The 144,179-nt window shown below is 40.9% G+C and overlaps 2 protein-coding genes across 2 annotated transcripts; both read right to left on the bottom strand.

Moving 5' to 3' along the window:
* Positions 1–80,568: 80,568 nt before the first annotated feature.
* Positions 80,569–120,178, bottom strand: efnb2a (ephrin-B2a). Its single transcript, XM_042494008.2, has 6 exons — positions 119,166–120,178; positions 118,482–119,047; positions 105,066–105,349; positions 90,470–90,562; positions 87,765–87,875; positions 80,569–84,896 (listed from the first exon to the last, which is right to left on the bottom strand). The coding sequence occupies exons 2-6, from the start codon at positions 118,592–118,594 to the stop codon at positions 84,490–84,492; spliced, it is 1,008 nt and encodes a 335-aa protein (XP_042349942.1). The 5' UTR covers positions 118,595–119,047; positions 119,166–120,178; the 3' UTR covers positions 80,569–84,489.
* Positions 120,179–126,311: 6,133 nt separating this feature from the next.
* On the bottom strand, positions 126,312–138,669 carry arglu1a (arginine and glutamate rich 1a). Its single transcript, XM_042494667.2, has 4 exons — positions 138,101–138,669; positions 133,519–133,744; positions 130,367–130,450; positions 126,312–128,815 (listed from the first exon to the last, which is right to left on the bottom strand). Exons 1-4 carry the CDS (start codon positions 138,430–138,432, stop codon positions 128,651–128,653), a joined length of 807 nt encoding a protein of 268 aa, XP_042350601.1. The 5' UTR covers positions 138,433–138,669; the 3' UTR covers positions 126,312–128,650.
* Positions 138,670–144,179: the final 5,510 nt, after the last annotated feature.

Genomic DNA, 144,179 nt, shown 5'->3' with positions numbered 1-144,179 from the left:
CCACCCTGTCTGCCCTCGAGGGCTCAATAAAGGTTTGGAGCTTTGAACCGTCTGCTGAAACCTTGTGCAGCAGGCCGTGTGAGACAACAGCAAAAAAAAAAAAAAGAAGAAGAAATACAAAATATTCATCCTCCTAGTGAGAGATTTCACTGGACATTTGATAGATATCAACATCCTGCCTAATCTGACTAGACGTCTGCCGTAACAAAACCCTCAATCCTGCCTGTTTAACACTGTGTGTCTGTGAAAGTGTGTGTATATCTGAGAAGGAGTGTGTTTAGGCAAAAGGAAAAGGAGAGTGAGGTTTGGGTTGCAGAAAAGCCTGATCATCTAGTAACAGGAGCTGAGTCTTCCTCAGCAGAATGACAGGTTCCCACACCCTCCCATTAGTTCACTCTGGTTCTCACACGCTCCCAGCCCTGACTGCGACACTCAGGTATCACTGAGCGGCCTGTCGCCGCACACACACTTCTGTCCAAGCTTGTGTGTATTAAAGTTACAATTTGTATGTCCTCTCACCTGAACAGAAAAGTAATTCCCTTTATTAACCCATTGAAACCTGAGAAAATTGGCTTATAAGCAAGAAAGTAGTAAAAAGTTACAAGAAAATTATATGTAAATACACAGAAAAACATAACTAAAAATTAATAAAATGTTTCAAGAAAAATATCTGAAAATAAGCAAAACAAAAACATGAACAAGAAAATAGTAAAACAAATAAATAAAAAAAACATAAGAAAAATATCTGAAATTTAGCAAAACATATTAAAGCAAGAAATTAGTACAAAAAACATACAAGAAAAATACCAAAAAACAAGCAAAAAATCATGAGCACAAAATTAGTATGTTACAAGACAAATATCTGAAAATAAACACACACACACACACACACGCACACACACACACAAAGTAAAAAAACAAAATCAAGAATTACATTACATGTGATGCAATTACATTGTGATGACAACTCATCATGCTCCTCCACAAATTTTTAGGTCATCTCTTTGTCACCTTTTATTAATTTGCAATTTGCAGAGCATTTCTTGCCAAGTTGCTCATAATCTTTTCTCCCATGATGTGAAAGTTTGGAAAGAAATTTTCTCAGGTTTTTTTCTCAGGTTTCAGAGATTATAGATTGGTGTGAAAGGGTTAACTTAGTGCATTAACCTGTCACTTGAGCACAAACGTGTACGTACTGTTGCTGTGCTGCATGCTTGTGTGTGTGCTTGTGTGTGTGTGTGTGTGTGTGTGTGTGTGTGTGTGTGTGTGTGTGTGTCTGTGTGTTCCATGTGGCCTGTCCTAGTTCTACATCACTCTTAAGTTACAGGAGTGGTTTGCACTGAAGAATAGGGAGCAGACTTGATTACCGGCTGCCCTCGCCAGTGGCATGCTGAAGAAATGCACACACACACACACACACACACACACACAATCCTCATTGTTTCTTGACAGTCAACACACACCTGCACTCAGGCAGCACACACCGAGGACAAAAATAGACCTCTTCATCAAGTAAAGTGACGCTGTTGCACAGAGGAAACATGTACTGGACATTTTATGTGCAGAATAAAACACACATGCATATGCAGAATTTATAACATGGCCATGCCGACGTGTTCACTCACACACTTACAGAGGGTCTAATTGTGCAGCCTTTTGATGCCTGACAGACATCCAGCCACAATAGAGATTTGTTCTCTTTGTTACGAGTATCGCTCGATTCAGTCGTGAGAGACGAGGTATTAAATCAAGAGAGAGAGGGAGAGAGACACAGACGGAGAGAAGGGGATTGAGAGAGCGAGTGTAGAGCACAAGTGCTTCAAGATGATGTCACTGATCAAGCCCAGCTGTGCTGCGATGATTTGGTGTTCATGCCTTTGATTCTGTGAGCTGAGAGAGTGTGAAAATCTGTGCAACCTTACCAAGTGTGTGTGAGTGTCAGAAAAAAACAAAAAAGAAACAAATATCTGCTGAAAAGCTCAAACACAGTAGGCAATCAGGCCTCTGGAGAATGCTAATAATAAAATGACAGTACAGCCTGAGCTTACAGCCTCAATGAACCGGACCCACATGCACTTTACGAGTCTCGTTTTCCTTTATCTGTACAGTTCCATTCAGCTAATGGGCCTTTTTCATAGAAGGCATTTCGACATGTCTCGGTAGGAAAAGCACAGGTGTAAATAACAGAATGAATGGTGGCTGCATTCCATTTAGCTGCTTCAGTTCAGAATCTTGCATTGTGCTTGCTGACTTGCTGTCACACTGTCATGGCTTACTGGGACACTTGAATAGAACGCAGCCATTGTTTCACCACCTGGGCTTTTTGGTACTATGACAAGTCAAAATCTGCCGTGACCTTCAATGAGTTCAGTCTCCTCCGTTAAACTCCTTTGCCTGCAAAGCTTTGCAAGAATACTTGTAAGTTTTTGGTCTGTTTTCCATTTTTATCATCTTTTATGTTTGTATAACATTCATTTTTTTCGTGTCTTTTTAATTGGTGTATTAGTGTTAAATTGGGATATTAATAGCATGTCATTCCTGCCTGTCTCCTAGTCTAGTCTTTAGGACCACAACAAAAATAAGACATGAGGGGCGCCTGGTGTCTCAGTGACTAAAGTAGGTGCCCCATGTACAGAGGTTCTGCAGCAGCTGCAGGCTCGATTCTGGCCTCTGCCCTTTGCTGCATGTTGTCCCCTCTCTCTCTCTGTCCCTTTCACACTTAAAGCTTTCCTATCCATTAAAGGCATAAAAGCCCAAAAAATCTTTAAAAAAAAAATAAATAAGAAGTGACTTTTTTAAATATCTTTTTGTTTTCCATTACACACACACAAACACAAAAAAAACTGCTTTTTAATGTAATGGTTAAGGTGGTAATCTGCACTATACAACAAGTAGTTCCAACCCAGCAACCTGATTGGTTCACAAGTCATTTAGAATGTACTAAAATTTGCGTAACAGCACATCACTAAATGAATCACTCCGCCATTTCTTAATCACCACTCTGAAGAAATCAAATGATTATCGTTCAGTTTCAGACAGGAGATAAGGGGCATTTTAGAACCGTAACAACAAACATCAATTTCACTACAATGAAAAGTAAAACTTTTCAGAGGGAAATGCAGCTGACCAAATGAAAAGTAACAGCCAACTTATTTATGGTTTAAACTATAAACTAATGCAAAGGTGACAAAAAACAGCATAATGTTCTCAACAGACACATTATAAACACTGACAAAAAGTGAAATTTGCATGCATTAACATAAAACAGCAAAAACAACTGCAAACTAAAAACTACTCAGTCCAGCACTAGGCATGATGGGAAATACAGGCTAAGTGATTGCATGTGGAGCTGTTGCTGTTGAGCTGTCCGCTGGTGTACAACAACAATGCCACCGGCCAACTCCGAGCGTGTTCTCATCTGATACCATCCAGCTGTATTCTGGTTGGATGCAGAAGGTGGCTTTTGACGTCATGTTCATGTGCTGAAGAGCACTGTCAGAGCAGACGTATTGGCTGGCAACTCAGTAACATAATCGTGGTTTATATTTCATCAGCTCTGCCTAGGTTTACCATTTGATCATATTTTGTATGAAAATGGAGAAGTATGGCATTTAGTTTGAGCAACAGCCCTAAGAGCTAGTGAAACTCTGCTGTTCAATATATTTTGCTTCAATTTGCGATAGAGTGGAGTTTTGCTATGGGGGAGGAGGGATATCTAGGCACTGATTAGATGGAGGGAAGTTTACTGCAATTCATCTACACATGCAACTCACATTGTTCTAAAAAAAAGCTGGTAACAAATCTGTGAAGTGTCCCTTTAAGGACTGCATTTCTGAGGAATGGTTACCACTGGGCATTCATGTTGTTGAAGGGGAGGTGCTCCCACTGTTTTGTAGGTTTTTGACATTCTGTGTAAGACCTGCTCCAAAGACGGCATGAGCCACTGCAAGCATGGCAAGTTTCTCATACAGTAGATCATTTTTGCTGCCAATTACAGTGACAATGTTTTTGTACAAAAATTAATACACTTCCAGCCAAGAATAAATGGCCCGACCATCTGGACATTCTAATTCTTCTTTCTTAATGGAACTGCCATCCAAAACACTCTGTGTACAAGAACAAGGCCTTCTATTCAATCTGTGGGGAAATGTAAAGGCATTATACAGGAAGATGAGGCCTCACTGCCAGACTGCCCTAACCTGTTGAAAACAGATAGGCATTCTTTCTTCAATTCTGAGCGTCTCGGAAAGCTTGACATTTGTTTTCCCCGCTCTATTTCTTACTCCAAGGGAATAGTGCACAAGCCATGTTCATTCATATTCAAATGCTCATATGCAAAAGGCTGACATTTACCTTCCATCACCAAGATTGGATTCGGCACCACTTTTTCCCTAACCTCTCCCAAATTGGAGGCAGACAGAATAAAAGGGCTGATCCCAATCAACTGTCAACTTACCTAAGTTCTAACCACTGTCAGCTGTCTTTTATTAGCAGGAAGATATGGGGAACCTCATCTCTGTTAATGACAGATCTTGTAACACAATGACAGTAAATCAGTTGACCTTTGCCTCTTGAACTGACCCCCAGGGAGGCAAACTGCCAGGTCAGTAAAGCACAAATGACTGGATCATTACCGTGCGTACCCACCAAACGCGATGAAAATTATTTCATCGCGCCTCAAATGAAATCGCGTCGCGCCGGACGCTCCAGTTTTGACGCTCGTACAAAAACCCCAAAATGGGACTCGACGAGCGATGAAATCGCGCCGCGCGTCGAGCCCGCCCAAACAACAACATTTCTTCCGCCATTTCATTCTCTCGTTGACGATCGCTGCACTGCACCTGCTCTGGAGAAGTTCCCAGCGTCGTCTGCGGGTTAGGCGCCGACGTCGGTTCTGGGTGCATGCTACCCTACGGAGGCGGCGTGAGCTCGGCGAGTTCCACCGTCTCCTGCAACAAGGGACAGGAACTGTCGTACAGCTCTGGGTGAGCGGTGACGGCGACGATGAGCTGCTCCTCCATTGTTTCTGGCGGTTTGATTTGATTTTGCGAGGGAACACCAGGACGTCCATACGTCAGCACGTCGATGACGATCTCAACGCGACGACGCCGCAAAAGTTCAATTATTTCAACTCGAGCGTTGGACGCGACGCGAATTTCGCGTCCAACGCGTCCAACGCGCCGTGAATTTCGCGTCCAACGCGCCGCGCAAACGCGTCCATCGCGTCGCCCGGCAAAATGAGGCGTCAAATCGCGTCTTTGCATTGACTTTGTATGTAATATTGAGGCGCGATCATTTTTTATCGTGTTTGGTGGGTACGCACCGTTAGGTTAAGGAGTCAGTTCATGTTTAAAAGTCTGTCACTAAAGACTTGAGCAAAGATACTGATAGTTATAGATGTGATTGACACAAGCATTTTGAGTTGCACCTTTGAGATAAAATATGCATGTGGCTGCATTTTGGGATCACATCTCATACTTCACAGAAGCATAGCTTTAAAAAATACCTACCGCTTTTGACCTAATCCCTTATACGCTGTTAATCTAGCACTGTCACACACACTCACACACCACACTCACACCTACGCACCTGGGATTTAGCTGGCTGGCTTAAAGCGAGACAACCCGTTGATAAAGCAGCGAGATGATGTATAGCCATAATGATACCGGGCTAATACTCTATGAATCCTTAATCAAAGCCTTGGCCGGACTATTCCACGGAGACATGGCGGATTAACATGCGAAAGACTTCGTCCTGCTGAGCCTGATCCCATCTCTTCTTACCTCTTTACGCCACTTCACCTCTGACGACCGTGATGAGCCCGGGACACGTAGACAAAAGAGACTAAGACGGTGAAATTATCGTGTCAGTCAGCCAGACAGTAGTAAGAGAAGAGAACAGAGCACTTCATTGCAGGTGGATGATGTGTCATTTAGAGGAATCTGTCTGTGACGACTGTTTTCTACGTTTGAAAGCTTTGGAATCTGCTGGTTCGTGACTGCATGCAAGTCTCTGTATATCTCTGTTCAAGCAAGTGATAACATGCAGTGTTACTTTCCAAGGTGTAGGCATAATCATCCTTAATTATTATCCATGACCATATCTATTGTGACCATTGATGAGCAATGAGAGTTGTCCCCTAGCACATACACCAAAAATGTTTCTAGTGTCCAGGTCTCTTTCCAGGTTATGTGGGCAATGCACAGTAGTATTATTGCAATCATGCCTCTGGCACAGCCATACCATTCACATTTCCAGATTATCTAATACAGACACTTTGTAACGCCTCTTGGCCTTTGATATCAATGCCAAAGGCACATTTGAGCATCTTAATGAGACACACCTGGCCTCCAACCAACTCTAATTTAAACCCATTCACAGCAATAATTAATACCCTGAGCAACTAATGAAGTGTAAAAGAGACGGGAATTCTGTGTAGGGTGGGAGGAGGGAGGTGGATGGGTTAAACATAACTGGACTTTCAGCCAGGAGACCATTGTTCATATCATGCTGAAAGCCTTTGGTCAGTGTTGTTTTAATGTATGTCCTTTAAATGTAACATCACATCACTTACATACCTTTGTCCAGTGTAAACACTGATCTCTTGCTTTCACATACTGTTGTATCATTTTTATATGGTTGCCGTACTTTGACATTACTCACAAGGTGTATTTCTGTGTTTTCTGTGTAAGACAACATGATACACATACATATTTTAAGCAAAAGCATTACCTTTTTTTACACCTCATCAAGTAGTTTTGTTGCTTAAACATTACCGCAACCATTTCACAACTTTAACATTTTACAATGTGTTTTATGTTTGCATCAAATACAGACCATAAGGGTACATGCAGAGGGGTGGGGCAAAGCTTTTGTATATGAAGACTTGATAGAGCAATCCACATTCTGAATATGGCGCTGTCACTCAGCCTTGCAAATAAATAGGTTATTAAATACATTTGCAGTTACAACATGTTCTCATCCCAAGTCATCACATGTTGTTGCTTTGCAGTGGACTTCCACATCTACGTATTCCACTCTAGGTATCCCTCTGCATCTGCTATGTACATTCCAGGATGGCACTACCATGATGTCAATACAAGCACATGGTGGGATGACGCTGCACATGTCTATATTTAAGCAACAAAAGCACATGGCAACCAATGTCGGGATGTCAACTAATGCACATGCTGGCAACATGGTTAGGATTAGGCCCGTGGTAAGGTGTAGAAAAAAAACATCATATTCAGTCAGGAAGTAAACATTGGACTGCCATGTGAAAGTCCACCCCTCCTCCACCCACCTATCCCCATGGACCCATCCATGCCCCCCTCTTGTATTGTTACCAGCAGCATTTCAAAATGACGTTGTCCTGTTCTCAACTGACGCCACCCTGCCGCGTATCATGCTGCCATGGCAAGTGCCGTCTGGCCGTCTTGCAGTGTATAATAACACCACAGATGGTTGTGTCCAGCCGCGTTCTCAGCAGACGCCGTCCAGCGGTATTTCATACAGATGTGGAAGGTGGCTTTTCGCGTGAGAAGGGGCTAGTTCATGTCCTGTTTGAAAGCAAAAGTCAGTGTTGTTTTCAAATATGTTCTTTTAACGTTATGTTGCGTGATTTACGTAACTATGTCTCATGAAAGCAGTGAGTCACTGTTGTTTCAACATGATGTTATGTAATTTTTGTATAGTCATCATGCGTGTATGTTTTGACCCAAAACATGATCTTTTTTCGAAACCTAATTGTAACTGCTTGGCAACATTAACCATGACACTATGTGTTTCAGCTTTGTGTCACACAGACACACAAAAGGGTACCCTATGCATTTCTATCAGATGCAAGGGGCAAGACAAAGCATCAGTTTATGACGACCTTATTGAGCATTATGGATACACCGTTGCCACTCAGCCTTGCAAAAAGTTTAATTAAATACATGTGAAGTTAATACAATCTACACATCATGATCAATGTTTGTGCTGGAGACTGTTCTGATAGAGCCGATGTGAACTGCAGTATTCCTCATCAGAGATAAGAGAACCTGAATCGCAAATGAGTGACATGAATTCCTTTTCCTCCTCCCTGTCATCTCTCCTCTGTCCTTGCTTCTCTCTTCTATCATCTTGTCTCCCTTTGCTGTAGGGGCTAACATCCTGTCTGGACTTGTAGAGTTGGAGCTGCCTCATGATACAAACACACACACAGACATACACACACACACATTCGAGCAGAAACGCACACATCAAAGCAATGAGATAAGTACAGACACAGCTTTGCTCAAAGTGTGAGACAGTAGGTAGGAGGCAGTGGCCGGGAGGCAAAGTCATTTCTTTTCACTCGTTTTTTATGGAGGTGATGGATGGAGATAGGACGGTCTCTCTTTATCTCACTCTCTCCGTACCTCACCTTGTCTGTGTGTGACAGAGAGAAAGAGTGAACGTGTAGGTGTGTCAGATAGATTGCCTGTAAAAGAGGGCGTAAGCATTTCATGTGTCATCAACACAACAAAGCTCCATGTAGCCTGTCTCTGTGAGTATGTGCATGTCAGCCATGCTTCAAGACAGTCATTAGGGCACATTATGAGGACATTTTCAAAATGAAGCATGATAGGATTATCACAATTATAAGGCGTGAGGGGGACCTGTGAAATAATCACACAGAAACCAACATGCCTCATCATGTAAACTCTATAGCACCAGTATGCTCACGACACAAAATAAGTGACAGACATGCGAGAAAACATCCAGCAGTGTAATATGGCAGGACACAATGATATTCCAAATTATGACTTATTTCTGGTGTTTTGCACGATATTATTTTTTCCTCTATAATAAATGGCTGCTATAAAAATACAATAATACCCAGGGGTAATATAATGTCAAATTCAATAAGAATTGTTATTTAAATGTTGTGTGTTTGATATCATTGTCATCTTTATTGCTTTGTTCAGTGTTCAATCAGTTTTATTCAAATGATTTTTAAGGTTTTACTTATTTACAAGAAAACTATTTGATACGCTTGTCACTACCTGGTCTTTGATACATGACTTTGAAACGTGGATGAAAATATCAGTTGAATCAGTAAAACAAAGAAAGCTGATAAGACTATACAAACAGTTTAGAACTTTAAAGTGTGTGAGTGCACGTTGTCCTGTACAGGAAATAATGGTTCTGGATTGAGCATTGTAGGGCGGGTGTTTGTGCTTTTGCACCTATTGACAAGGGGTGGAACATCGAATTCTGTCAATAGTTGACTATGTCAGCCTGTTCTCATTCTTAAGTCATCACATACCGCCATTTTTGCAGTGCTTTTTGTGTAAGATCTAGATGCCAAAAGCGATCTTTTTTGTCCACTAGAAAGCGTCAGTTGACAATGTTGCCGACAGAACTGTTCTCAGTGTTATTAAATGCAGCTGGACAGCAACTGCCACAGCATCATGATAAGTGGACGGTAGGCACCAGTTGACTACGGGGCACCTGTCACATCCACATGATACGCCGTTGGACAGTCAGAATAAAACGCTGCCAGTAACAAAATAATGTAAGGAGCGCAAGGGTGCCTACAGGGCAGACAAGAGGGGTGGTAGATGGTCTAACAAACCCCAGAAGTTCATGCAGGAGTCTGCTGTTCAGTTCCTGTCTGAATGTGATGTTTTTTTCAACACCTTACCATGTGCCTCTTTTGCCTAAACCTAACCATTCATGGCAGTATGTGTGTTTGTTGACATCTTGGCATTGATTGACATGTGTCAGGGTAGTGTCATCCCTAAACGTAAACATCAGACGCAGAAGGATACCTAAAACAATAATAAATAGATGCAGAAGTCCACTGCAAAGTGGCAAGATGTGATGAGCTGGGATGAGAACGTAAGTTCTAAGAAAGTAAAAATTACCATAACCAAATATTAAACAAATAGAAGCATTCAGAGTTTTTTGTTGTTACCTTTAAAAACTTGAATATGAAGCTACGGCAGGTACCCATTTAGCTTAGTATAGCTCAGCACAAGAACCAAAAAAACAGGGCAAAATTAAGTCCAGCTCTTTCAGTGAAGATAATACAATACAATACAACACACAATACACATGAGCACTTTTAAACTTGCTAATTAGCATGTTATGTCTTGTTGTCTCCCTGTTTGCAGTCGTTATGGATAGCAAAACTAATAAGTTGCTTACTGTAGCTTCATATTGACACCAGAGTGGTGTCGATCTTCTCACTCACTTCTCACACTGATAGAAGCATGCTACGCCTTCAGTTGATTGCTCTAACAAAGGGTTCAGCTGCAAATACTCTGTTTAAATAAACAGACTGTTGTGTTGCTCATGAGTATGTAAATGCATCTGTCTGGAGTTTGTGAAAGAGTCAAATGTCAGCCTGCAGAGCTTGCAGCTTCAGTCTTTTTTTCAGTCCAATTGTTTTCCCTCCTTCCCATTTTTAGACCTAGAGCTGTTTCTTAATATTTTTTATTAATTTATTCCATTTGACTTTTTAATTGAACTGAATTTATTGAATGGTGTGTCCTGTGAGATTTTGTGCTGTTTCTTTTAAGTTGCATTTATTTTTATTAAATAAAATGTTATAAAGAATGCTGAATTAAAATTCATCTTATACATTTTCAATATGAAATTGTACAAACCTAATAACATGCTGGTGTTTTTTCCTCTTCTCATATGGATTAAAGTACCTAACTGGTACTCTAGAGGTATATGCGCAGGTATACAGGGTATACCTAACCCTTTTTCTGGCTGTTTATGGTACACCCACCTATCAGCCCAACACGGAATTAGAATATATCAACTACTACTATACCACAGTAGATGCCACAAATAAAGCTCTTATGCAAGTTCCGTAAAAAAAGTGTATGCACATTGGGCTATATCTCTGCTTTCCAGGGTCCAGGAAGAGTTGAGGTTCGCCCCCCGACCAACATCTTGACATATTGGGAACATCAACATGTAAATGAAAAATGTAATATAAAATCAAAATATTCAACTAATGAGTTAGTTCTGTTAGTGTAAAGAGTTAAGACCTGTCCCAAAAGAAACCCTATTAGCTCTAAAGCAGGCACCAATTCAAGATTCAATACTTCATTCCCATTAAGAAATAGTTCATGGGAATTCAGATTGGTGAGCATAAAACAAAAAATAAACAAAAACTCCACATCATGTGCAGTAACCACACTCATAATTGAAATATGTGGCACAAAATCATTGATGTGATTGCATATTACTCGTCAGCTGAACCAAAAACACCCTGCTATATAAGCCACTGATTGACACCTAACTTCAGTGCTCTGCTTGAACTAATAGCTAGTTTGTTTGATCCACTAAATAGACATTAAAGCATTCATCATATGGATCCGCTGGCATGCCAAAGAAATGCAATTTAGTGTCTTCTAACCATAGACCATATAAATTATGGACATAGCTTCCATTACGTCATCCATTGGTTTGCAGACTGCTAGGATTAGCATTTTGGCTGTCAACAGCTTTCTTTTTACGGAGCCAGAAGTGACCATATTTGGTAGATACTAATGCCAAAATCCACCTTTAGTGGCAACATGATATGATATGATATGTTAGTTTGTAACATGGCCTTTTGGAATCTTTCGCAGTGTTATGATGTGCTGATTGATCGTACAGCACTTGTCGTGGCAATATGATACATGAACGGGCAGCATCAGTTGATAATCAGGACAGGTGGAACGTGACACAGCTGTATAATACACTGCTGGACAGGCTCAGGTTGAAACGCTGCCAGTAGCGACATAATATAAGGACCTGGGAAGTCCCTATAGGGCTGGTGGGAGGGCTGGTGATTGGGACCAATTAACCACGGACTTCCACCCTCTGCAGTTGTCATTAATGTTGAAATTAGCTATAGAGACCAGAAGTGTTTTTTCTCTACCGGGCTGTACATATGTTTATTCCTGATGTAAAGTTTGGTATTTTAACATGGTGGTCTATTGAGATTGACTCGCTCTTGGAGCTAGTGGCCATTAGAGGAACTGCAGTTTTAGACACTTCGGCATTTGCTTAATTTTTCGGTTGTTGCTTATAGCACACTTAATTTATGTGATTAAATAATTCTCATTAATTAACATTTAACCTTATTGGTATCAGTGTTCTATGAATCACTGAGTGTTCATGGTTGAAAATACAGGGGAGCTATGGGAAGTTCAGCTCCCCTGAAAGTGATGTCAGCTGCCCAAAAAGCCTCATTTAAGAAATTTTGCAAGACCTCCAAAAATATCTAAATTTTTGGTGCCGCTGGTTTGCTCTCTGTAGAAAACATATATTTCTCTGAATATTTAGGTTCTTGAAATAAAAAAAGGCTAATACTAAAGCTCCTGTCACCAACCTGTGTATACATGCATGAAAATTTGTGTCAGATAAACACAGTGCTGTCTATTCATGTGATGGAAACATTATCAACATTTAATGATGGAAATATGACTCATTTGCTGCATGTGAGGCTTGCTGAACAGAATTTAATTTTTTATATATTCACAGCTGAGAAAAAAAAACATGTGAAACTAAATTATTAGAAGCTGGTACTGATGGCGACTTGAACTTGAACCTCATCCAACTGCCTCAAATATGCCAAACCATGCACAAATATTACATATGTGTACATATACAGGTAAATAGACACATGCAAATGCTGCTATGTCAAAACCCCAAACACACACACACACACACACCAAACACACACACACACACACAGAATGATTAACTGTGGGCCCCCCTCCTCTTTGTTCAGAGGACTGTATCTGAATTCTAGGTAGACCTCCAGCAGGGAGGGACAAGCCGATCCGTCGACCCTCCACACAGCCAGGCGGGCCTCAGCTGTATTATCCTGGATCAACTGAATGAGGCATGGTGCTGGGTCCCATTTTTCTGCCTGTCTATCGACCCTGTAGGACCCTAACCTGGGCCTTTCTGCCTTACTGACCCCCAGAAACCCACTTGATCATGTCTATGCAAAAAATATGTAAGGATTGGTTACTGCAAGTACAAGAAAATGCAGGTAAAACAGAATTAAGGTCAAAAATAATAAGTAGTCATTTTCACGTTCATACTTGTATTTTGGGTTTCTACCATAGACTATAAATAGTGGATGTAGCTACCGTGACATCAACCATTGGGTTGTGGATTACCATTTTGAAGCTTCGAGTTTGGCATGTTTTTTTTTTTTTTTGCATGAGGTGACCATATTTGGATGAGAGGTAGGAGCGAATTATTAGTTGAATTATTGTGTTAGTCTGAATAAAACTGGAGTTTTAAAACACATTTAAACATGTTAGACTGAAACCGGACTAAATTAGATTTCTGGAAATCAGACAAACACACCCAGATAATGTGATTTGAAGTTGAAGCTATGCTGTCACGTAAACACCCCAGTGTTTACCTCAGTGCTGTTTACCTCAGCACCTCATTTTAACTCACTTTAACTGGATGAGGTGTCCTGCTCGTGCTCCTAGTCACCACACTGGGCTGCCTTGGTGGTTAGGTATTGGGACTCCTTGTTACTTATGAGGGGGGAAGCAGTGCTGCAAAATGGGTCAGCTTATAGGTGAGGGACATACAACACAGTCCCAAAACACTGACACGGAAGCTAAGTGATGTACTGCTGTGGACGAAGCAAAACATATTTTAGCCACCTGTCTCCTCTTTATCTTCCACAACGGCGGATGGAGGGAGCGGCAGAGCAGCACCTCCACCGTTCAGTGGATTAAAATGACATTTTGATATAATGATAAAATTTTAATATAAGAGCTTCAAATCCTTGTTGTTAAGTGCTCTTATTGCAGGTAAAGCACTGATAATATTCTTAATATAGGGTATTCTTAAACTTGATATTGATTTTTTAAGGTGGCTTAAAACTAATCAATGATGGCACAGTTTGCTCAGCCCTGTTTGATCACATGCACATGACACAGCAGTTTTTGATTTGTAATTTTTCTATACTTTTTCCGTAGATTTTTCTTCTATTCCTAGACATTTTCCCTTGTTTTTTTGTTTTCTAAATCCACTACTATTATTGCAATTATTGCAATCTCAGAAACATTTCTTACCAAGTTGCTCATTGCCCTTTTTTCCATGTTTTTAGAGGAAATCAATGTGCTCAGGGTTCAAAGGTTTAAATATTTGTGAAAGGGGTCTGAAAGCACAAGAAAAGGGATGTCGCTCAAGGATCCAAGGGTTAATATGAACATTCCTCCCTGTAACGCTGTATTTAAGACTGAAAATACAGAAAGGCATGATAGTTCACTTGATGTAAACGACACGCATCAGCCATGTGTTTGAGGTATTTCAACTTGTTTCAATGCATTTTCTCTTATTTCAAGGATATTTTTATATATTAGAGAAATCAACAGGTTTTGCTGTTGAATCAGGATAAAATACAGTAAAGGTGGACAGGGTTGAAAAAACATAAGAGAGTAACAAGCAGAAAGAGATGGGAGGGAGGAGGGGGAAAAGCAACGACAGGAAATATGGACGATTGGCAGCTACTGCTGAGATAAGAGGGTGGTGAGGTAAAAAGGAGGAATACAGAAAGGAAATGGTTGTGGCTGGAGATGGAGTGGTGGGTTTCCATGGTGACTGAGTTGCCTTCATGTTTTTCTTGGCCATATTTTGTGTGTGCGCATGATGCACATTTACATATTTGTAAGTTCTCTCCTACAAAAGGAGGAGTTCTTTTTCTTCTTTTCTTTCAGGTGCAAAATGAATGTTTGTGTATGCATCTGCATATGTGTCTGCATGCATAATGCGCACTGGATCTCTACATGTTTTCTGTCATCCCTCACCACCTGACTATTCTTTATTCTAGAGTGAAGATCGCCCGTGTGTGTATGTGTGTGTGTGTATACTTGTGTGTGGGCGAGGTGCCAATCAGACACTGGCGCCTTTCATGCTGGCAGGCTTGCCCAGGTCAGACGTATCCCAAAGACCCCACACACACTATTACCACCTCCAAACACCAGCCGCGGGCAACCTGCACCCTCACACACACGCACACACTCTAAGCAACAACACACACACACATACACACAAACAGAGTGCATAATTAGCTCTCCATCTGAGCACAGGGTCAGACCACGCAAAAGAAAAAAAAAAAAAAAACGAAAAAAACCCAGCCCCCCTCCCCCTCGGGTGATTTGTGTGAAAAAAGCAGACACACAGCACAGAGAACACACTCTGAAACCAGCGGGGTCAGACTGAGCAGCGCTGCGATCTGGCTGCGATTCAAAATGGACAGAGGCTGATGCACTTGTTTGATTTCGAATGATAACAAGCAAAATGCAAAACTAATCTAAACCCAAGACTGCGGGGTAAGAACGGAGGCTCATGGGTAATTGGCATCCCTCTCTGCGATTCCTAAACACTTGTCTGTGAATATGTTTATCAAGACTGGAGATAATGGTGTTTTTCTGCAGAGAAACATCTTTGCTTTCCTATTGCCTCTGTTTACTCACCAGATCTCTTATCATTTACGAAGCTGTCAACTTGTATCATCCTTTAATCTGCCACCTTTCACGATGAAACAAGGTCTCGGAGGTAAATGTAGGAGACAAAAGAATGCAATGTGCCAGCAACAGGGTTCAAGAGGAGTTGGCTCGGCCAGAAGACGGAATTTCCATTTACAGTGCCTGTGGCAAGACAGTGTTTGGGGTTGATCTCGTGTCACAGTCATGGAAATATCTCACCCGCACTGCCCTCATGTTATCAGCTCCCGTATGACGGTTGCTACAAAGACTGAGCAGCACAGATAGAGAGAGGTCTTTGATTAACTGGACAAGTGTGACGACGTCTTGTTACTGCCACCTGATGCATGACCATATACACAAAGATAAACATCTGTGGTTTGCACAGTATCCTATGTTGGTGCTTAGATCTTTTTTTTTTTTCAACATGAATTCAAAAGTCTTTAAAATCCAGCAATGTTGGAGGTAAGTACTTTAACCCTTTGACCTCTGCAAACAACTGAACAACAACAAAAACGTTGAATGCTGAAAAAAAGTGCAACCTAAGCTAAAAGGTTATGTTTGTCAATAAACCATGATAATTGATAAAAGTATTTAAAGGTGTCATTAAGAAAAAAAAACATCAGTTTTACAAAATGAAAATATAGAGGAATAAACTTTTTTTTCCATAAGTTATTTGAACTATGGTCATTATTTAGTTTTTGAGATGTGCTTATTTATATGAGCGCAAAAGTGTTGTAGTGGATACATCATTCATTCCTCTGGTGCCGATGCATGTTTGCACCGTAACTGAGCACAATAACCCACACATTCTCATCCCAAGTCGTCACTTATTGCTGCTTTGTCATGGTCTTCCATGATGTTATGCTCTAGGTATTCTTCTGCGTATGCTGCTGATGTTCCGTGATGCTGCTACCAATGCTGGGATGTAAACCAAAGCACATGCTTAGGTTAAGGCAAAAGGGCACCTGATAAGGTGTAGAAAAAACATAACATACAAAAGGGAAGCGAACACAAACCTCCCACATTAAATTATAGGGTTTGTTGAACCCATCAACCGGCCTTTCTGCCCGCCTAACACAGACCTTTGTGCGACTTACATTATGTCGTTACCTGCAGCGTTTATTCCTGATGCCATCCAGTGGTGTATCAGCTGCTGTAACAGTTGCCATCCAGTCATCTGGCCATCCGGCGGCCTATCATAACACCCCAGCCAGTTCCGTCTGGTTGCATTCTAAGCTGATGCCACCATATCGTATAGCTATGCAAGGTGGCTTTTATTGTCAGGATCCTACTCTGAAATCACTGCAATAGCAGCGGTATCTGATGACTTTGGAAAGAGAACGTGCGGGCTAGAATAATGTCATTATAAGTGTAAAATATGGTAAAATGGTAAAATGGTATGTACAGAATAATGCAAACAATGATCTACCATGGCCATTACAGGGAAATCCCTGTGGATATCCTGGCATAATTAGGGTAAAATACTATGTTTGCACAGCATGTGATGTAAGGTAACATAAGGTCAGGACGCAAAGACGGGAGAACAGAAGCCAGAATAAAGGATGAATGCTCTTGCTATTATGGTTTATAATTTAGATCTATTTCAACAGGATCATGCAAACCATGCAAATCCATGAACAATTAAATTAGATCAGAAATATGAAACCATACTGGGACTGTGTGACACATTCTGTATGATACAATAGAAAATATACAATTGAATCTTAAAATGTAAATATATATGTGTGTGTGTGTGTGTGTGTGTGTGTGTGTGTGTGTGTGTGTGTGTGTGTGTGTGTGCGTGTGTGTGTGTGTTTGTTACTGGATGCACTTAGTCAAATGGTCATGCAGACTATTTTACATGGTTTACATGTCAAAGGTCAGTGTACAGTTGTATAATGTCTTCTGTGGCTCTGAGGGAAACTTGTCAAGTCTAATAAATTAACCCCTGATGATGTCATCAGGGTTGTGTCATTGTCCCAGCCATGCCGCTCCCTCATTTCTAGTGTCTTCCTTGTTCGCTCTCTCTCTGTCTGATGGGCGTGGCATTCTGTTTTCCTGCTGCTGCCATTCCACCTAGATGCCTATGATCCATCCACTAATCCCACTCCCTCTCTGTGTTTCAGTGCTCTAAACCCTCACTAAACCTGCCTCTGAACAAAACTGCTTTTTAACTTTTTGCAAAACTTTGTCCGAGTCCCCTTTTCCAAAATCCACACAACCCAACAGGTTGTAAGAGCTCGTGACTGATTTCCCTGCACTCACACACTCAACAGACTTAAGCAAAGTGTTCCAGGACATCTACAATTGCCAAGGACAAACCAAATGTGCTTGGGGTGCATACTTCACCAGACTTTGCCGTGAAGACCAAAGTCTGTGAGGGCTCAGTCTGTAAGTCCAGAGGGAAGGGGATTTGGAATCCACCCTCAAATTTATGACAGAAGAGTGCTAGTCCAACTGGGGACATGGAGTTTCAATGATGTGGGTGTTTCCCATCCACAAGATCTGATGGATTGATTCAGTCCATTCAAGATTTTGTGATGTTATGATCACAAGAATGAACGCAACTTTAGCCTCGTCAGATTTCATTGTAGGACTGCGGGCAGCATATTAATCCACTCAGACTCTTTCTCTCTGGGTTTATTTTCAAAATGTTTGTACAGGACTGCAGCTCTGTGACTGCAGTCACATGCACAGTGACAGGGCTACCAGTAACCATCATATGCGTCTTGTCAAACTTGTGCAGAATAATGAAGTGTCTTGTCAACTTGTCATAAACTTCCCATCTGTCAGTGCTTTCGTCGTATGAGTGTGACACCAAAAGCCACCATCCGCGTCAAACAGCACCGTGTCAGATGAGAATGTGCTTGGACGGAATTGGTGGCGTGTTTTGTTTTTCTTCTCCTACATCTTACAATGTGCCTAAACCTAACCATGCATGACTTTGTTGCATAATTCTAACCATTGTGATGGGCGCATTGGTTGCCATGTGCTATTGTGTAAACATAAGAACTGTGCTGCTATATCCAACAATGTGCATTTGTTGATCACGGTAATGGCATCTCGGAGCATTAATAGCTGACAGATACCTAAAAGGTCATAAGTAGAGGAAGAAGGTCGCTGACAGAGCGACACCTTGTTGGGATGACAATGTGTTGCATTATAATGAGCTAAAAATCTGTATCAGCATCAGAGCTATTTTTATCAACAATTTTCACCTGCTCCCAGAATTACATTGCAAGAAACACAGATAAATATTAAATCTTGCATCACAAGTTTTTAGGAAAGCTGCCGTGAAACAAATGGTTTGTACCTTTTCCTACAAAAAATGAATGCACCATATTTGTCCATATCGCATGTATTTTGAAAAACTGCTATGATGTGACCAATGCGCTAACGGGAGTAACAAGGAAGCGATCCCGTGCAATGCCGTGACGAGGCATGCTGCTGAGGTGGATCATTTCAAAAACACTGTACTATGTCCTGTTTCTGTGCCATGGTGACAGAACTTTGGATCATTTTACAGCACATCCTCACCATGTTTCCTTTCCTAAACCTAACCCCCTTAACTAACGTTGAGTATGTAACTGTATGTAAAGGACGTAACATTATCCATGACGTATGATATCACAGAAGCTGTTGTGCGTGCATTTTTGTATGATATCACCTGAACCAGTGTAGGAGAACAATCACAAAACACACAAATCACAGCCTGCGAAATCATGGAGGGACTGTTATTTCTTGAAATAATCAAATGCATGTTTATACCATTTTGGAGAGGATTTGGATAGAATGTTAATGCTAACCTTCACTTGTTACTTTTTGCCCGTAAAAACTCCAGGACTTTTACATATCAACCTGATATTTGCTTTGATGCTTCACTGTAAACTCCTGTAAACTACACTGTAAAAGAAAGAGATGAAGACCTAAGAGTGCACATCTCTGAGATACCAACTGTTCTAATCTTGAGAAGTCACGGGGAGTCGCATCTCGGATCCCTCTGCTAACAGAAACTGTTTTCTGCAATGATTTAATGTAGCCCCTGCTGCAGTGACAGCTCAGCATGCGTGTACAGAGGAGGACTTACAGCGGGCTACATGATTGCAAAATTTGCATTGTTGTGGGACTCACAAAACCCAGCAATCAGAACAAATAAATTACACATTTCTTCCACTCACACAGAAGAATATCAGAGGAAGCAAGTAATCTAAATTCAATTTGTGTTTGCCGCAAGCACATTATTCCAAGGAGCTGATCGAGTCTACATACAAATAGCTGGGTGCAAAATCATCATGCATGCTAATCACTTATTTTCTAGCGCGGTCCAACCTTTGCATACACATGACTAAAGAGAAATCCTGGGAGGTCAACAGAGTGCAGCGTCCCTCCTGTTTGCTCAGATGATCTTATGCTGCGAGAGAACTAATATCTTTGAGCTGTCTGTAAACACAAACAGGTGCTGAGCGTCTGCTCGCAGTGACTCAGCCGTACGCTGTAGGCTGAGACTTCACAGAGTCGTGTTTACGCTAATTTGGGGGTAAACACATTGCAGCAGAAGTCTTCGTCTGGAGGCAGCTCTCTGTTTTGTCTGTGCTGCTGGTGGTGGGGGCTGCTCATGCAGGAGCCACAGTTTAAACACAGTGGGCTGCTGGTAAAAACGCCGAGGCGTTAGGAGCTCAGCAGCACACTGTTTGATGAGCTTAAAAAAACACACAAGAGTGGAAAACCACAGTATCTCCCCTTGCTGTCGCCATTGATTGAATTAACAGTCAGCGAGAGCAACCCATCGATTGAGCAAGTAGTGCAGAGGCAGCCACTCTGGACCCCATTAATATCACCCCTCTGCACGGCTCTGCTGTGATCACACTGTTCACTTAACAACACACATTCATCCTAATGTACCCATAATGCACTGATGCACCGCCCTAGGGAGGGTCAGTGTGATCGGCAGGCATGTGAGGTCCCACTACCTTCCTGTCCATTTGTGTCGCCGTGGGAAGGAGAGATGGGAGAGAGGAGAGTGATGGGATGTGAAAATAAACCAAAAAAGAGGGGGATGTGGAGGAAGAGGGGAGACATGGGGGAAGACAAATACCAGTGTGATGGCAGGGAGATGCAGAGAAATGGAGTGAGGGGAGAGGGAGGCGGAGTGTGGAAAGATAGAGTGTGGAGCAAGGAGGGTGAAATGGAAATTTCAAGATAAAAGGAGGGATAAGTCAAGTAATGATGCTGTAATGGATGCTAAGAAAATATTTGCGTCTGCATCCACACAAGTTTCCACATGGAGGAGACCAGGAGGGAGAGAGTCAAGCAGGGCAGCAAAAAAAGATTTAAAAAGGAAGCCATTTTTATTAGCATTTAATCTTTTAGTTACTCAGTGAAAAAGCAGAGAGATGGCAGACTGTGAGATGCAGGAGAGCAAACTGAGAGATTTGATATTTGACCACTGGAGGCACAATCCTGATTCCCCAAACCATAACCACCAAACCAAAAAGATTTTTTTTTTTTTTTTTTTACCAGGATTGTTTTATGATAGCTGTTTTTACAGCTCTTTTTCATCACATATGGCTGCTTTATGGCGGGCTGACATTGTGTTTCCAATAGGCTTTTTAGACATGAAAAGACTATCACAGCTTTTCATGCTGGGATAGTCCAACATAAGAGAGGTTAGTTTTTATGCAGATTTTTCTTTGTTTGGGTGTTATTTTTTTGCTTTTTTTCCAGCAGCTTTTAAGACATCAAACATGGATGTTTTGTAGTTGCCTGACACTGTTTCCAGCTGTTTTTTTGGTTTTTTTTTTAACTCAGACATCATTGCTTTTGCTGTTGTTTTGCGGCACATAATGACGTTTTTACCAGGGTTGTTTTTTGTCTGTTAGCTGTTTCTCCAGCAGCTTTTTAGGCATGAAATATGAGTGTTTTGAAGCAACCAATCACTGTTTTTCCAGTGGCTTTTTAGGCACCAAAAAAGGTTGTTTTTCACCGAGATTTCGCTGCATAGTCAGCTAGGCTAGTGGTACGAAAAGAGGTTTTGTTTTTTTCTTTTTTCTTTTACCAAGACTGTTTTTGACTGTTCATTTCTTTTTCCAGCAGCATTTTCAGTATCAAATATGGGTATTTTGTAAAAGCCCACCACTGTGTTTCTAGAGGGTTTTTAGGCACAAAAGGCATTGTGTTGTTGTTGTTGTTGTTGTTGTTGTTGTTGTTGTTGTTGTTGTTGTTTTTCTAACCTAGACATCACTGCTTTTCCTGCGGGGATAGTGGCACAATTGTTTTAGTGGCATGAAAAGTAATAGTTTTTCACCCCTGACTGTTTAGAGCTGTTTTTCCAATGGCTCTTTGGGTATTAAATATGGGTGTTTCTCAGCGATTCGTCACTGTGTTTTCAAGACATGTTTTGACACAAAAGCATTTGATTTTCATTGACACGTTGCAGCTTTTTCCACCAGGATAGCTGTACAAAAAGAAGTTGTTTTTGTCTCTTCAGGAATCAAACATGAGTGTTTCTTAGAAGGGATAAATAAAGTACTGATGCTGCAGTGAATGCTAAGAAAATATTTGATTTTGCATCCATGTAAGTTTCCATTCGGAGGAGACCGGGAGGGAGAGAGTCAAGTAGGGCAGCAAAAAAAAAAGGATTTAAAAAGGAAACTGTTTTTATTACCATTTAATCTTTTATTTCCTTACTGGAAAAGCAGAAGGAGACTATGAGATGCAGGAGAGCAAACATTGGCGAGATTTGATCTTAGACCACTGGAGGCACAAATGTGATTCCCCAAAACACGGCTTACATTATTTTCACTTTTTTGTTGTTTGGAAAAGTTTTCAATTGGATAGTGGGAACAGCTCTCCAGTCTTTCACCCAAGATTTGGGAGATTTAGGAAGGTGTGACTTGATTTTCTCACCACTCAGACTGAATTTAAAATTTACATACTGCACTCTCGGCAATAAAGACATTGGGTTCTTTCCAACTGAACTTTCATGTTGAAGGAAAGTGGGTGGAGATGAGGAAATATGGTATGTGTTGGGTGTGGGCGGGGGTTAAAAAGGCTGCGAACCGAGGGTTAAACAGGGTTTGAGGGGGAGTCACAGAGTCATGGGGGGCCTGCCGAGGTGATGGTTTACTTTGCACAATTCCAGGGGATTAGGGGCTCCACATGCATGGGTAATGCATGCAGGGCCTAATTATTCAACATCTCACAGAGGATTGATGACACGTCGAGATCACACACATCAGCAGCACCAGCACCTCTGGAGAGGAGAAAAAAAAAGGGAGGGAGTGGGGGGGTGAGGAGCGAAGCCGAGGGAGGTGACTGGGAGGCTGAGAGGAGAAAATGAAGATGAATAATTAAGATTGAAAGTAGAGTTGAAACACAGAACATGAGGTTGAAAATGAAAATAAGAGTCACCCCGGGAGGAGGAAGAGGAGCTGCACAGCAGCGCAGACGGAGAATAAAAAGGAAGGAGAGACGGGGTGTTTGATTATGTAAAGCACAGCCAGGTGTGGAGAGTGTTGAGAGGCTGTTACCCTCGCATCAAGGACTCACACACACACACACACACACACAGACACATATATATTAAGGCTTAGTCTGGCAGGCAAAGAAATGAAATGCATGTGTATTGTATATGTAACATAAAAACTCAGAGGAAAACTGTGTGCGTGCATTGTTCTGGCATTATGAATGGCTGGTTAGATGAATAACTGACAGACTGCAAAGTATAAGATTAACTTGATAACAAGCAGACTGTTCAACATTCTGTTCATGCGTCGATGGGTTCAAACTAAGAAAAAAATCTTACTGTCTATCACACAGCGGTGGGAATGACTCTTTGATGTGGTTCGTGACTTAGTAAAAGACACAAATTGGTCATTAGTTTTTCCTTCCTTTTGAGGCGTGTTGATTTTAGCCCCAGTTTCAGTTTGACTTATGAGGTCATAGGAGACATGTTCAAGGACATTTTACATTATTACAGTACAGGTCTTCACGTCTTGGTGTAAAACTGTTGTCACCAAAAGTACAATATAAGATCCAACTTGTAAAAACACTAGAATTTTCCTTTAATTGGCTTGTTTCCTCTGTTTTGGTCCAAACCAGTCACCAGAATAAATTGTTTATGCAAAACACATTAAATTACATTTGTACATATCAATGTTTCGAAAGTGACGTATTCACTCGCCAAGCTGTAGACCACTGTTTGAGACCGACAAACCACCAGTTGTTTGTGTGCTGTCTTTTCAATGAATGTTGCTTTTTACCCAGAAATTGTTGCTTTTCTTTTCTTGGCACAACACTTTTTTTCTGTTTGCTGTTTTTCCAGTGATTCCTGGGCCCTTAATGGGGGTGTTTTATAGCAAAACATCACTGTTCCCAGCAGCTTTTAAGGCAAAAAAGGTTGATTTTCACTGAGACATCCCTGCTGGATTAGTGAGACAAAAAGCGACTGTCATATCAAGACTGTTTTTTGCAGTTCACCGTTTTTCTAGCAGCTTTTTAGGCATCAAACAAGGGTGTTTTGTAATTTTAGGCACGAAAGTGGCTGTTATTTACCGAGACTTCTCTTTTTCTGCTGGGCTAATGGCACAAAAGGTGATTGTTTTTTAACAAGACTGTTTTTTCACAGTTTGCTGTTTTTTCAGCCTTTTAGGCACTAACCATGGGTGTTTCATAGTGACCTATCACTGTGTTTCCAATGGCCTTTTAGGCATGAAAAGCAGATGTTTCTTTCCACCAAGACATTGCTGCTTTTTGTGGTGAGATAGCAGCATGAATATAGTAGTATACTATATACTTTTTTTTTCAGGACAGTTTTTTGCAGCTTTTCCAGCATCTTTCTAGGCATCAAATATAAGCATTTTGAAGCAACTCTACACTGTGTTTCCAGTGGCTTCAGTGCATGAAAAAATGGATTGGTTTTGACAGTTTTTTGTTGCTTCCTGTTTTCCCAATGGCATTTTTGGCATCAAGCATGTGTGTTTTGTATCAGTCCCTTACTGTGTTTCCAGCGGCTTTTGGAGGGGCAAAAAGTCATTGTTTTTTTACAGAGACATCGCTGCTTCAAATGCTGAAATAGTGGAATGAAAAGGGTTTGTTTTGTTTTTTTGTTTATTTACATTTATTATTTGCATCTTTATATGCATCAAACATGGGTATTTTGTAGCAACCCTACGCTATGTTTCCACTGGCCCCTCCAAAATCAGGTATATGCCAAAGGTTAAACCCAAAAAAAACATAACCATGTGGATTTAATGCTTAAACTAACTACATGCATTGTGAAACTAAACATTCTGATACATAATAATATGTATATGTAACATATCGATGGTTTACAGAAAGGTACAACATTTTTTTTAGTTGTTTGGTCAGTTCCTCCTAAACCCCTACACATCATGATCATTAGACATTCTCCCACACAATACAGCAATGGCCTGTTATCACACTCACATGCATGTATACCTATACACACCCTGAACAAAAGATCCAGTGTAGTGCAGTGTAAACCTCACCACAGAGAAAGATGAGTCCTGTCTTGTTTTTTATCCCGTTGACAAAGAGCTCAACAGGCGATTCCAAACAAGGACACAGACCTACACTACACTCACACTCAACGGGGACGCCTGTGTGTGCTCGCAGTGATGCATCACACACACCCATGAGTCAGGTGTGTGGGAGGCGAGCCCTGTGCCGTGCCACCGATCATTTTTCAGCCCTAAGGATTGTGGGAATAGTAGGAGATAGTGTTGTGGGAAAGCACCCACTGGGAAGGATGATAGGGAAGTATGGAAGTGTGCTAATGTTATGAGTATTTATTGTGAGACCTTAAGTCAATTGTAGTCAATGAATGTCATCTGAGCTGAGGGGAAAGTGTTGAGAGTAATGACCCTGGCTTCCTAATTGACATGTGTGCCTGTGTCTCAGCACACACGCACGCACACACGCACGCACGCATGCGCGCGCACACACACACGCACACACACACACACTCACACTCACACACACAGACAAATGCACATTCACAGATGCTGAAATTTAAGTGTATAAGGCCCACAGGGAGAGTTTGCAGCACACACACACACACGGTCATGTGCACACACACAACTGATCAGAAAGCATTCTGTGCGTGATAGACAGACACACACACACTCGCTCGCTCACAGACTGCACTCAGCAAAATAAAAATCTCATTATGCTCATGAACCTGAAGGTATGAGAGCAGTCTCTCATCTCAACCCATGGCCCAGAATATTAAAAGGCTTTCTGCTTCTCTCCAACTCCCCGGCTCCCCTCGCTCTCTCTCTCCCTCTGCATACATATGACTGCATCTCTCCATTTCCACACTCGCTCGCCTTTGGGATCAAACGCGCTCATGGTACCCCAGGGGCCCGGGCTGGAAATGAATTGCAATTATAGCCCTCTTTTTTCTCACAGTCTTTCCTTATTTTTACTTGTGTTAAGCTTTCAAGTTTTACAGAAACTGATCTATCTATCTATTTATCTGAATAAGTACAGAGTCATTTTTTCATAAAATCACAACTCCAGCTGTACCGGGACCGTTCTGTCAGCTTGCATACAGAAGAGATGAAACACTTGTCTTGAATCATCATCTTGAGAACCCTGTAATGAATGCATCACTTAATTACTGGTCATCATCAAACTGCATTTGTGTTGCACCAATCATACTGGTTAGTGCAGTTCAAAGTCTTCCACAGGTGGCTGACAATCTAATGATTACACAGCACAAATATGAACTGTGGAACAGGAACACAGAAAGATATAATTAAACAGGGAGACAGAGAGAAGATTACAGGTATATTCTACAGGACTTTTCTATAAAAAACAATGTATAGATGCATACAGAATTAATTACTCAATCATAATGATACTCTATAAGTGTGTGGTGGTGTATTTATCTGCACAGATTCTGCCCTCTGCCTGGATTTTTACTCATTTTTCTTTTATTTGGCTTTTGCTGGATCATTTATAGGTGTGTAGCCAAAAACAACACACAGGTGAAGTCTGGAATTTAAAAAAAGTTAGCAATCAGTCAGTAGGAACACATATCCAAGAGAAAGGTACAAAAATTGCAGACATGGCATTGAAGAAAACAAAAACAAAGAAGTGAGGCCAAATGCCAGTCAAACAACACTTGTTCCAAAGTAAGAGTATATTTAGGGTTGGTTTTCACTGGGGGAGAGGGAGGAAAACGATGCAAGCGATTCCTGCATAATGTACGTTTAAATTGTAATGTTACAAACAAGAAAATAAACTGAAAAGTAGGAGAAAATCAGTGTGTTAAACCAAACACTGTGCATGAGCCAGAATTAAAGTCCAATCGGCTTGGGTTTTAAACATAGACTGTATAACATAATGGACATACAGCAGCTACGTTGAGATCACCATTTTTTTGGAGCCAGAAGTGACCATATTTGGGTGAGGGGCTTGAGCTGTGCAGGAGCATAATTACATTAATTAAAGCCTTAATAAAATGTAAACGAGTCAGTTATACAAAAATTCAACCTCTGTACAGTTGTCATGAATGCTGAAATTAACCATAGATACTAAAAGTTTTTTTGTTTTGTTTTGTTTTGTACCAGGCTGTAAACATGTTAATTACTTTTGTTAAGCTGTTCATTTTAACGTTGGAGATTGACTCTGTTTTCAGAGCCAGCCTCAAGTGGCCATTAGTAGAACTGCAGTTTTTTCATGTTAACTCTTATTCCCATTCAGGTACATACTGAACTCCCAATACTTTGCACCCTGTAAGTGGGATAAATGCCTCATCCCACTGATTTTAAATGTTTAAGTGATGTAATTTTCCCCGGTAATGTGCTTTTGTTTGTCTGGATAGTTAAATAAAGGTTATGTAATTGTAGGTTCCATTCTTATTGAAGCTTGACCCACACTCCGGGCTGTAATTTCCGGGTATCTCTTCCTATACTGCTTCAGGACCGTTTCTTTTTTAATATGCATCTTATAAGTTCAAAATGCTGTCCAACCCTTTAAGATGTGCATGACCGAGACTATGAATATGAATATCCACAAAAGCGCTGCAGCATGTGAGCAAATCAGAATGAAAGATGAGTCTTGTCATTGGATGCTTTGTCCCTGATGGACATTATTACATTTGTTTGTGAAATCCAGAGTGAGCAGCAGGCAAGACTCCCACAATGACAATTAATTATGCCTTCAACAGGGAGAAAAATGGTGAACATCTGCTTTCAAAGCAAAAGGTTTGGGTTTCTTGTGACTGCAAACATTCTCAAATCCATCACTAAGGACAAAAGAGAAAAGAGAATGTTTCTATCATTATCATCTACCTATGTCTAAAAGGTGTGATGTATTGTAAATAACAGTGTGTGTATTACTGCCTTCAGTCAGCATTAATTAGAAGAAATTACAAGGTGAGCACCGTTACAAACATAAATTAATGACATTCCCAGGAAGCATCACAGAACCTGCATCACTTTGAAGCTGCTCACTGTGATGTCAGCTAAAAGGCAGATTTATGTCAGCGTTCACAGTAACACAGCCTTTTATTTCTGCACAACGAAAGGTAAGGAGGGTTTAAAATACATCCCATTCCTCCTGTTCCCTATCAGTATTTCATCATGTATGTGGATATTTTTAGCTTGAGACCTTAGCTTGAGCACTGTCACCTCAACACATTCTCATCCCAAGTTGTCACATATTGCCGCTTTGTCAGTGGACCTCCACGACTACATATTATGCCCTTGGTATCCATCTGCTGCTGTTGGCGTTCCAGGATGCCGCAACCGACAACGGGATGTCAGCAAAAGCACATGGTGGGATTATGCTGCACATGGTTATGTTTCGACAACAAAAGCACATGGCAACTAACGCCAGAATCGCAACAAACGCACACGCTTAGGATTAGGCACGTTAAAAACCAGCTCAGTGAATGTGACAACAAGGGGGGCCACAGATTTAGTAAAAACAGTTACAATTTATTAAACTGAGACATACAAAATCAACAATCATGGTCGCACCTGAGGGCACCGCCCCCATAGTGAGATACTGAGTGAGATTTGAAAGAGAACACCAGACTCCAGCATGAAAGTCCAGGGTTTGTTTGATCATCCACCATCTTTCCCGCTTCTCCATAGGGACTTTTGTGCTCCTTATATTACCAGCAGCATTTCAACCTGACGCCAGCTGTCCATGTGTTTTGCTGCTGCAGCAAGTGCCACCTGACCGTCCGGCAGCGTATCTTAACACCGTGAATGGCTCTGTCTAGCCACTTTTTCAGCTTACGCCGCCTAGCTGTGCTCAAGACGTTGGGATCTTACGCCAAAATCACTGCAGTGGCTGTATTTTATGGTTTTGGAATGAGAACGGGCTGGTCCTTTACATAATTACCCCATTTTACAAAGTCAGATTCACATGGATTATCAGAGGATGATCAGAGGGACTGAGCACCTACTGAACACTGTTGGTTAGTGCAGAGTGAATGAATGAGTGAATGAATGGGACTTTGCACTTAGAGTTTACTAGAGTATGATATCAAGGCAGAGACAGTGGGCTGCGGTTGGTTTGAAGGTTGGGTGAGTACCAAGAAAATGTGTGTGTAAGGAGAGAGTTTGGGGAGGGGGGCACATTGATCTTAAATGACGACAGTCAGGCTCTCTGATCTCAGCCGGACCCCTGGCTGCCCCATGGAGCAATCTGAGCTTTGGCCGGTCCCCATGGCAACCACAGTGTGTGCGTGTATGCAACTGTGCGAGTGGGTGAGGGGACATGTCTGCAGAATTATCATTATATCCCTCCTCCTCCACCTTCATCTGCTGCTCTTTCCCTCCTCTCTCCACATCGTCTCTGTGTCTGTCCTTGAAGGACCTGGTTTCTCTGTGTGAACATATTCTGCTGTCCTATCTTTGTGAGGACAAGTTTGAATTGTAAGATATGAAGAAGTGAGGACATTTCAGAGAGGGACTAGGAAATGCACAGCAGTATGTCAATGAGGGTCCTCACTAGTACGTTATGTAAAACTACATGAGAACACAGAGAGTTGTCAGAGAGTCCACATATGAAGGATTTCTGGGAGGTGAAAGTCCACAATTTCACAGAGGAAATGTGGATTCAAAATGTCTGGATGATCCACTCAACCTTTGAAGTGTTATGTGATGCAGTAACACCTCTTGTAGCTCCTGCTGCATCATAAGGGAGCCAGTTCCTACTGACAAGCACATAACCATAGCATCATGTGAACTAGAAAAGACAAAGTGTTTCAATTGCAGTTTTGCAAAATATGGCTTTTACCACCTTATGCAAGCATAAAACCTTTTCTTTTGTGATAATTGGGAGTTTTTTCAAAACTGACTTTCATTAGGTGTATTTTATATTCATAGTTTCAGTCTGCAAAATTTGAGGGTTATTGGAAATTAACCCTCAAAGGCCATGTATTCAAATCATATTGCTTGTTAACTTTCCAGAATGCATTATTAACAACAACCAACACAAAAAATATATTGTTGCAATTTGTGAAAGTTTTACTTCATTTACTTACTTCAATCATACTGTATATAAGCTGTTTTTTTTTTCTTTTGAAATGCATCATATCAGCGTATGGTGTTATAATTCATGTTTATAATGTATCACCTTACACTACTTGTAGGCTACTGTAACTTCTCAGACTGGCATCTACCAAACCCAAATTAGTCAGAAGAGTAATCAGTCAGTTGTGGTCATTGCAACACTGTGTGCACCTCCTCAGTGGCTGGCATTTGAGTATGGATGTGCAGATGCAGCATCTTCTGTGTTTTCATGGGAGTTCCTCAGCCACGCAAACACAGTACTTGATAGTGGGATCAATTTATTGTTGGTTTGGGTCTTTTATGGGATTTGTTGAAAGTAAGACAAATAGAGAATAGCGTGAGCCTCATCTTACAAGTATTACAGGATTATTTTCTGTTAGAGCAAAGGTAAAGGACCTCAGAAGCACAGTAATACATATATTTGCATGTTTGTGTGTGCACTGTAGTTTAAAATATAAAATAAATGGTTCTTTCTGTAGCTGTTCTCTTTATGGTCCCACAAGGAGCTCTTTAAAGGAAGCATTAAAGGAATGTTCTCTGATCCACACTGCCTCTCTTTTATTCCAAGTAATCTTTGAGTTGAGTTACTGCTGTTTGATACAGAATCACTAGAATGACCAATGAACACTTATATGTTTGTGTGTGTGTGTGTGTGTGTGTGTGTGTGTGTGTGTGTGTGTGTGTGTGTGTGTGTGTGTGTGTGTGTGTATGAACAGGTCAGGTGCTGAGCAGGGTGTGTAACAGACAAAAGAAGGAGACAAAAACAAGTAGGAGGGTTTCCATTAACACTCAAATTGTGCAATTTGAAATTGCAAATATGAAATATGCCTAGTGGAAACATGTCAGTTTTGAAAAAGCTGACAGAAGCTTGTTTTTTTTAGGCTCACATGAGGTGGTATTTCAGGCAATTTGAGAAAACCATATTTTGCAAAACTGCAATTGAAAAACTTTTTCGGCTTTCCTAGGTCACATGATGTCATGGCTATACACTTGTAAGTAGGAAATGAAACTCAGTGGAAATGCAGTCATCTCGCAATCGTTTTTTATCGATATTTCAAAAATATTGCTTAAATTTTGTGCAAATCTGCGATGGACAACCCACCTAGTGACAGAACAAAAAGTCAAATTGACAGAGAAGAGATGTAACTACACTACTCTGATGGAGAGAAAATAGAAAAGAAATAGAATGGAAATGATGGAAGTAGAGAGAGAGTTCAGGGACTGGACGACCTTGGCCGGTCCGCACTGAGAGACAGACACAGGACAGAGATAGTGGCCATGTAAATTAGGTTAGATTAGATTCAATTAGATTAAATTCGATTGATCTGAAAGTTAAAATAGCAAATAGTGGGTGAACAGGTTGGAACCCCTGATACACAACCTTCAAGGACAAAAAAGCACAGACAGAAAGTCAGAAACTTATTTGGCCTTTTTAAGGGGGGAGGCGGGGGAGGACTGTTTTTCCTCTGTGCATCAGCAGGATCACAGGACAGATGTGTTCTTTATATACATATGGATATGACACACTCCAAAATGTATTTAAACATGTGCTTTCACAAATTGTACTCTGGACATCATCTTTAATACAAGTAAAACACACAGTCGGATAGTAAATATAGAACTTTAGTTCTCAGCCACTTGAAGTGTATTTGCTCTCTTTCTGAGAGTAAGATGAGAATATTGACGTCAATGTCACGTCTGTGTGATAAGCATCAAGCCGGAGTAAGGATGTGGATGGTCTAGCTCAGCATCCCGGAGGCAGAGTGAGACATCTAGGTTTGAAACCATCGTGTCATCACACATTACTGCTTTGTTGGTGGACTGTCGGGTCTACATATTATGCTCTAGGAATCCTCCTACGTCTGCTGAATTCTCACATGAATCAGCCAAATCTTGTTTATTTCGCTCTTCATGTGAGAAGCAAACAGCAGTCTCACAGGTGAAAGTCTGGAGAACGGCATCGGATAATAACACTGCTAGTTGCCACGTAATATAAGGAGCGTGAGTGTAAACAACTGACTTTCATATGGGAGTCTGAAGTTCACTTCCCATGTGAATGTGTGTAGTTTTTTTCTACACCTTACCATGTACCTCTTTTGCCCAAAACCTAACCATCCCTGACTTTGTTGCTTGATTCTAACTATCATGATGGTCCGAAATCGGTTGCCATGTGCTGTTTTGTAAACATAAGGACTGTACTGCTTCATCCTACCATGTGCATTTATTGACATCACTGTAATCGCATCCCAGGGCGTAAACAGCTGATGCAGTAGGATACCTTAAATGTCATAAGTAGATGTGGAAGATCACTGACAGAGTGGCACCATGCGATGAGTTGGGATGAGAACATGCTGTATTATAACACAGCAGAAGGTTCCTTGTGGCCACAGTTACAAACTGATACCACCTGGCAGCGTATCATACTGCCACAAAAGGTGGCTTTTGGCCTTAGATGCCAAAATCACTGACTAAGCAGTGGCATTTGACAACTTCAGAATGAGAACGGTCTGGCCCATACAGAGACCAAAACTGAAGCTCACTGACCATATCTGACCGCTCACCCTGTAGCCAGGTACTGTAACTGAAGTAGCCCCAGATTTAACACGACTCCCCATAAAATCATAAAATGTCGTTTTGAACTTTGTTTATTGTTATTCAAATAAAGGTTAAAAGATATGACAGTGTATTAGGGCCGTTACTGGTCTTGAACAGTGGTCTGCAGCCTGGCAGGCATCTCATCTTTAACACCATCCTCCATCCCCTTCCCCTCCAGATGATTGAGTCAGCTCATAAACTATGTCACTTGCATAACTTTGAATTGATGCTGATGAAATGTACAAATGTAACATTTGTGGTTTGTATATATAGCTTTCCATCATTCTGGCTTCTGGGCTGCAGACTTTCAGAGATTTAAGTGTTAAACTTTACAAGAAAAAACTTACAAATTTAAGGAAAAACAACTTTAATGTTCTCTGAGAGTACAAAGTCATGAATTTGACGGCAAACAAGAAGACACATGCTGTTGATTAAATAGGTGAGAGGTGTTTGTCGCCATATTTTACAGAAACTAAATATTTCCTAAAGTGTTTCTGTTGAGTTGAATTGAATAAAGCATAACTACACTTGATGAATGGGCTTCCATTTCTTTGTCAGGGTCATTGTCTCAGTGTTATCATCTCTAAAGTCAGAGATGCTCCGTTCTGTTTCGGCACAAAAACCAGGAGGTGTTTCTCACAGTAGTGGAGGGGCTGACTCTCAATGATATCCCACACTGGTTCCAATCCAGTGCCCTGGCTTTTTTTAAGTTGTCCTCCCTCTCTGCAGATGCCCGTCTTTCATCTTGAGAGTCTGTCTTTTAATTCACCACAAGACATCAGCCCGCTCTTCCTCCTTTCTTTATCTCCTCTCCCACTGTTCTCTTCTTTTGGGCCAACAGCCAGACACATCCACACCTCCCACCTGCCCCACTCCCCAGGCCTGTCTATTTCAGGGACTGTTACTTTTTTTCATACTTTGGTTTTAAAGCTTCCTATGTAGCTAGCCAGGGGAAGAAAAATATTAAAGACCACTGACAAGAAAACAGAGAAACACACAGTCTGATAGTCCTTTGTATCCTATGATATCTTGTGAATTAGCATTCCTACCTAGTTTTTAAAAAGAATCTTGGTGAGGTCTGGTCCCCTCAGCAAAGTGGCTTTATTTCTCTGAAAAAAACATGGGGAGTATGCAACTAACAACTTTACAAGACATGGCCCAACAATTTGAAAAAAAAAAAAAGTCACCAGCATGTAAGCAATAACAAAAAAAAGAAGAAAAAAAAACAAGAAAATTACCCGAAAACGTGTTGAAAATATGTAGCTATTTTATATGATTTTTGCCACATAACTTAAAACATAAAAATATTATAATTATAAATATAGTTGTCCCTATTTTTTTGGATCATTTTACTCCTTTCATTGCCTTTTCCCCCATGCTTTTTAAAGAAATCAAAATAATGGACTCAGGTTTCAAAGGGTCATATAGCTTGAGAAAGATGTCTGAATGCAGCACAACAAAACTGATGTCAATCCAGGTTTTAAAGGGTTAAAACAAGTCATTGCTGATTAAAGTCCTGTGTTTGTTTGACCAATCCATCCACCACAGCCTCTTCCCTACAGGGAGTGTGTTACTCTATATTACAGCACTAAACTTTCTGCTTTGCTCTCATCATGTGAGAAATAAATTCAACCCCAATGCTGAAAACTGAAAGTTTTGATGAACATTTGAATTTCGCAATAAGGCACATGTAATGCTAAGCAGGTAGTGATCTGTGGGGCTTCATATGAAAATTACACTACACTTACACTATGAGAGCTGTGAGAATGAACCAAAACAATGCAGTTGTTAACTTTGAGCCAAAACTTACTATCCAATTATGTAACTAAGGGATGCTTTTAATGACATCATTAAACAGTTTCCTTTCTAAGAATGATACAGTTACCTCTGTGCCTCTGCCTTTGTCACCCTGCAACTTCTCAAAACAGAAAAAATATCCTTCATTTGAATTTATGTATTCCTTCATCTTAATAACTTTTATTGGATGAGAGCCCACACATTCCATCGCAGCTACACACACACACACACACACACACACACATCTAATGCCAAAAAGCATTTAAAAAACACACGCACACACATGCAGATGGTAGCATAAGTCTGTGCCTTTGAAAACTTGCAAAATAATTTCTCTCCATTCTCTCTCCTCCTTCTCCTTTCTCTCTTCTTCTCTGTCTTTGTCTCACTTTCTCTTTGTCTTTCTCTAACGCTCTCCAACAACAAAGTCACACTTTTGTGTTCTGCGGATGGCAAAGTTCAAAGGGATCAGGGCAGTAGGCGGTAGCAGAACACCCCAAAGCACTATAGCTTTCCACAGCCACCACGCTCCATTTACTGCTCATGCACACACACACACACACACACACACACACACACACACACAAGACTTTGAACTTGACCCATCGCACGGACACTTATTTTTTTCAGCATAGCTGCAAGAGCACTCACATGTGCAAGTGTCTAAATGCTTGCATGTGTATTTAGACGTGTATTTCTTTTGTCTTGAGCGTGTGTGTGTGTGTGTCTGTGGATATGAATGCACCATGACATGTGCAGTTACAATGTGTGTGCGTGTGTGTGTGTGTGTGTGTGTGTGTGTGTGTTTCCACATGTGCATCTTATTCCTTATGTATGCTTTCATTCAAGTGCATCGCCATATCTGTGAGTGGGCATGTGGGGGTTTGTGTGTGTGTGTGTGTGTGTGTGTGTGTGCGTGTGCGTGTGTGTGTGTGTGTGAGTCTTTTGGTGTGCATGTGAGAGTGTTTATGTGAGACTTAATGCATCACTGCAATCACAGGCTCAAATAAGGGCTTTTTACTGTATGAGCCTGATGACAATTCCATTGAAAACAGGTGGCTATCCTATAAGGCAGTGCACTTAACTCCTGTAATGTATTTTCAGGCTTTGTGACAAAATCTTACAAAAAAAAAAAAAAGCAGAGACCCCGAAGTCCAGATTCCCATCCACCGCTTCCAGATTGAATCCTTTTAAGAAAGTCAGATAAAAATAAAACATCCCTGAGGCTCAGAGAGTATAATGTCCCAGATGATTATTCTTCGGGCCCTACAGCTGTGATGGTATTATATTTAAGACTTCCAAAAAATGTGAAATTTAGTCTCTTGCCAGCCACATACAAGTTGGTATGTGGGGAAGGCCCCTTTTTTTAGAGTGGCTTTGGTTCTTTGCTCCAATGACCAGTGGGGGAGGGAACAGATTACATTTGTTTTGTTCCAATTTGTCATTATTTTTTTGGTTGTATTTGCCAGACAATACGGCGTGGAACATGACATGTGGCATCGAATGAAGAGTGCACCTATATCTCCCAACCTATATGTCTGCTCTGCCACACCAGCTGTCACCCAGGAGTCTCATTAGGTGGTGTCATTCATATCGCCTCTACCATTCATTTACAGTCTGTTCTAAATCCAAACTCTTAAAATAGCACCACTTTGTCAGTGCTTTTAATATAAGTATGCAACTCCAAAAGGCACCTTTCGCATGCGCACACGCCAGTGGATGGCATGAGGTCAGAACATGGCCGAACAGAGCCAGCAGCAGTGTTATTATATGCCAGCGGACAGCCAGACTGCTGCCATGTCTGCATGATAAGCGCACAGTTGGCATCAGTTGAGAATATGGCCAGGATGACTATGTTTACACAACAGCACATGGCAACCAAAGTGGACTGTCATGATAGTTGGGATTAGGCAACAAAGTCATGGATGGTTAGGTTTAGGCAAAACATGCACATGGTAAGTGTAGAAAAAAACAAAACAACAAACACACATCCACATGGCAATTGAACTCCGGACTCTCACACGGAAGTCGGTTGTCTGTGGGACCCATCCTTCCTGCAGACTCAGATTCACCTAGTCTAGTCTAGTTAGTATGGAATGTTTGAGACTCTATTGTTGTCCTTTCAGTTTACTCTTTACTTTTTTGAGTTTAGTTGCTCTATTATAATCTTGAGTTCCTAATCTAACTTTAAAATGAATTTGCATAAAGAGATTTTCGGCACTCCTTTATGACACTCCCACCCGGCGCTTGTCTCCACCTAACCCCATCCCCTCCTCCACCTCTCCTGCCCTGTCTTCATATCGCACCCTCAAGACAGCTTGTTTCTCTGGTTGGACATGCAGAAATAGCTCACCCTGTGGGCGATTTGTTCCAGTTCAATGACTGATGGTAACCAGGGACTTTGGCTCTTTTTTCCCTGTGCCTTCCACTTCAAAGCTGTAATTAACACAACCACGCATCTTATAATTTGACCTAAAGGACACAGGATTACATATTAACCTCCCTCCAACCCCCAAGCCAATTTTCAGTTTCATTAGCATTTCAGATTGATATAAATGTAATAATACAAATGAAAAACAGTTACTTACTTTGTATATATTATTATATATTCACATTTTCTAAATAGTTATTTAGAACATTTCATAACTTCATTTGCATGTTTTGATTAAAGTGACCTTTGCCAATGGCAACATATCAGCCCACCAGTTAGATGGAAAAGCATTGTAGATGACCTTTGTAACAGAAGAGAGCAGCAGGGAGCAATGCTTCATGCAACATTAATATGTAGGCTGTCTATTAGACCAGCCAATGTGTATTTTATTTTTACAGCACAGCTTTTAATTGTTCTTGTTCACTTTGAATTTGTTCCAGATCCCTCAGTGCCACTGTACCTGACCTTTACTCCAAGTTCACCTCTGAGAAAGTCTAGGTCATGCAAGACGGTAATCTACAACACTAGCTTCACTTCGGCTTCTCGGAAAGAGCACGCCACGGGTCTGAATTCGTCAATAGAAAAAGATCTCACTTTGAGAAACTGGAAGCAAGAAATCATCTTCACTCCAACAGTTAGACTACAGTATTTATAAATCAGCAATATATCCTTTCGAGTAAGAGATGTATTGGGATAAGATTAGCGCAACAGTTTTGGACGAAAATAAAGAATTTCTCTGTTACTGTCACCAGTAACCACCCAAAACACACTCACTAAGATATATTTTTTACTTACCTAGCTCTGTGATACTCTGATGCCTGGTTAAACTCCACAGTAATGAATTATTCAGGTAACTTAAAAAAAAACCAAAATATTTTCCAGTTTTAGATGTTGATCCATCCGGTCTTATACTGTCTGCCAGTGGCTCTTAAACAAATAGACAGAGGAACACACAACAACAAAAGCTTCTCTGCCCGGACTCAAGCACCAGATTTTGTTTTCTTTTTTCCAGTTTTGCAGTCTCCTGAACGTAACTTGTAAACTGTCGCAGGGTGAAACCCACAATCCTGCCAGCGTTGGTTCAAAACAAACAGTTCTACCTTGTGTATGTTCAGCACCTGCTTTACAAAACACAGCAAGTGTTCTAAATCAGTCAAAAACAGCACACAGACAAAAAAATCTCAAACACATTACATTCATGCTCAAAAAGACAGAACGTAGAGTCTTCGGGCGCTGACCATAGATTGTATAAAGTGATGGTGGACTCCCATTCTGAATAAAAGAATAATAATAATAATACTACTACTACTACTACTACTACTAATAATAATAATAATAATAATAATAATAATACCTACATTTATATAGCACATTTTAAAACAGAGTTTACAAAGTACTAGGCAAAACAGAAGCAAGATGTTTTTTCTTGGAGAGGCAACATAACATCAGCCATCATTATTTACGATCCAAGGCCATGTAGGGGTGTTATGGAGCAATAATGGAAGGGCAAGCCCCTTATACGTGTGAGAGTCCATGTATGAGGGATTTCTGGGAGGTGATAGGCCACGATTTCACAGAGGAATTGTGGATTCAAAACTTCCGGATGATCTGCTTGACTTTTGAAGAGTTATGTGATGCAATAACACCTCTTGTAGCACCTGCTGCATCATGAGGGATGATGACAAGCACATAGCCATAGCATCATGTGACCTACAAAAGACAAAAGTGTTTTCATCGAAGTTTTGCAAAATATGGCTTTTTAAAATCGCCTGAATTACCACCTCATGTGAGCGTAATAAACATTTTTGTGATAAATGTGAGTTTTTTCAGAATTGAAGTGTTTCCGTCTAGTGTTGTTGATGTACTAACCAGCTAACCTTTTTCTTGAATCCATCCTGTCGGTCTTTCAGTTTCCCAATTTTGAATGATGGTTACAGATTACTTTGCCCGCTGGTATTTTCTGTAATGCAGGCGCACGTCATGGTTGGCCGTTAACTGTAGTCTTTGTGATGTGTTCAAGTGCAACTTTTTGGCTGAGACACAAGCAATACAACAGTCTGCCTTCATTTCCCCTTGTTCTTTGATGTTGGTTTGGTGTGGCTGGGCCTTTATAGGCTCCTTGATGGGCCCCCTTGATGAGAGTGGGCCCTGGGTCAACCATCACCCACGCTTTCTCATAAAGCCCTGCTATTATCTATGTACCATAGATTCTTGTACCAAATTTCATTGAAACTCACCCAATAGTTATTGAGATGTTTCAGTAAAGGCAAATTTCAACCTGCTTGAAAGATCAATGGATCTCCAAAGAAACTATCCAGTAGTTGTCGAAATATGTCAGTCTGGACCAAAGTAAACCAGTCAGCTGACCCGCGTCCTGCAGATGGTGCAAAATGCTGCGGCTCGGGTTCTGACGGGTGCTGGGAAATATGAACACATGACCCCGGTATTGGCCTCTCTTCACTGGCTTCCATGTCAGGTTCGTGCTGACTTTAAGGTGCTTTTATTGACTTATAAAATTTTAAATGGAGCAGCACCTTCTTATTTAACTGATCTGGTCAGACTGTATGCACCGTCTCGTGCTCTCCGCTCTCAAGGATCTAGCCTGCTGATGGTGCCGAAAGTCAGGAAAAAGACTGTTGGTGAGCGAGCCTTTTCTTTCCGAGCACCAACACTTTGGAACAGTCTTCCTCTGGACATAAGACAGGCATGCTCTCTGGATGTTTTTAAAACGAAGCTGAAGACCCAATTTTTTATTTGCTATATGTCCTGATTTGTTCTGACTGTGTTAATGTTTTTATAGTTTTAGATTTATGTTTTATTGATTGATTTTATTAGCTGTACAGCACTTTGACTGAAAGCGCTTTATAAATAAAGTTATTATTATTATTATTATTATTATTATTATTATTATTATTATTACAAGCAAAATGCACCAACTTTGCTTTGTCCTCTGCCCCACCACTGTCGGAGGAAGCAGAGTCCAGCCACCCGTTCATTCCCTCCCAGCCCAGCCCTGGCCCCGAGTGTACGGAAGTGGCTCCTGGCTCTTGTTAGAGGGTCTGGAGCCACTTTGTTTCGCTCGGTTTGGGACACGGCAGGCTTTTCATGCTCCAGGGGGCTGCGGCAGATCGTCTTGCATCGGCTGAGAGCCGTCCTGGCATACAAAGGGGGTCTTTGTCGACAGAGACCCTTATCTGTCCGCCAGCATCAACTTACTCCTGCGGCACAGAACCACTCATATAAACCCCCACTTTACACTTCAACCACATACGCACACACACACACAGGCAAAGTATACATAGGGTGCACACACTCAGACAGTAGGACTCAAGTACCAAGGCATCAGCACACACATATGTGTGTGTCATATGTTACTTGCAAGCATGTATTTTGCATGTGTGTGCCAGTCTGTCAATGGGTGTGGCTCTCAGAAGGTGTGTATTATTAGGAGAGATGTATAAATATGTTGCTGCAGCTACACAGAAAACCCCATCAAATGAGGGAAAGCATATGGTCATACTGTGCAAACAATAAATCCTCTCCGAGGTTCATCTGCCTGCACACATTTACATACACCCACACAGCCTTACCTCTTCAGATGCATGCGCATCATCTCCAAGCAATTAACATCTATACTGATGGCTGTGCATAGGCATTATTTGCCTCCAAACTGTTTTTCTTCTGCTTTATTTGTTCAAATTGGCGTCGCACCAACACAACCTGCAGAGAGTTGTCTATTAATTTGCTGAGAGTTTAAGCACCAGTCTGCATGCTTTTCATATGAATAAATGTCATTTTGATTTTCTTCATTTTTTATTGATAAGGAACAATAGAGATTAAGGATTTCACCTCCGCAAGATTTAGAGTCCGCTCAAGTCCACTCTAAGAAAAACAGAAGCAAAACTTGCTTTAAGCTATGTTCATAGTTTTTGCTCTCATGTGACACAGATCTGGGTTTTTCTAAAGGGAGTCTGGACTCAGAAATTTGATTTTTTTTTTTCTCATTCAGATCTAGGCCATTTTTAGATGTGGTCCAAAATCAAATACATATCCAATTTGGGAAGAAGCAGGAAATAAATAATGCCCATCAATAAGTCCTTGGTGGAGATGGTAGACAAACTGAAATCTTGGTGTTTACATCTCTCAGTATATTTACATTATGTAAAGTTAGTTTGACTAAAACTGGGCTTTTAAAATACATGTAAATGTTAGTCCAACTAATATTGTACTAAGTTAAGTTTCTTGACTTAAGGTCTAACACACCTAGACAATGCAATTGGGGGCTGATTAGCTGATTAGCTGATTAGATGTGTGTGTATATATATATATATATATATATATATATATATATATATATATATGTGTGTATATATATACCTCAACTGGACCTGAACTTGCATAAGTACTGTGTGTCTGCTCCATAGTCCCCACCCCGGGCTTTGACCTTGAACAGCATAAATTTGTAGACGCAAGCTGTGAAAAACAAAAGAGGAAAGTGAAGGGAAAAAAACAATACAAAACAAGGGTATCAACATTTAAAGTAAAGCACAGAGAATGTACAAACTTTTCATCAGGGTCAGTTTCAGATTTAAATTTAGTTATTTTAATGCAAGAATAAATGCATAGCTGTTCCTGATTGTTCTGTTCCTGAGTTATTTAGGAATCCCATTACTTCTGTAAATAGCCAACAAATCAAGCAGGGGAAATCATTATCCCCCTACCATTATTACAACACAGGTTTTTCGTATATGTGACATTTAAAACATCAGTTCAGATTGGTGCTGAGCGGGTAGTCTATAATGGGTTTTTAGAGTTTTTTTTTCTCTGATAAAAACTGTCAAAAAACAACAATATGAGAGCAGTGAGAGTGAAATAAACATTTAAGATGCAGTCACACAGATGAATAATAACCAGAAACTAACTATGAAGCTGTCTAAATCCAACCCTTTCTCATTCCGAACTCGCAAAATACCGCTTCTTTGACAGTGCTTTTTTGCAGTGCTGAAAGGCACCTTTTGCGTGCGCCTGAAACACTTCTGAATGGTGTCAAGTGGGAACCCGAGCGGACAGAATAGGTCGCAGTGTTATTACACACCAGCGGACAGCACCTGCTGTATCCATGTCAACATGCCTAAACACCAACATGTGCATTTAATAACATCACAGTGGCTGCATCAGAAGGATACATAAAACCAAATATTTGGAACTGGATGTCCATGGAAAAGCTGCAACGTGACAATTTGGGATTAAAACGTGTTGCTAAATCTGTGAGGATCTGCAGATTCAGGTGATAATTCTTTAGTTTACAACTACAAGCGCCAATGATCTTTTTGGATATGATGGGGAATAAATTTCACTTGTAAGTCAGTTTAAATTGATCTGCTCCTTTTAGAAAATCCAATGAAATCTTTTTTTTTGTAAATGTAGCAGAAGAACTGCATTAGCATGAGCACCAGCGGTCACCATGGCTGAAAAGACAGAAATTAAAAGAAATAAAATGCCCCAACACACACATACAATACATGACAAGATTTCTGATATCTTGCATTAAAACCTCAGTAGATGTAATCACATGTGTGAGACCCTGATTACACCCTCAACTTCAAGCCTGTGTGAGTGTGTGCACAGTTTGGCCTCTGCTCACAAAACTGTGTGAGATTGTGTTTGATGGAATGACAGAGCCCAGAGACATGGAGACCTCTTTACAGGAGTTCCTCTCAGCTTAAAGTTAATTACAAGGATTATTCTTCTCCTTCTTGTCCCTCTGAGCCCTGTAGAGGCAGGTAAGAATACAGACCGTATATCTGGGCTAACACTGTGGCCAGAGGGGATCAGCCAGTGTCGTGTTTGGAGAAATGTACCAATAACTTTGTCGAGTGGGCAAAAAGGTTTGCAAGTACTGGGTGCAGGAATTTGAGGAACATTTCAGACTTGAAAAGAAACAATGCATGTAAGAGGCGCAGAACATTAATAATGACACACCCAGGATACCTAGCACATCATATGTAGACGTCAAAAGTCTGATGAACATGCGGCGATATGTGATGATTTGGGAGGGGAAAAAAAGGTCTAAACGTTTGTAGTACAATGGCCACAAAGATACATCACATAGCTCTTTGGTAGGAGTGTGTGCTGTACTCTGGGACATGTCCTGTGAAAAACACACAGAAGAGCTTGGAGAAACTATTGTTTTGTACCCAGCAAGGTAACAAAAGCAAGCATACCCAACAACACTGTCCAGGAAGACAAAAAAAAAGAAAGTTTTTATTGGAAGAACTTTGGTCTGTTTAATAAAGGAAGTTAGCATACATTAGCATTGGACATCAAATGATGACATTTATGACTTGGAATAATTTTATGAAATCCTTTTGATTCTTTTGATTAAAAGACCCTTATGAACAAATGGAATTTAAATAATCTAGGACTGGATAATAATTTATAATATGGCCGCTTCTATGGTAGAGTCACCACTTTAATTCCGAGTCTTTCGTTTACCATCCCGGTAAGTCTAAATGAATTTTACTAAATAGAACACAGCAAGTGAATTGTGGAGAATTTAAGCAAGCTAACAATGTGTAGCATGTCCCTATTTACTTAACATTTGACATTTCAGGTTATATTTTGATGTGCAACGTAAAGACGCTTAGATCTAGCTGAGGCCAATGCAGATTGGGTGGGTTCAAAGAGGTTTTTAAAATTATAAAAGCCAAGACTTTGTTTACTCAAAATCACATGATAACCCTCCGTCCTGGACCATGCCTCTCCTTTAATGTATAATTTCAAGGAAACATAAAAGAAAGAAGGGAGAGTGGTGCTTAGAAGGACCAGAGTGCAGCTGACAAAATGTTTGCTTCAAGCTTGTCATCATGCCTTTGCAAGCCTCAAATTTGTTTTTATCATCTGAATTTGACAATTAGCGGGTTTCCATTACAGATTTGCACAAAACTGAAGCAATATTTTCAGAATGTTGATAAAACACAATTGTGAGATGATTGCATTTCCACTGAGTGATGTTCTGTGACTTCTCCTCGGGTGATAACATTCCAAGAAGCATGGTGATGGATATTGAAAACATTAGCAGCTTTATTTCTATTGCAGCCACCGCACTAGCCGTCATTATTTCCAGCTGCCTCTTGGGATTTCTGGTAGGTGATAGTCCATGATTTCACAGAGGAATTGTGAATTCAAAACTTCCAGAAGATCCGCTCCACTTTTGAAGAGTTATGCAGTAACACCTCGTGAAGCTCCTGCTGCATTGCCGTGTTTCCATTAGGTGTATTTTATATTTGCATTTTCAAGTTGCATAATTTGAGGTTTAATGGAAACCTGCCTGATAAGAAGTTCATACTCGGAAAGCCAATACTTTGCTGTGTGTGTTGTTGTTCTGCAAAACCCACTGTCCAGGACCCTGCCTTTTTACTTTAATGTTAAGGTTTTATTACAAAGTCAGGGAGGGAGCATGGTGCCGAATAGGACCAGAGTGAGGGCTGCTAGCTTGAGAGTCAAATGCCCAATGTTCTCAAATTATATCCTGAATTACCAAATTGATTAGTACATTCTTTGGTAGTTTTTTCATATGTGATCATTAATATTGAATTTCCTTGTATTCGAGGTTGGACAGAAGCAGATCGTGCGGAATTCCCCTCATAAACTTTAACTATTAAGTGCTTTCCTAGTGTGACCGTAGACAGGAAATGGCCGTCATCTGCTATGGACCGTTTAAGAAAATTGAACAGTGTCTGCATGCATTATGTGTGAGTGTACATTGTTGGAGCAATTGAGTAAATGGCCATTTAATTGGTTTTGCAGGGAGCACACATTTTGACGGGGATAAACAGATTTCTTTGTCTGCCAACGTCAAAGATGACAGAGCAGAGATAGTCAAATGGAGCTCAATTTGTTGGGCAGCACAGTGACTCATGCTGAGGATAAACAATTAAGATACTGATGGCTAATTCCTGCTTCAAAAGGATTGGTTTGTCTGCAAGAGAAAAAATTCTCGCAGAATTTTCTTGGCAGCTTAGTGTGGGCATTTCAGAGTGTGCCAGGCCTTATGCCTTATTTATTTATTTTTTTTAACCACCCACCCCATTTTACCCAGTACACACATCACCAAGAAGAACTACTCAGTTAAGGGATTGTATTCTCCACTCAGATATCCACAAACTACGCACATTAGACAACAAAATAATGAACAATACACTGAATCAATATGTAAACAGTAAATAATGTTTCTTTTCTTTTGTCTCTTTTTTTTGCCTGCCAAAACAATTCTGTCTAACTATAGTGAAGTGAAGCAGAAAGCGAAGGGATCAATACTCCACTGAATTGCAATTTTATTTTGTCGCAGCTCAGAATCAATTCTGTAAATCCTCAGAATGGCCATTGTTTTACAGAAAGCTGATTTTGTTTTTGCAATTATGGAAAACCTCCAGTGAATATGTCCCAAACATTGTCTTGACAATCAATAATGGCCACATGACATACAGCCAGGACTGCTCTGTGTATTTGGTAATGATGAACTGACTTTGAGTGGTCAAAAAAACTTGAAAAGTGCTTTACAAGTACAGTTTATTTACCATTTACTTCAATCATATACTGTTTAGTGAATCACAACTCAAATCACATTGCTTAAAGCAGTGGTGTAATGTAACGAAGTAGACTTGTTTACTGTCTTCAAAGCTGCACAGATCAGTGTTTTTATTTCACAATCAAATGTTGATGTGTAGTATGATCAGAAGTAGTTATGGTGACAAACCTACAGAGAATTAGCATTTGGCTCTAATGTTCCCCTCAGCTCTGCTGGGTATTTTAGAGTCTTTCAGCTCATTGTTTTGGTTTGACCACCAAATTCCAGATAGCTGTTATTTTACAAACTGTACATAATGGAGCATTTAGCAGCTCAAAAGGTCGATCTTTTTCTCTTTGGTGGAAACCAAAAACTGAGCTAAAGAAGTCCCCACTCCCAGGTCATCAAATACCAATGCTTTGTCGCAACCCTCTGCATGTGATATCGACATTGGTGTCTGTATGGGACGCATCGGGCTTTCAACTTACTCCAATGTATCTGTGACAATGACGCAAAAGCACATAGTATGCGTAGTAACTGTGAGCCCCCTACGTGGGAAGGAATAGAGTTGCATGTGTCAAACAAAAATGGAATTTCACTGACTTTTAGACAGGAGATCAGTTTGTGTGAAACTTTAAGTCACTGTTGCTTGAACATGAAGTTACATAATTTCCATGTGGAGATTGTCTTCTCACATCACTCAGGGGACGTATGTACACAATGTTGGGTTACTTAACATTCCAAACTCGCAGTTCTTCCAGGTCTTCCAGTGTAAGATCCCAACACCAAAAGTTCCCTTTTACGTCTGCGTGATATGTCAAGTCAAGTCAAGTCAGTTTTATTTATATAGCCCATTATCACAAAACAAGGTTTGCCTCAGAGGGCTTTACAGTGTACGACATCCCTCTGCCCTTAGACCCTCACATCACCCAAGGAAAAACTCCCCAAAAGAACCCCTGTAGCAGGGGAAAAAAGAGGAAGAAACCTCAGGGAAGAAGCGGTAGAGGGATAGTGAGATCCCTCTTCCAGGACGGACAGGCAGGCAATAGATGTCGTAAATAGCAAGTGAAATACAATCATGGCAAAAAGAAGAGAAAGAGGGAGAGGGAGAGAGGGAGGGGGAGGGGGGGCACAGAACAATAGAAACAGATGCATGTCATATTACAATAATGGTAGGTGTGAAATTAGTAATTGCTCTCTATGATGATGTTGAGAGAGATGATAACAGTCTCATGCATATGTGAAAGGAGTTGTCAAAGGCAAGATCACAGCATCGCGTATAGGACCAGACCACGATCAGAGGCGAGCAGGAGGCACAGAATCAGTACAGCCACAGCACGAGCACAACCAAGGCAGGGTCGCGGCATCAGCACAGCTATCACCACGGTCAGGGCACAGTCAAAGGTTACGTGCCAGGATCCAGGAAACTAGGAAACAAAAGGAGCAGGGCGCTCCCGAGAGGCAACAGGATTAGCGTAGTGCAGTTCAACAGACCCAGGCTCGCGAGCCCCAGATAGTGAGAGTACCACATGGCTATCACAGAGCTAAGCTAAGCTTGCACATGGCAATGCAGTAAACAGACATGCATGATTTCTGATGGCAGCATTGAGAGGAAAGGAGCTCAGCATATCAGAGAAGTCCCCGGCAGGTTAAACCCTATGTCAGCCTAACTATGGGCTGGTCCAGGCAACCTGAGCCAGCCCCTAATTATAAGCTTTATCAAAGAGGAAGGTCTTAAGTCTACCCTTAAAAGTTGAAGCAGGTGTCTGCCTCCCTGACCGAAAATGGAAGATGGTTCCATAGGAGAGGGAACATGGTAGCTGAAGGCTCTGGTTCCTAACCTACTTTTGGAAATTTTGGGAACCACAAGTAACCCTGCGTTTTCAGGCGCAGTGATCTTGAGGGTTAGTAAGGAACTATGAGCTGTGACAGACAGGATGGAGCCTGACCATTTAGAGCTTTGTAAGTAAGGAGGAGGATTTTAAATTCAATACTGGATTTCACAGGGAGCCAGTGCAGAGAAGCTAAAACAGGAGAAATATGATCCCTTTTCTTGATTCCCGTTAAAACACGAGCAACAGCGTTCTGCACCAGTTGGAGAGATCTAAGAGATTTGTTTGGGCAACTAAATAATAGGGAATTACAGTCATCCAGCCTAGAGGTGACAAATGCATGTACTAATTTTTCAGCATCTGTTTGTGATAGGATATATATACTCATTTTTGCGATGTTACGCCAGAGTGAAGAAAGCCGTCCTTGAAGTTTGTTTTATATGGGAGGCAAAGGATAAATCCTGGTCAAATAAAACTCCGAGGTTCCTTACAGTTGTGCTAGAGGCCAAGGTAATGCCATCTAGAGAAATTAAATTGTTGGAAAAGGAGCTTCTGAGGTGTTTTGGGCCAAGAACAATAACTTCAGTTTTGTCTGAATTCAACATCAGGAAATTACGGCTCATCCAGGCTTTTACATCCTTAAGACATGTTTGAAGTCTAGATAGCTGATCAGTTTCATCTGGTTTCATAGATAGATATAATTGCGTATCATCAGCATAACAATGGAAATTTAAGGAATGTTTTCTAATTATGTTGCCTAGAGGAAGCATATATAAAGTGAAAAGGATTGGTCCAAGCACCGAACCTTGTGGCACTCCAAAGCAGACCTTTGTATGTGCGGAGGGTTGATCATTGATGTGAACAAAGTGGGAACGATCTGATAAGTATGACTTAAACCAGGCTAGTGACGTTCCTTTAAGGCCAATTGAGGATTCAAGTCTATGCAGTAAGATTTGATGGTCAATGGTGTCAAATGCAGCACTGAGATCTAATAGGATTAAAACAGAGACCAGACCTGTGTCAGAAGCGATAAATAAGTCGTTATTAATTTTTACTAGTGCCGTCTCTGTGCTATGATGAACTCTATGCTGAAGGATGGCGTCAGCTTAGAGCGTGGCTGGACAGAACTTTTATAACACACTGGTAGCCAACTGGATGGCACCTGCCACAGCAGCATGATACTGACGATCGGCCTCAGTTGAGAATGTGGTCAGACATAACCTGTCAAGTCTGCATGACATGCTGCTGGATGCCATCAGGTTGAAATGCCGCCAGCAACAACATAATACTAAGGAGCATCTCTAGGTCTCTATAGGCCGGGAGGGGTAGTGGATGGATCAAACAAACCCCTAACTTTCATGCAGGAGTCTGGTGTTCACTTCCCATCTGAATGCGTTGATTTTTTTCCCACACCTTACCTTGAGCCCTTGTCGCCAAATCCTAACCAGCCATGCCAGCATGTGCGTTTGTTGATGTCCTGGCATTGGTTGCCATGTGCTTTTGTTGCCACGTGCAGCGTCATCCCACAATGTGCTTGTGTTGACATCATGGTAGCGCCATCCCAGAAAATTAACAGTAGATTTAAATATCTATAGTGTAATATGCAGACAATGTTAACACTGCTCTGTATCTTCTGGATTTGTGAATATGGTACGGCATTTTTTTGCTGGCATGTTAGCCAGCCCAAAAAACCCAAAAAAAACTGCAGTTTGAAATGTATGTTGCTGATGATGCTTTTGTATTTGTGAAAGAGTATTATTACAGTTTGGCCTCGCTACCTATACTAAATCCACCAGTGGTTGTTTGCTAAATGTTTCATGGCTAACATTAGCGTAGAAGCTAACAGCTGCTGTATTCTCCATAGCAGAGACGAAAACTGCTCAACTTTGGAGCCAACCAGCTGAGATCACATTCAAATTAAATGATAACTGATGAGGTCTTCATGTCATCAACAGCATGTCAGAGCGAATCTGGACTCACTCTGTGTCTCTCTCTCTCTCTCTCTCTCTCTCTCTCTCTCTCTCTCTCTCTCTCTCTGTCTCTCTTGCTGGCCGGGCTTCTGAGAGTCGAGGGAGACAGACGGGGTCTTTGACTGGGGCGGTGATGCTATCACTGCTCGCTGCACAGGCCCAGCTTTGTTTTCTTCCTCCTCCTCTCCCCTCTGCTTTCTCTGTGCTCACTCACCAGGTTTCTCGTTGCTCATGGAATTTCTGAAACATGGAATAATGAGAGGTGTAAATCAAGACAGAGAAAATCAGCAGTTTTTGGAAATCCTCAGGGGAAGTCGGGGGAATATAAAGGAGATTCACAAAAGAATGTTTTTTTTTAAGAGTGGAGCAGAATTGTATGCTTACCTCACCTACTAAGCACTTGTACTTAGTTATGGAAAGTTCTCCATACTTTGTATGGAGAAGTCAAGGAAATTGATATCCGAGGCACAGTGTGAAAACTCGTGAACTTTTGCCCTCTATTTACACTGTCACTTCTAACAAGCCATGCCACATCTTCCTCACAGGAGACTTTTCAGTTATTTTCAGTTATTTGAGGCCATTCAATTCAAATGTCATTGTTTCCACAGGCCAAACAAACGGCACAAAAAGTGTAAACACTCCAGAGTCCAAGTTAAAAGCCACAAACATGTCTTATGTGCTTAAATAGATTGAAAAAATGACTTTAGAAAAGAGCAACAGGATACTAAAGGGACAGATGAAAAGCACAGACAACCAGTGATAGCATCCTCTGATGAGTTTGTCCCTGTGGGAAAGGAAAGAAAAGTCTCAGTCACATGCACCAGGAGGACTATCATCACTCACTCGTCTCTACACCGGCTAATAGGTGGAAGCCACTAAACATGCTGCCTTTACTGCAGGAGACATAAGCCTCCGCTCCGCTCCATGAAGTCATTACCTAACCTCAAGGAATTTATATGTGCATTAAAATACCACCAGAGCATTTTCACACGGTTGAAGCCTCACGCCCACACTTCCCTGGACAATATGCAACCAATGAGTTGTATCAAATCCAGGGCTTCCTCTTTCATATAAAACTAGTCTCTCTTTGTGTGTTTTCGGGGCATTTTATGTAAAATATACATAAAAAAAACCAAGCTGAGATGATGACATCACTATGACATCTTTCTGGGTTATTTTCTCAGACCAAGAATCCTCCCCTGTAACACTTTACCCCACTAGCTGCTTTAACAGAGATGGCGTTATAGGACACAGAACCAACCAATGGCGGCATCATTCAGTGTGTGATTATAAACTGCATCGTGGCATCTTGCAATCGAAAGAGCCATAACGGGCGATCTCGTCATCTGCTTGGACGGTAAGGAGCTCCTGAATCTTATTGTTTTCCCAGTTTGTGGACATTTATGGTCGCTGTTCGTCTTATTTGAATTAGCCATTATGTGAACAGCTGATTTTAAAATCACATCTCTGGTCACATCTTTCTGGTTTTACGTTTTACACAGACCTCGGTTTTACGTTTTACACAGACCTCGTTATGGAGCTGTCACTACCTCCGTTTTTGGCTCAGGGGCAGGACCGCTCTGTACCCTCTTTCCACGAATGAATGTTATATACAGAATGGCAAGGCAGCATAACAGCGTGACATTCCCAGCTATAACTGGCATGTAAATGTGGCTTCTGAGTCCTTTCATGTGGGTGCCTAAAGGCCCGCTGAACATTTTCAAGTTCACAATGACAATAAAATAATTTACACTGGGATTTTTCTTTTTGTGTTTGTTTTTTTTGGGGGGTAAATAAGGTGACAAAGTGCAAAAAAAGAGCTTGTTTGTAGAAAAAACAATTAAATAAATTTCAATTGTTGCTGTTTCAATAATTTGTTTATAGATGTCATGCAATTTACAGTGTTAATTTTGGGTCTTTTCATACATGACAACAGTTGAAAACATTTCTAACTATTGTTTACTCAAACTTTTTAAATTTTATTTATTTTTTTACTTTTTATATACTATATTTACAATACTTTGCTGTGCAATAACCGTTTGCCTCCAGCTGGCAACCTGAGTCTAGTGCTGCATGAACATGGAAATCATGTCATGAAAGTAATTTTCTCTCAATGAAGGAAGCAGTCTCCTTCAAAAGCTTATGGCTGCTAGTGATGGAGACAGAGAAGATATGCACGGGGAAAGCACAAGTAGCCAGCTGAGTATCAGTGCACTACAGGCGATGAGCAGCATCCGTGTGATATGCAAATCCACTTTGACCTGAGAAATTGGTGGAGTGTGCCTTTAACAGCAGCATTCATGTTAAATATGCTCCACACATAAATCAGCTGCTGAATGAGTGTGCACTCTTGCCGTCCCAGCCTGCATACATTACTATCCAGCCCAAAGTTTGGGCCAATAAGTAGCTGTTGTGATTTGAGTTATGAGCCTTGAAAGGTTAGGCTCCCCTCTCTCTCACTGTGTCTCAGTGTCTCTCTCCCACCTCCTCTTTGATGCATATTATCTATATGTATGAGTGTACACAACCAGGGCACGCTGCATCTCCCAGAGATCCTATTGAAATTCATATTTAAACTGGGTTAGACTGGGCTAATGTCTGCAAAAGCTGTCACAATGAGAAATGATCTTCCTTGTTAAAGCTCACACACAGCTATTAAAAGAAAAAAAAACCCACTTTGTTCTGGGATTTGCATGTCTCTGTTTTTGCCAGCTTGTTACACTCATGTGTGTTTCGAAATTAGTCAAAGGATGTTCTCATTTCATTCTTGCAAGTATTAACATGAGGCAGATGTTAATGCTGGAGTGCATTAGAGTTTATGAAATGATCGATATCCTCTGGAACAACATCTGAATGGAAATGAGGAAAAATTGGAGGGTTTGATGCCAAGATCAGCAACAGATATCACAGATATCACACACATTCACAGTAACACATGATATACGTTGTTAGCCTCGATTCACATGCTTGATTTATTTATTCTATAACTCTAGTTGTCTGCTGTTTCACTGGCTGTTGATGAAGAAAATCTGTGTGTGATTAAGTTAAAGTATTACATATGTTAATGCAGACCACATATTTACAACAGCACTGCATTTTAACCATTTGAAACCTGGGTGAAAATGGCTTGATTTCTCTCAAAAACATAGGGAAAGGGCACTGAGCAACAACAGAAGAAATGACTGTAATACTAGCATGAAATTAGTAAAAAAAAATTGTAAAAAGAATTGATGATAAAGATTTTGGAACATAATTTTAAATATGTAATTATGACAATTATACATATAGTTTTCCCCTAGTTTTTATATTTATCTTTTTTTGTCTTTTCTTTCTTCCCTGATTTTTTAAGAATATTTGTTTCTCAGTCTACTAGATTTTACAATTTGTGAAGCATTTCTTATAAAGTTGCTCCTTTATTTATTTATTTATTTAGATAAATTGCATCATTTTGCTCAGGGTTTAAAGGTTTAGATATTTTTTTTAAATACAATTTTTATTTAATTTTGTGCAGGGTATAACAATAAATCAAATATACAAAGCTGCATCTCATCCATATGAGTCTACATGTTTTACACATTTTGTGGGTATTGATGTTCCATTAGAAAAGTTAACCTTTTGTCTACCTCTCCCCTTCTCTCCCCACCCTAGCTGGCTTAGTAAAACCTGTATTGTCTAAGCTGTGTAGTTAAAAAGAAGTTAAAAAATAAATAAAAATAATAAATAATAATAGTAATAATAAAGAAATTAATAAGACAAAAAGATGAATGATTAAGGTTAAAATACTTGTGAGAGGCATCTGAAAGCAGCACAAGAAAAGTGATGTCACGACAGAATTAAAGGCTTAATCTCGGTTCTATGTTCACAATAAATGTTACATGGATTGCTGTCATCGGGCGGAAGGTGGGATAGTCGCCAGACTATCGCAGGGCTGACACATATAGACAGATAACCATACATGCTCACAGTCACACCTAAGGGCAATTTAGAGTCACCAATCAACCTAAGCTGCATGTCCCTGGAGACCCTGGAGAGAACCCACGCAGACACGGGGAGAACATGCAAACTCCACACGGACCAAACCCCGTTCCAACCGGGTTTCAAACCAGAGACCCTTTTGCTGTGAGGCAACAGCGCTAACCACAATGCCACCATGCTGCCCAGTGCCCCAAAATCTGCACCAAAATATATTTTTTATTCCAGTAACTAAAACAGTATTTTAGTTACTGTAATAAAAAAGATATTGACATCAGAAACTAAAGGTCTTAAGGTGTAACATTGTAGCAATAATCTTTATTCCCAACTGATTCAGGTAACAAAGACAAAATGAATATTGGCTGGAGTGACGCAGTGACACTCTGCTGTGCTTGCTCTTTTTTCAGGGCCTGGCTGTGAACACAGTGTGTGTGAGTGGGCCGGAGGGCTGTAGCGCCTTCAGGACGACTGACAGGTGTCTGATCCAATTCCATGACAGGAGAGTCGAGTCATTAGGGGTGAGGAGGTCCTGTAATCGTGCTGGGCTGTCTGTGAGACCAGCTCTCTGTCTCTCACATCAATTACCTGTCCATTCCTCTGTGTACGTGTGTGTGTGTGTGTGTGTGTGTGTGTGTGTGTGTGTGTGTGTGTGTGTGTGTGAAGCATAGATTAGAATGTGCCAGAGCTGGTCAGGAGCAGAGAGAGGATCAATGGTGAAGCTCAGTCAGCCATGGCCGCAGACTGTCAGACACCGAGCTGTCAGACACTCAACGGGTAGATTGGTGTATCAGTGAGTGGGGAGGGTTCCACTACACAAACGCACGCACGCGCACACACACACACACACACACACACACACACACACACACACACACACACACACACACACACACAAACAGAAAGACTTTCTTTGGAGTCATTTTTAGGTCTGATTATTGGTAAAATTAACCATTGATTCATCGATAAGTCCTCATTTGAAAAACAAAACAAACATAAAAAAACTTTGCTTATTTCAAACAATAGCAAATGTATTTTATTCCTCAATTAAAGCCCAAAGCTACATATTTTATTTACTTTAAGGGCATTGCATAGCCTATCGATTCAATTTCACAAATTCGTAATGGCTGATTAATCAATCATCGATGAACTGTTATCATCCCTGGTTCCCTTTTTCAGAACCCACCATAACCACAATGCTTTGGGAGCTTTAAATGAATTAAAGAATTAACAAATTGTTATTTTATTTCAGTTACATGCATTACAAGAAGCAGATAATTTCACTGATATTTTTCAATTAATAACCGAAAAAGGAATAGGCAGAAGCCCAAGACTTATTTTTGCCTATCCTAAATCAAAAAAATGATAACCCAGAATAACAGCAACACCCAAAAAAACATATGTAAATAAACTGTAATCCTCTACTATTTCACTCTATAATCAATCCTGAATAATTTTTTTATAATAATCATTTTATGTTATAATTTGTAATAATTTTACATTTTAAGGCTTTTTTAAAGCTCAACAGAGAGCAACACAGTTTCAGCTCACCACTGAGTCCATTCCATAATTTGACATAACTGAAATACATCTACTTTTTATTTGTTCTCACTTTACAGCTGAAGAACTTGTGAGTGCTGCTCAAAATAAGAACCCTTTGAACACCTGGCTGTTTATATCTACATTTGTCATCTTAATTTAAATGTTTGTTCTTGTTTTGTTGTGCAGTTTGTTTATTGAAGCACCATCATTATCCCCTGGAGTATTCCAATCTCACCTGAGTCAATTTGTTATTTTTTGTCCCCTCTGTCTGTGTGGTGCTTTATTTTTATCCTTAGTTTGTTTTCATTCCACAAACATAATAAACTAAAAACTAGGATAAACTCAAACTGACATTGCACTGCTGTAAGTAAGCAAGATTTTCCCTGCAACAGAGAAAGGAACAGATGCACAATTAACAGCAGAGCCTCAAGTGGACACAGTGCCAGTCTGAGGGTCTAAATATTAAAATCACCTCAATTTATGAACATTAGGAGACTGCAGTGGATGTTGTGTAATCTGATTTTTATGCATACCTGCCTACAGTATCCACACAGAGAGGTATGCTTCAAATCAAAATAAAACATGTATAACATATAATCAGAGAAATGCCACTGTGAGAGACCAGCAGGACTATTATTGAAAATCATGGAATAATTCCATTCATTGATATTCCAACACATACACACAGGACATGAACAGCTGTCTCCTGGTTAAAAGTCCAAGTTTGTTTGACCAATTACCAGTAATTTAATGTAACACAGTGATAATACTTTCTTTCAGTACTGAGGCATATGTTGTGAGTATCTTTACTTTACTTGATTTTTTATATTTCTGTCAACCTCTCACTTTTACTCTTCTACAATTCCTAAATATATATATATATTTGTTTCACTAAGTATATTAGCTCCTTTAAGTTGCAAAAAAGGGGTATGTAACAAAGAGGTAAACTTCATAATTCTCGAAATTTAAACTGATTGCTTTTATGTTATCAACATTTACTTGTACTTTTAAGATACTTCAAGACTTTAAATCAAGTAATATTCTAAAAGGTGACTTTTACTTGTAGAAAAGTTATTTTCCGATAAGGAATCTGTACTTTTACTCAAGTGTGGCTTTCAGGTACTTCATCCACTACTGCCACTTCCCCATCACTCCCAGCCACTGTAACAAATTTGCGTGCCCACCACCATGTAATGTGATGTGAGAATTGGGTCCATTTGACATATTTCTATTAGAGCAGGCTGGTCTGAGGAATCTCAGAGGTTGATGGGGGCCAAAATAGAGCTAAAAGATAATTGAATACTGGACAGAAGCACAACTCCAAAAGAATCATAATGTTAAAATAAAGTAGTAGTAAATTAAAGTATTTGCTGCTTAGCTCACTACAACAACTTTATAAGGCAATCACATAACAATATTGTCCTCATAATTTTTTCTGCTGCCCCCAACTGGCCAAAACAAATAGTTATTGCTTCTGCAATCTTACATTTTGTGTCTATTTTGGTATAGCTGGAATCTCAAAACCCTTCAGATAAGCCAGTTTTATTTGGATGATCAATTGTAAACACCCGTCACAGTTTATAGACTCGACTTCTTAAAAAATATGTTTACTGAGCCACTGATGGCTTATGTTTGTAGTCCCATCAGATCTATTTTTAGCAATGTTGCTCTGTTCCCAGATCAGCAGTTACTTTGGTAAGTACAATGTTATGATAATCAATAATAAACCCCAGCTGAAATAAGGTTTAGCTTTACTGTAAGTGCTCCTGGAAGGTGTCATCACAGGATAAATCCCCAAACTGCTACTACTCACAGTCAGTCAGACTCTGTGGTTGCTGTGCTGCTGCACAGAAAGATATTATTGTTGATGCAGGCACATTTTGTGACTAGAATCTGATAGATCTTTAACCTTTAGGGCTTGCTTTATTTATCACACACACTCGTATCGCTCTGCACACAAAATGCACTTTTCAAAATCATGCTTTAAAAAATATTATATATTAATACAGTTTCCTACTTTATTTTTAGTTTATTGAGTTTATTATATATTTATATATTTATATTTATTATATGAGGGTTTGGTTTTTTTTACCCGACATCAATCCTAATCATGAATATTACATATAAATTAATTTTCAGAAATTTAAGCCTTTAAATATCTGTTTTTTGTCATAATGCCACTATGTGATAAGATAAAGGAAATTAATTTTTTTTTTGCAATATACTACAGGTAAAGTAGATTTTTGTTTTTTAAATCACAGTCTCGGATATGTCAAAGATTAGCAGCAACATTGATTGTGATAGTGCACCTAGTGGAAATAGCATGTATTTTCTTAATATGCCAAATATGGTAAAAATGACATCATCAGACGGAAAATAGCAAAAATTCCAAGGCAAAACCCCAGAATGACACCCAGAAACAAAACAATGCACGATTTTATGCTCTGATGGCTGCAGGATCAAAAATGTCAGTTTGAATGGGATTCAATTGCGCATTTTTGCATTGAACAGTATGACTGTATTTTAGACTTATTGTAGGAGCTAAGATGGAAATTTCAAGGTTAAACAATAATACACAATCTCGCCAAAATTTATGCCATATGCATGAACCCAGCCAAACTTAGAAGAAGGGTGACAAGTGCTCAATTGCGCCAAACAGTCCCTAAGAGTTAATAAAAATGCAACCAAATTTCAGGTAAATATTGTTTGTCCTTTGTAAGATCCACTGTGGAAAAGTGCCCGGATTCATCTGAAAACAGTTCAGATTCTGAGTCACTCAGTTTGTTTATGAGAGAGCGTTTGGGTAACCTGAAATCCCACCATCCTCTGTGTCCTTTTACCTGTCAGCACTTATTTGTCTGCTGTTGTGTTTGCCTCATTGGCTTGGATAAAACTCTAACAGAAAGAGTGAAAGACAACTGAAACCAATATTTGCAGACATGGTTATTCCATGGAGCTTTAGAGTTTGAAAAAAAAATCCTTGGTGTAACACCATAACTCTCCAATCTGCCTCCAATTCATTCTCAGTAGAGCAGCTCTACATTTCATTCCACAGGTCACATCTCAGATGAACTTTGGGCCCTGTGGACTGCAGCATGAGCCAGCCACAGTTGTATATGAACTTAATCAAGCAGACTGGGCTCAACACAGTAATGTATGCGAAACCCACTTTTAGCCTGGATTATTTTTGCTTTAACATAGCACACTGAGGGGGGAGTGATTCTTGCTGCATAGGCTCTGGGGATCCTGACATATTAGACATGTTACTCTATAAGATTACACTAGCTAAGATAGGCCACACAACACTAAGGATGACATTTACAGTAAGCAACATATATGACGTCGTCATTTTATGGCTGTATTTTTTCAATCACCCACTGGAGTCGATGCAGCCTCCAACACGTAGATGTATGTTAAATTATTCATACATAATGGATGCATTCAATAAAGACATGAACCCTCGTCCCTTCCTTTGTCTTCTTTGTCTTTGTAGTTTTCATTTGTCTTGTTGTAGCGTTCTGTTGTGTCCTGTTTATTACACTTGTTGGATTGATTTATTTCTGCTTTTCTCCCTGTTTGTCAAAGCTGGATTAGTAACCAGGAAAAGGGAAACTTCAGGGACCACAAAAGCCCCAAGTTTATTCTGTAGAAATTGGTTGTACATCATTTGAGTAATTGCAAATGAGTTTCAGGATGTGCAGCATTAAAACACAGTATCGACTGAGGTTTGTCCAGAACAATTACCTTTTCACAGGCTGTGTTTTTTGTGGGTAATACTCATGCTGCAAGATGATCTTTTTTTTACTTTTCACAATTAATCGCAGAATTTCAATAGTTAATCACAATTAATTGCATTGTTAAATTATGTTTTCAATTTCATTACTTTGCTTTACAAAACAGTTATGAAGTCCATATTGACAAGTTGAAGCAATTCTAACCAGATTGTCTTGATAAGGAATCAAAAAAAAATCATGGTACTAGCATAAAGTGGGCATGCCTGTAAAGACTCATGGGTACCCATAGAACCCATTTTCATTCAGATATCCTGAGGTCAATGGTCAAGGGACTCCAATGAAATATGCCTTTTTTTTGCCAAAATTTTACCTTATTCCTAAGGTCTTCCGGTTTCATATGAAACTAATATTATATCACCACTCCAGCTTTCAAACTCGGTACAGCCTTGATGTTACCTCAGCCACCTCAGATATGTTAGCGTCTGTAATAATGATTTCTTCAAAATAATATATGCCATTTTAACATATGATATTTTTAAATTGTCAAGTATTTAGTGTGACCTCCCTTCCCACGGATGTCTTGAACTCTATTGGTCAGACAATATGAGATTTACAACACTAATCTTCTGTGTATTTACACCAGGTTGCATTCAAGACATATCCAAAGTGCAGTATTGATTGTTTGAGCTACCGTTTCATATATTTGTACAAATACATGTTTTACACTAAATGTTGACTTCAATCTGGAGAAGCCATAGAGACCGTTAAGCTAACGATCATCCCCATTACCACTCTAAAACTGGACAGGGTTAAAAAAAAAAAAAGATAGATGTTGGGTGGGTGTACAGGGCCTAAGAAAACCCCTCTGCCCAGGAATACACTTAATAGCTTGATCCAGCCTTGCTATCTTAATTTTTTTCCTTTTTTTTACATGGCAAGATTTCCTCCATTATCTTTTCTTTCTTTTCATTTCTGCTCCAAATCTGCCTCATCTCCAATCTTCGTTGTCCACCACAAGTCCCCTTATTATTTCATCATAATATCCCATCGTGTGTGATTCAAGCTTCATCCAAGCTCCTCGTGTACACGTGTGTGTGTATGTGTGTGTGCCTGAAACACCTCATCATCAGCCAATCATACGGATCAGTGCCGATGATCCGGCTGGAGAGTGAAGAGCAAAAAGCGAGCTATTGTTTTTGGACTCCCTCCTCCTTTCTCTATTTCCACCACAATGGACCAAACCTGTCAGTGACGATCGCACTCTTTGAGCCAAAAGAGCAAATTCATTCATTTATATTTATGTATGCAAAACCCCTTCCACTCTGCCATTAAAACAATGCAAATGGAATTGAGATGCTTTGTTAATTTCTGCTCTTTTTCTATATCCCCAAAAACCTTAGATAGATGATCTGAACCTTTGTGCTCTAGCCATGCACCACTGAACATTAGGAAATAACAAAACCTCTGTGAGCTGATAAGACTGACAAAAGAGGTCCATGATCTGAGCATCGGGGACAGAGGAATCACTCCTGGAGCCAGAAATACTACCTGGGCTGAGAGGAAATGGGGACAAGAATAGAGTGTACCTGGATTTACCACTCTAATTGTTTTCTGGTTAGTGGAAAGGCTTCTGAAACACAGATGTGACAGTGTGACACCTAGTGGTGGAGGGAGAAGTTAGGGGACTGTAAACAGCTGGTGGCCTGCAGGCAGAGAGAGAGCGTGGAGAATAAATGCATGTTGTTGCCATCTAACTTGGTGAGTTAAGGATTTATTTTGACCATTCCAGAGCTGATAATTGTTGGAACAGCGATCTTACTAACTACATTACTACCAAGATGGTTTGGCTGGGGTTTTTTTTTCTGTCAAGTTTAAATGAAGTGTGTTTTATGATGAGGTAACGAGGCAATTAAGCCTGGTCAGTCTTACGTGACCAAAAGAAAGCTAAATTCAAAAGGTGTACAACTGTATTTCTCTGTTTAAAATTGAATATTGGCAAGGGAACATTATTTTTCTTAACATTTTGTAGGTAGCTATTAGTCAGAAAAGCTGAAAGTAACACTGTTGAACTGTTGTCCTGTGGAGCTTACCGTACTCTTTCCAGTGACTGGCTTGCACTTCAAGAGGTGCTAGCACCGCACGCTTATACTATCATGCAAGGGTCCCATTTTGTTCATCATAGTTTTTGTTGTTCTAGTTGCTTGTTACATTCATACGGTCATTTTCAAAAACACTTATAATGTCAGTAATTGCATTTATTTGTATTTGCATTTATTTTCTTTTGCACATGCTTTGGCTCAACATTCATGTGGAAAGTGAACAGCGGGCTTCCAGGTGAAAGTCTAGGATTTGTTGGATCCATCCACCGTTCCTCCTATATAGCGACTTTCCAGCTCCGTATAATACAACATGCAGAAGGTTGATGTTGATGTCTGACCCCAAAATCACTGACCAAGTTGAAGTTAAAAGCTAAAAATATTAAAGTGGAGCTAAATATCCTGAAGGTCTTCCAGGTTTATTTAATTGTTTATCAAATGTTGCAATTTAAAGCCACGTCCTCTACAGTCTGAATCTCAGGAAGCTTCCATTTGACCACATCTGAGTGGAGGAAATTATTATCTGAGTGCAGACAACATCATAGTAAGTCTGAACGGGACTAAGGCTTTCAGCGTAATAACAAACTGTCAGCCTCAACGGATGATTTCAGAGACAGGTGATGAGAACAAATTTGGAAAAAGTAGGTGGTAAGAAGCAGAGAAGTACAGAGGAGGGATTTTGTCTTTTGTCACGTTCACATTAGAAGCAGTCGAAGAGGAAGATGTAGGTGAAGGGATATGATTACATGTGAAAAGGGTAGCACGAGGTACATTTTGAAGAGATGAGTTTGGAGCCTTGGATGAAAGAATGGGGAGTGACTCTGCTGCACTGACTGGAGTAAGAAGGTCAATCCACTTTTGGAAATGAGGGGGAGAAGAGACCGGGAAGAGCAGTGGAGTGAAAGCTAAGCAGTCAGGCTGCAACTCAAATAGCATTCAGTCTTTCTGCTTGCTGTGAGATCATCCTCTTCAAGCTGATGGAGATTAGTTTTGGCATGGTGATGGGGCTAAGATGTTTTTAGACACTTTACGCTCCAGTCCAATTTTTTTTTTTTAACTTCCAGAGCCACAATGCAGTGGTCACGCTCAATTTCAATAACACCGGTGCCCAACAGAAAGTCTTTAAATAATGCCATGAAACATTCACTCCCATTTTACTTCAGATTTTCCTTCACTCCCTCTAATATGAAATGCTCACATGAATAGTACAATGAATCAATGAAAGCCTTCAGCCTTACAGCAAATGAAGCCTTTTTTTAATATCATGCGTGTGAAATGACTGCACACCATTTCCTTCTCTTAGAGCCATTAGTTTCCATTCATGGAGAGAACAAAGTGAAAATCAACTTGCAGGTATTTGACAGATGCTTGAAATAGTTAAACTACCACTGTGAACATACGTTCCTAGTCAAAAGTACATTAGTGTTGCCCAGGCTGGATTACAATTCGAGCATAGCGAGCAGCTGCCCCTGGGCCCCAGACTCCCTGAGGGCCCAAAAGCCCCACGCTCCATATGTCATTTGAATAATTGTTCATTTGTTTAGGAATATGCACCTCCGAAGTACAGTATCAAGTGAGCCTTCCATATTCTGGACTTCTGAAAGATTAAAATCTGACACATCAGAAGACAATGTGAGTATTCATGTAAAAAGTATGAGTTTTTCAAAGACTGCGGATGTCGCAGGGTCACTATTTACAAGACTACGCTAAATTCCTTTTCTCTGGCCATACACTCATTTCCCATTGCCAATAGAGAGGGGGGCATGTCACATTCAGTGTCAAAGTCAGGCTGGAGAAATTGTTAACAGTAGATAGCATGGATGGTGGTTACTTCTTTTTACATATCTCTTACTTCAGAACGTCAGAATCAGCATTTATGTTACTGAGTAAGAGTAAATGATGATGGCACACAGAAGAAAATGAAAAATTTTCTTTCTGCCCTATTTTTTTCTTCACTTTTAGAATGAATATGCCTCTAAAATGATGCAGTTGCAACCCAAAGCCTCTTGAAATCCATGGCACAACATGTGACCATTACCCCTGCCAAAAATGATGGTAAAAAAGGGAAATAGAGGAATTCTAGAGAGATATTATTGGATATTTGTCTAGGTAAGGACCCTACTTGTTCCATTTGGGCACATTTTTGCACCATGTATGCCATTTGAGGTTCCTCAGGTACCAAACTGTAAAACTCTTTTTTTTCCACTTGTATGTCACATATTACATCATATTACAACTGTTTTGGGGTGTGTTGTTGAAAATCCACTAAGCACATATTTTTCCCCATTACAAATAAATACACATGCAAGGGAAATAACATTTTGACTGCAACTGAAGCAGCTTTATTGAAAAAGAAAGAATGTAAAAATGCAAGCACCATATCAAGGACCTCCTCAACAGTAAACATCCTCTTATTCCTTCCATACCATCTTCCAAAACACGTAAATCTTCCAAAAATCCAAGCTCTGGTCATACAGACATATGTGTATGCTCTATGTCGAGATTGCTACATGATTAGCATGTGTTTAGAAACTCATTCATCTCAGAATATTGCCACGCCCCGGAACCAGGGGCTCTCGGGCTTAACAAGTCCTTATGAGTCCATAAAAACACATAACTCTTGAAACACAAAGATAAAAGGTGTCAAATGTTGACAGTAATCTTGTATAATCCATTAAGATACACTGCATGTGTGTACCTTAACATTTTGGATTTTATTGCCACAACTCTCTACCAGCTGTGTTATTTCAGTGGGAGGAGAAAGTGGGAATGGGAAGTGAACTGTTTCAAAAATTCAGGTTTCTCAGTATTTCTCTATATTTGGTATTATGTTCCGTCATTAGCACACATTTTCACTCAGCCCTACATCCACCATCATAAATATGGTCTAGAGCACCAATTGTGGATTAATCCACTGTGGAAAATAGTCCCTAACAAATGTCGTCTTGTTTGAGTAACATTTGACAAAACTAGTGTCAGGCTGTTTTTAGGAAATTACTTTTGAATATAGATAGAACTATATATTTGTGGCCAGTTTATAAAGGATGAATAGAATTTAGGGAAAACAACTTTGTTACAGGAAGTTATTTAATAGTTGTGTTTCCTGCTTGATGACTCTGCACAGATTCAAAAGGTTTTGAAAATCTGAAAATGTCTAGGAGTTCTCTCAGTGCCCCATGATGAAAATCTCACCCCTGCAACAAAATCACAAAAATCTCCAAAACAGCAACAGCTGTCTGTGTGTGTATGTGTGTGTGTGTGTGTGTGTGTGTGTGTGTGTGCGTGCGTGCATGCGTGCGTGTGAGTGTGTTTGTCACCAGTGGGATAGCAGCAGAGCACAGCAAACTTCAAACAGTGCAGTGGCTCCTCAGGGTCCATTATGGTGGGACTGACATGGTTCTAATGATGTTAGGTTGAGTCTGGCAACAACGGTAGTTGAGCAGTTCAAGGCAAGGAGAGTCCCATGACAACAGGATGATTGACAGCTCCTGGGTCATCACAGACAGCAGGAGGGAGGGACTCCTGCACTGATGCACCCCTTGATTTGTGAGCTTGATTGACATGTGATGGGGACACGATGTCAGCTCAGTTCATTTTAGAGTCCAACCCTCAGCTTGGAGAACCAAGAGATCAGACAGGTCTGATGGGTTTAAGCCTAGTTAATAATAACATAATGTAGTTTTATTTTTGAGACTGTAGTTGGGTTTCCATTACAAATTCGCTCAAAACCTGAGCGATATCTTCAAAATGTCGATAAAACACAATTGCAAGACGACTGTTTCCACTGAGTGATGCTCTGTGGCTTCTCCTCTGATGATAACATTCCAAATAGCATGGTGATGGAGGTTCAAAACATTAGCAGCTTTATTTGTATTGCAGCCACCACACTAGCCGCCATTATTTCCAATCCAAGGCCAACCTTTATTTAAGATCTGGGAAAACAAGACATTTAAAAACATTCAACAAGCAAACAAATAACAGTTTAAAAGATAATCATACAAAAACAACAAATGACAATGGCAATGTAAATAGCTAAAGATAATGCAAGCAATAATGGAAAGGCAAGCCCCTTATACGCCAGAGCGGCCATGTATGAGGGATTTTTGTGAGTTGATAGTCCATGATTTTACAGAGGAATTGTGGATTCAAACCTTCCCAAAGATCTGCTCGACTTTTGAAGAGTTATGCGATGCAATAGCACTTCTTGTAGTGCCTGCTACATCATGAGAGAGCCAGTTCATACTGACAAGTGATGCAATAGTATCATTGTTTCCAATGCAGTTTTGTGAAATATGACTGTTTTTGAATCGCCTGAAATACCACCAATTGTATAAACTTTTCTTGCAAGTTTTTTTTTCATAATTGACGTGTTTCCATTAGGGATATTTTAAATTCGTAATTTTAACATGATTTAATGGAAACCCGCCTTGTGACAAACATTGTATTGTATTGCAGTATGTCTCTCCAGAAACAACAACTTGGTCCACAGACCTCTACTTACCAGTTCAATGCCAGGTTGTTCTGACCACAAAAAAATCATGTCATTTTGAAATGACCTTTTCTTACTTCAGGCTCTGTCTGGCTGTGTGACACCATCCAGTGGCATATTTGCGGATGCAAAAGGTGGCAATCTTACACCAAAAGCACTGTCAAAGCGGTGATATTTGACAAGTTCAGAATGAAAATGAGCTGTCACTTCTGGCTTCATACAAACAAAATGTTGACAGCCAAAATGCCAAACTAGAGATTTCAAAACAACAGTCCTCAAACCAATGGGTGATGAAACAATAATGACGTCCATTATTAATATGTGGCAAAAAAAACTAAACACACAGGGGACATATAGAAAAGATTTTTGTAAAGGTAACAATGCCCGGCAGTGCTCTCAGAAGTTGTTTTTCAAGGGCAAGGCTAAATAAAATGTGTCATTGTTTAGTTTGGAGGAGTTTAACAGTCCCCATAGAAACTGTTGTTGGGACAATGCATATAAGAATCCATTAACCTTCACTGCATTGGGGTAAATCTCAGACATAGGAATCTTAAAACATAACATTACTTTATTATATCCATTTGTACACAGATGTTCTTCTTATTGTAACTCTCAAATAAAACTCAGAATGAAATTATTTTGGCATAGGCCTAGTGCATATTTTACAGCTAAATGACTTACAAGGTACACAGCTATGGATAATCACACATAGTTACACATACAAAAGTATTGACTAACATCCAATTCAAATTTCAATTTAAATTTTATATCCTTATGAAATTACTTAGGCACTGTGGGTGTGGTCCTCCTTGAGTTTCACTATGTCAGACACATGTTGTATGACTAAATCTGATAACAGACAGAGGGATGATGATTCTGGGCTGTGCCTGGAGATCTAAATGACGGAAATGTGGGAGGATGATGGAGAAAAATGGAATCACAGGCTGGGAGTGGGTAAAGCCAGTTGAGGAGTCACGGTGAGAGGATTAAGAGATTTCAGAGCTTCTTGCTTTGTTCTCTTTTTCTACACGTAATACTGTGAGCCACCAATGCTAACACCCTCTATTCATCCACACAAAGGAGAGGGGTGGAGCCATTTGTCTGTGCAACAGCAAAGTGGAGCAACAGGTGAGAGACGCTCGGGAAATACATTTCTGAGAAGTGTGTGTACATGTGCGGTCGGGCCACTCTCCTGTTAGCTGAAGGTGTTGGCAGTGTTTACATACTTCTGCAGCACGTCAACAAGGTCAACACCCAAAAGTTCATGAGTAGAGTTTGTTTTGGTCCGGCATGTGATATTGAAACTGAAACTCTCTCTCTTAGGTATGTAGTGTTAAATAAACATAAAAACTTAAAGATGTGCTCTTGTACTTATTTATTGTGAGCTCAATTTCTCCCCGACCATTATATCTTTTATTCAAAAAGACCTGGGATGCTCATTCATCAGGGGGATACAAACACCGATCCAAATGAATGCTAATGTTGCTCTGAGTCTGCTGGATGTGTAAACTGTTTGCCAATGAATTTATCGTGACAACTTGCAAGGTTGTGTGTTCAGCAGCTTGTACTGCTGACCCCAAGTTTCCAGAAATCAAATAATCCTGCCTTAAAGATGCAAGACATTATCCTCAGCAAAACCTCAAAAAGCCCATTGTCTATGTTTACTGTGATTAAACTGTGCTTCTCTCATGCTATACGTTTGCAATTAACATGCAAAAACCCAAAAATGAATTCAGCAAAATGTGATGATTTCAGCCCAGTTGCTGGAGGAAAGTGTGTGTTTCTGCAAACCATGAATATGTATAATTTGCATTTTTCATATGATTCATATCATAACTATTGACTGTAACATACTATTTAAGCTGACTTTGTCATCTGAAGGTGGAGGGAATGGTGGACAGTGCATCACTTAGGTGAAACACCTGCCAAGCTTCAGACTACTAAAGACCACTGTTAAAGACCAAAAGGCTTTGTGATTTAGTAAGTCATCACTGTATTTTCAGCAGCTTTCTAGTCACTAAACATCAGTGTTTTGTTGGGTCCTATCACTGTTTTAAAGTGTTTCCTTAGGCATCAAACACAGTGTTTGGTATGAACTTGAACAAAATTCAGTGGCTCATTCAAAATTCTGTTGCAGCCCGTCAGTGTTATTCTTAAGTACCAAATTTGGGTGTTCTGTAGCAACATGTTGCTGTTTTTCCCTGTTTTTTTGCCACTAAAGGTGTTTTGTACCAAACCATCAGTGTTTTTACGGAGGGATTTTAACCACCAAACACAGGTGTGTAGTAGTGGCCCGTTGCTACAAAATCCAGCTGCCCTTTAAGCACAAAATATGGGTGATCTCTTGCAACCTGTCACTGTTTTTCAACATTTTTCAACATTTTAGGCACCATACCGGTATGTTTTGCAGCAACCTGTTGATGTTTTTGTTGCCCAAACCTAACCATGTGTTAACCAAAGCACTGCAGAGATTGAAAGTTTCAGCGTGTCTGCCACATAATAAAATGCAAATTTTACAGTGATTTGCCGAAACATACAATGGCAACATTTTTTTCTGCCTGTTAGCCCAACAGGCTGATATATGTGTAATTCAAGGATCTCAAACAGTCATGTGAAATCCTCATTGAAATGATGAATATCTCCCATGTAAGCACACCCACGAGCAGAATCCATAGATGAGTCACACAGCAGGAATCTATGTGGATTATCTTCTTATTGTACAAGCTTGGTGCACCCTTATGACTTATTTGTTTACTCCCTCAGCATATGAGAAACTAGGATAGAATTCCACATTCATATGACACAGCTGCATGCATGACTGGGTTATTAACTTACTCAATGGAGCAGATCTGCACCGATGTTTCCAGTGCTTCTGCCTGCCCACGACTGCAGCCGAGGAGCATCAGACCCAGTATGCATCTCAGATCACACAGGAATATTTTTCAATGATCGACATGAGTGTATTTGAAGTCATTATGTTAGTATGCAAAAAGAGTTCAGCATTCTTGTTTTTTTTCTCTTTCCCTCTCTTTTTCACTCCCCCAAAACAAGATATGCGCAGTATGCCAACACACACAGGTCTGCATTCAAAGCAGCCTAGGAAAGATCTCATCCTACTCAAACAACTCCAAAAAAGTCCCAGCAGTCGCCTTCCTACCGAACACAATCAACATTGAGACAGGAACCTCCTGGGTATTTAAGACACTGGCCCTGTGCTTCTGAACAATGTGAAATTACAGACATGTGGAGATAGGTTAAGGGCCTAAAAACTGACTACTCCCCAATGATAAACTCCTCAGCCTCCTCAAAATGAAAAAACCCATTAAACACTCGCAACGCCTCGTCGCCTCTCAACAGCACTCCGCGGTCCAAGGCATGAAAGCGAGGGAGATAAAACGGAAACGTTAAATAGGAAAAACATCAGAAATTTCTTCCCCCCGCCACCCTCCCTCTTCCTCATCAAAGTGTGCGAGCGAGATGCGAGGCGATGACGGACCACCATGAGAGAGAGAGCGATGGGAGCTTCACAATTTGTTTTCTCTTTTTGTTTCCTGCTTTTTTTTTTCATCTTGGCTTCTTAGGAATTTTTTTTCTGATAAACAGTGGAGAGCTGAGTTCCAGCACCGTGAAGATATTTTCATTTTCAGCTGCAGCCTCATAAACAGAGGGCTGTGAAGACAATGTGGTTAGAAATGATGAATATATAGCCAGTGGCTTTAATATCTCTAATACTGGCTGTGGATGTGACAAAGGATAGAGTGGGGTATTAGATAATGATGAAAAAGAAGGAAAGAGACGGGGAGTGCTTTTCAAATGTGAGGTTTTGCGCTTCATTAGGAATTTTTAACTGCAGGTTTTATCCATAATGCTTCTCTCAGGACTAACAAGGAGGCTTTTTACAGTTATGGCCACATAGGCTCAAGGTGCTGAATGTCAAATACAGAGGGCACCGAAATAACAGGAAGACCTGCGATGGAATAATCTACCAATGCAATACAGGTGTTGATTAAAACACACAAGGCTTATGGAAATAGTTTAAAGTTCTGGAAATGCACAAAAGTTTGATTTCTTGCCAAGAGTAGGATAAGGAGGCTGGTATCACTCTAATACCTGGAAATGTGTAACATCAGCCAACAACAAGTTAGCTTAGTTTAGCACAAAGACTGAGAGCGGCTAGTTAATCCTTCCAAAAAAAAAAAAAAACAAAAACGATATCACCCGGTTACATCGTCTTAATTAGGCAATTTTTTTTTTTTTTTTGCCTTGGAGAAAGTGGTAGTAGCTGTTTCCCCTCTGATTCCAGTTAACCAGCTCCTATCTGTAGCTTCATGAGTCCTTAAACATGGAAATGAGTTAGCAGTTTTGCACTTCTATACGTCAGCAGAGAACGTGGCCAGACAAAAGTGTTTGCAGTGTTATATGGCACTAGATGGCCAGACGGCACCTGCAACAACAGCATTACACATGGACTGCTGGTGTCAGTTGAGAATGCAGACGGACAGAACCTGTGGCATCTGCATGAAACGTGGCAGAATGGCATCAGGTTGAAACACGGCTGGTAACAATGCAATATAAGCGTTGTGGGCCCTGTAGAGCAGGTGAAAGGGAAGATGGATGCGTTCAACAAATCCTGGACTTTCATGCAAAAGTCCAGTGTTGGCTTCCTGTCTGATTGTGATTTTTTTCCCAACACCTTTCAATGTGCCTATTTTGTCCAAACCTAACCATCCATGTCAATAATGCCTGCATTGGTTGCCCTGACTTGTTATCCAAACATAACCACAACGAATAACCACCATAACCACTAACATTAGCTTTTTAATAATTGTGATTGAATTTAAGCTCCAAAAATCATAGAGGCGATGTTCCTTTGTGAAGATTATCTGGAGTCGGGTCATGGGGGCAGCAGCCTAAGCAGGGAAGCCCAGACTTCCCTCTCCCCGGCCACTTCGTCCAGCTCTTCCTGGGGGATCCCGAGGCGTTCCCAGGCCAGCTGAGAGACATAGTCTCTCCAGCGAGTCCTGGATCTTCCCTGGGGCCTCCTCCTGGTAGGACGTGCCCTGAACACCTCACCAGGGAGGCGTCCAGGAGGCATCCTAATTAGATGCCCAAACCACCTCATCTGGCTCTTCTCAACGCAAAGGAGCAGCGGCTCTACTCTGAGCTTCTCACCCTATCTCTAAGGGAGAGCCCAGCCACCATACGGAGGAAGCTCATTTCGGCTGCTTGTACCCCAGATCTTGTTCTTTCGGTCACTACCCAAAGCTCGTGACCATAGGTGAGGGTAAGAATGAAGATCGACCAGGTTTTCATTTCAGTGGTTCAACTTTTTTTTTTTACAAAGATATTACAGACGGTGACCGAGTGTTGACGCTACAATAAAGCCTTAATCTCGAGTTGGTCAATAAAGCTGGCTGGCTGGGTGCTTGGCTGTTACAGCTATAATCTTGTCTGTAGGCCTGTAGACTCTTTGGCTGAACAGAGCGTTATGGTGGCAAACTGATGGGCTATAAGAGCTGGTTTGGTGGCTGGTTTACTGGCAACAGTAAGCTATAGTGGAAGGGCTCTCTGGCCTGAGATGGCTGTGTCTCTGCCTGGTTATGTTTTGGCAGAATGTCGTCCTGACTCACTGGCAGCAGGGCTGGTTAGACAGGCTAGTTGCCTGGATATGGATTGGCCCATGAAACAAGAGTGACTCACCGGCTTAGTGACAGTTTGGCCCTGTGCTGGTTTTGTTTCAGAGAGCAACCATCATGCCACTGATAGGAAACAGGATCCCTTAATCACTGCTGCCATATTACATCAACACACACAGCAGACACAACTTCCCCATTCTGTGCTCACCACTCACTGGTCCACTATGTCGACACCACAGTCCACATCCTTTGGTCTCAGGATGTGTAAAAGGTTTCAGTTGTCTCAGCTCTTAGTTTCAATTCAGAAAACATCTAAAAGAGGCATTCCACCAGTTGTCTTTAATTCAGTTTATCCATCATGGGTACTGATTGGAGTTTCCTGGGAGACAGACCCCACATTTAAGGGCGTTGTCTTTAATTATCATAGACTTGACACAAGATGGAGAACAGCAAAAGTGGTCCAATAGTGGTCAAGGGCTTCCAATGTTTTAAACTCTTAGGTACGTTTAAATGAGAACAGCCCTACTTTTTTGACTTTAAAAAAAAAACAAACTGTGTTCATATGATAACACTGATCTGCAAAAACAACTGATAATACTGTAGTATGGATGCTAGGCCAGCTTTTGGCGGTGGGATTTTGTGATGACACACCATAGAAGAACATCACACACATGCGCCAAGTGCAGCGGTGGCATCACATGCTGTCATGTGAACCAAAGGTCAAACTGCAACGAAAGTTTAACATTTCAAAAACTGGTGCGCTGTAAACGGCCCCTTAGGTTATAAGGTTATCAAAGACCTGCATCTCAAAGACACGGACTGACTGTTTTTATGTTTCATTTCGTCAATGACAAATAGTCTAGAATTATCTATTCTTCCCATTGGGCATTGTGCATCTAAATTTGCATCCAGCCGACATATCTTCTTAGAACGTTCATATGATATCCTACGAATTTTCGGCCCACAAATGACATTACCTCCTGTACGTACAGTAAAATAGTTGATGTAAAGTTACTATGGTTAGGTTAAGGAAAAGACACATAGTGAGGATGTATCTTATAATGACTGTAAGTTCTCATGGTTTCAAACACGTATCTTCAGGGGAAAGTCTGGATTTTTGTGACCCATCCACTGCCCCAACCTGCCTCCTTATACTCAGGATTGTTTCCTTGTTTATTCCTTTCAGCGCATCAGTCACATGATGGCAGCCTTTCAGAATACGGGGGATGTGCACAATTTTCAGTGCAGTACTTTTTGTAGGAAAACATATACACAGTTTGTGAGAATAGTCTGATCCAACACCACACATATGGAAACCAATGGCTGGAATAGTCAGAGAGAGCAACATTTCTTGATAAATTACTTTTAAGAATGACAAAAATCTCAACTCCAAACCCTTAAATTTAAAGTTTAACACAAACAACAACCTAAACCTGACTTTAAATCCAGTTCTTTGTTGTAACCCATCTGGCTTGAGAAGCAGAACCTTATTGCAATACATGAAATGAAAGAGGGAGGCATATTCAGTGACCCCCATTTTAGGAAATTAAAGTCAGGATATGCCATCCTGTGCTCCATTATTTTTAACCTTCAAAAATGTCTATCTTTCAGAAGTCCCCTGACATTATGTAATGTCTGTGTTAAATTGCTGATTTATCTCTTTAATGCTACAGCATACAATGTTTTTTAAACTATAGCATGCCTCCAAAATTGTGGCTGGAGTTTTAAGAAGGTTCTCCACTGTTGTTTCAACATGACAATGACCCCATGCACACATGGTTTCTCAGTGTGATGTGGAAGAAGTTGACTGGCCTGCACACAGCTCTCAACTCAATCCATTCCAGCACTTTTGCGATGAGCTGAAATGCCAACTGAGAGCCAGACCTCAGTGAACAACATCAGCATTGCTCCTCGCTAATGGTTTTGTGGCTGAATAGGAACAAATCTCTGCAGCAGGTTCCAATGTGAAGTGGAGAGACTGAAACCAGGACCAGCACATTAATGCCAAGGGTTTTGACGTGAGAAAATGACTGTCCATACATACAAGGTACAAGATACAAGTTGTTTTTTTTTTAAATAATTTAAAAGTAGTGCTAGTATAGTATGTCATCCAAAATATGATTTAAAAAAAGTCATGGCATAGATTGTCTTTCAAATATACTATAACATATTGTCATAATTTGAATGACAAACTGTACTATGAATTTTTTGTCATATTTTGAACAAAATGTTGCACCATGACATTTTTTCAGTCCTAGGGAAATAAAGTGGATGAGATGTGATTGAGGCTCTGCGCACATCTTCACAGAGACATGGTTAACCCCTAACATCCTGGATCAAGCTGTTGCACTGGATGGGCAGACCTTGTTGGGAGCCGACAGGACACAAGATTCCGATGCACATTCAAAAAATGCGCTGCAGGAATTGAATGAGACCACCAGCCGCAACATGCCTGAGCAACCAGATGGAATATTTCATAGTAGCTGCTGATTTTAATCCACTTATCCTTCATCTTCAAAGATGTAGCAGGATCAAGGACAAATATAAATTTCATTTTTTCAACTTAAATGACAAATAAATCTACCTTTTACCTTCTTTATCTTATACTGGATAACAGAATATAGTATGTCTCATTAACATATTTTTTTACTGCATATGCTACTATGACTTTGTTGACTTATTGTGGACGACATACATGCCTTTTTTATGATATTTTGGACAACATCCTAACATATAACTTTACTGACATATTGTGGAAGACACACTATACTATGACTTTTTTCTCATATACTGGACAACTATTATATGACTTTTTCACATATTTTAGAAAACATACTATACTATGACATTTTAGTAATATTTTGGGAGATGTACAACACAATGACTTTTATGTCTTATTTTGTTCAACAAACTATACTATGACTTTTTTGTCATATTTCATAAGGCATACTATAGTATGGCTTTTTGGGGATTTTTTTTTATATACTATTCGATGACTTTTTAGTCATATTTTGGAAGACATACTATAGTATGACTTTTTGTGATATTTTGGACAACATACTGACTTTTTTGTCATATTTTTGATTAGATATTATACTATGACTTTGTTTTCTAGTTTTTCCCTGTTTCCAGTTTCTCATGCTGTGTTTCCTGTTTCATTTTGTATTTTTATTTCTAATCTGTCACCTGTGCTTTTTCTCTGTGTCTCCCTGTCTCTCTGTCTATCTGTGTGTCTCTCCCCGTCTCTGTGTTTCTCTGATTCTTATATTTAATCTATCTTTATTTGATTTCTATTTTTTCTCTCCTTCTTACTTTCATCTTTACCTTATTGCTTGTCATGCTGCTCTGTGTGCCTTGAATTGCCCCCTGGGGACAAATAAAGTTTTTTGAATTTGAATTTGAATTTGAATTTGAATTTGTTTCTCTGTCTGATTCCCTGATTTGTGTCACCTGTGTAATCAGTCTGGTCTGTCCTTCCCTGTCAGTCTCCCCTGCACATCTGTTTCTGTTCAAGTCTCGTCTGCTCCACCCTAGGGCTCCCAGTCACACCTTCTTTAGTTAACCAGTCCGTGTTTCCCTCCCGTTCCTGTGTCCACCTACCTAGCTGTGTGCCATAGTCTTGATTAGTTGTTCTCTCTATATATACCTGTGTTTCCTTTTGTCCTTTGTCAGTTCGTCTGTTTTCCTCGCGGTGTTCCTGTTGTCCCTGCTTCTTCGTTCCTGTTGTCCCTGCCACTTCATTTCTGTTGTCCCTGCCATGTTCCTGCACTGTTCTTCACCCAAGTTCTTTTTATCAACTTGGTTTGTTTCAGTCTAGTTTTTTTTTCATTTTATTTGTACTTTGTATATTTGTTAACCTGTTGGTGTTTTTATGGATAATCTTCAGCAGTATAACGCGCTTTTAGTTTATACTTCTGGCTCCCTTTTTGTTTGTTCTGCATTTTGGGTCCTTATCCTGCCTTATACCTGACAGAACAAACTGACCTATCATGGACCCAGCAGAACAACTGCTTGCCATTCCCTTCACCAATCCTTTCTGGGGAACCCACCTGGTCTTGGGGGGGTCCTTGATCCTTAAAAAGGACTCCCAAGCCACTCAAGAAGGTCCACTCTTATCCTCCCAGAAACCAGCTCAAGCCCCAGCCCAAGGTCCCCAGCACCCAGCTTGCCAGCCATCAGCTTTCCTGGTGGCCGGCTAGCTTCCTGCCCTCTCCTGACCGTAATCCTGTTCTGTTGTCGGAGGTCCCAGCAGACGCCACTTTAGTTCCAATATCGGGGGTTGTGGCAGATGCCACTCCAGTTCTATACTATGTCGTTTTCGATGATATTTTGACGACACACTATACTATAACATTTTTTATTATTTTTGGATCTGTGACGGGTTGGACATGTTGGAAGCAAGGTTGGGGGAGAGGAGTGCAGTTGGATCGTCCTTCGATAGGTGACGTGAGGGGGAATGCACAGTGCGATCTCCACGTGAAACAAACAAACCTGTTCAACCAAGGTGAGGATTCCTTCCGTGAGGACTTGAGTGCTCGGATGAGTGCGGGAAGCGGGCAGGCAAGCGGGCAGGCAGGCAGGCAGGCGCACAGACAAGTGAACACCACAACGGCTGGAGCAGGAAGGAAGAAGCTGCGGCGACTCTAAGACAAGGGGGAAAACACAAGGGAGTAAGCCGCACAGGCAAAAAAAACGGAATACTAGGAAACAGCAAAAATACTGAGAGGCCGTGAGGAACATCTACCACTTGGCAGGAGTAATACTCTGGCAATGAGTAGGTCTGAAGCCACAACTTAAGTACACCACCAGCTCATCAGGAGATTGCCTGCACCTGACCCTGCCTAGGGAAGAACAAACCACGCCCACGCTCCCACACACAGGTTAGGGCACAGAAGGGTATGCAGACAGGAAGAAACAAACAAAGGAGAGGGGGAGGGGGGCTGCACAGCAGCCATCATGACAGTACCCACCCCTCAACGACTGCCACCAGGCAGGTGACCAGGTCGGTCAGGATGTCACCGATAAAAGTCAGAGAGAGATCCAGAATAAAGGACCGGGGAATCCAGCTACGATCCTCAGGCCATCCTATGGCGGTCCGCCATCCTCCGATTCCTTTAACAAGAACGCAGGAGCGCAGCACGTGTTTCTCTCCATACCCTGTGCATTCTGAGCAGGTTGTCCTGGACCGAGGGAAACACAATCTCTTCCTCCTGGACAGGGAAGAGTGGAGGCTGATAACCCAGGGACGACTCAAATGGAGATTTACCAGTGGCAGAGCAGGTGGGTGAATTGTGCGCATACTCAATCCAGGTCAGTTGTGAACAAAAGGGATTTAGGGTTGCGGGCACAGACACACCGTAGCGCAGCCTCCAGACTTTGATAGGCTTTCTCCGTCTGGCTGTTGGATTGAGGGTGATAGCCAAATGTGAGACTGCTGGTGACCCCCAGAGCTCGGCAGAATGCTTTCCAAACTTGAGATATGAACTGGGGACCCCAATCAAAAACTATATCTGCAGGTATGCCATGTATGCAAAAGACATGGTTAATCAGGATGTCGGCCATCTCAGCCGCTGAGGGCAGCTTTGACAGGGCCACAAAATGGACAGCCTTGGAAAACCGATCAGCGATCGTCAAAATGGTTGCATTACCTCTTAAAGGGGGTAGACCAGTCACAAAGTCGACAGCGATGTGCGACAATGGGTGTCCAGGTACTGGGAGTGGTTGGAGGAGACCAGCAGGGGGACGGTTGGAAGATTTCCCCTGGGAGCAGGTACTCTCGGATGTCCTGGGCCATGGATGGCCACCAGAAACATTGTTGGAGGTGAGTCAAAGTCCTAGAAACTCCGGGATGACAAGCGATATGGGAATCGTGCCCCCACTGGAGCACCTGGGAACGGATGAGTCAGGGACAAAGAGACAGTAAGGAGGGCCCCCACCTGGATCTGGTTGTGTAAGTCATGCATTTCTCACCACAGACTGAATGGGGGAACTCAGCAGCTGCCAACACACAGGAGGCGGGAACAATGGTGTCAGGTGTGGCTTCTCTCTCACTGTCAGTCTGGAAGCTCCGGGATAGTGTGTCGGGCTTGACGTTCTTGCTTCCAGGTCGGTAGGTCAGAGTGAAGTTGAACCACCCAAAGAATTAGGCCCACTGGGCCTGGCAAGAATTCAACCCCTGGTTTGGATGTAGGCCAGGTTCTTATGGATCGGTCCAGACCAAGAAGGGTCTCTCAGCTCCCTCCAACCAGTGTCTCCATTCCTCCAAAGCCAGCTTGACTGCCAACAGTTCCTGGTTACCGACATCATAATTCCTCTCTGCGGGGGACAATTTACGAGAAAAATACGCACAAGGGTGTAATTTTTCATCACCTGAGTATCTCTGAAATAGGACTGCCCCAACACCAATATCCGAAGCATCCACCTTGACAATGAACTGGCAAGTTGGTTCAGGCTGGAAGAGGATCGGAGCAGAGGAGAACCGCTTCTTGAGTTCTTTCAATGCTGAATCAGCCTCGGTTGTCCAAATAAAAGGAGCAGAGAGAGAGGTGAGACGACTGAGAGGAGCCACAACCATGCTGTAATTTCTGACAAACCCCCTGTAGAAATGAGCAAATCACAGAAAGTATTGAAGCCGTTTCCAGAAGGTGGGGACCTCCCACTCCATAGCCGCATGTACCTAAGCTGGATCCGTCTTTACCTGCCCGCTTTCGAGGAAGGAGGTGGAAGAGGTGTGAAATTCACACTTTTGAGCCTTGACAAACCGTTTATTCTCACGTGACCTCTGCAGCACCTATCTGACATGTACCACACGTTCCAAGACGTTACGGGAGAAGATCAGAATATCGTCGAGATACATGAAGACTGACTTGTTTAAGAAGTCTTGGAGGACGTCGTTTACCAGCGCCTGGAAGACTGCCAGGGCATTGGTGAGCCCAAAGGGCATGACCAAGTACTCGAAATGTCCCAGCGGTGTGTTGAAAGCAGTCTTCCACTCATTGCCTTCTTTTATCCGAACAAGAAGGTAGGCGTTCCTATGGTCCAGTTTGGAGAAGATGCACGAAAATCAATACAAGGTCTGAGAGTCTTGTCTTTTTTCTCAACGCCGGAGAAACCCTGCCCCAAGTGGTGTTGACGAGGGGCGAAAAATGCCTGAACTGAGTAATTCATTTATTTTTATTATTGACTCCCGTTACGGTGCAGATAGCCTACCGGTAGGCAGAGGAGCTCCTGGCAGCAGGTCAATGGAGCAGTTGTAAGGTCGGTGGGGTGGTAGTGAGAGGGCTTGTTGCTTGCTGATGACGTCAGCCAGGTCGTGATATTCAGGTGGGACAGGTCAAGTGGTTCTGGTGGAGTAGAGCTGGGTCTGGTGTCAAACAAAGGCTGGGAGACTGCAGGCAATTAGCATGACAAAATGAGCTCCAACTCGTGATTTTCCCTTCTGCCTAATCAACAACCGGGTTATGGATTTGGAGCCAGGGAAGACCGAGAATGATGGGTGCGTGAGCTAAGGGCAGGATATGAACGGCGGTTAAAGCATTTTTACCCTTTAACCGCTTCTCAGGTATATGACATTTTCTTTCTAACTCGCAGATCCTGCGGCTCCTCCCTTTTTTGAGGTCAGATGCATAAGAGGATGTAAAGTCCCTAATACAACCCTTAGTGGCCATTTATATATATGAGGCATTATCTACTGTACATATATTTTTTGCTACGAATCTTGTAATCCTTTTCCTAAATTGTGCTACAAATACCTCATCCTGCAGAAGCATCATATTAAAGCACCATCTCGGTGTTTTATTAAATCTGTGACTACGATCTATCGTCATCAACAGCGGGTAATGGTCAGATAGTGTCGCCGGCAAATCTACATTTATATGCCTATTTTTGTTTCTATCAAATCTACACCCATTTTCAGACTCCAAGAGAGCAGAAATTAGTCGATTCTGGACTGTGATTCATGATACGTGGAAAAGCATGTATATAGTCTCTAATGCCCTGGTTCTGAATGCGCCATATATCAACTAGGTGAAAATGTGATACATCCTCCGCCCTCAGGTGTGTTTCTTGAATAAATGCTACATCCACATGCTTGCGACGGAGTAAGTCTAAGCATTTCACTCTTTTAGCTTTTGCATTAATACCCCAGACATTATAGCTCAATATACTGTAGATAACTTAACCATTATCGAAACTGGTACCTAGTGCTCCAGGTGTGACAATAACAGTCTAACCCTGATGTAAGAGTCATAACTAAGATACCCACCCTCCCCCCTCCCTCTGCCGCCCTTCCTCCAACCCCCCAAACAGTGGTTCTGACCCGTGTGACTTCCGCATAATGCAGCTCAGCAAGACTTTTTAAACTCCTATCTATCCCTCCCTTGTAACAGTTAACTCCCTCCTGTCAGGTTAGCTCACAGCAGAAACCCCTATTTTATCCAAACTAATAAGACAAAGTAAAGTGCAGGTGGAAACAAAAATAGGCACATGAATGTATATATTGTGACCTCCAATTCTGGTCATAAATCAGAATGATATTTGGTAAACATAAATATCCCCTCTAAGATTATTTATCTGACAACCATAATTAAACATTTTCATAACTAGGGGATCCCAGAATAACAAAATAACAGCACAATCAGATGGGGGCAGGTCTTATAAGTAATCAAAAGTAATATTACAAACATTATGGTAAATATAGTTCTCCCACCTCAACTTTGTAACAGGGTCAGGGGTTGTTGCTAACATATCACACCTTATTGTATGCAGCCACCCCTTACTGTGGCTGTGAGGTTCTCTGACTACCATCAGTCCTCAACAAGTCCTCTCCATGTGATCCTCACTGGCCTAAGATAACGAAAGTATGACATTTTTGATGATTTTTGACAACATATTTTAGTATGACATTTTTGATGATATTTTGATGACATACTATACTATGTCATTTTTTATTATTATTGAACGACATACTATACTATGTTATTTTTTAATATTTTTAGACGACATACTATAGTATGACATTTTTGCAGATTTTTTGATGGCATACTATACTATGTAATTTTTGATTATTTTTGGACGACATTCTATACTATGTCATTTTAATTATTTTGGACATTTTTGGGTATATTTTGGATGACATGCATTGACTTTTTTGTCATATTTTGGATGACTTACTATACCATTACTTTTTTTGTCAGTTTTTGGATGACATACTGTACTATAATGTGTTTTTGATTCATCTGACAACATAAAATGACTTTAATGTCATTTTTTGAACAATATGCTATTCTTTGACTTTTTAGTCATATGTGAACAACATACTATGGTATGACTTTTTTAACATATATTTAAAGACATATTATACTGTACTATGACTATGTCATATTTTGGACATCATACTATACTATTACATTTATAAAAAGATATATATAGTTATATCATTTTCTAATTTCCTCAAGTTAATCTTTTAAAAATTATCATTCCTAATCACAGGTATCACACATTCATTCATTTTCAGGTTGGTTGTTGTGTTGTTGGATGATGACACACACATACAAAAATAATTATTTTCAATATACTACACACAAAGTATAGTATATATATATATATATATATATATATATATATATATATATATATATATATTTTTATTTTTTTTTGGTCACATTGGGACTGAAGTGGTGGATTGTATGAAGTCTGTCCTCAGCTGTGATTCCACACTGAGATAAATAATACCTAAAATAAGTAAATGAAACTGTCATATCAACTGTTTCACTGTCAAGCTGCGTGTAACAATAAAACTGTGGCATTATTTATTCATGCAGTGATAGAATAGAACAAAGCAGCACAAACAGACAGCGTGTCCATAGGAAAAACATTTTATTGAAAAACATTTTCAGTTTGTAACAGACTGGTGGAATGTGTGTCATTTATCCTCACTTTGAACTTGTTTTAAATTTTCGAATGTTAAAACCATTTTTCACAGCCTGGCCATCTCATACTGCAGGGAGGGGGAGAACAGGGCTACAGCCAGCCGCTAACCATGACATGACTAAAGAAAACCAGGGGGAGACGAACAAACAATGCAAATATAATACTGTGTTACTTACAAACTGGACTGAAGTTAAATCATAAACAGACCAAAAGAAAAAAAAGAAACTAATTCAATAAATATTTATGGTACACACTTATGGCACAAATATGCAGCAGTCGGTTTGGCAACTTTTCTCTCTTTTTTTTTAAAAACCAAATTACCATGGAAACAGTGCAAAAGGGGAGGGAGTGGGGAGGACACGGGCTTTCCATCGAGCGCTAGCTAAAATACATAGCAAAAAATTCAAATTTTATACAAAACATCTTACTTTAAGAGTTTATAAAAAATGTTTTTATTGGGTTCTGGTCAATATTTACATAAGCTATTTCCCAAAAAAGTAGTATGCTCTGTTTTTACTGAAGTGTATTCCATTTTTTCTGTACTTTTTTTTTCCATTTACTTTCCTAAAAAGGTGAATAAGGCTATTGTAACAACCCAGGATCCATATACAATACAAACATTAATGTATTTACAGTTTCTTACCTACAGAAGTACGGTGCAAAATTACTGAGTCAAGTGACCAAGGGCTGACCATACGAGCAAGGCATTTTACAGTAGCCTGAGGTGCTTCTCCTAGCCTTTGTACTAAGACTCTCACAGCATCGCTACGACACTTCACACCAGGTCTGAACGAACCCCCTGGTCAATGTTGGGAGAGCGTTAGTTGAGCGGCAGCTAAGAAAAGGACGTCAGATTCAAAGAAACTAATAAGATTGTCATATTCTGCCGCAGACAGACAGCAACTAAACAGCCAGTTCTTTGTTTGATGTGTGTCTTTTTTTTCTCCTAAATACCTGTCCAGGTGTGATATATATATGCTTTTTAATGGTTTCATTTTTCACAGTTTACCTCTTGTACTACGGCACGTCGTTAAAACAGGGAAAAAAAAGGTTCAAATAATACTACAAAGAATGCAGGAAAATAAAAAAAACTAACAGCAGGCTTGTGTGACGTACTTTGCTAGTTTTGTGTCATTTGTTTGTTGTTACATCTTTCAGTGGTTAAGAACACTTTTTCCATAGGTGTTTTTTTTTTCTCAGAATTGATTAAAAAAATAAATAAGAATTGCATATTTGCAGATTTTGTAGCCTCTTAGAGGCACAAACCTCAGATCATACAAGGCTTGGCTTTTCGGTGAAATTTGATGCTCTTTATGACGATGATTGGCTGATAACATGCTCCGGGAAAACAGCTTAAGACGTGAGATTAAGCCGAAGATATTCATGAATGAGATGTCACTGAAATTTAGACAGACGTGCGCACACACACACACATACACACATGCACAAAGAACATGGAGGGTGGAGGAGAATCGGGGGCACTGATGAGAATCCTTTGGGAGATGCTACACTGAGTGAATGTGGGAGACACAGCTACTCTGCCCTTGTGTACACCAATGCGAGCTATTTAGGGTCAGATACCTCTGCTCTCCTCGGGGGCCCAGGGCCCAGGCTGCCCTCCCCTGGTCCTCTTTCTCTAGGACCGAGCTCTGTGGACTAGAGCTCATGAAAATACAGGACTCAGTGGGTCGAGAGATATCAAATAATCAAAAACCTAGATTGCATAATGTGCACTTATACCATAATATATTAACATTACTTCTTCTCCATACCGCCTGACAACACCTGTGCTCTATGTGTCTATCATAAATAAATTCTGCTTTTTATTTCATTACTTTTTTTTTTAATCGTCGTAATTTCCTTTTTTTAAATGTACATCTATTTTGTAAAAAAAGAAAAAAAGAAGTAAATCAAAAACTAACAATATGGAAATGCTAATGGAGAGACAGTGACAATGTAAGATGTCCCTGTGCTTTTTTTTAAAAAACAAGAAAAGGAGAGCACCGGTCATGCTGATTTTGGGCCCTTAGGGCACACTTAATCACCATTGGACCCCCAGGGGTAAACATTACAGTACCTAGAGCTGTTTCAGCCAGCTATGCTAACCTCAACTACATCTCGGGCCTCTTCTTCTTCTCCTGATGTGGAAAAAAAAACAAACGGCTATAAGGCGAATTGGATTTCTTATTGCCTCAGACACATTCCCGTGTGAGTAGCCCAGGTTCTAGAGAAGTTGAGTCGAGCCCTCACTACGAAATCTGACGGGATGCAGCTGCTCTCCCATCTCGAGCTTTCACTGTGTCTCTCTCTGCGAAGAGTGGAGGTACCAAGAAGGGGTTAAAAGTGCTGCTCTATGTATATGAAAGTCCTCCACTCTTCCCAGGAGTCAACTGGGCAGACCTGACATGCGAGAGGGCGCAAAATTGAAATAAAATAAAAACCCTCACTCCTTCTTTTCACGCTGTCGCCACTCCGAGCCACTGTTTGGGTCACTTGTGTTTGAACGACATGTCACTAAAGGAACTGACTGACGCCAGGATATGAAAACCACATCAGTGTAAAATCTGGCAAGTTGAACTTACTCATTATAATCTTGGAAACTGATTGACTTGAAAAAGTAAAGTAAATATAACTATAAATCTCAATTTATGTTTTATTTACTTAAGCCTATTGTTATTTTTACTTAAAATGTATCTGTATTTACTTAATTTTGTTAAGTTGTTGCAAATGAGGCCACAGTTAGAAGAGAACGGCAAAGAAAAAGTTTTTGTCCTTTTCGAAGTTGCAACAACTTTGCAAAACTAAGTAATTATAACTACATTTTAAGTAAACATAACTGTTAGATATGGTGTAAAAATAAATGTAGACTAATAGTCATTATTACCTAATTTTTTAGGGCAATCGGTTTCCTTGATTTTGTGAAACAAAGTCAACTTTTCAGATTTTACAGTGTCATTGCTGACAGTACAAAAGAAGGGATTTTTTTTTCTTCCTTAGAACCTTCAAGTAACATGTGAAAGATTTGCTGAATGTGGGAATGAGGAGAAATGGTGTAATCCACACAGCCCAAACAGTTCACATTGACTGGTGAGACGGTGTGTCTGTGTGTGTGGGTGAAGGTGTGTGTATGTGATGGTGAGCATGTGGGTGGCAGGGTGAATGGGTGATCTCCGTGAGTCAGTCAGGAAAGTCCCGGAGAGGATCACTGCGAGGATCGCTCTCCTTTTCCCTCGTCCGACTGGTTAATCCACAGAGTCTCTCTGGCTAGTGAGCATCAAGGAAGGGCCGCCATTTTGTGAGTTCATGGTCAGCCCGTATGCTCCTTTAGGTCTCCTCCTCACTCGCTTTGTGTCTCTTTCCCTCTCTTTTCCCAAGCAGTAGTCTCTCTAAAGGTGAGGCCGAAATTTCATGCCAGTAAACCTTCACGTCTGTCCATCCCATCCAAAAAAGAAAAAAAACTGTGCATCTGTCTAACTTTCTGATCCCACAACACTCTCCCCCAAAATGCTGGCTGTGGTGCACAAAATAAAACAGGGAGCAACACCAGCGAAACAAGAGATCGTCCTCTCTCTTTCCCAGAAGCCCCCGGGAGCAGCAGCAGTGGCAGCCTCCTCTCCGGCCCTCCACCCATCCCGTCCGCACCGACTGGGACCATACCAGAGCAACAAGGTATCAGCAAAACTTTGATAAAGAAAAAAATAGTGACAAAACATCAGAGATGAGGAGGAGGAGTTGACAGAGAGAGAGAGAGAAAGAGCGAGAGTGACCGCGGGTGTGCTGGCGCGCCAAACTAAAAACCCGCTCTGCCCGGGATTGTTCCAGTTCGTCTCTTTACGCTTAAGAGTCCCCCTCAGACCTTGTAATAGATGTTGGCCGGGCTCTGAGGTGGCATCTCCTGAACTATGTAGACCGGGTGGCCGTAGTCGCCGCTGACCTTCTCGTAGTGCGGGCAGAAGACGCTGTCAGCAGTCCTGAGCGGGATGATGATGTCGCTGGGCTCCGAGCCGTTATTGTTCCCACCGCCTCCGCTCCGTTTGGGCGTGGCCAGGGTGCTAAGAGACAGTGTGGCAGCATGCTGCGGCGAGTGCTTGCGGTGCCGCCGCCGGTACTTGAGTAACAGCAAGACCAGCATGATGATGATGATGATGAAAATGACGCTGCCTGAAGCGATGCCGACAAAGATTGCCACCTCGGAGCCGATGACGCTGGATGACTTCCCGCCGTTGTCATTGTCGATGCTTTCTCTGGGTGCTACACCTGCGACACAGACATCAGCACTGTGAGTAAATGACCACATTACCATCTTTTTCAACCTCAATTATGCACCTAAAGAACCACAAAATGACCATTTGTAAATCACTTAATCATACTGTGTTTCCTTGAATTCATTAAGGAAACTTTTTTTTTCATGCCTACACAGAAAATGACTAAAATAACTTTAGTATAGGAGTCTGGCTTTGAAGAGAGCACTTTCAGTTCAGTTTTAAGTCATAAGGTTTTTGTGAAAATACACGTGTTTGGGAAGAACTGCAACTGGATAAATCAGGATTTGTGTGAACACTTTTTGATATAGTTTTGCTGTTTGTAACTCTGGTACCCCATTAATCAATAAATCAATGTAATTTTATGGTTGAGGTATAGGTAGGACAGTATTACTTTTCTTTTTTTCTCTTAAATGCATGTGCGTCCCTTTGTATCAACCTGTGTCTCCTCTCTAAATTCGGAGTCCATTTTTTCCTCAGCAACAGTCTGTAACTCACAGGGTGGACAATTTATTTGTTCTCCGAGAACATGCAGCAATGCAATATTGAAAGATATACAGTATATATTCCAACAGATCTCCTAACGAACAGTCCAGCTTCAAAAATAGAAACTCTATTTGTGGCAGCAGATGTTTTAATCATGGCAGGCCGCCACAAATAATTGAACATGTGGGAAACCCTGCTCTTTCAACAAAGGTATTCATGGTGTAGCTTTTGTACTTAACTCACAGAAAATAAGAAATTGTGTCAAGAATAAAAAGAGCTTGAGAGAACCTCTGTGAAGAGGTGTGTGAAGAGGGTGTAATTTAGGGATTGTCAGATTTGGACAGTTACAAAAATGTGATTCTGGCACCAGGAAAGTGTAGAGGAAGGGGGTCTCAGATGTTGTTCGACAGGCTAAAAAACACGTTTGAAGTTCTCTGACGCAGGAGAGGAAAGAAAGGGGAACAGAAACAATGTTTTTCACAGTCTTTTCCTGCCTTTCCCTTTCATTCGTGTCAATCTTTTCATGGTGTCACAGTAAAGGTGTAGGGAGCAGGCCAGCAGCACAGTGGGCTGAGAGTGAAGCCTGCCCATAGAGGGCTTTTGTGTAAAGGTCACATTCGATCGGTGGCTATTCAAATTCAGCCGGTGAAGACTGCAACCTTGAAAGTAGGGCGAGCGCAGCCTGATAGGAGATATACAATGGCCCGGGTAGATACACGCAAATGGCACTCAGAAAGATTGCATTTTGAGAGATATAAAAAGTAACTTCATTTTCTAACTAACAGCCCCAGAGGGAAGAAAATAAGAAAGAAATATTTGATGTCATTGTGAGACATCAATTATGAAAGCCAAGCTGTGCTCTGACTCCCAGCGATGGACATTCTGGTTCTCATCCAGCACCTCGAGGGCGGGCACGAGGCTGTCTCCCCGGGACAGGAGCGAGTTCCCCAAGCAGGCGGGATTACTGTGCGTCCCTGCCTGCCGCCGCTGCTCTCCTGAGGGCCTAAAAGTGCTTCTGCTACGGTAAAGGGAGTGGATACAGGATGGCAGGCAGCCCAAAGCAAGGACCCTTCCGTTGTTTTACAAGAGGATTATGCTGCCTCAGACGCTCTGCCCATAGCACTCTGAAGCCCATATGCTCCTGATGGCTGGCGGGATGGAAGGATGGGACATGAAAAAGCAGGAGAGGGGAAGAGGAGATGGAGAGAGCAAGATGCTAATGTCTGCAGAGAATGGTGTCGATGTGGATTTAACCCTCTGAGAGTGACATCATTTTCTTTGTGCTGCTTTCAGAAACCTTTCAGAAACATTTGAACCCTGAGCAAATTGATTTCTTTCAGAAACGTGAAAAAATCCATGAGCAACTTGATAATGTTTCACAAATTGAAATTCATAGGTTTAGAAAATCATTTAAATAAGTTGCAAGGGAAAATTATATTTCCCGTGATCATAATTACATATTTAAATTTATGGTACAACATGACCAAAATTTTAAGCACTTTTTTTTAGGTTTTAACTTTTATTTATTTATTTTTGTTGCTAGTTTTCAGGTGACTTACATTCTCTCATCTTTCATTTCTGCCTTCTGAATTATTATTTTTTTAAAGCTAGGGAAAAAAAGCTAGGAAAATAATACATTTAAAATCATGTTACAAAATTATTACAATTTGTAATCACTTTTCCAGGTCATTTCTTTTGATGCTATTTGCCTTCTTCCATATTTTTGAAAGAAATTGCTCAGATTTCAAAGGGTTAACAGGTGGAATGCTGCATGCTTGATGAGAGAACACACAAAGAGTCATGTGAAGCCACGCCTTTGATGAAGGGACTGTTAATATAGGTCAGCTTGTTTTTGTTCTCAGCCTCTTCCTGTTTCTTTTCTCTGAACACAGCTCTCTGCGGAAATTGCTGGTCTGATTTTCTTGGGAGATTTTTAACTGAAATTTAATAGCAGAGATAAGAGGGCACCGCACGTAGCCGCACAACAGAAACAAGTGTGTGTCTGTGCTAAGAGCAGGTTGTTAAAAAGATGGCAGACGGCAATCGGATCACTTTCTTGAAAATGACGGGGTTGAGGCTGGAACGGGGCCAGCGTGGAGATACCTTATAAGTCCTTGAGAGGCCGGAGATGCCTATCAGTTTTATGGGCAACATTCAATTACTGGCTGATGAATCGCTGACCTTTCTTTCCTTCACTTTCACACGCACACCTCGGTGACTGCCGCAAACACACACAAGCGCACTTACTTTGCGCGATCTGCTCTGAGCTGGCACAACAAACGCCTGCCCAAATGCCAAATTGTTTCGATAAATCCTCCACTCAATCACTGATTTCTCAGGATTTAAGCTGCTTTAAGTTGCAGTTAGTTGATCTCACCTGGTTTCTCCAGCACATCATTGGGGTTGTAGGTGTCCTTTCCGTCTGAGTGCTTGGGAGAGTAGGGTACTCTGGTGGGGTTGTCTTTGGGTGAAATAGGGTCAGAGGGATCTGAAAAACAAATGCAGAAATTTTTAGTGTATGTCTTTGTTGCTTCAGAATTTTTGTCTAAACCACAATACGCAAGTTCAGCCCTATAAACACTCAAGTCCGTCTGTGAATGAGAGATGTTAACCACTTTTCTTGCAGTTTGTTGATGTCAATACCAAAACACAAAAAAGTATTTTGTACAAAAAAAACATGTTTACAAAAACAGAGCTCCTGGCAGCCACATTTTCTTTGACTTCTTTGAATCCAGATAAAAGCAGGCTGTTTTTGTGCATGACGCTCTTCATGACCCAGATATCACTGCAATCAGCCATAAAGAGCAACTAATGATTGTTTTTGGTTGTGCAATGAGTCCATTTGGCTCTAAATGATTTTAAAATGTTTGTCTGTATACATGTCCTAACGTTGAGCCGACTCCACGCTCGTGCTAAATGGTGCAGCCATTCACCGTGCATCTGCTGTTCCAATCACTCTAAGGTTTAACTCGAAGCACCGTCGAGCTCAGCTGCACCAAAACCACAGTTAACAGAACATTTCACTTAATAAAGCTGCTGATTTGTAAGCAATTTTAAACACTGGAGCTGATTTTTTAGCACTAGGGCCAATTTCCATGCCTCTTCAGCACCTGTTCTTTTCTTCCTGCGAGTGCAGCAGCTTCGATTAGTTTACTGACCTTCAGTGATGCTCAATACCACTGGAGCTGGTGTTGAAGAGAGGGACAAACCCTGGAAATTACCACTCTGGGTGGCAGCCGGGCAGCTGATTTATGAATACTTATTGCTATAATTAAGAATAGGGGCTGATCTGTGTGTGACTGCTCAGGGCTGACTGTGCAGTGTGTTTTTTAGATCCAGTGGCTTTGGGTTGGAAAGTCCAAACAAACTCCTTTCCAAACTACTTTTCTTCACTGGAAAACATCATGAGGTCAAGGAAAGATGTGAAGGAAAATTCATAAGGACTTGGGAAAAGATGACCGTGGTGTTTAGAGAATCTGATGGCACGTCTCCTCTGCTCTGTAATGATGCGACAGCAGATGTTGTTGATGTGGGTCTGTTATGCTGAAACTACAGTGTTCAGATGAAAAACCACCAAAATCCTTTCTGTATTGTTTCTTAGTACCAAATAGTTTCTTTCTTTATTGTTTTTTTATTTATCTGTTTTCTTTTAAAAACCTGATGATTTGCTGCCTTCTTAAAACCCTAAAGGCCCAATTTAATATCACAAACACTTGTATCGCTCTGCACCCAAAATGTGCTTTTCAAAATCAGGCCATAAAAAAAATATTAAACATTAATATGATTTTCTACTTTTATCAAGTGTTTTTTTTTTGTTTTGTTTTGTTTTGTTTCCTTTTTTTTACCAACATCAGTCCTTATCATAAATGTCAAATATTCATTTATTTTCAGATTTTTAACACTTTAAATGCCAGGTTTTTGTCATGATGTCATGCTGTTTTAAACTAAAAAAACACACAAAATTAGTACTTTTCAATAAACTCGTGTAAAGTAGATTTTGTTTTTTTGAATGTTGATCACAGTCCGGGATATGTCAGTGATTGATTGTGACAGTTCATCTAATGGAAATAGCAAGTATTTTCTCCATACGCCAAATATAGAAAAAATGATGTACTCAGTTGGAAAATAGACAAAATTACAAATTCCAAAAGCCCAAAGTGACATGAAAAGCACATAAAATGCAACAAACAGTCTCTAAGGATTAAATATACATTAAAACATAGAATGTGATAATAACAAAATGGGTCTATAAGAAGCAATAACACAGAGGTTTTTAACAATAAAAAAATATATATACTTTCAGGGCAAAGACATGATTATAAGCCTGTGTATGTGACAACACAAGAGCCAGCACACAGCTCAGTAAACTCCTTACATATTAACCTGTTGTGTTTTGAAGTAGTTTAGGCTCATACAGGCTGTGGATGTGTGGTGTGACCAAAATTCCCCTAAAGAACCACTGATGTGGTGCATCACTTTAGATGTTGCAAGGAATTGTGGGATGGAATTACCACCTTTCCTTTAGTAAGGGTCCAGTGTATCCTCTGCTAAAGGAGATTATAAAGGAAGCACTGAAGCTTCTTTCCTTAATATTAGGAAGCTCTTATCACAGCAGCTGCTCAGATACTTCCGGGTCATGACTATTCGACCACAGCCAGTGTGCCCACTCAGTGGACAGTGTGTGTGTAGGTATCACTGCATGTGTTAGTGTACCTCTGAGCTACATTTGCATGTGTAGAAAGCCCTCCAGTTAAAGAGAGTACAACCGCAGATGCTTCCAGTGCACGTGTGCATGCAAGCATATGCGATAGTGTGTGTGTGTGTGTGTGTGTGTGTGTGTGTGTGTGTGTGTGTGTGTGTGTGTTTCAGCGTGTTAGGCTTCCGCTAGATTACATCTCCTGCCCCCTCGCAGCCCCGGGTGTCATGGAGACGATGAAGCTGTATGCTGCACAGCCTCCTCTGACCTTATTAGGGCATTTTTAGACTGTCTTACTGTTTGGTACAACATAGCAGCGCTGCACTGTGTCCTCCTGCTCATGCCTGCAGGCGCTCACAGCCATAATTCAATAATACAATACTCACTTTGTCCCACTTTCATGATTATCTTCATGGACTTGGTCTTGCACACTCCCCCCTCCTGGTTGTCGATGCCCTCCATGGTGCCGTTAGATGTAGCTGCAGCAGAGAGAGAGAAAGAGAGAGACGGGGACAAGGTTAGAATGAGCTGTCACTGCCAGCATCTGCTACAGCAGCATCTGAAATTGTGTTGCGTATATGCCTTAAGCCTATCTCGGAAAAACAGCCAGTTCCCAAAGACAACAGAGGCAGTGAAAGGCTTCCACTGAGGAGGGATATGACTCATATCCCCTTTAATAAAATCACAATTCACCTGTTCATCACCTCGCACGCTGCGCTCCAGAGGAATATTTCACGTCCCCAAAGTCAATTAGCTTGAGTAATTGTGACTGTAATATCTCTAACTGTGCTGATGGGCCTCATGAAGGAGGCAGTAAAGGGAGGCGAGGAGAGGGAGAGAGCAGGAAACAGCCACAACTGCCACAACAGCGGCCATCTTGGCAAGCCGCGGGAAATTCGGTGGCTTATCGTGCATTAACACTAACGACACTCCAGAGAGAGGTAGCCCGTTATTAAAGAACACACTTTTTGGATTTTAAAAGGCTGCAAATGCTCAGATCTGAAAGCCAAACTGGCTGGCAGGCTTAAGAAGAAGGAAAGACCTGCTGACAACATGAAAAAAAAAATATTCTGGGATGTAAACAGGAGGGGGATGAGAAATAGTTTGAGAAAAAAAATAGGGCACTTTTCCAGGCAGTGAAATTCAGGGAACAGAGGGAGGTGATAAATACCTCAATGGCCCTTAGATGAAAAGAGCTTAAAGGAGCTAAAAAAAAAAAACATTTAAAGATAGCAGAAAACAGAAGTGCAGCACTAAACACTGTGTTTAAGGGACGGCAGCAGATGTCGGAGACGAATCTGGAGGGGCGGCGCGACATGTCCCACATGTGACAGGAGAAGCAAAACGGGCCCTGTAAGCAGATGCTGTGAGGGCCTTTAAAAATGGAAACTGCACTTGTGATGAAAGAAATCACTCAAATTTGTACACAGGGCCATCTCTAGGATTTGAGAACATTGGGGGCTTAGCCCGGACATCTGTTGGGGGCCCAGGGCGGAGGCCTTCTTTTGAATGAACAAGCTGTATTTTGATGCTTTTTGTTTTTGCACTCTGGCACCTTATTTACCCTGAAAACTGTTTTTAAAACTTAAACTATCTAGAGTTCGAAAAATAATCTGGGTTTTTTTAAGTGGCAGAATCAAAATAAGTTTAGTCATGTACAGGTAAAGACAGATTATTAGATTTGGGTCTTTTTATCATTATTATGGACTACTCTGTATTTATGAGAGGAGAAGGGCTGGTTTAAAAAGGGGAGGCACGTCAAATAATTTTTTAAGCAATGGGGAGGGACTTGTGTTTGTTTTTATTTTGGCCCAGGGGAGGGGTATACAATATTTTTTTAAATTTATTTTACTGCTGATCTTTTTAATTTTTTTCTTTTCTTTTCAAAATTTTAGGAATTAATTTCATAATTTTTAGTGATTTAAAAAATAGTTTGTTTATTTTCTTATTTTCTTTTTTCTTTTTTGGCATTTTTTTTCCCTTTAATTCATGTTTTGGTGATTTTTTTTAAATGTTGGTGAAAAAAAATTCTCTTTGCCTTCCGAACCCCCAGGCCCACCAAATTAGACTATTTATCAAAGCCAGAAACTATAAGAACTTGTATTGGAATTATTGTGGGTTTTTAATTTTTATTCAGTCAGTTTTCTGAGTAACTCAGGGCAGCTCACAAAAAAATATCTATAGCTTTAGGGAGGGTAAAAAAAATAAAAACCCAGCCACTCCCCTCCTCTGATAAATAAAGAGCAGTCCCTTAGGCCTACTCTTATTTTTGAAACTTTAGAAACATATATATTTATTTATTTATAAAACAGCCACTGATTTCCAGGTCTAACGTCACTGCTTGTACACATGTGGCACACACACACACAAATACATACATACACACACCACAGCTCAGTCAGATGGATGCTCATCATGCCGCCTCTCTGCTTTGTGTCAGCGCCGCCCCTGGAGGCTGCTGGGAGGAACTGCACTCCACTCATGAGTGGGACAGGGAACAAGCGAGGGGAGGAGGGGTGGAGGGTGGGGTGGGGGCTTGTGGTCTATCAGGTCAGTAACACAGAGGCTAACGAGCTGCCAGGGCTTAGCGGCTTGGCTTCCCGCCAGTGGCCCGCATTCACTGCGACCGCCCCCGCCACCGCACTGACCCCCAACCCCTCCCCTCTGCTTCCTCTCCTGCCTCTCCTCCTCTTCACCCTCCCATGAACAACACCCTGTCCTCCTCAGTTTTCCTCCTCTGTTGGGGCGGCCACCTTGCAGCAGCCACCTCCTCCACCTAAACCCCTGAACACACGCTCCCCAAAACATCTCAAAGCTTTTTTCCATCAGCTGAACTGAAAGGCAGGTGCTGAGATCCAGATTGCTCTGAAAAATGAGCCTCTGCATAGTCTTCTTCTCCTCCTCCTTCTCCTCCTCCTCCTCCTCCTCCCTGGTGCCCCTTTTTTTCCTCCTCTTCCACCCTCCCAGCTACCAATCATTTTGATCCGAATCCCCTTGCTTCAATAAGACGGTGATGGGAGCGGACACAAAGAGCATGTTAACAAGGACTCCCTCCCTCCCTCCATCTCTCCCTCTGTCTCCTTCTCTCGCTGACCTATGGCTTTCCAGCGGAGACCGAAAAGCACATTACAGACAAAGCTCCTTAAAGGCTTGTGCTTCTGTGCCTGTATGCATGTACGCGCGTGTGTGTGTGCATGTGTGTGCATATGTGTCTGTGCATGTGTTCATTTCAAATAAATCTGTTTGCACATGAATTTAACAATCCTGCAGGATGTCATTAACCATCGTAACACTGACTGTGGAATGAGATGCATGATGACACTGCATTTGTGTCTGAGGGCTTGTGGGATGTTGAGGCTGTGAGAGGTCAGAGGTCACAGGGTGTGGAGGGGCCCAACAGCACAGAGGATGGATTTAGGTCCGCCACACATATTGCTACACCTCCTTTTTTAGGTCTCTCTTGTCTCTCTCTTTTTGTCCTATTAAATCATTTAACCACTTCAATCCTGGTTCAACATCAGTTTTCTTGTGCTACACTCCTTTCACAAGCTATTTAACCCATAGGAACCTGAGTAAATTGGTTTGATTTCTTTGGGGGAAAAAAACATGGGGAAAAAGGCAATAACCAACCTGCAGGGTTCCCATGGTCATGGAAAAAATGGGCAATTTGTTTTTCTTTTAAAAATGTTGACATTTAAACAAAATATATCAATTTTTTAAAGATGTTTTTTTAATTTCTTGTTTAAAAATTGACAGTTTTTTTCTCTTTCTCTTCGAATATTTTTTTTGCTGATTTTAAAAGAAACCATGCCTTTTGAACCTGCAGGCCTGCCAAAATTACATCATTTCTCAATGCCACAAACCTGGAAAAGTCATGGAATTTCACAATCACATTTTCAAGGCCTAAGAAAGTCATGGAATTAATGAGAAATCATTGAAAATTTTGGAAAAGTCATGGATTTTGTCATGTGTAATGAAATCGTCCTTGGATAGCCTTCCACATAACGTAACATAACATATCAAAAATGAAAAATATAGTTTTCTGGAAATGTTTATTTTTCTTTTTGATAAACATGTGTACATAGATTGTTTTTTTTTTTTTTTTAATTTTCAGCAAGGAAAAAGTATACATAGATATTTCAACATTTCCTTTTTTCTTTTCTTTTTTTTTTTTTTTGCTTATTTTCAGGTCATTTTCTTGTAACTTCTTATTAATTTGCTGATTTTTGGGCCATGTGTTTTTTTTTAAGTGCCCAATTGCCTTTTCATAATGTTTCTGAAAGAAATCCAACCAATTAACTCTGGTTTCAAAGGGTTAACATCAACATCCATCCAAAGCCAAAAAAAAAAAGAACAGAAACATCCTCCTTGTCAAGCCTCCAAAAACAGATCTGTTTTTAACTCAGCCAACATTTCCTTGACATTTAAAAGAAATCCAAAAAAATCCTTCAATCTGGAGTCATTTTAAACTTTAAATTCCTCTTCCCCTTTAAATGCAGAGTAAAACACACACTCGCTATGCCAAGGCTGCAGCGCCGGCAAGCCTGACTTGGATTTAAACAGAATGTGATTGTTGAATTGGCTAAGGCTGGCTGAACGACTTGGCCCTCCTCGGCCCAGCCAGACAAGGCCAGGCTGGACCGGCTCACCGATGAGCTGGCTAGAGTTAACCTGCTAATCCGTAATGCTGGAGGGGGGACATGATGGCGAACGGAGGGGTGAGATAGACCTGCTTCATACAAGAGCCTCACAAATGGATTTCGTCACCAACTAGCTGGCAGAAGACTCACAGACAGAGAGAGAGAGAGAGAAGTGGGGGAGTACAAGAAGGAGAAAAAATAGTGAGGAAGATTAGCCCGCTGCTTGAGCTTGTGTGTGACCTTCTGCAGGGACAGAAGAACAATGAGAGAGAAACACGGAGAAAAAAAAGGAAAAAAGCTCCGTCTGATTTTCCCTCACCGTTCACTCCATCTTGACTGTGAATGACAGAGTCTATTTTCTCACTGCTCTCCAACTGGTGATGTGGTTAAGATGGGGGTTTTGGGGCTGAAGAAGACTGCTCACACACACACACACACACACACACACACACACACACACACACACACACACACACTGAAATGCAAAAACAAGCTCCCCAAAAAAGGGGAAAAAGGCCATCAGGAAAAATCACTCACCAGCTGTGACAAAGTACCGCTTGAGACCAAAGTGACAGCTTGAGTGGCTCTGTAAAAAATGTTCCAGCACACACACTTAAATACACACACCCCTTCAACCACACACATGTAGTCTCAAACAAATAGCAGAAGTGTGTCAAAGAAGTGTCCCCACTTTGACAGCTTGTGTGTCATTGTGTGTGTGTGTGTGTGTGTGTGTGTCAGAGCCACCTGTAAAATTAGTGCCAGCTTTGAGAACACACACTGCAACCACAATCCCACCCCACCCCCGCGTCGTAAACACCCCGTGTCACCCCTGCCCCCCCGCCCATCCTCACCCTCCTTAACTTAATTTAGCCTCCTTAACTTAATTTTCTCCTGTTTATCAAATCAAGAGAGTGGAAAATCACCCTGTGTTTAACGAGACACTCAATTGTGAATCCAGACTAAGACTGTGGGTTGTGTTTCCTGCTTCCTCCTGATGGAGCGGGCAAATTGCAAGAAAAAAACTGCAATAGGCCTATTACAGATAGCTGTGATGGTATTTACAGCTAGGTTTAGAGGACAACTTAATGTCCTTTTTGTGCTTTTTAGAGGACAGCTTAATGTGCTTTTTGATAGTAAATCAGGTCCAAGGTTTGAGCTTTAATACTGTTAGTGAAAAAAGGGGAATATCTGTACTAGTGTCAAGAGTGGAAAGTAAAGGTTACTTACAAATTAAAGACTGTATAAATAAAGGCCAATAATTACATGCAGTCCAGGGATGGCGTTTTTTCTTAATATAGGACGCAAGCTATGTTCTACATAATCTTTAACAAGGAATAAATCCACTTAAAAATCTTGCAGATTAAAGATTAAAACAGCACATTTCTGTTTTGTTTTGTTTTGGGGTTTTTTCCAAAAAGTTACTCAAGGAATGTTGTTCAGCTTGTATGAGCTGATCTTTGGACAGTCATGCAGAAACAAACGTTCATAAAATACATTAGTTAACATATAATAATGTGATTTCTACTTTTAAAAAGTTGTGTCAGTTTCTGAATAGTCTCAATTAACTTTAAAAGCAAATACGGAAAGTAAAAAGAAAACCTAAAAAAATCATAAAGACACTTGAATACAAAAGATTAGACTCATCAAATCAAATAACTAATGATTGCAAAAAAAAGATTTTTAAAGGATCATTTAGCAGAAGGATGAAGGGTGTTATCTGAGCAATGAAGAATGGTTTAAAATATGATCAAATACTGTTAAATATGTAACGGAGGCTCAGAGGAGACAAAGGTGTTATTGTTCCTCTCAGCGCTACAGGATGGGCTTACTAACCAAATATTTGTTTTGGAAAAAAATCCTTTTTTCATGTGATTTGGGGTTTGTAAATGTGTTTGACCATTCTTGAAGAAAGTACTACAATACGCAGACATTAGTTTGGTTCAATGGTACCTGTACAACCAAGACTAAGCCTACTGGGAGACCAATGAGAAGTGCCCGATATATCAAGACATGTTTGAAAAGGTCTGGCTGAGGAGTGCTACTTCACGTGTGTAGGTTTAAAAAATAGATGCTCTTTGGATTCAAGAACAAAAATGACTAAAACATTGAGGGAGAGTTTAGACTTGTTATTTCTTTAGTCAATAAGTCAAAACCAAAAAATTCCAAGGCACACTGTTAAAAAAGAAAAAAAGCTGTTAATAAATGGGCTTGATGCCTGCAAGTTTTTGTATTTAATAAAGATCACTACATGGACAGCAGTTAACATAAATGTGATCAAAAATAGATATTTAATACGTGAATAAAAAAAAGTTTCTTACCATTGACCAAACATTGACTGCCATGTTTCTGCATTTATGATGTAGATAGATGCATTTACTAAAATGCAACACTACTAAAAGTAAATAATAGCTACTAGGAACAAAATAACCAAATATACAATTTTTTAGTGTCATCTGTTAACTCTATGCCCATGTTTTCTGCCATTTCTGCTGCCCTGAAATGTCACGTAAACGTCACAACTAGACAACTCGTGTATCACTGAAATTTCTCGTAGTTCCGACTCTGGAGGGCACTTTGAAAGGTGCTTTGCTAACTCAAATTGTGCTGGTCCAATTGCTGCACACTGCAGAGAGACAATGCTTGGCCACTCATAAATGGTGGAACAACGCAGCCGCATGGCAACAGGAGACTGAAGAGGCATCTAACAGAGACAGATAGGATGGGAGAGGAAGCGTATCACACACAGCAAGAGAATCAAAGAGGGAGTGGATGGACGGAGAGAGGACGTGTCCCAGAAAGTGGAGAGGAAGAAGAGACAAAGGACGTTATGATGTAAAGCGTAATTGCCATCCGTCGGGTTGCCGTGGAGCGTAAAGCCATCGTCACAGCACCGGGGTCACAGGCTGGTTAATACCCGTCATCTCTGTGTGCCCTAATCAGCCGTGACAGGGGGCGCCTCGGCGTTCGGGGACCCCAGTGACCTCAAAAATCGGGCCAGGGCAAAGCTGGGTCGCCCCAAATACCCAAAGCTGCCTGCCAATCCCAACTGTGCTCCTTCAAAACACAAACATTTTAAATCCATTATTGAAATCTACTTAAATTAACACTTAATTATTACAGCAGCGATAAATGCTTTAATTAGAATTTTGGGTGGAAAAGGCACGGCACGACTGAGAGCAAATATTATTATATTTTACACACCGCAGCGGCTGAATAAACCTGACTGCCATTACCATAATGTGATAATAATGTCAGCACCAATCTAATACTATGAACCAGGATGTATTTGGGGTGAATAAAGAACTGATAGCTTGAATCAGACAAACCTGAGAGTGCATTTTAAATTCAAAGTTAATGAGAGGAATTTTCATCCTCAGAGCTCCCGTTAGATTCAGCCGACAATCAGAGTGGCAGGGAGGTGATGGGACTATTTTCTGTTGTGACGGAGGCAAAAGGTGATTAAAGTCTTGATGAAATTTCCCTCTGCATGTCTGCTCTGACTGTAAATTCAGGCTCGTCCTTCTCCTGCCCTCTTTAGCTCATCATCTCTCTCTTTCTCTCTCGCTATGCCCCCATTCCCTTTGGCTCCTTTTCTCCTCTCTCTCTTTCTCTATCCCCTCCCTCTCTCATTAGCTCTCTTTCGCTTTCGTCACTCTTTCTGCCCCCTTTCCCTCCTTGTTCGTATCTCTCTCTCTCTCCATGCCTCTATCTCCCTCGCCCCCTCTCTCTCTCCCTCTTTAGCTCATGTAATCATCCAGCTCACTACATTCCCGGCTGCAGGCCATGCTGCCGCAAACAATCACATCAAACTCATCTGCTCTCAACTGGAGCAGCATTGTGCACAGTGGCCACTTTAAAAAGGCACACACAGAGACGCACACACATACCCGTGTGCGGGCACAAAATACACAAACGCACCCACACGTAGACGCGGTGACAGGAATCTGCACATATACAGTAGCCCCCCTTTTCTATGCACGAAAGCAAACACAGGGTACAAAATCAGGCTTGGACAGTGTCGCGGTATCACGGTGTACCAGGGTATTTAGAAATCCCAAAGGCACGTCTTTCAATGCCGTCATAAATACATTCGCTCCTCTTTCTATTAAACTCATTGTATGTAGTGCACAGCACGCACCACCAGAGCTTAGTCTCTGGTCTCTACTAGTGGAACAGGCAGCTGAGCTGAAAGGCACAGCGACACCTAGTTGTGGAGGGAGAAGTTACAGGACTGGAAACAGCCGGCGGCCTGCAGGCAGCGAGAGACTGTGGGGAATAACTGCATGTTTTTTACATTGAACTTTTAGGAATTTAGGATATATTGCAACCAAATTGGAGCTAGTGATTTTTTTGGAACAGTGGACTTACTAACTAGATTACTAGCAACAGTAAGCAAAACAGTTTTATTTTGTTTGTCAAGTTTGAATAAAGTGTGTTTTATTATGAGTTAATGAGGCAAGTAAGGGTGCATTCGTTAATTCAATGTCATGCTCTACACGAAAATGAGAGAGCTGTTATTTGAAGAAACAGAGCATTCTATTTTACATGATGAATAAACGGTGTGGTTGATCACACTCCATTCCTCTACCCAGACTGAGAGCCTAAAGTGTGCTCTGCCACTCCCAGAGTGCATTGCTGTGCAAAACTTAACTGTATAATCCTACAGCACTCCAAATGTATCAACAGTCCAGTTTGTGCCGTGGTGCACACTGGTGCACAGTGTGAGTATTTTCAAACGCACTCTGTCCCTGAAACCTGGATCAACGCCACTTTTCTTGTGCTGCATTCAGACACATTTCACAAGTATTTAACCCTTTGAGCAAATTGCTTTGATTTTTCTCAAAAAATTTGGTAAGAAATGCCCCGGAATTTCCAAGAAATGAGTTGATTTACAAAATAATTTTTAAAAAAGTTAGGGAAAATGTCTGGAGAACTATGTTTATTATCAGAATCATATATTTAAAATTATTTTACAGAGTTCTTAAAACTTTAAGTAGCATTTTCTTGTTTTTTGGGGGGAGGTTTGCTTTGTTTGTTTTCCTAATTTTGTACGTAATTTCTTTATACTCTCTAATTTCTTGCTTGCTTTTGGTTAATGTCTTCTAAAAGTTGCTTACTGCCATCTTTGCATGTATTTGAAAAAAAGTAATGCTAATTTGCCCAGGTTTCAAAGGGTTAATAAGGTCAGTAGGTGTGAGATTATTACTTTTCTTAACATTTTATGGGCTTCTGTTGTGTATTTATTATTCTGAAAAGCTAAAAGTAGGCCTTACTGAAGGAGGGTGATTAAGGTATGAAAAATTAAAAACCAAGCCTTCTCACAACCACACACACAAGCAGAGTGTGGAATACACACTTACACACGTATCCTTTTCTTACCTGCCTGTCAGTGTCTACTACATCACAGTACAGGATGAGACAGTGAAATGCTGAGGCCTGATGTCACAGATGTTAGAATGGTGTTGGTGTGTGTGTGTGGGGGGGTGGGGGGGGGGTGTCGAGCATCTAATCTAGGTCTAGCCTTGGCACAATACTCAACACAAGGCAGCACTAATCCAATTGGTGGAGACTCAGATCCGTAGCATTGATGTGGGGGCCTTGGCAATTGTGAGAAGAAATGGAGGATTAAACGCTGGTTAATTAATTACGTATCGAGTGCTCACTCCAAAAGACTAATGAAATCCTCGCGGTGAACTTTCTGAGGTGGTGTCACACTCGGATGGATCTTGGACAGCGCTGCTCAAGGGAAGGCGGGGGTCAGGAAACACACACACACGGGCACAAAAAACAAGATGGAGATGCATTCACGTCAAGGAGCACAGGGCGAGTCAAGCCCTAAGTATATGTATCTGTTAATTCCCAGAGCTTCTTCACCCAACACATTGACACACACAGTTCCGCCCACAGGCAAAGCTTCACACATTGGCTCACTCCGACACCGCAAGGTAAAAACAACCATGAGTCTGATTCCACCTACGCACACCTCTGTGTATCTCTCTCATTCTTTCTCTTTGTGTGTGTGTATGTGTGTGTGTGTGTGTGTGTGTGTGTGTGTGTGTGTTTGTTTGTGCTTTACTCTCGGTGTTTACCCATGCAAAGCTGGAGCTTCTCCAAGCGGCCGATTCAACAAAAAAGGAACGGCACTAAGTACACAACGCAGTGCCACAATGCAACTGCAGTGGGCTGTTAAAGCTGCAGGACTGGGGGCCGGAGCTAGCCAAGAAGAGGCAATTAACAGCAAAAACGTGACACACTCCAATGGAGAAACAGCTCCCTCTCTCCCCTCTTTAGGCTACACATTAGCATTTTGGGGAGCTGTGGAGGGAGGCGGACTGGCGGTGGTAGGAGGGTGGGGGGGGAGCGAGGATGTCAGTGGAAAGGGAATTTGCAAGAAGTGCAAAATTGGATTTTCCAACCTCTCTTTTTAAAGTTCCAAATTTAACTTTCACATCGCTCTTTCTGTTCCAACTTGTCGACTCTAAGAGGAGGGTCTTTAGCATGAGGTGGTGGGAAATTGAGTATTCTTGTGTGCTCTGGCTGAGACGGAGATGGAGAATTCTAGATATATGGATGGGCTGAGAAGGGCTGCTGCTGTCGCATGGCATCCGAACCGGTGCAGCTGTGTGTGCACAGAGAAGCTGCTTCAAGCTGCAGCTCCACTTTCCTGAGACACAACGTGTGTGTGTGTGTGTGTGTGCATTATCAGCATGTGTGTATGTTTGTCCTCGATAGCATGTACATTCTGAGAAATAAATATTCAAAAAGGCTTCTTCTTTTTACCCATCAGCGTCATACCCGAAACCATTTGCTTCTGAAGAACTATTTTTTTCAAAGGAAGAGTTTTTCAGGGTTTCTTTATAAGACTAAGAGTTCTATTGAGAACTAAAACCATGGTTAGTGGGAGGAAGATCTATGGGTTATGTAGTTAATTACTACTTACTACTATTAACATACTGGATGGGTTCTAAATAAAATATGAAAGGGCTCTTGATAGAACGCCAGAGTGGGTTTTAGATGAAAGCATTGGAATATGAAAGACTTCTGTAGAATCCCTTGGGTTCGTCTTAGCACCCTTAGAGGATGGAATGGTTCTGGATAGAACACCCAGACAGGGTTCTGGGCGGAACAGTTACATCATAGAAGGGTTCTCTGTAGAGCCTCTAATAGGAGGTCCTGGGACATTTCACAGATGGTTCTAGCTTTTACCCTTAACACTGGGTTCTATTCAGATCCTACTGACAGTGTTCCATTAAAGGTTCTACAGGGAACCAAAAATGGTTCTCATACAGGAACAATCCCAAGAACCCTACATGGTTCGAGTTAACACCTGTATTTCCAAGAGTGTATGATGGTCTACATGTTCTTATCCATGTTCTGCATTAACCTAAAGTTATCCCCATCCCTGCTCCTGATTCACCACGGTGTGATGGGATTCATGCAGCGCACCGGGAGAACCAGGGTAAGTAAACACCAGCACTGGCTCATCAATAATTAACTGCAGCGTTTGGGTAGAGGAGGAGATGAGGGGAGGGTGATGGTGTCGGTGTCTCTTCAGTCAGAAGCCTTTGTAGTCCTTCAGTACACACACAAACCACATCTAATGGTTTGTTGGGCTCCTGTGGGTGAGGGTGCTTGTGCACAGGGAGGTGAATTTATGTGTGCATCCACCAGTTAGCCCCGTGTACTTTGTTTTCCACCTAGATGTGGTTGTAGTGTTGTATTGCCTGTAAGCCATTGTCAGGTATTTAACTTGTTATATTTCCTCCCAAATATTTGCCTGAGCACATGTCTCACCTGCAAGACCACAGAAGTACCTGTTAGACTGTAACGCAGGGAGACATGCCCCGCCATGCAAATATCCTGCAGCTATGACAAAGAGCAGCCACTGTTGCCTGTTTGCTTTTAAACTAACTTCAGTGAATGAGCATATTGTTTAGGTGAACCTGTTTTTCTCAAACAGCTGCTTGACGGCTTTCTCTGCAGGACTTCTGTGGAGGGCCCAAAGAACATAATTCACAGGATTCGGTCACTGCAGGTAGTTTAAAGTACATTTATTCCATACAGTACAATCAGTTGTTAGCTTCACACATTTGTTTGCAAAATTCTACTTCCTCTACAGCTATAGAGTGTTTGGATAAGAAGCGGTATTTCCTGCTCATCTCTTTCCTCCTCTCTTAACTCTCCTTTCTTCCCCTTCCTTCTCCTCAGTCACAAACATGGCCTTCCCCTACTGTGACAGCTCACAGATGGCTGTGGCAGAGCCTCACAGATGGTCCAATCTGCGGCACACCCCCCATCAGCGTCACACAGATGGTTCAGTCCACCTCCCATGTTTCAAACCGGGGGGCCGCCACTAAACCCCATCAGAACTTCCTCCCAGGGCGGCGTTAGTACATCACAGGCAAAGCAGAGCAACTGCACCTGCACCACGAGACTGAAGAGTACAAGCTGCTAAAAGTCTTACAGCTGAGGACTATTTCGATTTTCAACCAGCTTTATATAAAACAATGTGGGTAAACTAGTGCCAAGATATCCCTCCTCACCTCCGTCTAAACACCACCGAATGATTTTTGGCTTGCAATAGCTCAGACTACAGGCTAAACTACTGCATTTTCATACTGACCGCCAACCCTGCCTCCGCCACCACGCACTCAAAGCTGATACAGCTGATAAAGAGACTTACCTGCACGTCTCTCTCACTCTTTCGCTCTTCTATTTTGACTATAAGAATAAATGAATAAAAGCTAAGATTCTGTTACAGCATTGAAAATTTCTCACCTCAAAGCTTACAATTAAGTGTAATATGAAATATCGTCAGCCAGCATTGTGTTGAATGAACGAGGTTACATTACGTCATCCACCAGAAAGTGGATGACGTAATGTAAACAACCAGTATGAAAGATTCATACTGGTTGTTTTTGATTTACTACCTTTTAAGCAAAAGGTAATGCCTCAATTCTTTTTTCTCTGTCTTCTCTGGTCATGTAGCACCAATGTCAAAAGTATTTGCGTATTTCTACTGCAGAGATGGCATAGTTTTATGTGAGGACTCTCCTTATATCGATGAAATATTCCTTTAATGGTTCAGTCAAAGAGTCCTCCATATATAAAGGTAGACATGGTAAGGCTATGGGATAAGGGGTATTCAGAAGCTGTTGCAGGATCTATCTAACTTTGTTTGAAGTATACTGAGGTGTTTAAATGTCATAACTACTCTTTGCAAAGTTTTTCTACAACTTGGACTTGGACTACAACACCGCTTCAAGATTTCTCTCATGTGGATCTTGCTAGATGTTTGGTTCATACAAGAAGAACACCCCATAGGGATAATCTGTGAAAACACTACACAGTCCTTTGAATGGACTTTTAACATAATTTCAAATGGACCTAGAATGTTTACTTACATACTCATTAGTGTAGGATCTCTTGGGAAGAATCATCCTTTAGATAGCCTATTTGTGCTGTTCAAGGAATTCTCTCACTTATCTGCCAGTAAAGTCTAAACCAAACTTCAGATTATTTCCTCAGGATGTCCATCAAAACCACCAAAGGAATGTATACTTGTCGGTGGAGAGACCAACAGTCTGTAAGTTTGCATGATGTTAGAAAAAGTCAAATTATTGTCATAATCTGACTGAAATTGTACTAAATTGAATTTCTCAAAGTTTGACTAACACACCTACATAATGCAGCTGAGGTTCAATTTATTTGTTCATGTATACACCTCAACTGGACTTGATTTGGACAAGGTTTTCCATAGTCCACTTTATATGGTAAAAGAAAGCTGTGAAAAACGATGATGAAGTGGAAGGGAAGAAAACAAAACAAGATGAAGGTACCAAGTATAGAGCCAGCATAGAGAACATATGAAATGTACAACACCAAAAAGTTATTCATGTGGTCCCGTCCAACATGAGACATGAGACCTGTTTGCTGCTTGCTAACTTGTTTAGTATGTGACTTAATAGACCAACCAGTAGAAGGTCCAACAGCAACTAGCTGAAAGAGGACATATCTCTACCTACCATGGAGGAGTTAGACATGCTTATGTCAATAAATGGATTCTCCTCCAGTGATTGTATATTGGGACAAGGACAGCAGTCCAAGTATATGGCTTTTTTGAACTATAGCCATAACTCCACTTGACTGTGCATGTATGACCAGTTGTTGACTAAAAGAATAAAAATGCAGAAGCACACAACAAAGCCAGTCCGCAAACTCAAGCTATGTCAGCAACAGCAGGTTGTTAAACCTTGCAAAACCGTTTAAAAGGCTGTTTGTCCCCTTTAATTATGCAAGGCCTAATTTATTATCCCTTCAGAGTGAGACAAGTACTTACAGATGATGTAGTAGTCCCTTCCTCTGAAGAACTCCAGGCCCCATAGATTGGGACTGAACTCCTGGAACTTGAGGGTGAACTTGACATCCTGGTCGGGTTTGACACAGTTGAGGAGCGGTGTGTCGGCCTTGGTGATGGTGCAGCTCTCCAGCTGCTCCCTAGGCACCATGTATACCTTGTAGTATTCCACGCCATCGCTGACCCCGCCATCCACACGGGGGCACACAATGTCCAACTTATCCCCGATCTGGGGGTACAATACCACGCCTTGGCCTGGCACGAATCTGAAAGGAGACGCAGGAAGGCGGGGAACAAGGAGAAGAAGAATATCAGTTAGCTGCAGAAGAACTGATGACAAATCATTCATTATGCATTGCAGATTGGAGTGTTTGCCATTGAGCCTCTCCATATCTTTCAAAAAAAAAGAGAAGTCGACTTAATTATTGATGTGGTAATTACTGATTGGGTCCATTAATTTCAGATGATGAAGGATAATGGCAGAATGTGTGATGTGTGTATATGTGTGTACGCATGTGGTGCAAAGTGACCCCATATCTGAAGATAAAATCACAGCTTTTCTCCAGCATTGTGGCAGCGATGGAAAGAGAGAATAATTAGGCGGATAAATGAGGAGAAGGCGATGCGCTTCCCGGATGCCAAGGAAATGGGCAGAACAGCTTTGGCATACAAAACAGAAAATTAAAAAACAATAAAAGCCCAGCTTGGTGAGGCAAAATCACAACAACAGGAAGAGCAGCAGAATCATGCACACAGATAGACATAGAGCCTGGAGGGGTTTGTCTGGGAGTGGAGTTGAATTTCCCTAAATTCTTCCCAAAAGTAAAATAATGTCGCCATTTAGTCTTCGAGTGCTGTGAGCCCCTGCAGCACTCCTGTGATTGCACGTACTCGCACACACACATTCACAGTTGGAGCGCGAGTTGGAGGTGAAATCTTATATTTATCTGCTAAACCAATTTGCCCCATGATGCTTGAATACAATTTGAAATGGTAACCATGAAAGCCCTGGAGGCTTTTTTATGTTAGACTGTAAATACTGGTTCCAGTAAATAGACAGGAATTCATTGCTAAAAGTGACTACTAGAAATGATGGGAATATCAAGTGGGACCGTTACACTTTAACGTGATGATCGTATGTACAATAGGACAGATTCCGAGCAAAAGACCAAAACAATGGGCCTTTACCCACCATCTAAATCGATTAAGTTATTAGTTGAATGACAGAAAAATTTCATGGAAACTATTTTGATCACATAATTGTCATTTGTCAAGCATGGACACCAAACATTACCTGGGTAAAATTTGCAGCTTTTGTTTAATATGATAGTAAAGTGAATATCTTTTGACAGTTGGTCAGATAAAACAAAACATTTTACGACATTATCATGTGACATTTTGCACCATGTAACAATCCAAACAATTAATTGATTTGTTGAAAAAATAATTGTTAAATTAAAAATAAATTAACTGATAGTTACAGCCCTATTGTGAATTACAAATGTAATTCGACTGCAACTGAGAATTATTTTCTTTGTTGATTAATTTAACAATTATTTTCTTAATTAATCAATGAGTTGTTTGATCTGTATAATGTCAAAAATGGCGAAAAAATTCTGTCACTGTTTCCTAAAGTCCATAATAAATGTTAAAAGGCCAAATGTAAAATGTGTTGCCTGTAAACAAATTCTGTAAGTCAGTAAGTTAACATAATAAGTTTAACTGGAGTCAACGTTTGACATTCTAAAATGTCTTGTTTTGTCCACAACCCATTAAGTTCACTGAAAAATGGTCAACCAACTTAAATAAGCTGGAAACACAAAATTGAGTTTTCTCAACTGGATATCGGAGCAGTTTGTTTTAATCTAACTTGAAAACATGATTCAATAATAATCTTAAATAATTTATGTTTTACTGATTGAAGTAATCATTTGAAGTTGGTTAACAGTACTCTTTTTTCACAGAAAGAGAATGAAACCAGATAATATTCACATGTATGGAACTCGAATCAGAGAATTTTGACTCAACTAAGTTAATAAAGAATCAATTATCAAATTAGATGAAGATTCATTTAATAATAAAAAAATAGATTACTTTAATAAATTATCATTTCAACTCTCATGTTTAACATATATCCTGTATGTACAAAAGTCTTTCGCAGGATCAACATTTTCTTGTGAACTCTGACTTCTTTTCCTGGAAGAAAGCACAAGAGAGCCTGAGATCATCTCATTACTAAAGCAATGAGACCCAAAACAGCATACTGAGGCCTGAGCACCGGCATACAGCTTTTACTGGTTTTTTTTGTTTGTTTTTTTTCTGACTACAAAGACAGCCACCTCAGGGCAGCAGGGGAGCCTTCACACAGGGGACGGGTGGCAAGGCACTGTCGGTTCATAATTAACAAAGAGCTCTAAATGAAATAGCGGGGGGGGGGGATTCAATGCATATATATACAGTCAACATACTGGCTGCTAGTTCTCTCACAGTAGCATTTTTCTTCTTGTGTCTATCTCTGTCAAACACAGTTTTGAGCATTCAGATGCAGACACATACATTATTTCTCCTTCCTTCCCCAACAGCGTGCATCATCTTCTTTGCTTCCAGCGTGCACTTGTGAACGAGCGAGCACACTGATATGCACACAAACACACGCCAGATCTCGCACGTGCACACGCAGTGGCTAACTAGGCCGAGCAAAATATTTTTTCTGCCCCCTGGGGACACACTCAGCGGTGGTACAGTGTGTCCAGTGACGGACACAGGGAGAGAGAGCAAAAGAGGGAGAGAGAGAGGGAGATGGAGGAAGGGTATATATGTCTATGCATTGCAGCGCCATCTGGCATCATCTTATCAGCTGTGTGTGTGTGTGTGTGTGTGTGTGTGTGTGTGTGTATCGGAAGGGAGGGGGGAATTGGAGCAGAGAGAGAGAGAGAGAGGAAAGGTCCTTAGAAAAGCCTTGGGGGCTTCGCTTCTACACAAACACTGTGCAGCTGTAGGTGTATGCATTAACCTTGTGTACATGTGTGTGTGTGTGTGTGTGTGTTTGTGTATGTGGGTGTGTGAGCACGGTTGGAAGCATCCATTCATGCGTGCAAGGTGGCATGTGTGTTTATACAGGGGTGAAAGCATGCATGCATGTGCTTATTTGAAATGTCTGTGTGTGCGCGGCGGTCGGTGTGTGTGTAGCATGGTGTTGCTTGTGGTGGCCGTTATTTATCTTAAGAGGTTAATCTAGAAGTGCCTCAGTACTCTGCTGACAACACAACAGCAGATCCCTATCCTGCAGCTCCGCAGCCTTATCGCCTTGTCCCATCATGCTCAGCTACTCAGGATCCATGTGTATCAAAGCTGCTTGTATTCTGAATCTGCTGTGCTCTTTAAAATTGATACCAGTCTCATGTCTGTCATTAAGTTTGATGCTGGAGTCAGGACAGGTTCAGCCTGGATTATCTTTAAGGCTAAAGGCATGCTGAAACACTCAGCCTGCTCTCGGTTAAAATATACTCCTGCAAACAATTTGCATGTTGTTTGTAGGATTTGGTGGTATCACAGTATACCAGGGTATTTAGAAATCCCGAAGGTATGTTTTTCAATGCCTCTATAAATAAAGCTCATTGTATGTGGTGCACAGCATGCACCACCAGAGCTTAGTCTCTGTTCTCTACTGGTGGAACAGGCAGCTGAGCTGAAAGACACAGTGACACCTAATGGTGGAGGGAGAAGTTACAGGACTGTAAACAGCGAGCAGCCAGCAGGCAGCGAGAGACTATGGGGAATAACTGCATGTTTTTTACATCTAACTTGATGAATTAAGAATTTATTTCAACTACACTTAAGTTGGTGATTGTTGGAACAGTGGACTTACTTCCTCAATTACTAACAAGAGTAACCAAGACAGTCTTATTTTGTTTCTGTCGAGTTTGCATGAAGTGCAATACTCAATAAAGCCTCGTCCGACTTCTGTAACTGAGAGACACCTGATTTTTAAAGTTGTACAGTTGTATTTCTCTATGTAAAATAGGTAATAGGTGGAAAATGGTTGTGTGAATATTACTTTCCATAACATTTTGTTGGTTTCTATCATGTGTTTGTAAGTCTGAAAAGCTTAAAGTAAATAGCGCACATGCTGTTGTAGCTCCACACACTTTTTCTGTCAATATAGGATGAAATACATCTATTGCACATCTCTCAATCCTGAAAAAGGGATCCCTCCTCAATCACTCTTCCTTAGGTTTCCACCATTTTTCTCTTTTTTTGTTTTTTCCCCCATTATAGGGTTTTTGGGGGTTTTGCCACAGAGGACTATCATATACTATAAAGCCCTCTAAGATAAATTGGGATTTGTCATAATGGGTTTTAAATATAAAATTGAATGGAACTGAAATATTACATACCCTCCAAGCCTTGTTGTTTGTTTACACAGGACAAATTATGGGTTTGAGGGGCAGTTTCAAGATGAAGGTACCCACACCATAAATATTTTTTCAAACAGAAAAATAAAAAGTGTCTTAAAATCTCATGAACCGATTAAAAGTCAAAATATAACACAACCCACAAACACACACACAAGCAGGCACAGGTCCACACCTACTGCACACACGCATACACGGTGAACAGGTGAATCATTTCCAGTCTTTTCTAATGACATATTTAGCCAACACCTTTCTGACAATACTATCATCCAGGGCGTCATAACTTGTGCCCTGCCAGCCTGAACGCTATCTTTAAAGGAAGTGGGCAACTAGCAGGAGATCAAACAAAACCTACACAATGTTAATGCACAGAGAGAGCTGGATAACACACACACACACACACACAGATGTGAAGGAGCTAAAGGAAACATCCTCATCTCTTTCTGTCACACACAAACGCCGGGTGTCTATTCTGTGTGTTTTACTTCCCTGAATATGAGATATGCTATCATAATGGCTGTATCCTGTTCTTTCACTGCCTTTACTATTCCAAATCGAGATCTGCCTTAGCCAGGGGCAAGAGAAACAAGACTAACACACACCATCCTCTCTGTTACACTCTTGTATTTTCGCCAGCTGATTTACAGCAAAGTGCTGCATAATGAAAGCATTCAATAACTGCTGACAAAGAGGAATAAAACTGTTTGAATGTGGGTTTAAAGATAAGCTGCCAAGAGGCTGATTGAGGGCAAATATGAGCTATTCTGGATTGTCTCTTAGAAAAAAACACAAAGGGAGAGGGAGAGATGGCATAAACGAGAGAGGAGATGAAGACAGGGAGGCTGTCAAGTCGGACACTCATTCATTAGCTGGGCGCCTCCCTTCCCGCGCTCCGTCTCCTCCCCTGCCGGTGTTTTGCGATGGCTGAATGTGTGTCAGATACCAGACACCTTGCCCAGTGGCAGCCAGTCAAACCAAGCACCAGGTACAACAGGTACACAAGGTCACACACACATACACGCAGCACAAATAGTAAGGATGAATACAGGGGAGGGGGGGGCTCTAAATACATAAAAGCTCTCCCTGCCATCTCATGATTGTAAATTAATTTGACCCCCACCCCCACTCTGCTTTCAGGAACACTTGGCCTTTCACCCCTCCTGTCCCCCCTCCTAAAAAACCCTTCTTTAGTCAGACTCCCCCACCATAAATATTCCTGCACCAAAGAGCTGAGCCCACTTCATCACAGCGGTGTGAGCTAGTCTGGAGATCAGGCATTAAACGCATTAAAGACTGAGTGTAAACAACTGGGGGGTGATGTAAAGACATTCATTTACTTCCTTGGACTGACTATCTACACTATTGGTTACCTTATAAACTTTTAGTTTTAACTTTTAAAAAAAAGTAGTGGCCTGGCTGCCTTTAATCTTTAAGTTGACTGAATTTCAAGTTCATTCATTACAAAATGCCCTCAACTTGTTTTCTTAAATTCAGTCATCTTAACATTTTACAGCAGCCCAGACACAAACTTTTGTGAGTTAAAACATATGCTATCTTTTTACAGTGAAAGCAGTATGTGGAAGTTGAAAAGTTAGCATAAAAATGTAAAATGAAATGGGGGAGAGCAGGGTTATTCGGAACACTTTTGTATCATTATTAAAATTTAACAACTTTACTTCAACAGCTGTTCCTGTTACTTTAAAAGATAGAAACAAGTCATGTATGGCTTCAGAGAAGTTATCAATCTAATAGTATTCATGTTGGCTGCACTGAAGTATAGATAGATGATTAATCTAGTCATTGAATGGGCTAACTTTTAGAAGCAATTAACTATTGATGGGGTTTTTCTCTTTTTTGAAATTTCCTGAGGATTTATGGCTTATGTCTGTTTTATATAACTGTAAATTGAATATCTTTGGTCTTTGGACTCACACTAAACAGGAAATTTGAAGCTCTGTGACGAGCATGTTTTACTATTTTGATAATTATACGATTAATCGAATACATGAAAAAAAATAATTGCACTGTAAAAAATAATGCATTTGTTTTAAGTTAAAATAGTGTCCTGGCTACCTTAAGTGTTTATGCTGATAATAGTCCTCATTTTGGACTATTAGGAAGTAGACAAATCATTACAAAATTACCTCAACTTGGTTTCTCACATTCAGTCAACTTAAAATTTTAAACTTTTTAAAACAAATAGTTAACTTGGATAGATATATAAAGCGAAAATCACTGTGATTTGCAGCTACAGTTTTCTGTCATGTCTAAAAGATTTGTCCCTGTCACAATGAGGCCAGCACTCCTCCAACAGTGCACTCGGGCAGAATGTGTAATCACAGGAGGTGATGGGAGCGGGAAAGAGACAGAAGAAAGCAACAGAGACACACAGTAGCACTCGTCTTCTCTGCTCCCTCTATCTGCCCTCCTCCACCTCCCCCACAAACAAACGCACCCACAGAACCAGCAGAAGAGTTAAGAGAGAAGCCGAGCGGAGCTGCGGGCTCTATAAGCCGGCCTCATTGCTCTCATCTCTAAGCACACCGTCGGGCCATTTGGTGGGAAGGTGAGAACAGCCACAGGTGCCTGAACTCTCTCCTCACAATCTCTGCGTCTGTCAGAGCCAGAAATAAAGCCTTTTATACTGAGATGGTTTTCATAATGAAACAGCAAAAATCAGACAGCTGCAATTTTCTCCACACAAAGAGCCCTCGCTGCTTTTCTCTGAAAAAAAAAAGGTTTGAAAGCAATGACTTGCGCCTGTGATTGCTCTTTAGAGAGGACGTCCACGGCGCAAACTTTCACTAAAAGGCAACACACTTAACGGTGAAATTATCTTTTGTGAAATATGGAGTTGTAAATTTAAGGGTTGAGGGGGCTTTTCAAATCAAGTGTGTGTCTCTTCAGCATACGTGACGAAGCGTGTTGAGTCAAGCACACATGTGGGCGACACTGGGTGACTGCTGGAGACTTGAAAGAACCATGTGACATCTGTTTTTTCTCATTTATCTTCTAACCACCTTTCTTCACCTTTACGTTTGGTGTCTTTTTTAGTGTGTGTTTGGCGAGGGGAGAGGAAACGTTTGGGGGAAAAGGAGCAAAAGGAAAGAAGGAGGAGGACTGCAGACTTCCTGAGGTTGTGACCGCTGCATCTGTCAGTAAAAAACAACAAAAAAAGTTCTCGTGTGAGTCTGAAGCTTTCAGAAAATATTTGCTTTAACTTAAAACAGCTAGTGTTCAGACTGCCTTACATTTTTAAGTTGAATGAATTTGAGAATTTGCCTTATTATGTATAATTAACCTTTTAATGTCTACCGCTGGATGTTATTAAAATAAAGTATTTGTTTTAACTTTTAGAAGTTAGTGTCCAGGCTGCCTTAATTTTTTGAAGTTAACTGAATTTGAGGAGATAAATTAAGTCATTACAAAATGACCTCAACTTGTCTTCTTAAATTCAGTCAACGTAAAATTCTAAGGCAGGCTGAACACTATAGTTTTGTTGTTTTTTGTAAGAAAAAGCAAATACACTCTAAAATCAGACAAACTGATCTTGCTTTAAATTGTATTAATTGATTGCCTTGAAAGAGGAAATTAAAGATGACTACAAGTCTTAATTTATGTTTACTTTATATCTAAGTGTTAACATGACTTGAAATTTCGCTTTATTTACTGAATTTTGTGAAGTTATTGCAAATTGAAGATGACAAGTGGAATGACCTTGTTCTTTCTTCGTGTTTGCAACTGCAGTAAACTAAATTAGTCTAACTTAACTTGTTTATGACAAAGAGGATTTTGCCATTGATGAAGTTAGGTGATCTTCGAGTTCTGTTTTGTTAACATGCATAAGAAAATACAAATATGACTATATACTATATAATTAAATTTGTCATTTTTAAGTTGCAACAACTTCACAAAATTCAGTAAATATAAGTAAATTTTCAGTTTTTAGATATAAAGTAATCAGAAATTAGGATTAATAGTTATATATACTTAGAGTACATTTTTCAAGGCAAGGTTTTCTAAATTTTTTCAGTAATGTTAACTTGTCAGATTTTAGTCTTAGAACTTAAAAAGTTACATGGAACTAAAAATGTAACAGGGTGTCTCCCCCTCTTGTCTCTCTGTCTCTATTTAAACCACTGGATTCTTGGATATGTGTGGCCTCCCTGGTGTAATCCCTGGTCCGAATCCCACCCTGTCTTTTCCTGTGGCCCCGGAGTTATGAGAAAACAACGGTCTGCTCTGCTGCAGATCGAGAGCAACTGTTTGAATCCCAACTGCAATGCAAGGATTCATTAAGGCGGCAGACAAAGAGGCCAAGCCTGGGCATGGAGAGGGTTAATCCACCCCGCGATTCCTCATAGCACCCCGGCTCTCGCCCTCTGTAGGCCGAGGGGACAGAGGTCTTTACGCCGCCTGTCACCCTCTCCCTGGTTTTGCGAGCCCTCAGCCGTACCTTTCATCCAGTAATCCAGGCCTGTGGGTTCTGAGCAGGCCTAGACATAATTACCCTCCTTACCCCCAAGGGGCCTCGACGCTCTCTCTCCTCTCTGTTTCACTTCTCTCCTGTTCTCCTCGCTCCCTCTTCTTTTATTACACAATCTTAATCATCAACTTTTCTCCTGGCAGTAATCATTAAAAAGCCACGTCAACCTCCATAACCCCGGCAGCGTGAACTCGCTGTCGAACATGGCAGGATTTCACTTTCTCTCCCTCCATTTTTCCCTCGCCCTCTCCGCCGATCGATGGAGCTAAATTAAAGCAACTGATCTTTTCTGTGTCCGTGCTGTGGAGAGAAAAGACGAGGAAAAAGGCAAAATAAGAGGCACTGCAGGGGATTTTTGGGTAAGGAGGGATGGCTAGAGGAAGAGGGAGGTTACGACATTCAGCACAAGGCCATTCACTCATTCATCATGGACCTGCATCTCTATGCCTCTCTCTCTCTCTAACCCCCCCTGCATTCACAAAAGGACCCACAGAGGTGCCCCCGTCACTGCCCGGTCACAAAGGGCCTTTGGGCTTCTATGTAATCTCTTAATGAACTGCAGTGGAAGAGAGGGAGCGCTCCTTTTACATAAACCATGTAAAGCAGGCCTCTCTTTTGTTTCTCCCTCCCAACTACAAAATGGATTACCAGGAGAAGGAGGTGTGTGTGTGTGTGTGTGTGTGTGTGTGTGTGTGTGTGTGTGTGTGTGTGTGTGTGTGTGTGTGTGTGTGTGTGTGTGTGTGTGTGTTGCAGGGACTGAGAGGAGGGTTGGTGGGGTCCTTTTTTTTTTTTTTTTTAAAGAAGGTTCATGCATAAGGGCAGTAAAGTAGTAAAGCGCAAACAACAATGAGGTTTAATCGACACAGCCGTGGGCCCTGTGGAGGGATTTTTTTTTCCTGATAGATGCACACACTTTAACGCACACACACACAGTGAGAGAGTTTCTTTATCCTCTCCCCTGGCTGACACACACAAAGGCATGAGACTGGCCTACAGCCTTCACATTTCTAACATTCATCCTTCCTTGAATAGTCAAAGAGGAGGACTAACGCAAACTCAAAGAGAGACGCAGAGGCAGGGACAACTCGGGCTGTTGAGCATATTGCTGACCTGCTGCAGAGAGATATTCACGCTTCGGGGTCCTCTGTTACCGAGGAGGAATAAGTGACACACAGGCACTTTGAACAAGCTGTGAAAGAGGATAATACACTCACAGCAAAGTTATTTATCAGACATTAGCTAGCTGGAAAATGGTCTCAAACCTTAATAAACTCGGCTGGACCAATCTCTACCTCCTGTGTTTCCATTTACTTAAATCCATTGAAGCTCATGTTAATTCTATTGGAGACCCCGAACTTTCCAAAGCTACATCAGGAGACCTGGGAGACTGTGACTTTCCATCAAAGTTTTGGCAAAATGTTAGGTTTATTGTGAAAATTGATGGTTTCAGAGGCTAAAACTATCAAAACATTTTATCATTTTTCTGGTACAAACCAACTTCTTTACAATTTTGTGAAAGCAAAGTACTTGTTCACTGCAAAACTGTCCTTCTCAACAAGTTATTAAGTCCCAAAATATTATGTTAACAAAACATTTTGGGACTAAATAACGTGTGAGAAATGATATTTTGTGTGTATACAAGTAGCTGTTGCTATGACCTTAGTTCAAGGTGTTTGTTCTGGAAAAAAAATCAAATAATAAAGTGTTTTCATAGTTTTAACCTCTGAAATCATTGATTTTTACAATACATTTTATGTTTTCTAAAATTTTTTTTTTTTCGCAATTTTCCAGCTTTTGGAAGTTTGGGATGTCTAATAGAATTAATAATGAGGTTAAATTCATTTGTTAAGACAAAACACAGGCACCAAGTGACTGGTGCATCAGTTTAACTAACTGTGCTCTTCCTCCTGCGTGGTAATGAGTAATGAGGAGAATCAATGAGAAAAATTACGTCAGTGTCTCTGTGAAATGACCTAAATTTGTTAAATGAAACAGTTTCAAGGCAGAGAACTTGAACTTATTGTTCTCGCTCTGCTCCAAAAAGCGCACTGAGCTGCTTTAACCTAAAGAGAAGGAGGCGCGCGCTCACACAATGATATCACTCTGTGGCCTTTTACCTCTGAACTCCTCACCCAGACAAAGAATGCGCAAATGCACGCACTAATTCCACCGGAATGCCCGCTGCATTTGTGGCATCTCAAGGCCTATACTTGCTCTGAGGTTGGACAGATTTTTTTTTTTTTTTTGGTTCTGTCCTCTTTTTCAAAATCAAAAGAGACACGCCAATTGAAATGACACACTAATCTGTAGCTCCAACATGGACAGAAGATCATGAACTGGCTCTGGCAGAAAGACATTTGAAAAGAATAGAATGACTTGTTGGCTGATCCGTGAATAGTCACAAAGCCTAATCGGGAATCAAACTGATCTACATACTTAGCATTATATATTTTCAGTTTCTAAGCAGTGTTCATATTTGCTATGATGTGTAACTTTACATTGGCTTAAAATGCCACAACACTTAAGATTCAAGCGTTTAAGGGGGGGGGTTTCTCATCACCGCCTCTCTATTTAGGGCCAAATGGTCATCAAAGGGCACCAGTCTGAGGACTGGGTGGGATACGGTCACACAGCGACATGTGTACTGGAATATAGGTGCGCAAAGTGCCGTTTTGTGCCTTGAACCGAGCTAAAGGTATAAATGAGCGCGTCATTGCGCGCACAGTCAGGATTCAAATTCACACAGATGGCTGTGGCAGTCAAGAGGCTAGAAGGCCGAGTGTGCTGCATATAGAACACCAGAGCTCTGTCCCACAAAACCATCCACACACACTGAAATGCACGGTATGAGGACGGCAAGGCCCCGAGCGCAATTTAAGATTAATTTCCACGCAACAAAAGACACCTGTTAGTGCATCAGAACGTCTCCATTGTGCGTGTTTCGGTGCGGGAGACTGAGAGGAAAGGGGCTCTCTGGCTGCATCCCAGCCAAAAGCTGAATTATTGAGCGAGTTCGAGTTTGGCCGTGACGAAACGGCCACAAAGAGGAGCGCCCCCCGCCGGGCTCAGACCAGGGGTGTAGAGGAGGAGAAAGACACCTTTTTTTATTTGCAGAAAGGAGTTTAACCGCCTTTCTTGGCCTGTGGGGAGATTTAGGGGGCAGATGGAGGGTGTAAATTATTTCAGGCTGCTGAATGTGATATTCTAACGGGCTAAAAAGCGTATGGGACATCCTGATAATGACGCAGCCAGCTCTGCTGTTTTGGGGGTTTTACGTCAGTCTCGTGGCAGGAGCAGAAATGGTTGGAGAGCAGCGGGTTTGGGCGCACGACGGTTTATTTCGTGTTTTTGTCTCGTGAAGCATATTTTCAGCATAATCCGCCCCAAAACTGCTCACTGCTCTGTGAGTTATTTATTTATTTCAACACAAAGTGTTGGGAACCGCAGCAGAGCATCAGAGGCCCGGCGGTGCGTCCCAGCAGCTCCACGATGCCTCCGCCTCGGCACGTTAAGCACAAGGCTTCATTTCTGCTTCATTAATATTATCTTCATTACGGAGGATTAAAAAAAATAACATCCAATAGGTGATTCCGTGGAAACACAACTGCGAGGGAACAAACGGGCCTGTTAATGAGCTCAATACAGCGTCAAAGCTCTGCTCTTTTTAATGGAATCGGACCTGTTACAGACTCATGAATTTTTATTAGTCCAAGTTATTATTGAGCGAGGACGCGAAGCGTAAAGTTTAAAAAATATTTACCGAAAATAGCCAAAATGACCCACAGGTGTGAATAATTTAGTAGCAATATGCCAGTGAAAAGTAAATAACAGATGGATCACACACACTATGAGTCGTTTGATTCTCAGGCGGGTTTGAGTGGCACAGTAACGCACGGCCGAGCGGGCCCTCGCCGTCCGCTGCGCGTAAATATTCCCCAACGGCGAAACAGTAAATCTCTCAGTTAAAGCAGCAAATCAACGAGCAGAGCTGAATGCAGTGTCTTTTATCTTGACAGGTGTGTTTTTTGGATTGATGGCTTTATTAGTTTATGTGTATTATCCGTGCGTCTAACCCAGAACACAAACCTTAACTCAGCTCCAAAATTGTGCGAATGAAGCGGCAGACGGAGTACACATCGATCATGAAGGCTCTCTGGCTGCATTTATTTGGTCAAAATCTCACTTTCCAAACGCAGATGTTTTTCGCAGAAAAAGCAATGCAAGAATAATAGGCGAAGATCGATTTAAATTTATGATCACGCCACTCTGGGAGCTCTTTGTTCCGCTCACTGTGAGCCGAATTCAAGAGTTGTTTCTGTAAAACTACCTCATGATGACTAGTGTTATTTTACGCATATGCGCCACGGGCGGCAGGCAAGCAAACGTTTAATTGTGTGATTTTTCAACTGAGTCTGGCGTGAATTCGCCGCCGCACGGGGATAGCGTACGGACGGCGTTACTGGGGCCAGTAATCAGCTCGGCTCGCGCTCCACTTACTTGGTATTTGTTGTGTTCCAGTAGATGGACTCCAGGATGAGCGCACGGCACAAGTCCACTTTGAAGGCAATAAACAAAACTCCAAAATAATATCTCCACATCGAGTCCCCCATGGTTAGCCGGCTGCGCGCCTCCGGGTGGGGTGCACAATCCTTTTTCAGAATAACCAAATATGTCCACACGCAAAAAAATAAAGCGCTCCAGAAAACAATTTCTTCAGTTTAAATCCCGATCCAGTGCGCACGGAGCCCCGATCAGAGCATCTCCAGAAGAGAGACCTGCTCCAGAAACCAAAGGCGCACGGCAGTGGTTCATTCAGCGGACAGTGGGTTTATATTCTCCCCTGTTCAGAGCGCACACTTCACGCCGCTGTAATACATCCCTCAGAGAGAAAAAGTGGATGGAAATCAATACAAATATAAATCCCCCTGCGTTCTAGTCCAGCATTGCCAAACAAAAAAATCCAGATCTGCAGCGGAGAAGAGGACAGAGATGGCTGGTGGTGGAATGGTGAGATATTCCCCTCTCAGCTGGTGCTGCTGCTGCTGGTGGTGGTGAGCAACAAACTGTGGGTGACAGCAGCAGAAAAATGGCGAAACAATGAGGTCGGATGGTCAAAATGAAGCAAATGATCAAATATGAGAATGAAAGAAATCAAAGGAGCTGGGATGGAAGTTCTCATACTAAGAGGTCCCCAACAAGTGCCGCGGCTCGCTCCTGCAGATCCCGTCCCCAAAACGGCCGCAGACAGACGGAGGGGATGATGCCTCAGCGCTGCTCCGAAACCTGGATGGAAAGTAACTGCAAGGGAGCGCGACTGGGAATAATATTTGGTGGAGCTGCTTTGGCCCAGGCCCCGCCCCCCGCCGCCGCTGATTGGTCCCTCGGTGGGGAAGTCAATCGGAGCTGAGCTGTCAGTCAGCGGGGGCAACTGGTTCAGTACGGTGACTAGTGGTGAGCGAGACGGGGGAAAATACAGTTGAATTATTCTTTTATCAATAGACAGGTAGATAACTTCAACCTGAATTTTTATTTTTAATTATAACGATTAAAATTCTCATAACAGATATAATTAGTCCAATAATAGGACGCAAAGTGATAATAAAGGCGAATTCCCCTATAATTAAGACATATTAAACCATTCCTCACCTAAAAAACAAAACATACACAAAACAGAACAAACTTCAGAAATAATGTTTTTTAACTCCTCTTAACAGCCCTCAAACAACGAATTACGCGCACTTCTCACGTGTTTATCATTGCTCGGAATATTCCCCAAATACACAATAAAAGCAACGAGAAAACATTTTCCCCCATCAGGCTCATACACACAGGAGTGTATTGTGAAGCCACAGTGCTGCTGCACGGCTCCCCATTCACAGCGCTTTATCGCTCAAGTTTTTTGCGAAAGGCACGAGCGCCCACTAGCGGAAAAGCCGCCTTCCTCCACAGCTGAGGACAGTCAGAAACAATCGAAAGGAGTTTCATTTACATTTAAATCAAACTTAGAAATCACAAAATGGAATGTATCAAATGATAGAAAATTAAATTTAATATCAAAACAGATGTTTTTTCCTACTTTAGAGGTCGTTTAACCCCTCGAAACCGGGGCAAATTGGTTTGATTTCTTGCAAAAGCACGGGGAGAAGGCCAATGAGCAACCGAAGACATGGTCAAGAATGAGCAAGAAATTAGTAAGTTATAAGAAAATTACCTAAAAGTAAGCAAAAAGAAAAAGAAAGAAGAAGAAATGACCCAAAAAGTGCTTTTAGTTCAAAAATATGTATTTTAATTCAATGAAATAATTTTGAAATATAATTTTGCGTGGCCTAATTATGAATATATTTTCTGGACATTTTTTCTTTTTTTTCATTTTAATTACCCCCTTTAAAAATAATTAATAAAGTTTTTTTCTTGTCACAGTTTAATGTGTGGGACATTTTTTTTACCAAATGCTCACTGCTATTATGAAAGAAATCAAACACATTTGCTCATATTTCAAAGGGTCAGACAGCTTGTGAAAGACGTCTGAGCAAAGCACAAGACCTCGATCCAGGTCTCAAAGAGTTAAAAGTAAAATCCACATGTTTTTTTTTTAAACTTTAAAGACGTTTAAACAGGTTTTACATTTTTTATTTTTTACAGCAGGCTGGCGAACAAAAACTATTCAGTTATTATTATTTATATTATTAGACCTATTACAGTGCTGTAGGCTATAAGCGCCGCCTGAGCTGTTAAAACATTATTTTGCAGCACATTAAAGTTCCTTCAGTCTAATTGAAATGTTACACATTCACACTTTGCTGAAGTTTTAGTCAATGGCCTCTAATTTAACGCACGCGCGCGCACACACACACACACACACACACACCAACACCAACACCAACACAGACACCTCTGTCAACTGCCTGAATTCAGCGTGTGAAGTTTTGACACTTTTTAACGACTTAATTCGATTTTGTTTGAGTCTGCGCTGTGGATTGCGGCTGTGTGTTTAGCAGTTGATCGGGCTAATGGAGCACCGGGCGGAGGACCGGGTGATCCCGGACCCTGTGCACTCCTCCCGGCCTGGAATAAACACGGAGAAAGCACAGGCTTGCACCACTCTGCGTGTTTATTGCAGTAGTGTGAACATGAGATTAATGCCATCCAAAAACAGGTGAGAGGAAGCTATAGAGAATAGATTAGATTATCAAGACTGACACGCGGCTCTGTGCGCACGGCCCGCTGCACCTTCTCTAAATATTTAGGGGCTTCTTTAGTTGCTGCAGAGCAAAGATCAGAGAGTTTAGAATATTTCTGTAGGGACTTTGGAATGTGTTTTAGAAAGATGAATATGCAACACTATCTAATCTGACAAGTTGATTTTACTTTGAAAACAGTCTAGGAAACTGATTGCCTTGAAAAATGTAAGTAAATATAACCATTAGTCTTAATTCATGTAGACTTTATCTCATTCTGAAGTTTACTTAAGTTTAGTTATATGTACTTAATTTTGTGAAGTTATTGAAACTTGAAAATGACAAATTTCATTCAATTAATCTTCCAACGTTTAAGCAACTTCAATAAACCAAGTTTACTGTACTATATCTGCATTATATGGCAGTGAAAAAAAAGAGAATTGTTAACCTAAGTAACCCTTTAAGTTTGCTTAAAACACAACTGCTTAGAAGCCGAGTTGAGGACGCTTAATTCATGTAAGGCACCGACTGAAGTAATTGTTTTAAGTTGGCTAACAATTCTCTTGTGTGTGTGTGTGTGTGTGTGTGTGTGTGTGTGTGTGTGTGTGTGTGTGTGTGTGTGTGTGTGTTGTTGTTGTTGTTGCAAACTAGTCAATCACATTAGTATCTTCTTAAACATGTTAACAAAACAAAACTACCAGTTCTCCTAACATCATCGTTGGCTAAATCTTCTTTGTCATGATAAGTTAGTCTAACTTGGTTTACTGAAATTGTTAACACTTAGAAAAGAACAAGGTCATTTCACTTTTAAATTGCAACAACTTCACATAATTAAGTAACTAGAGATACATTTTTAATAAAAATAATAATTAGATATAAAATAAACAAAGATTAACAGTGATATTTACTTTCCCTTTTAAGGGCAATCAGTTTCCAGTAAAGTAAAATCAACTTCTGTAATAGTTTGAGCTATTAGCTTATCACTGTTATATTTCTCAAGTTATTTCAAATAAAACTTTCAATGCAAATTGCCCCTCTCAAACGTTTAGTATTGATTCTAAATGAATTATTCTGTCTGTCATTGGGACAATTTCCATGTAATCCACTTTATCTTCTGACATTGTTGGAACAACAATAGTTAAAGTCCTGTCCAAACTACTTTCCTGTTTGCAAGTGTCAAGCTCAAAGATCCACAGTTGAGTGTGAATGTGTGTGTGTGTGTGTGTGTGTGTGTGTGTGTGTGTGAGAGAGAGAGAGAGAGAGAGAGAGAGAGAGGGGGACAGAGAGGGTCGGGTTGATGTTCAGGAATGACGCTCCGCAGCTGCCGGCGGGCTGACGGACTGGTTTTAGCCCCGCAGAGGAAAAAGGAAGAAACTTAAAAATGAAGAAACTCGAAACTTCCTCTGCGCTCTCATCCACAGCTTTTCCCACCTCAATAATACATTTATGACACAAAACTAACTATACATGAAATTAAAGTAGCCTATGTGAGTTTGAGGCAGCAATTAACAGCTCAGAAAGAAACCTTCTGCCAGAAAATAATTGCAAAAACAGGCATGTTTTAGGAATATTTCATGGAGAGAGAAAAAAACATTTAAAATGCATTGTGCGCTTTTTTTTCAGCCACTTTTAAACTTTTTAAACACAGACAGAAAAAACACAAACTCAGCTTCACTAATTCCACATTTTAAGAAAGAGTACAGGCATTTATATTTTATCTCTAAAATTATTTTGTGGGGAGGTTTCCAAAGCCAGCTTCCTGTCTGCACCAGCTAACTTAAATTTATTCCTAATGAGTGGATCTGACTGCAGAGAGCTGCGCAGAGCTCCGCGGAGAGACCAACAGCAGCAGCGGGACACAGAGCACAGGCCGCCGGACACTGGAGCTGTTTGTTCCACGGCGCACCGGAGCCACCGGAGCCAGCGACCGGGCTGTCGGTGATGGAATGCGGTGGTGAGCTCTAAACTCCAGTCTGAGCCACAAATGTTGACATGAGTCATAATTTAATAAGAAAGGAATGAAAATAGCGTTGGCGCTCTGATCTCGGTGAACTGGTTAATCTGGGGTCCCGAGTTTAACCATTTATTACATGATTCAAACATTCATGTCTTCATCCATCATTCATTCACTCGCATGTTTAAATGCAGCCAACAGTTAGAACTGGATTCATTGGTTGAAAGTTTCATGTAAAATCAAACTGTTTCCTCAAACAGTGGTTAAATCCAGGGCCGTAGCTAGAGTCAACACTGGCTGGGGGGGCAAACCCACCAAGGTGGTGGTTGGGGTTGGTGGTCTCCACCCAACTAGCAATATTCAGTTCTAAAAACGTTCTGAGAATAATGCATTCTTTTTTAAGTTAGGGTAATTATCTATATTATCTACATCTATAAATGATCTTAAAATAGCTTAAAATAGATATATACATTTTTTAAAACATATATTACAGGAACGTTTCATTAAAAAAATAATTTAAAAAATGCGTAGTCTCTTTTGTTCTCAAAGCATTTCCTGAATGTTGCTTTTAAAATGTTCTTCCGTTGTTCTCGTGTCATATTGTGGAAACATTTTACAAAGAACATTCTGTCACCTCTCAACATCACCAAAACATCCTCAGAATGTTGCAGTGAAAATGTTACGTCATAGCTTTTAACCTCACAGGAACATTATTCGAAAAGATGAACACCTTAAAAAGTTCTCCAAACATTACATTTAAATGCTTTCTTTAAAACATTATAAAAATTTGTAGGTAACGTTAGCCGTTGTTGTGGGGACCTTCCCTGCTAGACGAGTAATACTTTTTAGCAAAATAGAATTAATTTTATCAAGGGTTCCCATACATTTTCATGGATAAAGTTTCAAAAAGTTTTACATAATTTTTTTTAAGGATCTATAATGTTTGTTTGTTTGTTTGTTTGTTTGCTCCTTCTGCCCAACATTTTTCAAACATAATTTCAGCCAGACGGCACGCATGAATGGAAAGATAAATGCAGGGAGAGCATGACGAGATGTATGGGATGATAAACTAAACGTCATGCATCAAAGCATATTCCCAGCTAGCAGGGAAGCGTTTCCACAACATTGGCTAACATTACCTACAAGTTGCAATAATGTTGTAAAAAAAACATTTTAAATAATGTTCAAAGAGCATTTTAGGGATGTTTATCTTTTCAAATAATGTTCCTGTAAGGTTTAATACTGACTCAGACGCAATGTTCTAACTGCAACATTCTGAGAATATTATGGTGATGTTGAGAGGTGGCAGATCATAGAATGTTCTTTTTACAAAACTTTCCCACAATGTTACATAAGAACAAAGGAAGAACATTTTGAAAGCAACATTCAGACAATATTGTTGAGGACTGACATTACAGACCATTTTTTTAAAAATGAAAATGTAATGTTAACCAAAACAAACTAAAAAAAACAAACATTTTTAATCTTTTGATGTTTATAGAATGTTACCCCAACTTCTAGAAGAATATTCTGAGAACTAAAAGAAAACTTGCCACTGAAAACAATGCATTGGTTGAATTGCACCATTCTCAGAACATTTTTAGAACCGAACATTGCTAGCTGGGTTAGAACTATGTTACGTCAACAACTACAGATATAAATTTCCTGTTATGTTACATAAGCTGGAAGGTTATCCACAGATGATTACTGTAACAATTTCTGTGCACACAACAAAATTTTATGACTTTTCCAAAAGTTCCAATGTTTTCTTAACCAGTTCATGACTTTTCCAGGCCTGGAGAATGTGATTAGAGCATATTTGAATATTGAGGGTGAAACTGCTTCAGTGAAATCAGTGTGTATTTGCACACATCACCTTAATGATGCCATGAACAGCAGCACGAGGCCTGGTGAACAGTCAATTAGCAGTGATCTCAGTCTTTGTTACAACAGCCTTCACGAGCTGGAAACAAACCAGTAACAGAACGAGTCTCAGACTGGAGCTGCCAACTCATTAGATGCTGTTATTACAGGGATTTGGTTAACTTGACGTTGATGTATTGGTCCCGCACGGCTCAAGGGGACAAAATGGATCGCAGTGTGTAATAACCCGCTGACAAAACCCGAGACGGTGCCAGAAATGCCATTAAAATTTGTCATTGACCAGGTCAAACCACTACTTATTTAAAACTATTGTGTTAAGCGACTTCAGTTTGAATTAAGGCCATGGCAGAGAGCAATTGAACCTATTTGTGAGAGCTCGAACTCTCGATCAAGCCAGTTTTAAGTGAAGTTCATCGTAACAGATGGGTTTACTCTGCTCATACTTCAACGTTAAGAACTAATTGGCTTGCGTTCTTTTAGAAACAAGGGAAGAAGACAATGAGCAATTTAGGAAGATATGACACAGAAATTAAAACAAAATTAGTAAAAAGTAATTGGGAAAACAAAAGCTGAGGAAACATCACTTGATTAGCCTTAATGCGAAACACCTGAGTCAGTCACTGAGTCTTGACTAGCAAGGCATCAAGGCTATTGTAGTCCTTGGAAGAGTACAAAATGAACACAGTGAAACTACAAAGCCAGTCAAACACCAAACAACATATTTACAAAATCAACCTTATTTACAATCCAATAATGACAATAGAAATAGATGCTGTGTAGACATCAGGCTCCAGCCATCATAGAACATATAGATCTATTAAAATGTGCTCATAACACTAAGGAGTGAATCCAAAAATGCTCTCTCGGACATAACCTGTCCACATCACCCCCTCTGTGGAGCGTAATCTGCTCTTGGAAATTAATTTTATTCTAATTTATTCGCACACAATATAAACAAGTAGTTATAATAATTAAAAATAGAGCAGCTACATACACATATCAACACAACTAATACATTAATTACAGCACAGGTGTTTATATTTTATTTTTATTTATAGATAAGTCATTCTCTAAAGAATTCCAGTTTGACACCACATACTGTCATTTGCTTGTAAGTAGGCTGAGCATGATTGTTAAAAATGAATTTTCTTCTATGGTTCTCATCTGACCTTAATTTTTGTATATTTTCTAGTAATACTCCACTACAAAGACTTAAAGCATAAGAAAAGTGATGTCAATCCAGGTTTCAAAGCTTTAACCCTTGATGAACAAAATGTGACGAGGATTAAGAGCATCACACACACCAGCGGAGGCATTCAATGGATTTATTGACTGTTCAGTCCCTTGACAATTGGGGAGAAATTACACGACAAATTCAAAATCCCACAACATAACAAAAAATTCATTATACCCACCTGAGGTCAGCCTGTCCGTCACAGACACACACATATGCATGCACACACACATACACACGCATTCGCTCGCTCGCACGCGCGCGCGCACACACACACATACACACACATTCTTGCTCATTCACTCTGACACACTGGCACCGCTGCTGACCTCACACCTTATCTTACCTGAACTTGTCCATCCTAACGAATCAAGACTTCCCAGGCGAGTTAATTTACTACGACACAACTCAGGGACAGAACACGGACTGGATGGTCGGCTGTGTTCCTACGCTTCACTGTTTTCCCAAAACTCAAGGATTTACCATAACTGACGGTTTTTTGTTTGCTGCGGATCCACTTCATAACACAATCAGAACTCGGGGAGGGGGAGGGAAGGAGGAGGAGGAGGAGGAGTGGGACTCAGCACATCACAGCAAGGCTAATAAAATTACATCATACAGGAAATGTCCTCTCTCCTCCGTTACCCACAGGCCCCCTTTATCAGAGACGACACGCATATCCTGCTGTAGGTTTGTGGTTCAGTCATGGGCAGCTCGGGAGTCAAGGCTGAGTTCACCTGCGCTGTAGCCACTTCAGATCGAACACAAGCTTTTCTCTCAGGTCGATGTGCTGCTGACGCTTAACCCTTTGAAACCTGAGCAAACTGGCATGATTTCTTTCAAAAAACACAGAAAGACAATGAGCAAAAAAAGAAAATGACCCAAAATCAGCAAGAAATTAGTAAAAACCACAGGAAAATTAGTTTAAAAAAACAAAAGAAAACATTGTTAAAACATGGCAAACTAGCCTTGCTTTACACTGTAATATTTCTGTATCATCATTTTAAATATATTATTATGATAATAGTTTTTTCCATAGCTTTATTCTTTTTTCCTTTGACACTTTTCCCTAATTTTTGAAAAAACGAAAGAAAACTCTGCTCTGCTCTTCTACGTGAAACACCTAAACAGAAATTAGTAAAAAGTTCAAGAATATTACCTGAAAATTAGTTTACAAAAAAAATTAGAAAAACAAATGACACAGGAAAATTGCCAAAAAAGTTATAACAATTTTGTAACAGAACTTTGAAACCATACTTCTGATAATTATAAATACAACTTTTCTCTAGCTTTTTCTTTTCCCACCTAGTTATTTTCCCCTAGATTTTTTTAAAACTAGCTTTCCTTAAGTATGAATTTGTGGAACATAATAATTTGTGTTTTGGAAAGACATTACAAAAAAAAGAATAAAACATAAATAAATAAAGTTGAAAAAAACAGGGAAATAACCTGACAAAAAAAACTTCTAAATTTATGATAATGATATTGCAATTTGTTGAACATTTCTTGCCAAGTTGCTAATTGCCCCTTTTTCCCCAAAGTTTTCAAAACAAATCAAACCAATCTGCTCGCAGTTCAGAGGTTTAAATACTTGTGAAAGGTGTCAGCAGCACAAGTAAAGTGATGCAGCTCCAGGTTTCAAAGGGTTAAAAAATGATATACATGGAGTACAAAGCTGGAGCAGGGAGAGAAGAGGCTGTAGATTTATATGGTGAATGGAGCTTATGGGCAAAGGAAGTAACGTAGGTGGAAGACACAAAGCTGTCAGCTGGACGGGAAGTGAACTGTGCTTTTAAAGGCTGGGCTGTGATTTGTTACCACTGCGTCAGCCACTTTAGGAACCTTATTTCAAAAAGAAAAAGAAAAAAAAAAAAAACAGGAAAACCACAGGCCAACTCCCAAGCTGCACACGAGCTTTTACAGTAGACTGAACTAGACAAAGTCACACACACTCTCCTAAATCAGGGACTGGCATTCTATTGTGGTTTGCTGGCTGTGAAGACATGTAAGAAGAGCACAGGCGCACAGTTACTCGCTGTTACACCAGAGTTAAGACTTAATGGGGCCAGGGACATGTTATAGCATTCTACATCAAAAGTTCAAGTTCCCTAAAAATGAAAAAAAAAAGCACAAACAAGAATCATCTGTGCAGTGGGGATGAGAAGGGATGGGGGGAGCAGTCAGGTCCTTCTAGGGCGAAGAGCTGCCTCCTCTTCGAGGCCGAGAGGGACAACGCGGGCCTTTCACAGGGAGTTAACACGCCGGGTTGTGTCCCTTTTCCTCGGCCTTCCTTCGGCACTTCCAAAACGAAGCGAGCGTTCCACAGAGGAGGAGGGTGGGGGGTTTGAGTGATGAGGAGGGAGAGCTGGATGGGGATGAAGGCAGGGCGTGACATGTGGACGAAGGGGGAGCAGTCTTATTCAGCGGCCTTGAGGGAGAAGGAGAGCTTAGGCCTGGACTTGCCCTTGCCGAGGATGATTTTCTGCTCCTCCTTCTGCTGCCTTTGACGGTCCTGCTCCAGCTTCATGCGCTCCTCGTGAATCTTTCTCTGCTCCTCTACAATACGCAACTGCTCCTCGGCCTGTCGGACAAAGACAGTGAGGTCACACAGGGGCAGAAAAAAAAATCATCTTTTGAGCGTTCAAACGCCCGCTTCTCTTTTTTTGGCCGCAGTTGTTTACTCCTGCCTCAGCTTGTCCAAATCAAGCCTGAATCAAATAAACACTGCTTTACAAATTAGCCAGACTTTAGCGTATACAGCCAACAGGAAAGAAAAGCCACTGGATTTCTAACCAAGGCTGATAACCATCAATTCAAAGCCACTCAATACAAGTGGTTCCTGCCAGAGGACTATTAAGTTATTCGGTCATGTTGCGGTGTGGTGAAAGCCTTGAGGTCTCAATCAGCAGAGGACAGAGATTTGGAATTAAAGACACATAAGTGACATTAAAAGCACATAAACCAGACGTTACGTGTGTCGGTTTTTCTGACTGCACTTAAAACTGACATTATTTATCGGTGGATGTGATCAGGATGGTTAAATTTAAGAAATAATTAGTGGGAATCAATATGATGCAAACATTAAGAGCAAATCATGGAAGAAAATGCCAGTTTTGTGTTACGTTAAACATTGAAGTGCTGCATTAAAAGCAGATGAAAAGTGCTATTTGGTCATTTTGTGTGTGATTGATGAGCATGCAAAAACAATTAGAGGGATAGTTGTGATTTTTTGATGAAGGGTTGTTGTATTGAGTTAGTCAGTGTATCACATAAAGCAGCTGGCAGTCAGCACACTGAGTCTGACGTGAAAGCTAGGCGATCTACTGCAGTGGATGAGGGCCACCAAGAAACGAATTTTAGCTACCAAAAAAAAAAAGTATCAGTTTAACCCTTTGAAACCTGAGAAAAATGGTTTGACCTCTTTAAAAAACATGGATAGGGCAATGAGCAATGAAATAAATTACCCCAAATTATCAAGAAATTAGTTTAAGTACAAGAAAATTACCTGAAAATTAGCACAAAAAAGTAAAAAGGCAAATAAATAAGGAAACAATTAAGAATTGCTTAAAAATGATAGTACTTCTGTAACATAATTTAAATATTTCAATATGATAATTAGTTTTCCCCCCAAGCTTTTTTCCCCCTAATTATTTTCCGTAGCTTTTTAAAAACAACTTTCTAAATCGACTAACTTCAATGAGCTCAGGGTTCAAAGATTGAAATACTTGTGAAAGGCATCTGAAAGCAGAAAAAGAAACGCGATGTCGCTATGTCATCTCTGGAAATTCTGTTTGTTTAAATAACGTAACAGAATTATAATTTTAAGCACTTTTTTCCCTCATTCCCTTCCCCCCTCATTTGCAAGTAATTTTCTTGTACTTTTGAGTTTTTCTTGCTAATTTTTGGGTCATTTCTTTTTAAATGTGCCCTTTGCCTTCTTCCTGTGTTTCTGAAATAAATTAAGCCAATTTGCTAATGTTTTAAAGGGTTAATATAGTGTGTATGGATAACAACCCCACCTCAAAAAATCTGAATTATCCCTTTAATGCAGTTATGAATATGAGTGACTTGGGCTTGCTGTGTGCAGAAGCTGGCAAAGCAGTAGCAGTGCTGTGCACAGAGCAGGGCGTACCAGCTTGGCCTGAGCGTCGGCGATCTTGCGGTTATTCTCCTCCAGGATTTTTTCCAGCTCCTCCCGCTTAGATTTTTCTTCCTCCTAGACGGGTGACACGGTGCCATGTTAGCGCACGAACAGGCTACAGCCACAGAGCACTTTATGTACATACAAACACACGCTTGCCCTCTAATTGTCACACACTCGCCACCAGCACGCACGCGTACACACACACAGCTAACTCATTACACCACAGAGAAGTTTGTTTAGCTTCTCGCACATGACCACACTGTGGCATTCTTTGCAGTCAGCCTGAATTGGTTTAAAAATACAAAGAGGGGGCAAAAAGCATAAAGAAATTGTGGGGGAAAAATGAACCCGCTACTTTTTGTTCCCTCCCTCTACTGCTGTTAACACCCTCGTAGAAAAAATTAAAAGCTAAGCCACACCTAGGGCATTATTGTGAAAGACATTAAAATTTAAACACAAGAACTGAAAAAGGGGGAACCCCACTCATCACACTCATAAATAGAAAGACAGATATAAATGACAGACAATACAATCTAGAGGAAAATACAATTGCTGATTTTTAACATCATTATAAGCAAGAGAAAAAAGGATACAAATAAAGGAGGGAATAGTTTTGGCTCACCAATGCACGTATACCTACGCATTTTCCTTGCCTGTGTACCTACACAACTGGTGAAAGCATTCGGCATTAAACGGTTGAATATTTACTGTCTCGTCCGGACTGTGTGGCCCCTGCAGAGACAGAGAAGCGCTCCTGGGGTGGGTGGGTGGGTGGGTAGGTATGGGGGGGATTCTGCCATACCGCGCCGGCAGCATTCCTCTTTATAACTCTGATCTCTGTACTGCTTAGCCTGCGCCTGCAGCCACAGCTCATGTTCATTTTTAATGTTTTTTTCCTTTTGTCTTTACAGTGGCTCGGTCCCCACTGAGACAGGAGCAGAGTGGAGGAGAGTACAGGACATAGTGGTGTCTGCGTGTGTTCGAGGAGGACCGCACCACGGTACACTTACAGTACAGGACAAGAGTCACGGCTGAGCTGAAAGGCTGCAGGCCAGCTCGGGGTCAAGTGCTAGTTAGGAAGTTGTGTTTCCAAAATAAAAAAACAACACAAATGGATTTACAGATAACAATATCAGTCTGAGCAGCAACCCTATAGGAGAAGCAAGTCATGAGTACAGAAACACACAACATTTGGTTTTGATAGGGAGAAAAGGCTCTTAAATGTATAAAATCATAAAAAAAAATAATAACAGATAAAAGGTTAGACCAGAGATAGGTAACCTTGTCAAACAGGAAACAGGAAATGTGATGCTCCATCATTATGTATCCAAGAGCAGATCTAACAGAAGATTCTCAAAACAAGGATTGTTAAAAAGAAGGTAAGGGGAGGTAAAGAAAACCTGTGCAGGACAAACTGTCTGTGAATTAAACAAATGTGATTAACATTTCTGAACAACAAGCTAAACGTCAATGTAACAGAGACAGGAAATCTCCTCTCATGGTTCAGAAACTCCTACAAGAGTTATGACATGTAGCTGAAGCTACTTCAGCTCAATGCTTTACGGCTGATCTTGACCTTTTGGTTATACAACTAGCTCTACCTGTCCCGTAAACAGCGTGTCAGACTGAGAGATTTAGAGAGCGTACAGACAGAGCATAAGGCGGGAGAGGAGTGACCCACTAAGTGCACGGAGGTGAAGGAGGCATGCTCGGACAACATTTCTCAGCCTATTAGTACCGAGCCACTGGCTGCTCCCTGTACAAGACAGGGTCACTAGGCTTTTGCTGGGCTTCTCATGCACAATACAGCATTACTGTAGTGTAAACAAACCCCCGCTTCTTAATGAAGCCTGGGGAGGCGGGGCACAGGCTCAGTCAGACAGCTGTCTGCCCTTACTCTGTCAAAAAAGAAAGATAAAAGGAGCACAGGGACTTGGACTAACTTTACACATGTCTGATTAGGGACCGTTAAGTATAATAATGAATGCTACAGAATTGGGCTTCTACTTAGAGCTCAAACTAAAGCTTGGCTAGCCCCATACATAAAAAAAATCATTTTCTAAAAGAGTTAATATACTAGCTGTCAATATTAGGAATTTGAGAAATGATGTGCTGAGACAGTGGCTGTAAAACAGAAGTGTCATCTTTAAAAAAGGAGCTCTTTATTACACATACATACAGAAATGCTTGCAAATATGAAAAGTGAAAGATCAAGCCAAAACAGGGACAAAGATGATGCAATGTTTATAACCCCACCATGGCAAAACTCTCACTGGCAAGTTAGGTAATTCCCTGTGACGTGAAAATTGTCAGTGGCTATATTCACATTCCACCTTTAAGTATGAAACAGATAGTCGCCTTACAAAAAGACTAAATTGTTGCTAGGGTTGCAAAATGTAAGCTCTTTCCTTATTTGATCATTCAGTAAAATTAACAATCAATTGATAGTTATTTGAAAAAAAAAATCTTATTTTGAACAAAACCAAATGCGTTTTTTACTCAGTCAAAGCTTACAGCAACATATTGCATATATTCTGAAAGCATTTCATAGCCCATTAATTGATTAAATTTAATATGTTTTATTAAATTCTGAATGACTGATGAATTTATCAATTAATTGGTATAATCCCTAATAGATGCTTCAGTAACTGCGAAATAAATTGATGTTTTGCGGAAGCAGGAGATATGAGCATGGGCATGCTGTATAAAGTTCCAAACTTTTCATCTTACATGTATGAAATTGTAAAAAATGAACATATAAACAGTTACAGTGACACTTAAGCTGCTGCAGCTCAGTGGATGAACAGAAGTATGTTCAGTCAGGAGGCTGTCAGACTGACATGCTTCCTCTTGCTCTTTATGTTTTGATTTATATTTTTTATTATTTCGCCAAAGGCCAACCACTTCCTGGCTCCTCCTGCATATACCCTCACTGCAGTGAAACTTGTACCATGGCTAGATTACAGTCTGAAACGTAAATTGGGAGGGGGTGGGAGTTCCCTTCACCTCCGCCATCCCCACCTCCCCTAAAGGCACCAGTCAGAGGAGGCGACTGGGAGGGAGATGGGGACAGGGGGTTGAGGGGTTTGGGGAGCATGTAGGGGAAAGGAGGGGCTGCGTTCCAAACGACCGAGCGTTACCTCTCTGGCCTTCTGCGCCGCCAGCTCTGCCTGCCGCTGCCTCTCCAGCTCCTCCAGCAGCTGCCGCTCCATGATGCGCTTTGCCTCCTCGACGCGCCGCAGCACCTCCCGCTCGATCTCGTCCTTCCGCTTCTCAAGCTCCTCCTCCACCCGCTTTGCGACCAGCTCCTCCACACGCCGCGCTGTCTCCTCCTCGATCAGCTTCTCCTCGATCTCCTGCTGCCGGCTGCAGGACAGAGGTGGGAAATGCATGAGAGGAGAAATACGAGGAGACACACAGAGGGACAGGTCATAGGAAATCATGACGCTGATTTGCTCTCATACCAAAGACACATTCTCTTCAAAACTTAATCTGCATCAAGTCAAGTCAAGTCAGTTTTATTTATAGAGCCCATTATCACAAAACATGGTTTGCCCCAGAGGGCTTTACAGTGTACGACATCCCTCTGCCCTTAGACCCTCACATCACCCAAGGAAAAACTCCCGAAAAAGAACCCCATCACTTTTTCTTCATATCAATCTTAGCAATCTTTGTAATGTAAATGACGTGGTGTCACTGCAATTACCATTTTGGACTTTGATTGACAGTGAGTCTAGTGTCATTTTTCCACTGGCTTGGTGTAGCATACTGGAGTGTTGTCTCTGTTTGCATTTCCACTGTGCTCTCACAGCAGGGTCGACCACAGGGCCATAATATTGCGGGTCCCTGTGGTCACTCCCCATTGAATGCGAGCGCTCAGTCAGGGCGTAGAAGCACCACACAGGCCACATTTGTCCTCCAGACAAACTGATTCAATGTCTGCTCATGCAGGAAACTGAACACAAAGTGCCGTTTTTTAAACCTTCACTATATTTAGGTGTCAGGAGTACTGTAGCTCCTGAGTAACATTGCGTTCCATTAAAGCATGTGTCATTCCTACATTTCTGTTCTTGCTTTCATCCAACAGTTAGAGCCTAAATGTTTCGGCTCTCCTTTGCTGAGCTATCAAGGTTGATGTTGAGTCTGTCGCTGTGTTACAGTGACAGCAAACTAAGAGTGGGTGATGTGGATTTAATATTTTATCACTTTATATCTGCATACTATTTCTAAGCAGTTTTGAGTATGAAGTGTTCACACAGGAAACAGTCTGGTTTTTGGATTGTGCTGTTGATGTTAACTGTTGCCTTAAGGCCTTTTTTTGTCAGTCAGTGTGCAGTGTACTTCTGGTGACATGAGAAGTCCCCATAATTAGCTGCAAGAGTGAGCAATCTTCACTTTCACACAGCTCTGCAGTACAGGAAGCTGCAGGCCCAGAACCAGGGTGAGTGAGACAAAGGCAGTTGTCCAGAGGAGGAGAGGCTTTGCCTGGTCAGCCTCTGGGATAACAATATTTTCTGCCTTCTGCTACGAGGTGCTGAAATTGCAGCTCACAGCAACTCACAGGAATACAACTGTCTGTGGTTTTTGTTTGTAATCTAGTGTCGGCAAAAAATGTTGTTGAGCATTTCTGATCGGTCGTTAGCATAGTTAGCACACTTTAGCTCAGAGGGCAGGCTTGACTTTTTAACTATATCTCATGAATCTCACTGCTACCCTGAACACACCACACCCTGTTCAATCTCTCAAACTCTATATGAGAAAAAAATGAATGAATAGTAGAATATTCATATTGAACAGCCAAATCCAATTAGACATAAATAATTCTGAGTCGGGCTGTCTTTGCCTGATATATGAGAGAATTTTCTAGTGATGTCCCCAACACATAATTATGCCAGTCGACTCATATTTGGCAGTGCAACACAAACATTCAACAATTTGAGTTTTTTTTCAGTATTCATTGTGATAACAGCATTCAGGTAATATAGTAAACAGGTTAACAACACTAACGATGGATCAGAAATGCGCAACAACATTTTTGCTGACAATAGATATCAAACAAAAGCCAGAGACTGGATCGTTTTAACTTGCTGTGAGCTGTAATTTCACCACTTCTTCACCTTACAGTGCAGTCTCTCTCTCCCTCTGTGCTGCTGCCTGCATGTCCGCAACTCCCTTGACCAAAAAGTAGCGTGAAAGTAAAGAGCACCTTCTTGCCAGCAATATCTGGGGACCAAAATGTCCCAAGAAGTACACTGCACAGCACACTCACAAGCAAAAGACTGCTTGACTTGGAGTAATATCAGTCATCTGAGGGGTCTCTAACTGATGATTCAAATCTCCCACTTTCAAGGACCAGCCCTTGAAATCAGAAATAAGACTTATTAGATGTTTTGGGTTTTTTTCTTGCAGAGAAGCCACTGTTTCATGACATATTGCCAAATGAACAGAAAGAATTAACAACCAAACCAAACCTATCCTACAAAACTCAGGATAGGACAAAAAGTAACTAAACCCAAGCAATCAATGCTCTATTTGTTAATTTGTTTGTTCATTGTCTTTTGTTTTTCCCTTCTTTTTCTCCTTTTTAATGTATCTTTATGTTTATTATTGTTGTTGCTTTCTTATTTTTATCCAATATCTAATCTAATATTATTGCTTTGTTGACTTTGTATTTGGTTATATGTATGCACTAAATGGTGAATAAATGGTTCAATAAATAACTAAAAAATAGAAATTACAACAAAAAAAATCTTATTTGTCAACTTGAACTCTGTGGAGTGGGTGGATTCAAAGGTTTGGATCTTGGGAACTAACTAACTAGCTCTAATCTCCCACATATCATCATAAGTGTGTGACACTTTTAACCAAGCCCTTAATACAATATGAATAAAATCACCAATGTTATTGCCAAACTTGGGGTGGGCTCCTTACGGCACAGCACAGTCCAGGTGTTGTAAAAATGTGTAACTGGCCTAACTGTAGCAGCTTTGTACCCTGTTGGCCTGAATGAGCCTGCAGCAGCACACTGATGGAGGTCACCTGTCATCCTGTTTACCTGTTGGAAACGCTTTTAAATTCTTCTTTTCTCCACTCTGAACAGGAAGCTATTAAGGGTTGGAAGGTGTGTTGCCCCATTGCTTCTGGCACAACTGTAAACACACAAGCTACCCTGCCTGGATCTGATTTCATTCAGTCAGCCACTGGGAAACCAGAGACCCTACCCAGCCCGGGCCTGAGTACTTCCTTATCAACCCACTCTCTGTTTAGTGGCATTTACGTTTGTATACCTGGTTAAATGGCCCTGTGGCCATTAAGCAATAAAAAAGAGCCACTCAGGAGGCCAGGTGTGGGGCAGCGCCTCAGATCTCAGGTGTCTTCGTGCCTCTGGCTACCACACACACCTTCACAATAGTCGCTTCCCTGTCAAACAGACAGATCCTGCCAGCAGACAATCAACGGGCTGTGGTCATAATGTGTGGCTACAACTGCAGTGCTTTAAGATGCAGAAAAGTGACAGTGTTGCACTTTTTTCAGCACCTTTTAAAGCACTAACTCCTCTGCTGCAGTAACTGTTTAGAACCAGTGATGCACTGCCAGGCAATGTTTCAATATTATATACTGCACATTGCTGAAAGGGTAATTAACAAACATGCTATTGCATGCATACTATAACATGCTATTGCATGCACTCAATATGTAAATAATTTCTCATGAAATGGCTAGCATATTCCTATTCTGCATTATTATACATTTCCTGCTAATACAAGATGCTGCAAAGGGACTTGTCACAGATACTAGTTGGCATTTACAGTACAGTTGCCAGTCTCAATACAGTATTTAGTCTAGATGGAATTAACCACCCAATTTGGGCTGCATTCCCCAAAAGTCCAACTCAAAGAAGACCACACCTTGGTGCAATGTGGGGCATCATGAGCCTAATCCCATTTTAACCTTTAAAACCTGACCAAACTGGCTTTATTAAAAACATGGGAAAACATAAAATTAACAACTTGGCCTTAAACAGCAAATTGAAAAAAAATAAATAAATAACAAAATATGACAAAAAAAATTAAAGGTGCCAAGAAAACGACCTGAAAATTATGTTAAAAGACAAAGAAAATCATTATAAAACTAAATAGCAAGAACAAATATCAATTACACTGCATTTAGAAGTATTATAGTTAAATACTTAGAATTAGGTTACAAAAAATAACAATTTTTCTTTTTAAATTTTGCCCTTTCATGGGAAATGTTCGTTATTTCACTTATTTTGATAAATTCACATTTTCACCTTCTTGTAAATGTTTTCTTATTTCCTACTAAAATTTGAATCATTGGGTAGCCCATTTCCCATGTTCTGATAAGAAATTAATTTACTCTTTAAAGAGTTAATATCTGCAATTTGAATTCCGATTGGCCTCACAGTTTAACTAACAGTTAAGCTGAAGGAGCTTAGCAGGTGAGCTATCCCTAGGTCCAGCTCTCTGCTCTGGCATAAGGAATAATCCTCCCTGTGTATGCAACGTTGGTCAGGTAGTCAGGCCCTGTACAGCCTAGCTGACGTTAGCATGCTCTGGCTGCTAGCGTGCTAATGCTAAGAGCTAACGCTACCCATACAACTAAACCATACTAGCGTAGCCTAGCATTAGCTTAGCACATCTTGCAGTTAAACTGCGTTATGTAATATTTTAGGTACCGGGTAATATATTAAAATGTACTCACATCTTCCTCTGCCGTTCCATTTCTATCCTTCTCTCCTCCTCCTCCTTCCTCTGCTTCTCGTCCAGAGCGTTCCTTTTGCTCAGCGTCCTGCCGAAGATATCGATGCGCTCCGGCGGCGAGGCTGCTCTGTCTCTGCGGGACGACGCTGTCGTGGACCGGGAACGAGAACGAGATTCTCTGCGACGGTTCCTTTTCGATTCTCGGGACTTGGACCGCTTCTTGGACCGCTCCCTGTCTCTGGAACGCGACCGAGACCGGCTCCGTTTCTTGCTGTGCTTGCTGCTTTTGGAGTGTTTTGACCGGGACGAGCTGCGGCTCCGGGATCGGCCCATGGTGACCACCTCCGCTAGTCGAGCGCTCACACCAAACTACTGTGTCTTATGTCTTATCTGTGGCCAATATCTGGAATTCTTTCACCCGCTCCTCTGTTAACTTATTATTTACAACAACGGACCAAAAACAACTGCTTCAACGATTGTATTTTGGAGAGATAATCATTCAAAACTGGTTGTTGTTTTGTCCTACTAACTCTCTATAAAGAAAGATGGCGGTTTGTCGAGTTTGTAGTTTCCCGGCAGGCACCGCAGCTTTCGGCATTTTCCGGCGGCCTTCGGGATTGTCCGACGAGAGCTGCAGTCTGATGCAGCCCGGTGCAGCCAGGGGTCAAACCACACAGTCTATGGGTCAAACATACAGTCACACAATCCCCAAACTCTCCTTCTCAAAAGGAGTACATTTGAAAAGTATATCATCATTTTTAACCCTTTGAAAACTGAGAAAGGTGACAGGCAGTTTAGGTGAAATGCCCCAAAATTAGAAATTGGTAAAAAAAAAACAACAACAAGATAATTATCTGATACTAAGCAAAAAAATGAAAAGTAGAAAACAAGAAAATTACATTAAAAAAGAAAAAAAAAACTTTTTTGTCTTCCGTCACACAATTTTAAATATAGCATTGTATGAAATTTGTGGACATTTTTTCCTAGGTTTTGATAATATCTAATAATCCCACTCCCACTAATTTCAGGTAATTTTACTGTATTGTGACCATTTACCCAGTCTCTGCAATACATATATATGCATATATATATATATATATATATATATATATATATATATATACATATATATGCATATATACTGTGTGTAAAGGCAGTTGTTAACAAGCGGCTATTATATTTAAAATTATATCACAGAAAAAAAGGTATGTATACAATTATTATCAATGTAAGCCCTTTTTGGAGTCATTTTCACTTTTTTCAGGTAATTTTCTTGACAGCTTTCATTAATTTCTAGTAAGGTTTTGGGCCATGTCTTGTTGTTGCCTTCTCCCTATGTTTTTTTTTTTAAAGACATCAAACCAATTTGCTCAGATTTCAAAGGGTTAAAGTACATTTCCCTGGACACACTCAGTGGTTCAGATGTTGGGTATTTGCATGTGTTGCTCTGCTGCCTTTTTTTGAAAGCGAGTGGAGCAGCACTACACTGATTTCCCCTTTGTCCCTGTTTAACTCATATTTAACTTTGCCTGTGTCCATTTTTAAACATTGTTTTCATGCACTATCAGGGGCTAAAATGATGCTTTTATCAGTGCATGTAAATATAGTGCCAAGAACATCAGATAACCAATCAACAGACAGAATGAGGCAGAAAAAAAAACAAAAAAACTTGACAATGACACAGTCCTGCGCTAAAAGATTGCCATCCTACTCTGGCAAAATGAGGCCATTGTGATAACTCTCCCCGGAGTGCTGTGCTCGAAATAAACTGCCATTACTATATTTAAAAACACATAACTCAAAAGCCCAGTGAATCAGCCTCAAAAAGGTCACCACGCTCACGCTATAAATGAAAGTGCTCCATCTTCACAAGGATTTTTTTGTCATTTAGTTTTTTTTTCTAATTACCTGCAGCTCTTAGCATCTCTCAATCTAATTTTAGTCGAAAGCAATAATTTGTTCACTCGGAGTCACGCTGTGTGTAGCTGCAATTGTAGATCAAGTACTTTTAGTTGTTGCAAACTGTTAAGAGTTGTCAGATGAGTCACTTTGGTATCCTCACAGATGAAAGGGGCCTTTGTGTTGGGTAACTGTGCATTCATGTGTGAGCTGTATCATCAGATTGAGTCACAGAAATACACATTTCCTCTGAATTAAAGCAAAGAGAGAAATTATGTGATTTCAGTGCTAGAAATTTAGGGTAAGTCTTGATTCATCCATCCAGGAACTGCTTCCCCCCATCTGCCCTTCCTCCCGCTCTTTCTTCTCACTCTGCTCCAAGCCAAAGAATCGATTTTCTCTAACTAGTGGTTGTGTTTTATTTTAACGATCCACAAAATCTGCTCCCGCAGATGAGAGGAATTGGCATTAAAGAGCCCGCGATGTCTTGTTTTTCGCTTGTGTAACGGGAAGGGAGAGGTGCTTAAAGCTTCTTTTGATGAATAATAGAGAATGTTTCATGGAGGTGGAGAGGAAGAGAGTTCCAGTGCGACTCCACGGGAAAAAAAAAAGAAGTCGAATTGAAGGAGCGGTTGATGTGTAAATGAAAGAAATGCAGAGTTTGTCTGCGTTCCTCTTGGGTGGTTTGGGGTGAGTGTCAAAGAAGAGGCAATAACATGAGCAATGGAGATGGTGTTGTTAAAGAGGGGTTCAAAGAGCAGGTTTATTATTTCTCTAATCCATTTTTAAAAGGATGCCATATAGAGGTAATCTCAGGAGAAACAATTTAGATATGTCACTTATAATCACATGTCAGTCAAAGCTTTAAGGTGTATGCCTCGCAGGAGCACCTGTTCCTTTTGGGAGAAGTTTTAGCCCAAATGATGACTAAATTAATCACATAATCAGTGATGGGCAATATTTATCAGAGTCAGTTTAGCTGTGAGAGTCTGACAGACTGAATAAAATCATTCCACCTGCTCTCCGTGTTATTGATGGCTCTGTGCTGTTACCTTTTCAAAGAATCAGGTTTGAATTAAGAAGATAATAATAATAAGGGTACATTAAAAAAACTGATTGCACATTTCTGCACAAAAATAATTAAATTCTAAACCTGCTCAGCTCTTTCATTGTAATATATATATATATTACAATGAAATTACAAACCCAGATTAGCATTGTGTTAGCAGTTTGTGCAGTGGAAGAGGGGGTAAATTAAATAAATTTCATTATGAACTAAAATGGGATTTCACCACTTTGTGTTTTACGCACATCCACCGCTGCAGCAGTGGTTACAAAGACAGCGTATGCTGCAACATTTGAGGGAAGCTTGACTGATCCCTTTGACATCCAAATACTGAGCTAAACCTTAATCTCACCAGTCAACATCATTTCTAACAGCACACAGAGACTCAAAAGGCATTCTTGAGTGTGGAAAAAATAATAGTTTCCTCAATATCAAATAAGTATTCAGCGTGCATGAAGATATTCTGGGTAGTACTCTTTAAGAACATCTACCTTGCACTTGTAAAGGTTTCCTGTGATTTAAAATTTCATGAAATTATTGAATTATGATGATGAATTGTAGATTATCCGTAGAACTCAGATTTACTTCACCCTAAAACATGAAGAAACAGAACTCAGCTCTGCCGGCTCAAGTTAATCAAAAAGTCCATCCCTTTCACATTGTGTGATCAAAGTTGGCCCTCTTCTTTCACAACCACTTTTCAGATCCCCTGACCCTGCCCCGTGGTTGCTCTTCAGGGGAAAAAACACTTAACAAACACAGGATCTCTTTTAAAAAGCCCCGCCACATTGTCACATTGTCATGTTGATGGCCCAGGGGTCCTGGCATAAAGAGCCATTGAGGAAGGAGACCTGAAAGCAAGAACCCCCCCTCCTCCACTGCCCGAATGAGAACAGTTCTTTCACCTCGGGCTGGGTATCGGAGAGGTGAGGAGCACAGGGAGACAAAGGGGGAGGATGGTGGAGGTGGAGATTGAGGATGAGGAGCAGAGGAGGGGAGGAGGTGGGTTAGGAAGTCAGTGGAGTGGAGAGTTGCAGGGAGTCTGCAGCACTGACCAGTGAGAGCTGGGAAATACACACTGAGTCCTCTGCACCAATCATAAACCCCTCATTACAGCTTACTGAGTCACCTTCACTTAGGGACGAGAGATTTATTTTTGAGGTTTAAATGGAAACTGCTTTCTGTTCGAGGTGTTCACTTTTCCAGTCTCGTGTCTGATACCTGAGGGAATGTGACAGGTACGCCATTGTCATCACAGCAGAAAACTCTGCTATTTGTACTGAGATTAAGAGTGTAAAGTGCAGGAAAAATGGCATGTATCACTTTTTGGACTTTAGCTGCTTGTTGGTGACAAATACTGTTGTCGGTCAGTGCATTTACACAATGTCAGAGAAAGTCAAGTTATTGTGTTAGTCTGCTTAAAACCAGACTTTTAATATCATCTAAACATGTGAGTCCAATTTCAGTCGGACTGACAAAATCAGATTCCTCAGAATCAAACACAAACACACCAACATAATTAGATTGGAACTCGAGTTATTCAGTCATGTAAACACCTCCATTGGACTTAAACTAGACTATGTGTTTTGCACATGCTCCCAGTCGCCACACCAGCCTCCCTCGGTAGTTAGGGATAGGGACTGTTATTAATGAGGGGGGAAGGGGTGCTGCAAAACAGGTCAGGCATTAAAAATTAAGTCCCTCCTCAGGCATTAAGCATTGAGGAGGGACTTGTGTTTTTAATTTTGGCTCAGGTGAGGGACATACAACTTGGAAAGTTAGTATTTTATGTTTATTTTACATTTTAAAAAAGTCTTACCCCAGCCCACTCCCATAACTTCTGATATGGTGTTCTACACCATTTCCTTTTTATGGTTTGCCTTATCAAAAGGATGTGTGGAGTCATAAGTAACTGTATAGTTTTCCACCTCCATAATTAGCTTCTCCTTGTCCATGTTGTAGTGACGCCTGAAAACCTCTGACCTGTTGACTCCAGGCCTGGATCCATTCATTGTGATGTTTTATTGATGTTAGTACTTGAAATACGATCGGATATCAACATTAAGTGTTTTATTCTGAAAATTAACCAGATGTTTTAATGTTGTGCTGCTGTCTGACTTCCTGTCTGCTCTGTGCTGAATTTGGATACATTGATGCACAATGCTATGGCATCCAGTAACAATAGTCCCCTTGCATATCTGGAGGGTCCGGACTGCTGGAGCTTGGATGGAGTTGATTTGCAACGCAGTGAAGCCAGTGGAAGTAAACACAGACTAGAATGTAATCTATTTGCTCCATCTGCCGTGGAGGATCAGAGCCAGACCGAACACAGATCTGGTGAAAATTAGGGGTCATCCCCTCTCCATGTAAAGTTCTGGATGCTGCCATCAAGCAAGAGGTTTATATTTCCTGGGAGGGCCAAATCGAACAGATCTGAGCTTTTTTGTCCAGTCAGCAGTTGGGTGTTTAATCATGTTGGGTTTTTAACTGAGTTGTATTGGATTCTGAGTGCTTTGCCTCACTGCATTTCATATCATGGTGACATCTGTTGTATGTTCCATGATCATTGTGTGCATGGATCTGCAAAAAACAGCCGAAAACGCTGTAGCCAGGCAAGTAGTTGGCAGTGCAACTTTGTAATCTAACACACCAATGACATGGCCATGATGTCACTGTACCTCACAGGATCCACGTAATGCCAGTATATACAGCAACGTAAGGGGTGGCATTTTCAGAAGATTATATTCTGGAACCTGGCTCCAAATGTTTTCAGGTCCCTGAATGCTGTTGACGTGTGAACAAAAGGACAAACTACAACAAAAGTTTAACACTTCAGGTAAGAACCGTTGCCATGTAAACTGTTCCTAAAGTTTAATGTTTTAAAGAGATGGTTTATCTTCTTCTGCTGTTGATGTCTGATTTGTTCTGTCACTTTCCTTTATTGTCACACACTATTGGCTACCATGTGACCCCAACATCCTCCATTAAACCAATGACCAGATGTCCATCCCCTGACTGACCATTACTCAAGAACGGACGTCCCAACAATTCCCTCAATTCAGACTCACTAACCCTTAAAAGAGCTCCCCATTCAGTGCGACCACCATATGCCTAA

Source organism: Plectropomus leopardus, chromosome 10, assembly GCF_026936395.1.
Source record: "Plectropomus leopardus strain MGB_pleo_1.0 chromosome 10, ASM2693639v1, whole genome shotgun sequence".
NCBI lineage: Eukaryota > Metazoa > Chordata > Actinopteri > Perciformes > Serranidae > Plectropomus > Plectropomus leopardus.
The sequence above is the reverse complement of the archived record's forward strand: the minus strand, read 5'-3'. Positions and strand labels throughout refer to the sequence as shown.

Excerpts from the sequence above, each read along its gene's own strand:
- efnb2a (XM_042494008.2), bottom strand. The coding sequence starts at position 118,594 with ATGGGGGACTCGATGTGGAGATATTATTTTGGAGTTTTGTTTATTGCC. Across the intron at positions 90,563-105,065 it reads AAGGGACTACTACATCATCT|CTACATCTAACGGCACCATG; the intron begins GTAAGTACTTGT and ends TCTCTGCTGCAG. Across the intron at positions 84,897-87,764 it reads TGATGTGCTGGAGAAACCAG|GTGTAGCACCCAGAGAAAGC; the intron begins GTGAGATCAACT and ends TCTGTGTCGCAG.
- arglu1a (XM_042494667.2), bottom strand. The coding sequence starts at position 138,432 with ATGGGCCGATCCCGGAGCCGCAGCTCGTCCCGGTCAAAACACTCCAAA. Across the intron at positions 133,745-138,100 it reads ATGGAACGGCAGAGGAAGAT|CCGGCAGCAGGAGATCGAGG; the intron begins GTGAGTACATTT and ends TCTGTCCTGCAG. Across the intron at positions 128,816-130,366 it reads CCGACGCTCAGGCCAAGCTG|GCCGAGGAGCAGTTGCGTAT; the intron begins GTACGCCCTGCT and ends TTTGTCCGACAG.